Raw genomic sequence first — 144,179 nt, forward strand, 5'->3', positions numbered from 1 at the left:
TCCAACAGCGCAACACTCCCTCAGTAATGATCCTCTAACAGTGCAGCACTCCCTCAGTATTGACCCTTTGACAGTGTGGCACTACCTCTGTACTGACCCTCCAACAACGCGGTGCTCCCTCAGCACTGACCCTCTGACATTTCAATGTGCAATTTGGATTGTCATGCCTAAGCCTGTTTTTTACCAACACCTTGGCTCCTTCCCTATTTGGTATCAGTAACCTGGGTTGATATCAAAGAGAAGGACTGGTGACAGTGAGTCTCCCCGAGCCATTCCAGATGGACTTAACCATGATGGCATCCTAAGAGTCAGCATCATTCATGATTCCTCAGATACTAAAAAAGTGCGTGTCCCACTGCAGCAAGAACTGGACATAAACAAGGAACTGCAGAAATTGCTGGAAAATCTCAGCAGTTCTGACAGCATTTCAGTGAGAAAACAGAGTGAATGTTTTGGCTTCAGTGACCCTTCCTCAGAAGCTGGGCAAAGATCAGGCTGAGACTGACAAGTGAAGGTAACATTCTTGCCACACAAATGCCAGACACTGACCATCTCCAATCATTTTAGTTTAGATTTAGATTTAGATTTTATTTTCATGTGTACATAAGTACAGAAATACAGGAGTACAGTGAAAAGTGCACAATGTCACCACACACTGCACCATCTCAGGTACAAAGGTATCTAGGTACAAAAAGTAGTAAAAGAAACCAAGTTAAAAAGTTAAGGATTACCTTCGTAGAACAAGTGGAAAAATAAATAAGGTAATAGTTAATAATAAAGTCTTTTTTAATTTAAACTAGAAATATAAAGCAATAAAGTTAAAAGTTCAACAGTCTTTGATGAGTCCTCTAGTACTTATTCCAGTACCTGCCATCGCTACTGCTGCTACTGAAGCTGCCACCTCCGATCTCCTCCTGCTGCTTCCGGAACATTCCCTGGGACCCGATTGCCAGGTACGTGCTGCACCCTGCTGTCACCACCCGCCCCCTCACTTGCCGGGCCTGGAGATCACCGGGGGGGTCCCTGAAGGACTCCCACGCCGTGCTGAGAGACAATCTAACCACTGCTAACCACTGGCGTTCAGTGGTATTAACATCACTGAATCCCCTACTGTCAGCATCCGCGGGGTTACAGTTGATCAGAAACTCAACTGGACTTGCCATGTAAACACAGTGGCTTCAAGAGCAGGTCAGAGGCTAGGAATACTGCAGTAGGTAGCTCACCTCCTAACTCCCCAAAGCCTGTCCACCATCTACAAGGCAGAAGTCAGGAACGTGATGGAATACTCCCCACTTGTCTGGATGAGAGCAGTTACTACAACTACTATGACAAAGCAATCTACTTCATTGGTACCTCATTTACCACCTTCAACATCCACTCCCTCCACCAGTGACACTCAGTGTGTACTATCTACAAGATGCACTGCAGAAATTCACCAAGGATCCTTATCCAGCACCTTCCAAACCCATGGCATCAGACACTGGAGGGATTGAGGATTGAAGGGATGGATGGAGAGAGGGGTAGAGGATTGAAGTCCAATGAACAATAGCAGGGCAGCCTTGGTACAAATCCTGCACCAATTAATTGCTTGGATCAAGTCCACCTCTTCCTGCAGTCGGGTTTATGCTGATGATCAATAAAGGAAGCGACAAGGAACCTGATCTGATGTGGTGAGTTTACTCAGTTTGATGGAGCTCGGTATCCAGGTTAATGATTGACTCTTTTCAATGTGATTGGGATATTAACCTTAACTCAGAGATTAGCTGCCAGGTCACTTTAGTTAATGAGTCCCTTTACACTACACAGCAAATACCACATACCATATATCACGAAGAGACTTAGTGCAGAGTGAACCATTTTAAGGATTCCTGCCCACCCCCAACTCAAAGAAAATGCAAAATTCTCCATTCCTCACATTCCCTCCTGTTTTCTCTTGCTTTGCTTATGGGACGTGGGCATTGCTGTCTGGACCATTCCTAGTTGCCCTTGAGAAGGTGGGGGTGAGCTGCTTTCTTGAACCACTGCAGTTTGTGTGCTGTAGGTTGAACCACAATGCCTGTAGGGAGGGAATTCCAGGATTTTTACCCAGTGACACTGAAGGAGCAGTGATATATTTCCAAGTCAGGATGGGGAGAGGCTTGGAGGGCAACTTGTAGGGGGTGGTGTTTCCATGCATCTGCTGCTCTTGTCCTTTGAGACGGAAGTGATCATGGGTTTTGAAGGTGCTGTCTGAGGATCTTTGGTGAATTTCTGCAGTGCATCTTGTAGATGGTACACACTGCTGCTACTCAGTGTTGGTTATGGAGGGAGTGGATGTTTGTGGATGTGGTGCTAATCAAGTGGGCTACTTTGTCCTGGGTGGTGTTGAGTTTCTTGAGTGCTGTTAGAGCAGCCCCCATCCAGGTAAGTAGGGTGTATTCTGCTGTTGACTTAAAGAGAAGCCAAGACATTTTTGACAGGAGTGGGAACCAACCCCACATCTCAGAGCTCAGTACCTTATTCCAGTACCTCAACTGTGTGACAGGTTTAGTTCATATGTTACCATCAGAATCTTTTGCTAGCTCTGAGATTACACAAACAGTATAATTATCAGAAAGGAGTATTGTCTAATTGAGTTAATCAGTGTAATCTTCTTCATTCATGTCCCCTGAGAGCCTTTTCTGCAGATTGACTGAACACGCACTGAAACAGAGTGTGGGTCAGCCACTGGATCCTAACGGGTTCAATGAACTTAACTGGGTCCAAACCAAATGAGCATTTATCGAGTGAGTGTCCATCGAGTGAGTTTATTTTGTGTGAGTTCAATGAAGTGAGTGTATCTGAGATAGGATTGGTATGCATTTGGAAACGCAAGGACTGATTAGGGATAGTCAGCATGGCTTTGTGCATGATAAATCATGTCTCACTAACTTGATTGAGTTTTTTTTCAGGATGTGACTAGGAAGCTAGATGAGGGCAGAGCGATATGCATTGTGTCTATGGACTTTAGCAAGGCCTTCAACAAGGTTCCATGTGGTAGACTGGTTAGTAAGGTTCGATCACATGGGATCCCCAGGGAGAGCTTGCCAAATTGATACAAAATTAATTCCAGCAAAATGTCAGTGGAGTAGGACGCCTCAGCCAGAACTCCTGTGCTCTGCCTGTTCTTTTTCATTTTTTCTTCCCCTCTCCTTCCTTCCCTCAGCCTCCAACTCCCAGCCTTTGAAGTGGGGTCAGTAATCAGTGGCCCAGAGCAGGGACACCAGTGACCAGAGCAGAACATAGTGGTAGTGGCCCAATGCAGAGCTTGGAAACAGCCAGCAGCCAAACCACATGAAGGCCGGTCTGCATGGGTCTGCTGTGGAGAGCCCTTTGGGAGAGACTGTGATGTTAGCCTTTTCAACTTTACTTCTTGTCTTCCTGACCTATGGTTATACTGTGTATCGCTGGAATGTAATTCTCTTTTTCTTCATATTCTGTATCTATGGATTGTGCCGACATACTCTGTACCTCAGTTGGCACTGTAAGTGGTAACTTATACACTGCTCATGGTACCCATTTGAGTACATGTGACAATAAAGCCAATTCAATTCAAATTAGCTTGAAGGTGGGAGACAGAGGGTGGTGATAGTGTTTTTCAGACTGAACACCTGTGACCAGGGGTGTGCCACAGGGATCGGGCCGGGATCCACTGTTGTTTGTCTTTTATATACACAATCTGGATGAGAATATCAGAGGCCTGGTTAGTAATTTTGTGGATGACACCAAAATTGATGGTATAGTGGACTGTGAAGAATGTTAACTAAGAGTATAATGAGATCTTGATCAGCTGAGGAAAGGAAGATGGAGTTTAGTTTAGATAAATGTGAAGTGTTACATTTTGGTAAGACAAACCAGGACAGGACTTACACAATTAGTGGTGGATCGCTGAGGAGTGTTGTCATAAAAGAGATCTTGGGGTGCAAGTGCTTAGTTCCTTGAAAGTGCTGTTGCAGATAGATAGGGTCGTGAAGAAGACATTTGGCACATTTGCCTTCATTGATCAGTGCATTGAGTATAGGAGTTAAGGTTATACAGGATGTTGGTGATACCTCTTCAGGAGTACCATGTGGAGATCTGGTCGCCCTGCTGCCGGAAAGGTATTATTAAATTGGAAAGGGAGCAGAAAAGAATGACAAGAATGTTACTGGGACTGGAAGTTTTGAGTTATAAGGAGTGGCTGGATAGGCCGGAACTTTTTTCCCTGGAGCATAGAAGGTTTTATATAGTTTTATAAAATCACGAGGGAGGTAGATAATATGAGTAACAAAGGTCCTTTCCATAGTTTGGGGAGTTCAAAACTAGAGGGCATAGGTTTCAGGTGAGCGGGGAAAGATTTAAAAGGGACTTAAGTGGCAACTTTTTCACACAGAGGGTGGTGCATATATGGAATGAGCTGCCAGAGGAAGTGGTAGAAGCTGGTACAATTATAACATTCAAAAGATATTTGGACAGGTACAATGGATAGGAAAGGTTTAGAGGGATTTGGACCAAACAGAGGCAAATGGGACTAGTTTAGTTTGAGAAACTTGGTCAACATGGACAAGTTGGACTGAAGGGTCTGTTTCTGTGGTAAAAACAATGACTGCAGATGCTGGAAACCAGATTCTGGATTAGTGGTGCTGGAAGAGCACAGCAGTTCAGGCAGCATCTAAGGAGCTTCGAAATCGACGTTTCGGGCAAAAGCCCTTCATTAGGAATAAAGGCAGTGAGCCTGAAGCATGGAGTGCGTGGAGGTGAAGATAGTGTATATGGAGTCCTAGTGTATGTGGAGCTAGTGAATAAATTGTCCAAATGTCTAAAATTATGTGATCAGGCATTGGAAGGGTTTACAGGGATATAGGCAAAATGCTGGCAAATAGGACTAGATGAATTTAGGATATCTGATGGGCATGGATGGGTTGGACCAAAGGGTCAGTTTCCATGTGTATCTCTTTATGGCTCTACAGCATAATATCACAAAGTCTTCCCTGGACTGAATGACATCTGATCATTTCCTGACATTACTTAAAGGATAATTCAGAGCTGTATCTGGCACTTCGTTCCTGACTTGGGGATTGTAACATCAGAAACAGAGCAGGTCCATTGATAAGGGAACTGTTGGAGTATCAGTGGGAGATGGGACTTTGCTCCTGACTCACTGAGCTCTGCTCGGCCCGCGTTCGGTCTAATCACATGAGTTTCTCAGGGAGCCTCTACTTTGAGCTGTAAACCTGAGACTGGTTGAGGATCACTGGCCTATCAGCAGGTTAATTATTGTCTTCCTTATCACCCACAGGGATCTCATTAACATTCCAATCATGGCTATCTCACTGGGCTGGGACACAGCTCCTCTCATTTGGGTGACAATCCTGCCATTTGCCAGGTTCTGTGTCCCACTCGCTGTGAGTTTCCATTGCCATTCATTGCCGGCTTCCTGCTGCACTCTCCACTGACCATGGTAAGGATCGTCAATCTTATGTACAGCTCAGAGACAGGGAGATGTTACTGAGAGAGTGAGAGAAAGAATAGATAGGGAGATGTTATTGAGAGAGAGAGAGAGAGAGAGAGAATAGACAGGGAGATGTTACTGAGAGGGAGAGAGACAATAGACAGGGAGATGTTACAGAGAGAGAGAGAGAGAATAGACAGGGAGATGTGACAGAGAGAGAGAGAGAGAGAATAGACAGGGAGTTGTTACAGAGAGAGAGAGAATAGACAGGGGGATATTACAGAGAGAGAATAGACAGGGAGATGTTACAGAGAGAAAGAGAGAATATACAGGAGGATGTTACAGAAAGAGAGAGAATAGACAAGGAGATGTTACAGAGAGAGAGAGAATTGACGGGGGATGTTACAGAGAGAGAGAGAATAGACGGGGGATGTTACAGAGAGAGAGAATAGGCAGGGAGATGTTACAGAGAGAGAGAGAGAGAGAGAGAGAATACACAGGAGGATGTTACAGAGAGAGAGAGAGAATAGACAGGGAGATGTTACAGAGAGAGAGAGAACAGACAGGGGGATGTTAAAGAGAGAGAGAATAGACAGGGAGATGTTACAGAGAGAGAGAGAGAGAGAGAATAGACAGGGAGTTTGTGGATGGGAACGACAAGCAGTGCAATCTAATTCAGGAATGGTCACTCAACCGGAAACGTTAACTCTGATTTCTCTCCCCAGCTGCTGCTGAGCTTTTCCAGCAATTTCTGTTTTTGTTACTGATTTCCAGCATCCGCAATTCTTTCGGTTTTTATTAGGGAGTTGGATCATTTCAGAGTTCATTCTGTGGAGAAGTTATGATAGTTCCCTTTTAGAAGGTGTTGGGTGTGTTTAATTGAGGCGTAAATCTGAAAAGTTGAAAAAGGGGCTGGAGGAGGTGATTCCAGTTGTCAGTGGGAATACGGTTGTCTCCAGTTCCACCCCAGCTTCGACTCCATCTCTATTACCCCTTCATTCTCTCAATGGTCACCGTGGGGATCCTACTGACTATGGGAGGTTCACTGGGACACAGAATTCCAAAGATTCCTGAGAGAGAAGATTTTCTCCTCACCTCTGTCCTAAACAACCAGCCTCATATCCTGGTCCCGAGCCTATTTTGGACCCTCCTGTCGAGCCCTTGAAGAATTTTATACATTTCAAGGCCATCACCTTTCGTTGTTCTAAACTCCAACGAATACCAGTGTATTCTTTTCCACTCAGTCCGTGCTCACTGCAACACAAGGGCAAACCATTTGAAGTTCCTCCTTGTCAGAAAGAAAACGATGTTTTGAAAGAAAGCAGCTTGCCCTGCGTCCCCGTACTGATCCCTGGGAGAGATCTCTTGTCAGATTTCACTCAGTCTCTTGCTGACAGTAACAGCATCAGCGTTGCTGAGCTAATTGACAAACCTTGAAACATTCTCAAATGCCCTGAAGGTCCACTGTTGCCTGTCCAGTGTGACTCACTGAATTAGTTCTATTCAAGGCTGATTGTGTAAACCTCAGGTTTCAATGACCTAGGATCAGACTGAAAAATGCCCCTTTCTCACAGTCTGTTCGGCTCCGGAGCACCACAAACCCTTCTGCAGGACTGTTTGAAACAATTAGTTTGAAAGTAGAGATAGGAATGGATGAATCACTCTCTCAGTCATTTAGTCCAGACTATGATTGCGATATTATATCAGATCAATTTATCACTCATTGCTTGTGGTTTTAACAGTGATCAAATGATTAGAAAGAATGAATTTATAATCATTGAGAGAATGACACCCTCTATCACAGGTTACATTGAAATATATTCACTTCGTGTCTTAAGTCTCCAATTTGTACAGAGGACGGCAGCATCACTATAATGGCTCAATAGTTTGTTTTGCTATATCTGTCCTGGAGGGCTTAAAGGGGACAATACAGAGGCATTTTACCCTGTATCTAACCCCATGCTGTCCCTGTCCTGGGAGGACTTAATGGAGACAGTGTAGAGGAAGCTTTACTCTGTATCTAATCCTATTCTGTCCCTATTCTGGGTGTGTCTGTGAATTTTTCCCAAAGGTTAAAATCCTTCATGTTGTGAAGGACAATATTAAAAATTAACCTCCTAATCTCCTGTTTGAAAGATTCTACTGTCCTTCACATTATGTGCACAGTGTGGGTTTGAATGTTTAAACTGAACTCAGTTACTTCATGAAATGAAGTTGCTTCCTCTCACATGTGTAGCAGCCTCTGGGTGCTGTCTTCCTTTATCAATCTGGACAAAGAAATCTGAAGTTGCCACAGTAAAATGAGCAGCTCTCTCAGTGGAAACCCTCCATTGTTTAATTACTCATCCCAAGCTTCATTTATTCCCACAGTCTGATTTATAGAGTAAGTTACCTGCTTCTGGTCTGCTTCTTCCTCCCACCGAGACTGTGAATTCTTTCGATCACAGCCACCTAACCTTCAGACTGATTCCTACAGAGGGCTGACTGTCTGAGGAACCGATGTGCTTCCTGGTTTTGCTCTGTGCTTAATTATGAAGAAGATTTCTGGCCCTCAGAATCCGTGGTTCAGTTTTTAACCAGGCCTGGTGTTTTCCAGAAGGTAGCTGTGGCTAAGTGAGCAAAATTCAAAAACAGATTTAAGTCCCACCCTGAGCCAAACAATGACATTTTTTTCAGAAAATGTGCTTTATTCATAAAATTTGTGGAAAGAAGAGTTACAAAATATTTTCAATTTGAATATTGCTGGATTTGTAAGAAAACTCAACCTGTCCCCATGCAGTATATTCCATTCAATGCAACTTTAATATTTACAAAATTCATTCCTTATCAAGTAAACAGTCAGAGGGTAAAATTTTTCAAGTTGGAACTTGCAGAAAGTGCAGTAAGTGTCTTTTCTTCGTGTGAGGTGCCTCAGTACATTTGGAGTAGTCTTGATCACAATGTCCCTTCTTTAAAAAGTACACAGCCCAAGGGTTCTGCAGTTCCTAGCCCCTCACTGTGCCCCTTAATGATAGCACTTAACCACACTGCCTACCTCCATTGCAGCTGCTCCCAGGTTGAGGATGCCCCTGGGTTCTTGACATGGAGGGTGTGCCAGTCTGCAACACTGAAGCAGGGAGGACTGAAAGAGCAGCTAAGTTTAGGTAGACCAAAAAGGGTCTATCCTACCCCCAGAGTACACAGTCCCACACATTGAGATGCTCAGGATAAATCTGAACAGAAACCACATCAAAGCTCTCCAGCCCTTCCTTACAAAGGCACATCTCACTGCAGCTGACCAGTCTCCCACACAATACTGAGGGGTCACTGCACTGCTAGAGCTGATTATCTTTTGTAGAAGATCCCCCTTTACATGTAAAGATCTGACAGCAATCTTTTAAAAAGCATATTCCACATTAAAAAGCATCAAGAGCATATGCTTGATTGAAGCATATAAGATCCTGAGTGGACTTGATTGGGTGGATGTGCAAAGGATGTTCCTCTTGTGGGAAAATCTAGAATGCGGGGTCAGGGTTCGATTTGACTAATTATTGTCACATGTATGTAAGTACAGTGAAAAGATGTTTTGTCTGCAGTACAAGCAGACCATACAAAGATCATAGGGTGATAGAACAGAGCGAGGAATTCAATGTTACGGATGCAGAGAAGGTGCAAAAAAAGGTACAAGATCAACATTAGGTTTGAAATTTGACGTTGATTCAGCAGTCTAATACCAGTGGGGAAGAAGCTGTTCTTGAATCTGTTGGTACGTGTGTTTAAGCTTTTGTGTCTTCTGCATGATGGTAGAGATTATAACTGCGGTGGGAGGGGTCTTTGATGTTGACTGCCTTCCCGAGGCAGCGAGGAGTATAGATAGTGGCAATGGATGAAAAGTTGGTTTCTATAATCACCTGGGCTGTATTCACAACACTCTATTTTCTTACAGTCCTGGGCCGAGAAGTTCCCTTACCAAGACATGATGCATCCAAAAGGAAACCAAAACAACTGTGGATGCTGTAAATCAGAAACAATCCCAGAGGTTGCCAGGAAAGCTCAGCAGTTCGGGCAGCATCTGTGAATAGAAATCAAGGTTAACGTTTTGAGTCTGGTGACCTTTCAGAATGCTGAGCAAGGGTCACCGGCCCTGAAATGTTACCCTTGAGTTCTCTTCACAGATGCTGCCAGACCTGCTGAGCCTTTCCAGCAACTTCTACAATTGTTTCTGATGCATCCAGAGATACTGATACATCATAGAAAGCATTCTATGTTGGGTGAAAGTCTAAAGTTGTTTAAAAATCATGGCACCCATTTAATATAGGTCTCTAACTCTCACCTCCAACTGCAACCCCCCCCCCCCCCACCAATCCCCACCTTCCCAGTTCTCTAACTCTCCCTCTGTTTCTCATTCATTCAGATTCAAGGGACTGTGGGATATCAGTTCCAAAACTGGGCCAACACCTACAGCTGCAGGCCAGAGTTCTACTTTGAACCAGCCTCCGTGGAGGAAGTCCGACAGGTGAGGAACAGAATCCACTCACTCATTCAGCCCCCACTCCAGCCCATCGCCTGCTGACCTCCAGATACATCATGATGGGCCAGGGAGTTCTTTAACCTGCAGTCAGACCAAAAGCCAACCCACATTCTGCAAGGCTGCAGAACTGTCACTATTAGCTCATGGATACACAACTAAGAACAGTGAGTCATTAGAGATAGGGTTCCGAGTTTATTTAACACCTGTCACGTTCTCAGAATGTTTTAAAGTACTTCACAATCCAGGAGAACAGAAGATACTGAGTACAGTATACACACTGAGGAAATGAGAGGTGCAGGATTTTCACACTGGAACATGGCAAGATGAAGGAGATATGCACGGGAGAACAGAGATATAAAGGATATCTTGGAAAATTAGGGTTATGATTCCAGCTGAAGTTACTGTTGGACAAGTCAGACCTAAAATTAAATCTAGATTAATAGATTTTTTAAATAACTTAGCATTGTGATCTTTTGTTAAAACATGAACTAAGACTAGTTTTGGTTTTAAAAATAAAACAGGGTTTGTTAACAAAAAGAACAAAAATAAAATAAACCAAATGAAGCTATCTAAAAAAAGAATTGGAACTTGCAAAACATACAACAAAACCAAATCTTATCTATTTCCAAATTCATCACATTCTCATTAATCAAAATCCAGAGGAATTTTCACTGTTGAATCTATGGGTTTAATTTCACTGCTGCTCAGTTCCTGTCATGAACTGTAATTCTTTTTTTTACCTTGAATCATCACAGAACCAACTGCTTAGACATCCTTAGTTTATTTAGTAATTTGCAGATGACTACCCAACCAATCCTGGATTGAAAGATACACAAACTACACACTTTCACTGAGGTAACTTAGTCCCTTAACTGCTTTGAATAATCTCCTTTTTCTCAGAGATTATATTTGTGACTGACTCCAGTCATATTGTCTTCAAATTGTTCAAAAAGCTTTCAAATCTCTGAGTTTTTTGAAAAGCAATCTTTGAAGATTCTAAAACCAAAAGCAAGATAGTGTCTTTCAATGTTTTCTTTCTCCTGTTATAAACTTCCATGACATAACCAAACTTCCATGAACACCCCAGAGTTGCATATTGGTTTCAAACCTAAGTTCCAGAAAAATTAACCTTTTCACAAAAATAGATCAACACCCATATGCCACTAGTTTAAAATCCAAATGCTAAAAAATGGCAGTAAGTTTCTCAAATTGGCTGAAAGCAGATACTCTCAGATTTGTTATTAAGTGTTCCTCATTCTGTAGGTTCTAGAGCTTGCCAAACAGCGCAACAAGCGAGTGAAGATCGTGGGCTGTGGACATTCACCCTCTGACATTGCGTGCACTGATGATTACCTCATCAGGCTCAACAAGCTTAACCGGCTTCTCCAGGTAACATTCACGCTACATGTTTGAAACAAAATCCATTGCTTTCCCCAGCTGGTTTGCCCTGGGTTACCCCAGGAGAGTTTCTCCCAGTGTCCATTCACGTTAGAGAGCTCTGATGAATTCAATGTGATTGAGGAGGAACTCTGTGCTGGGAACTAACTCACGCCTCAATGTTACACAGTCCAAACATGGAACCTCACCGTGCCAGCTAAAAGCATCAAACACGACCACTATTGCCCATTTGACACTTGGAGATTAGACCACTGCTCTATCCTTCCACTGAGGAAACAGGCACTGGAGAAGGTGAAATTAGATTCAGTACAATAGATACAGACAACAAAAATGAGTAGTTACAATGGAAGTAGATTAAAAAGCTACAAGATGTGTTAGAGATCTTTAGGGTTATGGAAGAGTTCAATTAGATAGACATGGAGAAGAGGTTACCACTTTATTTTACTTGCTATTCCTTGGGATGTGGGAATCACTGGCAAGACCAGGATTTACTGTCCATCCATAATTGCCCCTGCACTGAGTGAATTTCTTGGTCATGGAAAGGGCAGTGAAGAGTCAATCTTTCCAGCCCTTGCAGAATAAGTATCTTTTAATCTTTACCTTAAAAAGATTCAAGGACCCCTGTTTACAAACAAAGTTCCAAAGTCGCATGACCATCCGAGAGAAGAAATTTCACCCCCTCTTTGTTTTAAATATTTTAAAACAGTGACCTCTGGTTCTAGAATGTTCTTTCTATATTCTTCTTCCACAGGTGGATACAAAGAAAAAGCAGGTGACGGTCGAGGCAGGGATGGTGTTGGCTGATTTGAATGAAGAATTAGCCAAGCTGGGATTGGCTCTGTCCAAGTGAGTGACTGAACTGGGGAGTTGTTTCCCACACAGAAGATCGCCCTGCCACTAAACCCCCCCCAACCCCCGCCATCTCACAGCTGTACCTGCCGTCTCTGACTGGGAGGAGATTATAGCAGAGAGACTAAGAGCTTTGTGAAGGTAGAATTTAACTTGGGCATTTACTCTGGATCAGGTGAAAGGGAGGACTGCAGATTCTGGATAAAGAATCAAGATCAGAGTGGTGTTTGAAAAGCACAGCAGGTCAGGCAGCATCAGAGGGGCAAAAGAATCAACGTTTCGGGCAGAAGCCCTTCATCTGGAATCACACCAGTCCCCAGCCTTAGAAAGGCCAGACACTGCCAGCCAAGATGCCTGAATCCTGTCCTTGGAATTCATGTCTGAACAATGAGGAAAGATCGGATAAGCTGGGGCTGGGTTCCTTGGAGCAGCAAAGCTTGTGAGGGTAACTGTTAGTGGTTTGTAAGATTGAGAGACATGGAGAAGGTGGATAGAAGGCACTTTTTTTTTAACCAATAGTGGTGTCAGTAACCAGGGGGTAGAGATTGTAAGTTAGAGGCAGAAGGCTAAGATAAGAATGGAGTAGAAATGTTTTCACCCAGATTGTGGTGGGAACTCATTATCTGAAAGAAAAGGTTGAGTTAGAAACTCTTGCAATAGTTTAGCAGTATTTAGATATTCACTTGTCTCCAAGGCTATCGGACAGAGAGCTGGAAAATGGGATTTGTGTAGACACAATAGGCCAAATGGCTTCCTTCTGCATTTTTTAAAATTTCAAAATATAAGTTAATCAAAGATATCTTTGTGCATATATAGACATAGTCACAAATGCAGTTTAGTTCTGTTCAGTAGCTTATCAGGGAAACCAACATTGGAGTTTGACAGTATGCCAGAAACCAAAGGCATCTCTAACTTGAATCAGACCATATTTTACATGCATTTGAGACACTGGGAAGGTGAACAGCCCCTCCATGTACTTTCAGCAGAAAGATCTCAGACAGTAGTCTTTCCCCACTGCCTCCCTCAGCACGTAATCCTGGACCGTGGGATGTGCCAGTCAGCAAATTCTGTAAAAATCGATAAATCAATACATCAATTCAAGCCTTTTAGTTCCAAGTCTCACTCAGTTCTGCAGCCTTCCCAAGGTCGACGTTTCCTTCCTGAGTGATGGTGCCCGGAGTTCCCCTGGCTGGGTGAGTGGAGAGAGATTTAGCCAGAAATTTGTTGAATGTCAAAATTTCATCCGTCCATTCCAGCTCCCTTCACATAAAGGCCAACATCCCAGCAATGTGTTTGCTAACCTCTTTTTCACACCTTCTAGTATGTAATAAGTTTGGGTGACGCGGTGGGCTCAGTGGTTAGCGCTGCTATCTCTCACCTCAGGAACCTGGGTTCAATTCCATTTTCAGGCAACTGTGCAAACTCTACACACACATTCTCCCTGGGTCGGCGTGGATTTCCTCCGGGTGCTCTGGCTTCCTTCCACACTCCAAAAACATGCAGATTAGGTGGATTGGCCATGCTAAATTGCCTTGTAGTGTCCAGCGATGTGCAGGCTAGGTAGATTAGCCATGGGAAATACTGGGTTGCAGGTGTGAGGTGGGTCTGGGTGGGATGCTCTTCAGAGGGTTGGTGTAGACCTGATGGGCTAAACTGCCTGCTCCCACACTGTAAGGGTCCTATAACTTGTGTACACTTTGAGCTTGCTGCTACCCCACAGCTTGTGGTCAGCAAGGACTGCAATTTGGTTCTCACTCAGATCCAAAGCAGAGGATCATGCACCTTATGCATTGTAGTCAAGTTGCTGAAGTCTGGCACGACTCTGTCTCAATTTTTGTCCTCAATCTCTGATCTGCAATTACTAATTTTTATAAATATTTTATCTCAGTTATGCCTTCATCAAAGTCATTGCTAACTCCAGTGAGAGTTGCTTGTCCATTTGCAAGGTGTAAGTTTAATAACTGGATCTGAGAGAGTGTCAAACTTGGACTCACATTTCTAACTATCAGAATGAATCATTCACATGGGGTATGGGGGGGAGGGGTAGGTGGGAGTGAACGTTTAGACCCCCATTCCAGAGGTGAGAGGTCTGTGTGCAAACAACTGTGTCATCTAGCTTCAACGTTACACATTACCCTGATTAGTAACATATAAAATACTTGTAGAACTGTTATACTGAGATCTTGCTGACTGACTGATTGACTGACTACAACAGGAATGTATGGTTCAGTGAATTTGAGCAATGTGTGTTGTGCACTGATCTGAATGATTAAAACCCAGTTTAACATGCTTCAATGACAGCCCCGGTGAAATATTGCAAATTAATTACCACAGCCAGCAACAAAATGCTTCCATCAGCAGTAAACAATGTATCACAGCAGCAAATAATGGTTAATATTTTATCCTCAGCTTGCTGCATGAGCTGAACAACATCATGAGTTATTTAACAACAAACTTTGGCAAATTTCCTTTTGGCAAAACAAATCGCCTTACAACCGAGTGCTGCTTTTCTCAGGAGTTTGTGAAGAGGGTGGGAGTCTGTGATTTACTCTGAGGTTATGTTGGTAATATTTCAGTGGACTCCCTGACTATACATGCTGTGCTTTGTTGGGAGATTTGTGATTGCTGATAGTACACTGGGACTGTACTATCCCCCATATTCTGTCAAAGCCTGGTGTTAACAGCCAGGGATTGTATCTGATTGGTAGGTCTTTTTGATTATGTGAAGAAAGGGCAATAAGGCAGGGTCCTCCTGCAAAATCAGTTTAAACCAAGTGTATTGCACTCTGTGCTACCTGCACTCCCAACACCAATAGACAATCTGGCACTGGGTGTCCTTAACAGGAGCCTGAGAGTTCAGACAGCATTCCCCACCTTAACATGCAGGAATCTTGGATCAACATTCAATACTGGGGGCAACTGCCAACCAACCTGACTACCCGTCCTCATCACTTGCCCAAAGTCTCTGTGCCAAGCCAATCAATCCCACTGCCCATTGCCACTAGTCTCCTCCTTCCACCCTCACCACTTGAGCCTATCAGATGCCACCTCTGGTCTGTGTGCCTAACACCTACCCCTTCCCCAAGGAAGGGGTAAACCAGGTTAATAGACCCTGCCCCAGCAGGGTGGGAGCAGGAAGCACACCATGAGTTTGGGTCCAATCACTCACTCCCTCTCCTGGGCACTGGGGCATCACAACAAAAAAATCCAGATGCCAACCTTCCAAGAGAGTCAAAGGTTATTCCACCGGGGAGATGTGTGATCAATAGCTGGGTGATGGATGTGTAGGTGGAGTGCAGGGTTGGGGGGAAGTGGGGTCACTTTCATTTCAATCTCTTGTCCCTCAGAGTGAGGGACAAGAGGCACAAAGTCATGTGACATCTCCAGAAATCTATCCAATTAGATTTGACCACAGGCTGGGAGACCGAGATGGCTGAGTGAGGGTGAAAAAGGTTTTAAAGCTTCCATCCCCATGAGGATTTTATGTGTGACAGTTTCATTGCTGTCAGAGAAATCTCGCAGTTTGAACTCTCTCCCCGCCGAAGGTGAGACTCGCGGCCACCCCCACCCCACCCAGATGACAGGGTCAAACAGACGCTGACAGCATTGTTTCCCATAATGAACAGAATCAGCCCTGAGCCTCAATGGGAGGGAGGTGTGCTCTCCTTCCTGGTTACAGAGTGAGGGATTCATGGAACACAGATGGTCACTGTCTAAGGGTACAGGGTGTGCCATTTGGACTGAGATGAGGAGAAATGGCTTCACTCAGAGAGGGGGCAGCCTGTGGAACTCTCCACTGCAGGAAAATGATTGAGGCTGAAACACTGAGAGTTTTCAGGAAGGAGTCAGTTAGTGTCTCTGGGACTGAAGGGATCAGAAAGTGTAGGGAGAAAGCAGGAACAAGGTCTGAGTTGGATGATCAGCCATGATCATATCGAATGGTATAGCAGACACAAAGGGCTGAACGGCCTCCTGCTGCTATTTCCTGCAATAGCTGGGCCTGAGAGTAAGCTGAGAGAGGTCAGTCAGGTTCTCGCTTGATGACAGTGTCCAAATGCGCACACATGACTTTATTCTGTAATGCCTCCCACAGTAGAACAGCCAAATGCATTTATCCTGACTAAAGATATTGCAGTAAGATACTGAGCAGAACCCCTGCCTTTACCTTGTGGAATAATTTCTGGAGGGTGAGAGCAGGAGAACAGGACGTGTGAGAGATGAAGAAGGAAGTAAGGGATGTCAGTGTCTGATAGCAAAGGTGCAAGAGTCTCAATGATAGCTTGCTCAGTTAGCTCACTAACTGCAGTGCCTGTGCTCAATCCATTTAAATGCCCAGCTAATAAAACAACACAAAGGGCTTCAACATCATCTGATCCGAGAAGTAATAGGTTTCGATTGCTGCGTACTAATAGATTCAGAATAATCTCTGGGCCCTGATTAATCTTGGTAACTGCATGATACATCATGTTTCCAGATAAATGCTGAGAGGATTACACCAACAGTAACTCAGCAGATTGAGCAGCAGTGGGGTTGGAGGGAGGTGGCTGGGAGTGGGATTGCGCTGAGTGTCTGAGACACGTTTGTATGATTTGACAATGCGTTGCTTAATGCTGCTTCATTCTGCGTAAAGAAACAATATGTGATCCCCTGGATGATCTGACTTTTCACTAGACTTAGGAGCTGTTTAAAAATTCCACATTCTAGACATCCTGACCTCATCCTGGGGCTTCTCATTTTCTGCAGTGCGTCTTCAAGACACAGATGTGTTCTTGTCAGACATCCTCACCTAGAACCCCCGACCTGACTGTGTCCATTGCGGAGATCGGCAGAGGCCTATTCCCTTGTAATCATGCTGTGTCAGGCCAGGCTTTTAAGGAGTTAAGGATCGTGGAACCTCAGAAATGTCATTTACTTTAGTCTGCATGAGGCAATCTTTTGTAGGATATTTTCAAGAGGTCCTTCTCATGACCCCAAATCCCCATACCAGGTTGTGCCCTTCACCCACCCTCATGCCCCTACATTTTCATGTTTGCTTATATTCTTTCCATGCCCATTTGTCTGTTATATACTGTATCACACAATCAACATCATACTCTTAAAAACATATGCAAATAAAAACTGAATGAACAGTTATTCATTTTTTTAAAATTCTTTTTACAGCAGCCTAATAAAAGTAGCAATCATTCCAGATGCCTACAACTATCAATAGCTGAAATTGCAAGCACCTGAAACATCTAAATAAATTGTACAAATGAACATTGTGAAACTGGTAGCAGACAGTTCAAGCTGTCAATCCAGCAAGGGTCAGGTGTTTCAACACAGTAATGGACCCCTGAGCTCTCAACAATGACACATTCTAGTTTTATTAAAATGGGCTTTTAAACAGACCATTGCCATATTGTCGGAAAGTTTTCCCAGGTTAGTCAGCCTGATTGCTGAAGTGAACTTGCCCAGCCCCCACCCCCGCCAGGGTTTCCTACAGCTCCTCCCAAGGTGGCCAGGCCGAGCCAGGTATCTTCCTGTTTCCTTGAGAATGAAAACACTGGCTCGTGTGCATTGTACTCTTCCATAGAATATGAGCATCTCTCAAGGCCAGCATTTTCTTTTTGCTTATTCCTAAAGAACATCAACGAATCCACTGAACCTTTACAACAACTGATGATGAATTTCATGAATTATATTGAGCTGATGCGGTTGGATTTGAACCCATTAAGCTGAGTCTTTGGAATACAAGTCCACTAGCATTACTATGACACCCCTGTCTCTCCTAGTGGGGCAGTTGGTGTGTACGGTGAGTGTCTGAGAATGTACTTCTTAAACAGAAGAGACTTAATCAAAGTTTACAAACTATTGAGAAGCTTGGGTGGGGTGGATTGGGGAGACCTGTGTACAGGCCAGTTAGTAGGGGTACAGGTGATTGGTGGAGGGGTTAAAGGGGACATGAGGAAAACTCTTTCTCACTCACTGGGCAGTGGGTACCTAGAATTCATTGTCCAGTTTTGGATGTCCAAGTGGAAATCCTCCTTTTGTCTGAAAGGAGATTAGATCTGTACCAGAAATGGTATAACCTGCAAAGGTACAGAGCAGATACTAGAAAGTGAAATTGAAATGTACAGGACGACTGGAGTCGGTTTCCACCATTTCAGTTACCTGTGGTTTACTGCGGCCCAAACATATTACATAGAACGTTCCAGAACCAGGGACTGGGGCTGCTGGGGAGGTAAATTTTCCATTCTGATGAATGGGTTCGCTACTATCTGAGGTTTCAGGCTTCCGTGGTAGTTCTGGGAATGTATCCCCCCGCGGGTATGAGGGGATTACGGTATTGTTCATTTATTCAGCTGGCCAGACATGATGGGCTGAATGGGCTCTTTCTCTACTATAATGTTTCTATAGCTTTATGGGAAGTGTGAACGTAAGTGCATTTGTGTGAGTTTGAGTGAATGTATGTGTGTGTGATTGCATGTGAGTGAGTGTACACGTAAGCATGTGTGTAGTGTGTGCACGCACATGCCTCCAGCACTGTAAACTGACCCAGACAAACTGCTCAAGAGAAGATAGAATAAGACCATTAACCCACTGAAGCTGCTCAGTCTGATCATTGCTGAAGTGATCCTCAACTCTATTGACCTATCTTTGTGGGAATCGCTGAATATTTTTACCTAATAAATAAATCCATTGCTCTCAGTCTGGAAATCTCCAGAATCTATAATGTCTTTGTAAGAGAGTTCTCGGTTTTCATTTCCTGCTGTGTGATGAAGTGTTTCCTAATTTTCAATCCTGGACTGACTCTGATTGCAAGATGGATCCCCCCTTGTTCTTGATTTTTCCCAGCAGAGGAAACAATTGTAACATTTTAAATAAAAGTACATTACTGCGGATGCTGAAATTTAAAAACAGAAATTGCTGGAGAAATTCAGCAGGTCTGACGGCATCAGTGGAAAGAGAGAAAGAGAAACAGTTAACCTTTAGAGCTTCAAAGAAGAATTATATCATATTCGAAACGTTAACTGTGTTTCTGTCACGGCAGACACTGCCGGAGTTGCTGAGTATCTGCAGCACTTCCTGATTTTATTTTCGTATGTTAATCCTCTTTGAATCCTTCCTAACCCTCGGCCTATTGCAAGATCAAAGCAACACAAGGCTCGGCTCTGACCTGCTGTGACCTCTAGCTATAATTAGATCTAATGTTATCTAATCAGATTGTGGTCACACTAATGATGTGTCTTGATCTTACAGTATTGGTGCTGTGTCTGATGTAACTGTTGGTGGCGTGATTGGAACTGGCACCCACAATACTGGCATTCAGCATGGCATTCTGGCTACACAGGTACCAGCTTCTTTCAAACAATCAGATTGCTTTTTAACACGAAGTTTGTTGTTAAATTGTAACAATCAGACCAGGGTGTGCCTCATGTGACTGTCAGTTCAGACAGAAAGCAATTTACTCTCGGCTCTGTCTGCTTTAGAATTGACTCAAATAAATTTAGAAAAACCCACAAACAGTAAGTCTGTGTGGAGAGAAACAGTTAATCTTTCAGTTCAAAGAGCTTTCATCAGGACCAGTTTGTGGAACTGGTTCCATACAGTATTGATTCATTCAATGTAATTCAGATTGCCTCCAGCAAATTACACTTTGGGATGCAGCCTGGTGTAATTGAAGACTCAGCATGTGGTGAGGGTAGTTTTTCTCATTCATTCAGGGATGTGAGTGTCACCAACTGGGTCAGCATTTATTGCCCATCCTGAAATGCTAACAGCGAGCCGCATTGCTGTGGGTGTGAAGTCACCTGTAGGCCAGACAAGGTAAAATGGTAGATTTCCTTCTCTAAAGGGGATTAGTCAATTCAATTGGATTTTACAACAATAGACAATGGGTACTTCCTCGTCACTAGACTATTTTTAATATATTTTATTGAAATTGAATATAAATTTCACCAAATGCCATGGTGGGATTCAAACCCACCTTCCCAGAACATTAGCCTGGCATTCTACATTACTGATCCAGTTACAATATCCGAACACAACCACCTCCCTTAATTTGGGAGAAACATGATTCCAGATACTCTCAATGACTGGGAATTTCCTCACCTCATTGACGTACCTTTTCTTTATTTGTTCAAGGGATATGGGCATCTCTGGGTAAGGTCAGCCATTATTGCCCATCCCTAATTGCCCTTAAGATTGTGTTGGGCAGAGTTCTTGATATCTGAACAAGCAGACTGACCTTTTCAGAGGGCAGTTAAGAGTTAAATACATTGATGTGGGTCTGGACTCACATCTAGACTAGGCCAGGTAAGTACAGATTTCCTTTCCTGAAGGCCTCAGTGATCCAGAGAGCTGCTTTTAATTTGACAATGCAGTATTTACATGCTCAAATTACTAAGATGAGTATTTTTATAAACAAATTCACAGATATATTGAATGAACTGAATCTCCACGGCTGATGTAGTAGGATTTGAACTGCTGTCTCCAGATTTTAGTCCAGTAAGACAACCATGATGCAATGCTCAAGATCAATCACTATGATTGGGTAATAACTCTGGATTAATTGCATCATGTGTTCAACAGAATAGTTCATGGTGAATTTGAAAGGAGTTGACTTTCTACCACTGAGCAACTCTGACACAGTAATTCTGATTCAAGAGCAAATGCTCGTTGATGCAGAGATCCTCTTGGTGCTCCTGTCCTTGAACACCAGGATGTGAGCAATGCTTAGCTTCATAACACAAGTCCCATTTGTTCAGATATTTTCACCTCAATCTTTAAACTCTTCCAATTTTTGTATCAATTGTGACACCTTCACAACTTTGTAACCAACAGCTAAAGAGCTTGCTAACTTAGCTCTGCTTCTTTCAGGTCGTGGCAATAACGTTGTTGACAGCAGCAGGGGATACGCTCGAATGTTCTGACACCGTAAACCATGAGATATTCCAGGCAGTCCGTCTGCATCTTGGTGCCCTGGGAGTGGTGTTAAATGTTACCATCCAGTGTGTGCCAGCCTTTAAAATTCATCTCCAACAATTCCCAAAAACCCTCACAGAGGTACATTAGTTTTCAGTATCATTGGGAGGGAGTTGTGAGTGTGTGTAGGTGATTAGGCTTGTGTTGTTTGGTAATATTAATGTCAAACTCCCAACATTGGACCTCACAAAGTCATGGAACTGCTGCAGCATGGAAGTGAGCATTCGGTCTGTTGTGTCTGCACTGGATTTCCAAATGATTAATTCCTGTTGTGTATTTTGCTGCCTTCTCTTGGGTAACCCTGCTCATTGTTCTTTTTCAAATAACCTAAAATTCCCTTTATAATGCCTCAATTGAACCTGCCTCAGGCACTGCATTCCAGATGGAACCACTTGCTGCTTGATAATCATTTGCCACATCTCACTTTTTTGCTTCTTTTACTAATTCTTTTAAATCTATGCCCAATATCCTGAATCCTTTCACAAGTGGGAACTTTTATCCTTTACTCATGGGATGTGGATATCACTAGCTGGGCTGACATTTGTTCGTTGGATGCTGCCTGAACTGCTGTGCTCTTCCAGCACCACTAATCCAGTATTTGTTGCTTGTCCCTACTTTTCCTTGAGAAGATGGCGGTGAGCTGCTTTCTTGAACCGCTGCAGTCTATTTTCTGCCTACTTACTTGGTTCTGGCCACTCGTGATTTGGAATATCTCTATCAGATCTCCTCTCAACTTTCACTTCTAAACAAAATAGTCCAACCCCATCAATCTTTCCTCAGAACTGTCATTCCTCATTCATGAAAACATAAAGACATGGATGTACCTTTAAGAGAGTGAAGGACTTGGCAAGTGCACTGAGTGCTGGAGAATTTACAAAGTAACATCTTGATTAAGAACAAACAGCATTTGCCGAGTTGCTATGCATAAAAACACAAAAACTAATTCAGCCAATCAGTTTAAGTTATACCCCGTAAAATATCAAACTCCAATCAAATTTGAATTGAGTATATTAACAATCTTAAAAGCCAATGACACAATCTGATGCTTTGGGGGGTATAAGATTGGGGAAAGTTGAACAGTTGGGAGGAGAACTGCCAAGACCAGCATGCAAACAAATTGCTTGAAAAAATAGCTCTCTTAAAAAGTACCTTTTCGATCAGTAACCTGTGACCCAGCAATTCCTAAGAAAAAGAAAATAAGACACAGGAAGATCCGAATAGAAGAAGGCAAGTTGCCTGGTTTTGAGATAAGAAGGGTGGTTTTGGAAATCTTGTTTGGGAGTTTTATCAGACTAGTATTATAGAAGGGAAGGTAATAGGTTAGAGTAAGGAATGGTAAGTAGTTGTAACAGAATAATTAACTCACACTTTAAGAAATAAAATTGTTAGTTTTTTCTTTAAATAGTTCTTGGCCACTTGAAGTCTTACAGGTTACTGCATGGGATAAATCTTTCCGTGTTGCTGGTTTTAAATTAAGCAGGAGGGTTTACCCCATGTCATAACAGTTTGAGGGCTCTCTGTAAAAAAATTATAACTCTTTATAACATAACATTCTCAAACATGTCCCCAATGCTTTTCCATCTTTCTGAAAGTGGGCCACCCAGAACCACACACAGTGCTTCAGTGTCTTATACAAGCTCTCATACTCAAAGCCCTTATTAAAATAATGAGAATATTCTGTTTTATTAACTGCTCTCTCCTCCTGCCTGTCACCTTTCATGGCTTATGCACATATACCCCCGGATCTCTCTGCTCCTCCACCCTCTGTTCTGTCTGTGTTCTTCCCACCAAATGTACCACCTCACATTTCTTCACATTGAACTTTGCCTGCCACCTATCCCCAATTCACTAATTTGTCAATGTCCTTTTCAGGTTCTAAACTGTCCTCCTCACAATTTAAAAAACTTCCAGATTTCATATTATCTGTAAGATATGAAACAGTTCCCTGAGAAACAAGGCCCAGATTCTTAATATGTATCCAAAAGCATAAGGGTCCCATTACTCCACCACAAACCATCCTCCTGTTTTGAAAAAGCATTCCATTAACCATTACTCCCTGTTTCTAATCACTCAGCCAATTCTGTGCCAATGTTACCACTGTCCCTTTCATTCCATGAGTTCTAACTTTGCTCACAAGTCTGTTGTGTTGATGTCGAGGTGCAGGTGTTGGACTGGATTGGACAAGGTCAGAAGTCACACAACACCAGGTTATAATCTAATAGGTTAATTTGAAATCAAAAGTCCAAAACTTAGGGACATACTCATAGAGATGTACAGCATGGAAACAGACCCTTCAGGACAACCCATCCATGCCGACCAGATATTCCAACCCAATCTAGTCCCACCTGCCAGCACCCAGCCCATATCCCTCCAATCCCTTCCTATTTATATACCCATCCAAATGCCTTTAAATGTCGCAATTGTACCAGCCTCCACCACTTCCTCTGGCAACTCATTCCATACACGCACCACCCTCTGAGTGAAAAAGTTGCCTCTTAGGTCTCTTTTATATGTTTCCCCACTCACCCTAAACCTGTGCCCTCTAGTTCTGGACTCCTACCGCCACCCATCCACACACCCGCTCCCACCCACACCCCCCCCCCCCCCCCTGCAAAAAAGGACTTTGCCTATTTATCCTATCCATGCCCCTCATAATTTTGTGAACCTCTATAAGGTCACCCCTCAGCTGCCGACACTCCATGGAAAACAGCCCTAGCCTATTCAACCTCTTCCCTATAGCTCAAATCCTCCAACCTTGGCAACATCCTTGTAAATCTTTTCTGAACCCTTTCAAGTTTCACAACTTCTTTCCAATAGGAAGGAGACCAGAATTGCACGCAATATTCCAAAAGTGGCCTAACCAATATCCTGTACAGCCACAACATGACCTCCCAACTCCTGTACTCAATACTCTGACCAATAAAGGAAAGCATACCAAATGCCATCTTTGCTATCCTATCTACCTGCGACTCCACTTTCAAGAAGTTGTGAACCTGCACTCCAAGGTCTCTTTGTTCAGCAACACTCCCTAGGACCTTACCATTAAGTGTATAAGTCCTGCTAAGATTTACTTTCCTAAAATGCAGCACCTCACGTCTATCTAGATTAAACTCCATCTGCCACTTCTCAAGATCCCATCTGATCAAGATCCCATTGTAATCTGAGGTAACCTTCTTTGCTGTCCACTATACCTCCAATTTTGGTGTCAACAGCAAACTTACTAACTATACCTCTTAAGCTCACATCCAAATAATTTATATAAATGATGAAAAGTAGTGGACCCAGCACCGGTCCTTGTGGCACTCCACTGGTCACAGGCCTCCAGTCTGAAAAACAACCCTCCACCACCATCCTTTGTCTTCTACCTTTGAGCCAGTTTTGTATGCAAATGATGAGTTCTCCCTGTATTCCATGAGATCTATTCTTGCTCACCAGTCTCCCATGGGGAACCTTGTAGAACGCCTTACTGAAGTCCATATAAATCACATCTACCACTCTACCTTCATCCATCCTCTTTGTTACATCTTCAAAAAACTCAATCATGTTTGTGAGACCTGATTTCCCATGCACAAAGCCATGTTGACTATCCCTAATCAGTTCTTGCCTTTCCAAATAAGTGTACATCCGGTCCTTCAGGATTCCTTCCAACAACTTGCCCACCACCAACGTCAGGCTCACTGGCCTATAGTTCCCTGCCTTGTCCTTACTACCCTTCTTAAACAGTGGCACCACATTAGCCAACCTCCAGTCTTCCGGCACCTCACCTGTGACTATCGATGATCCAATTATCTCAGTAAGAGGCCCAGCAATCACTTCTCTAGCTTCCCACAGAGTTCTCGGGTACACCTGATCAGGTCCTGGGGATTTATCCACTTTTAACCATTTCAAGACATCCAGCACTTCCTCTTCTGTAAACTGGACATTTTGCAACATGTCACCATCTATTTCCTGATATTCTATATCTTCTATGTCCTTTTCCATAGTAAATACTGATGCAAAATACTTTTTAGTATCTGCCCCATTTCCTGCGGCTCCAGACAAAGGCCGCCTTGCTGATCTTTGAAGGGGATTAGTGGTGCTGGAAGAGCACAGCAGTTCAGGCAGCATCCAACGAGCAGCAAAATCGACGTTTCGGGCAAAAGCCCATTCCTGATGAAGGGCTTTTGCCCGAAATGTTGATTTCACTGCTCGTTGGATGCTGCCTGAACTGCTGTGCTCTTCCAGCACCACTAATCCAGTATTTGGTTTCCAGCATCTGCAGTCATTGTTTTTACCTCGTTGATCTTTGAAGGGCCCTATGCTCTCCCTAGTTACCCTTTTGTCCTTAATGTATTCGTAAGAACCCTTTGGACCCTCCTTAATTCTATTTGCCAAAGCTATCTCATATCCCCTTTTTGCCCTTCTAATTTATCTCTTTAGTATACTCCTACTGTCTTTATTCTCTTCTAAGGATTCATTCAATCTAACCTGTCTATACCTGACATATGCTCCCTTCTTTTTCTTAACCAAACCTTCAATTTCTTTAGTCATCCAGCATTCCCTACACCTACCAGCCTTCCCTTTCACCCTGACAGGGATATATTCTTTCTCTGGACTCTTGTTATCTCATTTCTGAGGGCTTCCCATTTTCCAGCCGTCCCTTTACTTGCAAACATCTACCCCCAATCAGCTTTTGAAAGTTCTTGCCTAACACCATCAAAATTAGCCTTCCTCCAATTCAGAACTTCAACTTTTAGATCTGGTCTATCTTTTTTCATCATTCTTTTATAACCAATCAAATTATGGTCGCTGGCCCCAAAGTGCTCCCCCACTGACACCTCAGTCACCTGCCTTGCCTTATTTCTCAAGAGTAGATCAAGTTTTGCACCTTCTCTAGTAGGTACACCCACACACTGAATCAGAAAATTTTCTTATACACACTTAACAAATTCCTCTCCATCTAAACCCTGAACACTATAGCAGTCCCAGTCTGTGTTTGGAAAGTTAAAATCTCCTGTCATAACCACCCTATTATTCTTACAGATAACTGAGATCTCCTTACAAATTTGTTTCTCAATTTCCCTCTGACTATTGGGGGTCTAAAATACAATCCCAATACAGTGATCATCCCTTTCTTAGTTCTCAGTTCCATCCAAATAACTTCCCTGGATGTATTTCTGGGAATATCCTCCCTCAGCACAGCTGTAATGCTATCCCTTATCGAAAATGCCACTCCCCCTCCTCTCTTGCCTCCCTTCTATCCTTCCTGTATCCAGCATTTGTATCCTGGAACATTAGGCTGCCAGTCCTGTCCATCCCTGAGCCATGTTTCTGTAATTGCTATGCTATCCCAGTCCCATGTTCCTAACCATGCCCTGGGTTCATCTGCCTTCCCTGTTAGGTCTCTTGTATTGAAATAAATGCAGTTTAATTTATCAGTCCTACCTTCTTCTCTGCTTTGTCCCTGCCTGCCCTGATTGTTTGACTTGCCTTTGCTCTCAAGTGTACCAATTTCAGATTGAAATCTTTCCTCACTATTTCCCTGGATCCCACCCCAACCACCTTACACATTTAAATCCTCCCAAGCAGCTCGATCAAATCTCCCTGCCAGTATATTAGTCCCCTTCCAAATGAGGTGCGATCCATCCTTCTTGTATAGGTAATTTCTACCCCAAAACAGCTTCCAATGATCCAAAAATGTGAATCCTTCTCCCATACACCAGCTCCTCAACCATGCATTCGTCTGCTCTATCCTCCTATTCCTGCCCTCACTAGCTCATAGCACCGGGGGTAATCCAGATATTACTACCCTCGAGGACCTCCTTTTTAAATTCCTGCCTAACTCTCTGTAATCTCCCTTCAGAATCTCAACCTTTTCCCTTCCTTTGTCATTGGTTCCAATGTGGACAATGACCTCCTGCTGGTCCGTCTCCCCCTTGAGAACATTCTGTACCCTCTCTGAGACATCCTTGATTCTGGCACCAGGGAAGCAACACACCATTCTGATTTTTAGCTGCTGGCCACAGAAACATCTGTCTTTACCTTGGGCTAGAGAGTCCCCTAATACATTCAATCGCTTGGAACCCCAACATACCTCTCATTACACTCGAGCCAGTCTCAATAGCAGAAGCTTGGCTGTTTGTGCAACATACCCCTGAGTGTCCATCACCCCCTACATTTTCCAAAACAGCATACTTGTTTGAAACTTGGACTATGATCTGGCATTGTGTGACTTCTGACCAAGTCTGTTGTATGACACTATATCATATGCTTTCTGGAAGTTAATGTTTACCACATCAACAGAGTTGTACTGACCAATCCTCTTGGTTATCTCATCAAAAAATTCCAGTAATTTCGACAAACATGACTTTTCTTCCTTAAGAAATCCCTGTTGGGTCTCCTTAATTAATTCACATTTACCTAGGTGACTATTAATTTTGTCCTGAACTATTATTTCGAGAGTTTTCTCCACTTAAACTGACTAGCCTATAGTTGCTGGCTTGTCATTACTCCTCTCTTGAATGAGGGTGTGATGTTTACAATTCTCCAGTTCTCTGACAACACTCATGAAGCTAAGGAAGACGGAAGGTTATTGCGAGTGTCTCTGTGATTTCTACTCAGTCAATATCTTTTGACACATCCCATCTGGTCCCAGTGCCTTATCAGCTTTCAGGACAGCCTATCTGATACCTCCTTCTGATTAAGTTTAACCCCTTCGGTGACTGAGTTTTCTTCTCATCACCATGGCCCAGGTAACATCATAAGAATGGACAGATGCAAGATTATGTCCTTCAGGTAAGGATGGCAGTTTCTTTCCCTGGTCTGGACTATATGTGACTCCAGACCCACAGCAATGTGGTTGACTCTTAACTGCCTGTAAGGTTGAGTAAAATAGGAGTTGATGGGAAGGGTGAGGGCAGGAACAAATTAAAAATACTATACATGAATGCACGAAGCATTAGAAATAAGATGGATGAGCTTGAGGCTCTTTTGGAAATTGGCAGATACGATATTGTGGGGATAACTGAGACGTGGCTTCAAGTGGACAGGGCCTGGGAAATGAATATTCAAGGCTACACGTACTATCGTAAGGACAGACAGACGGGCAGAGAGGGTGGGGTGGCCATGTTGGGAAGGGATGATATTCAGTCCCTTGCGCGGGGGGACCTAGAATCAGGGGATATAGAGTCAGTATGGATAGAGCTGAGAAATTCTAAGGGTAAAAAGACTCTTTTGAGAGTTATCTACAGGCCCCCAAACAGTAGTCTGGATGTCGCATGTAAGTTGACTCAGGAGCTGAAATTGGCCTGTCGCAAAGATGTTACTGCAGTTGTTATGGGGGATTTCAACATGCAGGTAGACTGGGAGAATCAGGATGGTATTGGACCTCAAGAAAGAGACTTTGTGGAGTGTGTCCGAGATGGATTCTTAGAACAGCTGGTGCTGGACCCTACCAGGGAGAAGGCAATTTTGGATCTTGTGTGGTGAAACGAACCAGAATTGATCAGGGACCTCAAAGTGAAGGAGCCATTGGGAAGCAGTGACCAGAATACAATAAGCTTCAATCTGCAATTTGAGAGGGAGAGGGTACAATCGGAAGTGACAATATTTGATTAGATTAGATTACTTACAGTGTGGAAACAGGCCCTTCGGCCCAACAAGTCCACACCGACCCGCCGAAGCGTAACCCACCCAGTCCCGTACATTTATCCCTTTACCTAACACTACGGGCAATTTAGCATCGCCAATTCACCTGACGTGCACATCTTTGGACTGTGGGAGGAAACCGGAGCACCCGGAGGAAACCCACGCAGACACGGGGAGAATGTGCAAACTCCACACAGTCAGTCACCTGAGTCGGGAATTGAACCCGGGTTTCTGGCGCTGTGAGGCAGCAGTGCTAACCACTGCTGAGGGAACTATGGAGCTATGAGGGAGGAGCTGGCCAAAGTTCAATGGTGCAATACCTTAGCAGGGATGACAGTGGAGGAACAATGGCAGATCTTTCTGGGTATAATGCCGAAGTTGCAGGATCAGTTCATTCCAAAAAGGAAGAAAGATCCCAGGAGGAGGCATGGGTGGCTGTGGCTGATGAGGGAAGTTAAGAAACATATAAAGTTAAAAGAGAAAAAGTATAACATAGCAAAGATAAGTGGGAAAATGGAGGACTGGGAAGCTTTTAAAGAACAACAGAGGATTACCAAGAAGGAAATACGCAGAGAAAAAATGAGGTATGAAGGTAAACTGGCCAAAAATATAAAGGAGGATAGTAAAAGCTTTTTTAGTTATGTGAAAGGCAAAAAAAATGGTTAAGACTAAAATTGGGCCCTTGAAGACAGAAACAGGGGAATATACTATGAGGAACAAAGAAATGGCAGAAGAATTGAATTGGTACTTCAGATCTGTGTTCACTGGGGAATACACAAGCAATCTCCCTGAGGTAACAGTGGCTGAAGGACCAGAACTTAATGGAATTTATATTTGTCAGGAATTGGTGTTGGAGAGACTGTTAGGTCAGAAGGTTGATAAGTCCCCAGGGCCTGATGGTCTACATCCCAGGGTAAAGAAGGAGGTGGCTTGAGAAATCGTGGATGCATTGGTGATTATTTTCCAGAGTTCGGTACATTCGGGATCAGTTCCTGCGGATTGGAGGGTGGCTAACATTGTGCCACTTTTTAAGAAAGGTGGGAGAAAGAAAGCAGGAAATTATAGACCAGTTAGTCTGACCTCAGTGGTGGGAAAGATGCTGGAGTCTGTTACAAAGGATGAAATTACGACACATCTGGATAGTAGTAACAGGATAGGTCAGAGTCAGCATGGATTTATGAAGGGGAAATCATGCTTGACTAACCTTCAGGAATTTTTTGAGGATGTAACTCTGAAAATGGATGAGGGAGATCCAGTAGATGTAGTGTACCTGGACTTTCAGAAAGCTTTTGATAAAGTCCCACATAGGAGGTTAGTGAGCAAAATTAGGGTGCATGGTATTGGGGGCAAAGTACTAACTTGGATTGAAAGTTGGTTGGCTGACAGGAAACAAAGAGTAGTGATAAACAGCTCCATTTTGGAATACCAGTGGGGTACCTCAGGGATTAGTGCTGGGACCGCAGCTTTTTACAACATATGTTAATGATAGAGAAGATGGTATTAGTAATAACATTAGCAAATTTGCTGATGATACTAAGTTGGGTGGCAGAGTGAAATGTGATGAGGATGTTAGGAGATTACAGGGTGACCTGGACAGGTTAGGTGAGTGGTCAGATGCATGGCAGATGCAGTTTAATGTGGATAAATGTATGGTTATCCACTTTGGTGGCAAGAACAGGAAGGCAGGTTACTACCTAAATGGAATCAATTTAGGTAAAGGGGCAGTACAAAGAGATCTGGGTGTTCTTGTACACCAGTCAATGAAGGTAAGCATGCAGGTACAGCAGGTAGTGAGGAAGGCTAATAGCATGCTGGCATTCATAACAAGAGAGATTGAGTATAGAAGCAAAGAGGTTCTTCTGCAGCTGCACAGGGCCCTGGTGTGACCACACCTGGAGTACTGTGTGCAGTTCTGGTCTCCAAATTTGAGGAAATATATTCTGGCTATTGAGGGAGTGTAGCGTAGGTTCACGAGGTCAATTCCTGGAATGGCGGGACTACCTTACGCTGAAAGACTGGAGCGACTGGGCTTGTATACCCTTGAGTTTAAAAGACTGATTGAGACATATAAGATTATTAAAGGATTGGACACTCTGGAGGCAGGAAACATGTTTCCGCTGATGGGTGAGTGCCGAACCAGAGGACACAGCTTAAAAATACAGGGTAGACCATTTAGGACAGAGATGAGGAGAAACTTCTTCACCCAGAGAGTGGTGGCTGTGTGGAATGCCCTGCCCCAGAGGGCAGTGGAGGCCCAGTCTCTGGATTCATTTCAGAAACAGTTGGATAGAGCTCTCAACAATAGTGGAATCAAGGGTTATGGATATAAGGCAGGGACAGGATACTGATTAAGGATGATCAGCCATGATCATATTGAATGGTGGTGCAGGCTCGAAGGGCAGAATGGCCTACTCCTGCACCTATTGTCTATTGGCTCTTGTAACTAGGGATAGGCCTGGTCAGCAACACCCTCATTCCATGAATGAATAAAGGAAAAAAAGATGTAATATCTCAATTGTGCCCTCTGCCTCCATATGTTAATCTCATTTTTAGTCCTTAATCAGCCCCACTCACCTTACAATGCCCTTTTACTTATTGCCTACAGACGGCTTTGGAATTTCTTTTCATATGAGCTGCCAGTCTTTTTCCAACCTCTCTCTGCTTCTCTTATTTGCTCACTCATCACTTCTCTGCACTGTTTTAGATTCAGCTTGGTTCTTAATTATATTCTACACCATGACATTGTGAAACACTTTTTCTTCTTTATCACATCTGCTTCTTTTCTCATCCGGGGAGTTAGCATCGTAGAGTCATAGAGAGGTACAGCATGGAAACAGACTCTTCTGTCCAACCCATCCATGCCGACCAGATATCCCAACCCAATCTAGTCCGACCTGCCAGTACCCGGCCCATATCCCTCCAAACCCTTCCTATTCATATACCCATCCAAATGCCTCTTAAATGTTGCAATTGTACCAGCCTCCACCACATCCTCTGGCAGCTCATTCCACACACATACCACCTTCTGCATGAAAAATTTGCCTCTTAGGTCTCTTATATATCTTTCCCCTCTCACCCTAAACCTATGCCCTCTAGTTCTGGACTCCCTGACTCCAGGGAAAAGATTTTGTCTATTAATCCTATCCATGCCCCTCATAATTTTGTAAATTTCTATAAGGTCACCTCTCAGCCTCCAACGCTCCAGGGAAAACAGCCCCAGCCTGTTCAGCCTCTCCCTGTAGCTCAGATCCTCCAAACCCTGGCAACATCCTTCAAAATCTTTTCTGAACCCTTGCAAGTTTCACGACTTCTTTCCAATAGGAAGGAGACCAGTATTGCACGCAATATTCCAACAGTGGCCTAACCATGTTGCAACATGGCCTCCCAACTCCTGTACTCAATACTCTGACCAATAAAGGAAAGCATACCAAACCCCTTCTTCACTATCCTATCTAACTGCGACTCCACTTTCAAGGAATTATGAACCTGCACTCCAAGGTCTCTTTGTTCAGCAACACTCCCTAGGACCTTACCATTAAGTGGATAGGTCCTGCTTAGATTTGCTTTCCCATAATGCAGCACCTCGCATTTATCTGAATTAAACTCCATCTGCCACTTCTCAGTCCATTGGCCCATCTGGCCCAGATCCTGTTGTAATCTGAGGTAACCCTCTTCACTGTCCACTACACCTCCAATTTTGGTGTCATCTGCAAACTTACTAACTGTACCTCTTATGCTCGCATCCGAATCATTTACGTAAATGTCAAAAAGTAGAGGACCCAGCACTGATCCTTGTGGCACTCCACTGGTCACAGGCCTCCAGTCTGAAAAACAATCCTTCACCACCTCTCTCTGTCTTCTACCTTTGAGCCAGTTCTGTATCCAAATGGCTAGTTCTCGCTGTATTCCGTGAGATCGAACCTTGCGAATCAGTCTCCCATGGGAAACCTTGTTGAACGCCTTACTGAAGTCCACATATAGATCACATCTATTGCTCTGCCCTCATCAATCTTCTTTGTTACTTCTTCAAAAAACTCAATCAAGTTTGTGAAACATGATCTCCCACACACAAAGCCATGTTGACTATCCCGAATCAGTCCTTGTCTTTCCAAATACATAGGAGAAAGTGAGGACTGCAGATGCTGGAGATCAGAGCTGAAAATGTGTTGCTGGAAAAGCGCAGGTCAGGCAGCATCCAAGGAACAGGAGAATCGACATTTCGGGCATGAGCCCTTCTTCAGGAATGAGGAGAGTGTGTCCAGCAGGCTAAGATAAAAGGTAGGGAGGAGGGACTTGGGGGAGGGGCGTTGGAAATGCAATAGGTGGAAAGAGGTCAAGGTGAGGGTGAGAGGACGGAGTGGGGGTGGGGGCGGAGAGGTCAGGAAGAAGATTGCAGGTTAGGAAGGTGGTGCTGAGTTCGAGGGTTGGGACTGAGACAAGGTGGGGGGAGGGGAAATGAGGAAACTGGAAAAATCTGAGTTCATCGCTTGTGGTTGGAGGGTTCCTAGGCAGAAGATGAGGTGCTCTTCCTCCAGCCGTTGTGTTGCTATGGTCTGGCGATGAAGGAGTCCAAGGACCTGCATGTCCTTGGTGCAGTGGGAGGGGGAGTTGAAGTGTTGAGCCACGGGGTGGTTGGGTTGGTTGGTCCGGGTGTCCCAGAGGTGTTCTCTGAAATGTTCCGCAAGTAGGCGGCCTGTCTCCCCAATATAGAGGAGGCCACATCTTGTGCAGCGGATGCAGTAAATGATGTGTGTGAAGGTGCAGGTGAATTTGTGGCGGATATGGAAGGATCCCTTGGGGCCTTGGAGGGAAGTGAGGGAGGGAGATGTGGGCGCAAGTTTTGCATTTATTGCGGTTGCAGGGGAAGGTGCCGGAGTGGAGGTTGGGTTGGTGAGGGGTGTGGACCTGACGAGGGAGTCACGGAGGGAGTGGTCTTTTCGGAATGCTGATAGGGGAGGGGAGGGAAATATATCCCTGGTGGTGGGGTCCGTTTGGAGGTGGCGGAAATGACTGATGATACGATGTATATGGAGGTTGGTGGTGGGGTGGTAGGTGAGGACCAGTGGGGTTCTGTCCTGGTGGCAATTGGAGGGGCGGGGCTCAAGGGCGGAGGAGCGGGAAGTGGGAAGTCGAGGAGATGCGGTGGAGAGCATCGTCGATCACGTCTGAGGGGAAATTACGGTCTTTGAAGAAGGAGGCCATCTGGGTGGTACAGTATTGGAACTGGTCCTCCTGGGAGCAGATGCAGCGGAGACGAAGGAATTGGGAATATGGGATGGCATTTTTACAGGGGGCAGGGAGGGAGGAGGTGTAGTCTAGGTCGCTGTGGGAGTCGGTCGGTTTATAGTAAATGTCCATGTTAATTCGGTTGCCCGAGATAGAAATGGAGAGGCCACGGAAGAGGAGGGATGTGTCTGAGACAGTCCAGGTAAATTTGAGGTCGGGGTGGAAGGTGTTGGTAAAGTGGATGGACTGTTCAACCTCCTCGTGGGAGCACGAGGCAGTGCCGATACAGTCATTGATGTAGCGAAGGAAAAGGTGGGGGGTGGTGCCAGTGTAGCTGCGGAAGATGGACTGTTCCACATATCCGATGAAGAGACAGGCATAGCTGGGGCCCATGTGGGTGCCCATGGCTAATCCTTTGGTTTGGAGGAAGTGGGAGGATTGGAAAGAGAAGTTGTGCAGAGTGACGACCAGTTCAGTCAGTCGAAGGAGGGTGTCAGTGGAAGGGTACTGGTTGGTACGGCGGGATCCTGTCCCTCAGGATTCCCTCCAACAACGTGCCCACCATCGAGGTCAGGCTCACCGGTCTATAGTTCCCTGGCTTGTTTTTACCGCCCTTCTTAAACAGTGGCACCACGTTTGCCAACCTCCAGTCTTCCAGCACCTCACCTGTGACTATCGATGATACAAATATCTCAGCAAGAGGCTCAGCAATCACTTCCCTGGCTTCCCACAGAGTTCTCGGGTACACCTGATCAGGTCCTGGGGATTTATCCACCTTTAACCGTGTCAAAACTTCCAGCACTTCCTCCTCTGTAATCTGGAATTTTTTGATGTACTTTCCCTTTTCAAGGAAATCTACATTGACTGTGTTCACCAACAGTCTTTTTCTGCCCTTCCCAGTCCACTCCAGTCAATTCAGCCCTCATTCCGTGGTAATTACTCTTATTTAAGTTTAACAGTTGTTTCCAACTCATGTTTCTCACTCACAAACTGAAGAGTCAATAAAAGCACAAATGGACTGACATTAAAAGGCAAGGACATGGTATAAGATACAGCTATGTACTGAGTTATTGAGGAGAGACTTGAGAAGGTGAATGTGTTCTTGCGGAAAAGACAATCAAAGAGGAAACAAGAGGTGACCTTCATTGACAGTAGATGTTAGAAGTGTCACTCTTTGAGATTCCCACAGTGCAAGATGAACAGGGCTTTATATCACACATCTCCATAACAACCCATGCAGTGTTTGCCTTGGGCAGTTTTCAATTTCTGTTTTACAGATGGTAGAACCTCACTACTTATTAAGAGTATTTTGAATAATGAATGATTTTTAAAATCTGCCCAGTTCTGAGCAGATTTCTATTGGGCTGGAAGGAACTAAAATCTGGCTTTCAGTTTTGTGAAATGACAAGGCCATTAGCGTCCTGACCTGAAAACAGGAAGGTGATAAAATATTCCTCCCTCCCTCCCATTCATTCCCTCACTCCCTCTTCATTCTACTGAACCCAGAAACAATTTGACTCTCAGACCAGTGATGATGAAATCAATCCAAACTTCAGATTTACTTTCATTACAAATGATTGTTGATCTGCATCACCAAACCTCCATGTTTGATACTCTCTGTAACCTGTGGATCCTGCTGTGTCCTCCTCCTTGATCTCCTATGCTGTGGATCCTATTGATAGCAAAGTTTTCTTTTTTAAAAAAGAAATTACTCCTCAAATCAGTAGAAGTAATCATCGCAAAATGATTCACGTGTTCCAACTTCTCAAATCTATCCACGTCTCCTCAACCCTGGGAACACTGTCATGAATCTTTTCTGCACTCTCTCTAATGGCTTTGCATCCTTCCTAGAGTGTGACACCCAGGATTGGATGCAAAACTGCTCAGGCCCAAGCAGTGTTTCACATCCATGTTTAACCTTGTTTCTGAATAAAAACCAATAAAATCAGAAACAAAAACACCTAGAGCTCAGCAGATCTGGCAGCATCCTTGGAGAGAAATCAGTTATCTTTTCAGGTCAGGTTCTGAGGAAGGGTCATTCGACTGAAATGTTAACTCTGATTATGTTAATCTGATTATGTTAACTCTGATTTCTCTCCACAGATGCTCCCAGACCTGCTGAGCTTTTCAGGCAATTGCTGTTTCTGAACTCTAATTCTTGTTTAATCCTTTAGTCTTACTGCACCTGAGTATTGCTGAAAAAGATATATTTCACTGAAGGTTTTCATCTTGCTTTCTTCAGGATAATTACTCCACTTGCCAACCAATCCTGTCATACAATATCAATTAGTTTTATTGTTCTTGCAAACTGTCCTGATGTGTGCAAGATGAAAATCCTCAGTAACAGGGCATTTTTTCAGCAATTTCCAGTATTTTCTGTTCTAACATTGCCAGTCAAGTTAAACAAACTTGAAAGGAGTGCTGAAAAAGCAAATGAAATGCCCTTGATGTGCTGAGCCCATCTCCCACAGACTCAGAGTGATAGAGCTACCCACGTCATCATTTTACATTAACCTCCTTTTGCCAAGTGGGACAATGCCAAGTGTAGCAGTGAGAAGGACTCATAATTAGTGCAGGAATTTGTCTGAATGATGAATGATGTTAAATGAGCTGTCTGCTGCCTCATTGTCACTGATTAATGGGATGGTCTAATTACCTGGGTCGTTTCAGGAAGTTTCCTGGGAGAACTGAGCATGTCCCTCTCTCCAAACAGCACACAGCTGCAGCTGACACTCCTTCCTGTACCCCAGCGATCGAACCAAGATAATAGCCCCAGTTCCAAAGGCAATCCCATACCTGCCCAGGTCTTACCTCGGTTGTACTGCTTGGATTATCTCCTCCACCCCCACCCCCACCCCCAGACTCTTTTTTTTGGTAGGAGAGGGTTGCTGCCTAATGAGATTGGACTGGGGTCTCAGCCAAGCTCATCCTGAGAAGTGACATTAACTTTTTTGCATCTTCGGTCAGTGTTTTTCAGAAAGGGGATAACTACTTTCAATCAATCGATTGATCAATGACTGATACCCTCATCAATCATCGATTACATCGAATCATTAAGGGGGAGGCAATAGCCTAGTGGTATTATCACTGGACTGTTAATCCAGAGACCCAGGTTATGTTCTGGGCACCTGGGTTTGAATCCCACCATGGTGGAATGAGAATTCAGTTATAAAAATCTGGAATTAAGACTCCAATAATGACTGTGAATCATTGTCAGAAAAGCCCACCTGGTTCACTCATGTCCTTTAGGGAAGGAAGCTGCCATCCTTATCTGGTCTGGCCTACTTGTAACTCCAGACCCACAGCAATGTGGTTGACTCATTTGTCCCCCTGCATAAATAGGAATGGGCAATAAGTGCTGGCCCACCCAGTGACAACCTGTGAATGAATTTTTTTTTAAAAATCCTTGTCAATCAATCATTGATACCTTCAGTCAATGATAAACCATCTCTCTTACACACTGTGTTCTGAACATGTACGAGAGTTGAAATTAAGACACATGAGTAATTTAATTTTCTCTCTCTCTCCCCCCCCTCTCTCTCTGTCCTTCTCTCCTCTCATCAGTCACTCTGTGACTCCCTGCTCAATTAAGACTCACTGGTGATTTTCTGTATGGTGTCTGTGTTTAATTAACTACATCATTCCTGTGAACAGACGGTGACAGTGTCTGTAATGATACATGTGGGACCTCCATTCCTTCCAACTGAGTTTTATCAGGAGCAAAGGAGTTAAAGTTGCAAGCTGCATTCCTGTCTTTCGAGGAACATCTCCCATGATGAACACAGTGCCTGAGCTCAGTGCTGAGAAACAGAAATAAACATTGTGTCAGTCTCTAACTCACCGCTGCTCAATGATGCTGTATTCTGCTGTTGTCTCCCTATTAGTCATGCTCTGTTAATTTAATTGTCTAAGTGTCTGCACTATTTTTGTGTTTGCCCTGAGGATAGTGACCCATATAAACCTGTTGAAGCTCAGCGTTCCCCGGGCTCAGTTTGAGACGACATTCTGCTGGAACAGCTTTCCATTATTTTCCATCAAATTCCTTCCGCTCTAATTGTCTGTGAGCTTTGTGGAAAATATTAGCGGCCAGCTTCTGCAAACTCTTCTTGACTTCCTAGTTTTTTGTGTTCTGTATCCTGCCTCATAAAGGGTTATTACAGCACACAAAATGGCCACTTGGCCCATCAATTCCATGCAGGCTCTCAGTATAGCGATCTGATTAGTCCCACCCCTGGGCTCTATCTTTATTTCTTTCAAATTTCCATCTGGTTCCTTTATAATTATCCATCATCTTCACTTTCACGGCCCCCAACCCTTTCAGTCAGTTTCAGACGTTAACTGGGTGAAGGAGCGTTTCTTCACATTCGGAGAGCATCTTTTGGCCAATCTGGCTCTCCCTGTTTTGATACCATCATGATTTGGAGATGCTGGTGTTGGATTGGGGTGTACAAAGTTAAAAATCACACAACACCAGGTTATAGTCTGTGTCTGTCTGTTTCTGTGTCTGTCTATAACCCTGGTGTTGTGTGATTTTTAACTTTGGCTTGATACCAGCAGTTAATTGAAACAGCTTTCCCTGGTTGACCTTATCCGAAGCTGTGATAACCTTGCCCACCGTGGTCTAACCTACTCACTATCTCCTTTACTGCAAGAGAACAGTCCAAACTTATCTCCCCTGGCCTTGTCACAAAAACCCTTTGAAATAATATAGAGTCATAGAGCTGTACAGCACAGAGACAGTCCCTTCAGTCCAACTCATCCATGCCAATCAGATATCCTAAATAAATCCAGCGCCATGTGCCAGCATTTGGCCCATATCCCTCTTACACCCCTCCTATTCAAATACCAATCAAGATCCCTTTCAAATGTGTTGTATTCAGACCAGCCTCCACCACTTCCTCTGTCAGCTCATTCCATTCATGCACCACACTCTGTGTGAAAAGGTTCCCCCAGGTCCCTTTTGTGTCTTCCCCCTCACCTTAAACCTATGCCCTCTAATTTTGGTCTCCTCTACGCATAGGAAAAGTCCTTGGCTAATACTGTACACTGAATGTTGCAATTTCTATATGTGCTGTAATATAACCGAGGATTCTGTGTTGTAATTTAATTGTGACCAGTAATATGATTGAGTGTATGCTGTAATAGAGTCATAGTCATAGAGATGTGCAGCATGGAAACAGACCCTTCAGTCCAACCCGTCCATGCGACCAGTATCGGAGAAATTAGCCCAATAAATTAGAGATCACAAAGCACAGCTCGAAGTGAAATTGACAAACAGTCTATTAGTACAGCGATATCGTGGAAGAGGAATTGACTATGCTGAAACAGCACAGAGAGTCTGTCCAGGTAGCTGAGAATTCTATTCCTTGAGCTGAGGAAGAGGCCAGTTTTTATAACAATATTGTACAATAGGGCAAATCAAAAATGGAGAAAATACAATGTGTCTGGAAATGGAGTAATCTACTCGGAAAACAGTTATTGGATGAACGTCCTGATTCTCGATACAATGCAACATGCTGACAGTATCAATGGGTGCGGGGCTCCCATTCCTCTTCACAGGCAGGTGCTAATGTCTCCTCTGAAACAGTAAGGTGCTTCTATTGTCCTGTCCTGGGAGCAATGCTGTTGGTGGTGCCTCACTGTCTGACCTGTTCTTTGTGTGGGTTTGGTATTGCTGGGTTATGAGACTGCCCTCAGAGCTTCGGGAGAGCTGTGTTGATCTGACATTGTTAGTGGGTGCCGGGAAGTGCATTCCCTTGTCTGCGAGTGCTGTCTGATTTCACTTGTCAGCCTGCTTGGTCCCTGCTGAGGCATTCTGGGTGTTTTTGATATAGTTTGGCCAAGTTTGCTTTTCTCTGTTCTGTGTGGGCCTACTATGGGTTGGCAGGGTGGCAGATCTTTTCCCACAGTCAGATTTCCCAACCCAGTCAACTCCCACCTGCCAGCACCCGGCCCATATCCCTCCAAACCCTTCCTATTCATATACCCATCCAGATGCCTCTTAAATGTTGCAATCGTAGTAGCCTCCTCCATTTCTTCTGGCAGCTAATTCCATACACATACCACACCCTGCGTGAAAAAGTTGCCCCTCAGGTCTCTTTTATATTTTTCCCCTCTCACCCTAACCCTATGCCCTCTAGTTCTGGACACCCCATGTCAGGGAAGATACTTTGTCTATTTATCCTATTCATGCCCCTCATGATTTTATAAACTTCTATAAGGTCACCCCTCAGCCTCCAACATTCCAGGGAAAACAGACCCAGCCTATTCAACCTCTCCCTTTAGCTCAAATCCTCCAACCCTGGCAACATCCTTGTAAATCTTTTCTGAACCCTTTCAAGTTTCACAACATCTTTCCGATAGGAAGGAGACAGAAATTGCACGCAATATTTCTAAAACTGGCCTAATCAATGTCCTGTACAGTCACAACATGACCTCCCAAGTCCTGTCCTCAATACTCTGACCAATAATTCAATGTTTGTGAGAAGATTTGTAGCTTGGGTGCTCGTTGTTGTGGTTCTGTTCGCCGAGCTGAGAATTTGTGTTGCAGACGTTTCGTCCCTCGTCTAGGTAACATCCTCAGTGCTTGGGAGCCTCCTGTGAAGCGCTTCTGTGATGTTTCCTCCGGCATTTATAGTGATTTGTATCTGCCTCTTCCGGTTGTCAGTTCCAGCTGTCTGCTGCAGTGGTCGGTATATTGGGTCCAGGTCGATGTGCTTATTGATTGAACCTATGGATGAATGCCATGCCTCTAGGAATTCCCTGAACAGCCAGGGAATATAACTGAGCACAGAGTGCTGTATTTTAATTGTGTGCTGTAACATAATGAAGCACCGAGTGAAGTAACATAACTGAATTTCTGCTCCTTTCTCCTGCAGGTTCTGAACGATCTCGACACTCACCTGAAGCAGTCGGAGTATTTCCGTCTGTTTTGGTTCCCTCACACTGATAAGGTCACAGTTAGCTATGCAGACCCTACAGACAAGGTGAAGTCATGGCTTATTCATATTTACTTAGAATAGAGGCAGAGGGAATACAAAGTGAGGAGTTTGAGCCGTGCAAATCCACCAGTGCTCCTACTTTAGAGTCAGCAACACTCCTGGCCATCTCCCTACACTGAAGACTAGGCTATATATGGAGAGACACTTGGGTGATATCTGGTCAAGCCAAATAGTCTCATGTGCTCATGTCGGCTGTGTGGAAGAAACAGAGAGGGTACATCTGTTTCAGGAACCTAGGTAAAAACAATGACTGCAGATGCTGGAAACCAGATTCTGGATTAGTGGTGCTGGAAGAGCACAGCAGTTCAGGCAGCATCCAAGGAGCTTCGAAATTGACATTTTGGGCAAAAGCCCTTCATCAGGAATAAAGGCAGAGAGCCTGAAGCATGGAGAGATAAGCTAGAGAAGGGTGGGGTTGGGGAGAAAGTAGCACAGAGTACAATAGTTGAGTGGGGGAAGGGATGAAGGTGATAGGTCGGGGGCGGGGGACGGTGGAGTGGATGGATGGAAAAGAAGATAGGCAGGTAGGACAAGTCATGGGGACAGTGCTGAGCTGGAAGTTTGGAACTAGGGTGAGGTGGGGGGAGGGGAAATGAGGAAACTGTTGAAGTCCACATTGACGCCCTGGGGTTGAAGTGTTCCGAGGCGGAAGTTGAGGCGTTCTTCCTCCAGGCGCCTGGTGGTGAGGGAGAGGCGGTGAAGGAGGCCCAGGACCTCCATGTCCTCGGCAGAGTGGGAGGGGGAGTTGAAATGTTGGGCCACAGGGCGGTGCAGGTGTCCCGGAGATGTTCCCTAAAGCGCTCTGCTAGGAGGCGCCCAGTCTCCCCAATGTAGAGGAGACCACATTGGGAGCAACGGATACAACAAATTATATTAGTGGATGTGCAAGTAAAACTTTGATGGATGTGGAAGGCTCCTTTAGGGCCTTGGATAGAGGTGAGGGAGGAGGTGTGGGCGCAGGTTTTAGAGTTCCTGCGGTGGCAGGGGAAAGTGCCAGAATGGGAGGGTGGGTCGTAGGGGGGCATGGACCTGACCAGGTAGTCACGGAGGGAACGGTCTTTGCGGAAGGCGGAAAGGGTTGGGGAGGGAAATATATCCCTGGTAGTGGGGTCTGTTTGGAGGTGGCAGAAATGTCAGCGGATGATTTGGTTTATGCGAAGGTTGGTAGGGTAGACGGTGAGCACCAGGGGCGTTCTGTCCTTGTTACGGTTGGAGGGGTGAGGTCTGAGGGCGGAGGTGCGGGATGTGGACGAGATGCGTTGGAGGGCATCTTTAACCACGTGGGAAGGGGAATTGCGGTCTCCAAAGAAGGAGGCCATCTGGTGTGTTCTATGGTGGTACTGGTCCTCCTGGGAGCAGATACGGCGGAGGCGGAGGATTTGGGAATACGGGATGGCATTTTTGCAAGAGGTAGGATGGGAAGAGGTGTAATCCAGGTAGCTGTGGGAGTCGATGGGTTTGTAATAAATGTCAGTATCAAGTCAGTTGTCATTAATGGAGATGGAGAGGTCCAGGAAGGGGAGGGAGGTGTCAGAGATGGTCCAGGTAAATTTTAGGACAGGGTGGAATGTGTTGGTGAAATTGATGAGTTGCTCAACCTCATCGCAGGAGCATGAGGTGGTGCCAATGCAGTCATCAATGTAGTGGAGGAAGAGGTGGGGAGTGGTGCCGGAAGATCGACTGTTCTACATAGCCAACAAACAGACAGGCATAGCTGGGGCCCATACATGTGCCCATGGCTATCCCTTTAGACTGGAGGAAGTGGGAGGATTCAAAGGAGAAATTGTTAAGGGTGAGGACCAGTTCGGCCAAACGAATGAGTGTCAGTGGAAGGGTATTGTTGGGGACATCGGGAGAGGAAAAAAACGGAGGGCTTGGAGACCCTGGTCATGGCGGATGGAGGTGTAGAGGGATTAGATATCCATGGTGAAGATGAGGCGTTGGGGGCCGGGGAAACGGAAGTCTTGGAGGAGGTGGAGGGCGTGGGTGGTGTCTCCAACGTATGTGGGGAGTTCCTGGACTAGGGGGAATAGGACAGTGTTGAGGTAGGTAGAGGTGAGTTCAGTGGGGCAGGAGCATGCTGAGACAATGGGTCGGCCAGGGTGGTCAGGCTTGTGGATCTTGGGAAGGAGGTAGAACCGTGCAGTGCGGGGTTCCCAGACTATGAGGTTGGAAGCTGTGGGTGGAAGATCTTCTGAGGTGATGAGGTTCTGTATGGTCTGGGAGATGATGGTTTGGTGATGGGGGGGTGGGGTCAAGGTCGAGGGCGCGGTAGGAAGAGGTGTCCTCGAGTTGGCGTTTGGCTTCAGCAGTGTAGAGGTCAGTGTGCCAGACTACCACTGCACCCCCTTTATCTGCTAGCTATATGGTGAGGTTGGGATTGGAGCAGAGGGATTGGAGGGCTGCGCGTTGTGAGGGTGAGAGGTTGGAGTGGGGGAGGGGGGTAGACAGGTTGAGGCAGTTAATGTCCCAGCGGCAGTTGGAAATGAAGAGGTCGAGGGCAGGTAATAGGCCAGCACGGGGTGTCCAGGTGGATGCAGTGTGTTGGAGGTGGGCGAAGGGGTCCTCGGAAGGTGGGCGGGAGTCCTGATTGTGAAAGTAAGCTCGGAGGCGGAAGCGACGGAAGAAGTGTTCGACGTCACGGCTTGTATTAAATTCATTGATGCGTGGACGGAGGGGGATGAAGGTGAGTCCTTTGCTGAGGACTGATCGTTTGTCCTCAGTGAGTGGGAGGTCTGGGGGGATGGTGAAAACTCAGCAGGGCTGGGAGCTGGGATCTGGTGTGGGTGTAGAGCTGGGAGTGGGGGCGGAGCCAGTAACTGGCGTGGGTGTGATGGTGGGGGGAATGGGAGTGGAGTCAAGAGCAGGGATGGTGTTCCCCTCAGGGTTCTGTCGGCCGGAAATGGTGACAGTGGGATATGTGGGGGGCGTGTCAGCAGAATGCAGGTGAGTGGCGTTGGTGGGGGCGGAAGTGGTGGCAGACACGGCAGTAGGGGTGGCGGAAGTCACTGAGCGTGTGACATCAGCGATGATGTGAGGGGCGGAAGTGATGTCACATGTGATGCATGAGGAATTGTGAGGAGCGGAAGTGGTTGTGGGAGTGGCCATTATGGGGGCGGAAGTGACGTCATCAATCAGCGTGGGGGTGGCAGCTGCACCAGCCACATGGCTAATGGTGTCCAAGCAGTCCCAGAGGCCGGGGGAATCTTCTGGAATGTTTGAGGAGCGCTGGTTATGGAGGTAGGTAGATAAAGGTTTGTTGTACTTACAGTTTTTGATGTTTGAGATGGAGTTGAAATATTGTTTGTTGAGAGTATGAATTCTCCTGAGGATGTAGTACAGAGTGGGCCCTTTGCAATTCTGAGAGAGTGTGGCCCTCAGCTGAGGCAGGGCTGACTGGAGAGAGGTTAGGTGACGGCGCATTGCTGCAAGCGTGGAGCGGAGGATCTTGAAGGAGAACCGTTGCTGGTGTTTTTGAATCTGTAGTCTGTACAGTTTGTCCTGTTCGGGTCCGAACTCTGCTGGTTTAAAGGTGGTCCAGAGTCGGTGTGGGATGAGTTGGTAATGGAGGCAGGCAGTGAGGAAGCAAATGTGGCTGTGGTAGCGAGTTTGTTTCAGGACATGGTTGAAGAGCTTCAGGGCAGAGGAAATGACCTGGGAGTTGCAGTGTGAGAGGGACTCCCTGAGATTCTTGTAGAGAGAGGAGGAAAACTTCTTCAAGACAGGCATCCTTGCAAAAGGATTCGCAGTAGGGTTAAACCCTCACCTTCCTGGACCTCTCCATCTCCATTAATGTCCCTCCCCACCTGGTCCCTCCCACACCTCCACTCCACCCTCGCCCCAGACCTATCACCTTCATCCCCTCCCCCACTCACCCATTGTACTCTATGCTACTTTCTCCCCAGCCCCACCCTCCTCTAGCTTACCTTTCCATGCTTCAGGCTCACTGCCTTTATTCCTGATGAAGGGCTTTTGCCCGAAACGTCGATTTTACTGCTCCTCGGATGCTGCCTGAACTGCTGTGCTGTTTCAGGAACCTGCCAGCCCAGACAGTATTAGTGGGACCAGGACAGAGTGTGATCCCTCAGCCGATCCTATGTTTGTTGGGATAGGGATTGTGTTTAAATCCCTGTTTTTGAGTAGGTTTGATTGTACTGTTTGCTTTATTCCAGCCAGTTAAAACCACTTCCAGTTGGCTGTGGAACTATGCCATTGGCTATTACCTGCTGGAGTTCCTGTTGTGGATCAGGTCAGTGCCAAACCCTCAATCCCACATCCCAGGTCACTGATCCATCCCACCAAAACTATCACAGTCGTGGCAGCACCTGTAAACTGAAACAAGGAGTTAATCATGCCGATGTAAAACCTATACAGGAGGTGCCTTTGTTAATGAGACTTGATTAATCTGGTCAACACCGTCCATTCCAACCTCCATGAATGTGACTCCATTCAAATCTCTATGGCTTATTTCCTAAACTACACCAAAATCCAGTTCACCTATCAGTGCTGTGCTTTCAGACTCCCAGCCTGGCAATGGCCCAGATTTAAAATCCAAATCCATGTTTTCATCAGATTCCAAGACCACATTGCTCCTTGTCTCTGGAATCCCTGCAGAACTCTCCAATATGTGCATCGCTATTTCTGCTCGTTTGCTAATGGCTCCACCATTAGCCGCTCTGCCACCAATTGCAGAGGCCCCAAGCTCTGCAAATCTCTCACTAAACATCTGCCCCTCACTTTCCTGTTTTAAGATGCTCCTCTTTAGCCAAACATGAGGCTATCTGCCCAAATATCTCATTAAGTAGCTTGGTGTAACATTCACTCTGATTTACATTTGTGAGAAACACTTTAGGGTGGTTTATTGAAAGGCGCTAGATAAATAGAAATTGTTGCAGTGAAACAGCTTGGGATGCTTTATGTTACAAGTTGTATGTAATGTTAAATTATTGTTGATTGGGAACAAAATGAACGTTGGGGCGAAAGGCATGTTTTACAGCTTCCCAAGCTGCTTTCTGCTGAGAGGAGTCCACATACGCTGTAAATAGTTTATGAAGCGACACTGTGCCATCACAGTGAGAATTTCTGAAAAGTCGATATTGGGGTAAGGACATTGATACTGGTACCACACTACTCTTTGCTGGACTGTTATACTGCATTTCCATCAGTAATGTTCCAAACTCCTATGAAATAGCAGCTGCTTTGACAAATCTGGATTGGAGACAGAGTGGACTATCACACCCATCTAATCCAACATCCATACACTCTGTCCCTCTGAAACATTCCCTCCGCACTCTTGTTCTTACAGTAATGCGCAAATATTCCCCAACCTTACACACTCACCCACCCTGACTCTAAGGCTCACTCATGCACACACACAGATGAGCTTCTGACCTCAGTCTGATCTGGAACAAACCCTGGGTCCTTCAGCAACTCTGTATTTTTGTCTGTTTCCTTTAATTTTGAATTTTGTGTCCTCTGTTGATCAGATCAAGCTGAGGGTCATTCTCAACATCTACTTATGCACAAAATCACTGGTCTATCCAGAGAATCGCACCCCTCTCTACTCCAATCCATCCACATTTATTGTATTTTTTTCTTTTTTCTTTTATTTCTCTTTTTTTAAATTTTTTTTTTATTTTTCCTTTCTCTTTTTTTTCTTCTTCTTTTCTCAAAAGGTGCACAAATCTTTATTCAAATTTCTACCACCAGGAAGAAAAGAAACACCCGAGTGGCCAGTGACAAGCAGTGCCCTTCATATCAAAGGGCAATGCTGTGTGATCAGACAGTGAAGGGTGGGGGGGGGCAGGGATTAAATCAAAATAGAGTTGGACGGGCAAATAATGCACTCCACTCCCTGCAGCGCCCACCTCTCCCTGAACAACACCAGAGTGTCGGTGGATACCGTGTGCTCCTTTTCCAGAGACAGCCAGGCATTGTATTTTAGAGGATGTGCGCATCATTGACTAGACCAGCCTTTATTGTCCAATTCAGAGTCAATCACATTGCTGTGAGTCTAGAGTCATGTGTAGACCAGACCTGGATAGGACTGCATTTGCCTTCCCTAAAGGGCATTAGTGAACCAGATGGGATTGTTACAGCAGTGGTTAGCTATGGAATTTAAATCAGATGAGAATTGAAACTATAACCTGATAACATTAGCTTGGGACTCTGGATGATGAGTCCGGTGACATTACCACAATGTCAACTATTCAACTTCCACTCTGACACCTCCCTGTCTCTGTAATGTTCTCCAGCCTCTCCATTCTCAGACAAATCTGCACTCCTTCACTTCTGGCCCCTTGAGTGCAATGATGAGTCAAGAATGCCTCATGGATTATGGATTTGGGCTTGAACGAAGCCAAACTAATTGTCAGTGTCATTCCTGAGTGAACTTCCTAACCGTTAACCCTCTGATATCCTTACAGCACCTTCTTCCCTTGCCTGGTGCCCTGGATTAATCGTTTCTACTTTTGGCTGGTTTACTCAGCAAAGATCGAGCAGGTCAAACGCAGTGACAAGGCTTTCAACTTTGACTGTCTCTTCAAGCAACATGTGTCAGATTGGTCTATCCCCATGTAAGTAGCACCTCCTTACACTCTGTGCTGTCAGGGCTGAGCACTGCCTTCCAACCAGGGCTCAAACCAGTCTTCATTCGAGGGCTGCTTGTTGATTGCTATTTCTTCATCCTCACTGACTCCTTCATCTGGTGAGATGCATTCATGTGGTGACACCACCTTGTGTATTTGCGTTGCTGTGTTATAGGGTATTTGGGCTAACAGGATGTGAACTGACCACTATCTTCAACAATTGTCAACCCAACATTAAACTGAAAACCACTCTAAAGCCGATAACACACACTGCAATTCAAAACAAGGCCAAAGCTAGCAACTGATTTTGTTTTTCAATTACTGACAAATTTGAGGTTCTCCGTAGAGCAGGCCAAAGTGGAGGAGACTGAGCCCTTGCAGGGAGCACACTTAAAAACTATTGAACTTTTACCTTTTTCCACATAAAACTAGCAAGAACTGTAATGTTAACTTTTATCTTGATTTCTTTATTTTTCTAGTCATACTAAGAACAGCAGTAATGCTTTACTTTTAACTTTGCTTCTCTGTGGCTACTTCTCCTACGTTTGGTATCTAAGGTAGGAGAAAGTGCGGACTGCAGATGCTGGAGATCAGAGTCGAGAGTGTGGTGCTGGAAAAGCACAGCAGGTCAGGCAGCACCCAAGGAGCAGGAGTTCAGGCAGCTACCGAGGACTGCTCCTTGGATGCTGCCTGACCCACTGTGCTTTTCCAGCAACACACTCTCGACTTGTTATCTAAGGTACTTTTGCACCGAAGACAGCACTGAGTCACGGCATCATGCACTGTTCATTGTACTCTTGTACTGCTGTACTTGAGTACACATGACAATAAAGCTCAAATCAAATCAAATACTGCTTAAGGAGCATATTAATAGCAAGGAATTAATTAGCTGTATAATCAAGTATTTTGGATCCTGGTTCGTTCAGCATTCCTTGGTTTCAGGCTTTCCATGCTCCTCATTCTTCCCTTCCCCTTTCTGCCCACCCACAACTCAGTCAGTGAACTGGCTGCTTCCTCACCCATCCCTCCTCTTACTCCGACAGACTCATGCCATTATCCTTCCCAGTAGACCCTCTTCCTCCACCCCTGTGCCAACATCAGCCTGCTCCTTCCAGACGCTCTCTCCCCAGCATGTGTCATCTATGCCTTCCAACGTTCCTAGTTATGATGTCTAACCAGGTAATGTGACTTGTATCTAATGGCTGTTCAGACAAGTGCCTCTTCTAGTTAAGACTCACTAGTGGTTGTTCCCTATCATTTCCCAAACAGGCTGTGAGACCCAATCTCAGAAAGGGGGCTGGTGGCAACATCCACCAGGATGGGGACGTCACTGACCAGGCCAGCATTTATTGGCAGTTAGGATCAACTACATTGCTGGGGGTCTGGAGTCATATGGAGGCCAGGCCAGGAAAGGATGGCATTTTCCTTCCCTAAAGGACACTAGTGAACTAGTTGGATTAATATGACAATTGATTCATAGTCAGCATTAGACTCATAATTTCAGATCTGCTACAGTGAGATTCAGACCTACGTCCCCCAAACATTACCTGGGTCTCTGAATTAACAGTCTAGTGTTACCACGAGGCCATCACCTCCAGCTCTACCCACAGATAACTTGTATCTGGCTGCATTTCACACACTCCCTCCTTCCCTCTCAGCCTCTTTTTAAAAAAATCTTCCCTCCCTTTTCGTTCCTTTGCAAGCAAATCTCCTCTCAATCATTCTCTCAGTCTCTTTAATTTCTCAGACTCCCAAGTTCATAGTCTCTGCCTCTGCCAATTGTCCATCTCTTTCTTTCCCACCATTTCGGTCGTATATTTCTCTTTGTGTCTGTCTTGTGCTGCTAATCTGTGAGGCCGATTAAATGCAGCAAAGATACAGATGAATGATAAGCTAATTGGATAGTATAGCAGCCTTGGGGGACTGAATGTCCTCTTCTTGTACTTGTGTGAATTCCAAGGAGGAGTTGGTCACGAATTGCGTTTCTGCATGAATTTTCCCTTCATGCCTGGTTGCTTCAGCTTTGATAACCAATTTATCGAGACTCTACACACACACAGCTGTAGCTGCAATGAAGCGAAATGTGGGGGACTGGCAGAACAGGGTCAGAAAACTTGTTTCATGACTGATTTGACTTTTGTTGCTCTAAACAGCATGCAGATCAGGCCGGCTCTGGAGCAACTGAAGAACTGGTTGGACAGCAATCCAAACGTGCAAGCTCATTTTCCTGTCGAGGTTCGGTTTGCTCGAGCAGATGACATCCTGCTCAGTCCCTGTTACAAGCAAGACAGCTGCTTCATAAACATTATCATGTACAGGTAACAGCGAGTGAAGGCATGGGTAACTGACAGCAGGAAAGCTGCAAGAGGGGCCAAAGAGCACAGTCCTAATCATTTAAAATACCCTAAAATCAGATTATTGCAAATACTGAAATGTAGAGAAAAATACAGAACATACTATAGTTACAGAGCAGATGAGGCAGCATTTGTTGAAATGGGGGGGAAAGACTAATATTTCAGGTTAGAAACATTAATTCTATTCCTCTGCCCCAAAGATTCACTCTCAGCTAGTATTGCTCAGCTTGTTTGTGACTCAGTGTCACCCCCTGGATGTTGACAGTGTAAGTTTTTATCTTAAATTTGTATATGGGAATGTGGGGATCATCGACATTGACAACCCAATCCTGATTATTCAGAGGGCACTGAAGAACCAACCACAAGCTCCACTGTGGACCTCGTGACCAACTAGGTAAGAACAACAGATTTCCCTCCCTAAAGAGCATCAGTGAACCAAATGGGTTTTCACAACAATTGACACTGGTAGATAGCCAACCGTTAAACTAAATCCAGATTTTTGAGTTCTGAAGAAGGGTCACTTAACCGGAAACAACATTAACTCTGATTTCACTCCACAATTGATTCCAGAGCAGCTGAGCTTTTCCAACAATTTATTTCTATTGCAGATTTTTAAATGAAATGTAAACATCCCCCCCCTCACCCATGACAGGATTTGAACCCATGGCCCTTGGAATATTAATACAAGGTTCTGGTTTACTTTGCTACTGTCTCCCCTTGATAGTCTGTTACTGACAGTGGATATTAGAGATTGGCTGACTTTTGCTCGTTACTCCATAATTCAGGGAAGTCTCGGATATTAATAGACCGTTCTAAAAAGGAGAAGGGCGGCACGGTGGCTCAGTGGTTAGCACTGCTGTCTCCTAGTGCCAGGGACCCAGGTTTGATTCCAGCCTCAGGTGACTGTCTGTGTGGAGTTTGCATGTTCTCCCCAAGTCTGCGTGGGTTTCCTCCGGGTGCTCCGGTTTCCTCTCACAGTCCAAAGATGTGCAGGTCAGGTGAATTGGCCATACTAAATTGCCCATAGTATCAGGTGCATTAGTCAGGGGTAAATATAGGGGCGGGGAATGGGTCTGGGTGGGTTACTCTTCAGAGGGTTGGTGTGGACTTGTTCGGCCGAAAGGCCTGTTTCCATACTGTAGGGAATCTTAAAAAAAAACAAGAATGTGTCATGAAAGAGGTACTGATGTTTATTGATGCAGATTGAAGTGTCCGGTGCCTCTTGCCACCCTTGTGCCTTCTGTTATACCCCGCTCCCCTTTATCAGGCTGTGATTAACCAGAACATTTACTCTCAGACCCTATGGGAAGGAGGTGCCCCGGGAGCGGTATTGGGCAATGTACGAGGAGATCATGAAGAGGAATGGTGGAAGACCACACTGGGCGAAGGTGAGGAAGAACAATTGGCCTTTTTAATGGAGACTTGGCTATGGGACCAAGTGCTGACATTAGACTTTCTCTCTCTCTCTCAATCTGTCTTACATTCCCCTCAATAACTGAGCATCATCAGCTTCCTGCGGAAACTTTCACAGTGGCTACTTTGTCAAATCCTGGAAAAATTGTTTACTTTCCAAAATCACTTCACACTTTTCTAAACCTCTGTGGAGTTGCATTACATTTCACTTCACACTCCCTGCCAGGCCGTATTCCTAACTCTTCTCTCTCCCGGAAACAGGCACACAGCTGTCTTCGGCAGGACTTTGAGAGGATGTACCCAGCATTCCACAAGTTCTGTTCAATCCGTGAGGAACTGGATCCTTCCGGGATGTTCCTTAACAATTACTTGGAAAAGACCTTCTTCTAAGAGTGTTGATGCTTCACTCATTTCTCCAACAGTAAATAAAGTTGTTGCTGAACTTGTGCCCTGACTGTCTCTTGCCTCACTGATACGTGCACACACAATATTAGAACCTGTTACAAAGGATCTAAGGGAAGCGATTGAGTGACATTGCCAAATCATTTCCCATTTATCTCTCGCTAAACACACAGCTCTGAGAAACTGGATGACTGCACTGAGTCTAAATATCACCACTCAAAACTATTTTATATAAACTAGCTCAGATTCCCTTTTACACTTAATTCAACAATCTGGTATATATTTTTCAATGAGTCTCCCACTGAATAGCAACAGTTAATTCATCAAACACAGGATATACCTCAGTCACTGGCATAGGCTGGAGCAGTCTCACTGCCTTTCACCCATCGAGTCAGTGCTTGCTGCGTCATAACCTTATTCCCTTCAAATGGGGAGAAAGCAGAGGGTTGTGACAGAGGAAGCTGTTTGAGGAACAGAACAGGTACAAATGAGCTGAACAGCAGCCTCCTGATTTGTGCTAATTTTCCTTCATAATGAAGGCAATGGCCTAGAGGTATCATCGCTAGACAGTTAATCTAGAGACCCAGGTGATGTTCTGGGAACTGGGTTCAAATCCTACTCAGAAGATGAATTAGAATTCAATAAAAATCTGGAATTAAAGAATGTTTGATGACCGTGGGATTTAGGGAAATCAATTTCTGGCCTGTGTGAGACTCCAGATTCTCAGTAACATGGGTGAAGCTTAACAGTTCTCTGGGAAATTAGGGATGGGTAATAATGCTAGCCCAGCCAGTGATTCCCACATTGTATAAATGAACAAAAAGAAAATATTTGAATGGCCCATGATGCTAATGAATCAAGTTAAAGTTGAAATTCCACCAATTCTTTCTTATGTTAAGTGGAATCTCTTGTATGGTGTTTCAGTTATGAAGACTTCAAAAAACCCTACTTTTTCAGGATTTCTTGAAGGTGCTTGAATACTCATTGGGATTTTTAGACAATAGACAATAAGTGCAGGAGTCGGCCAATCTGCCCTTCGAGCCTGCACCACCATTCAATATGATCATGGCTGATCATCCTTAATCAGTATCCTGTTCCTGCCTTATCTCCATAACCCTTGATTCCACAATCCTTGAGAGTTCTATCCAACTCTTTCTTAAATGAATCCAGAGACTGGGCCTCCACTGCCATCTGGGGCAGAGCATTCCACACAGCCACCACTCTCTGGGTGAAGAAGTTTCTCCTCATCTCTGTCCTAAATGGTCTACCCCGTATTTTTAAGCTGTGTCCTCTGGGTCGGCACTCACCCATCAGCGCAAACATGTTTCCTGCCTCCAGAGTGTCCAATCCTTTAATAATCTTATATGGCTCAATCAGATCCCCTCTCAGTCTTCTAAACTCAAGGGTATACAAGCCCAGTCGCTCCAGTCTTTCAGTGTAAGGTAATCCTGCCATTCCAGTAATTGACCTCGTGAACCTACGCTGCACTCCCTCAATAGCCAGAATGTCTTTCCTCAAATTTGGAGACCAGAACTGCACACAATACTCCAGGTGTAGTCTCACCAGGGCCCTGTGCAGCTGCAGAAGAACCTCTTTGCTTCTATACTCAATCCCTCTTGTTATGAAGGCCAGCATGCTATTAGCCTTCTTCACCACCTGCTGTACCTGCATGCTTACCTTCATTGACTGGTGTCCAAGAACACCCAGATCTCTTTGTATTGCCCCTTTACCTAAATTGATTCCATTTAGGTAGTAATCTGCCTTCCTGTTCTTGCCACCAAAGTGGATAACCATACATTTATCCACATTTTGGACATATTTTAAACTTATCAAAAAAAAACAAAGTTATAAGATATGAAAGGAAACTGTAACTTGCCACTGGCATCACATGATATTTCCTGCAGGAATCCTCATACTTTAAAAATACAGGGTGGGCCGTTGACGACAGAGATGAGGCGAAATGTCTTCACCGAGAGAGTGGGGAGGCTGTGGAATTCTCTGCCATAGAAAGTAGTTGAGGCCAAAACATTGAATGTTTTCAGAATGGAGATAGATAGATAGATATAGTTCTTACAGCGAAAGAGATCAAAGGGTATGGGCAGAAAGCAGGAACAGGGTCTGAGTTGGATGATTAGTCGTGATCACACTGAATGATGCAGCAGGCATTTCCTTCCACCTATACCTGTTTCCTGGACCTCACGTCAGATGTTCCTGGTCACTGCTGACAGGACAGTGAGCTCTAGAGGCCTCCGAGGACTGTTCCTACAGCAGTCAACTCCAGTCCCTGATCGGGTGTGATGTCCCTGAGCCTGCTTCAATGAATAGAAGGTTTCAACATTTGCCAGGAGCTGGAGCTGGAGCAGTTGTGTGGTCAGGTAGATACGAGGTTCCAGAGGCCAAGGCTTTGTTGTGCTGAACAGAGGATCCTGGGGTTCATTGGTTGTCTGTAAATGACCATCAGGTGTCAGTACATTACATAGCAGGTCTATCTCTAGATTCACCCTTCGCTGACAGGGTGTAAGTGCTGGCTCAGGTTTGACTCAAGACTGGCCCTTCACCGACAGACTGTCAGTGCTGGCTCAGATGTGACTCAAGACTGGCCCTTCACCGACAGACTGTCAGTGCTGGATCAGATGTGACTCTAGACTGGGTCTTAGCAGTGAGCATGCCAGGTCTTGTTTTTCTAGTGCACAGTCACAGCCTCAAACAGCTTATAGGGAAGGTTGTTTTTTTTTTAACCATCATGATTACCAGAAGTTTAAATGGGTCAGACACATCTGTACTTTGGCTGCAGGATAAGGCAGAGACCTTTCACTGTGCCTCAATCCCTCACCACTCAAACCCTCCTCACTTAGGTCAGGACAGTGCTAGAAAACACATTTGTTCTTCCAACAGGCAAGAAGCTCAGGTACATCCAAGACAGGACATTTGTCCATAACCAGCAGCCCTTATTTATTTCATTTCTGCATGTGGAAATGTGCGGTGTGTAAACTGCCATTCCTCATGTTGCAACAGAGCAACATTACTTAACTGGCTCTCTTGCATTTTGCAACATTCAAGTTTGAAAAGTCTCTAATTCGTATAGGGACAAGAAGCGGGACATTGCACTGAATTCACTAAACAGGATCACGCTCAGATGGTATCACAAAGCATAGGGTTGGCCTCAAAACACGTACACTATCAACTTCCTGGGGTTGCCCACGTACAGCTCCTGCTGCAATGTTGCATATAAAGGAGCCCAGCATCCTTTCCTGGCTTGGAGTCCAGGCTCACAGCAATGTGCTTGACTCTCAATTGTCCCCTAAAAGGGCAGAGTAAGTCACTCAGCTCAAGGAGGTAAAAACAATGACTGCAGATGCTGGAAATCAGATTCTGGATTAGTGGTGCTGGAAGAGCACATCGGTTCAGGCAGCATCCAAGTAGCTTCGAAATCGACGTTTCGGGCAAAAGCCCTTCATCAGGAAACCTGCTGTGCTCTTCCAGCACCACTAATCCAATGAATACTGGCCTGGCCAACAACACATACATCCTATGAAAGAACGAAAAAAAAAAAATTCCTCAAAAGTGTTCTGGCTTCCTGTCTCCCTGCTCACGATCCATGGCATCAGCAACTGCTTATCAGCACTTGATTGACACATTTATCTCAGGAATATGTGGGAGAAACTAAGCCATGTTTACACAATGTCAGAAATATGGTGGCAGATGTCAACATTAATAACCAGAAACATGTGCTTCCAATTCATACAAATATACAAATCTTTTATTCAAAATAACCAGAACAATCACAGTGAGAGAGTCAGATTGTCACAGTAGCCAGTTTAAAGATAAAAGGTAATAGTCAAGAATGTTCAAGTTCCAAACTCCAGTTTGCCCATGAACACCAATTCTATCAGTGCTGGTTCGTCTGTTGCTATTGCATGGAGTTGCGATTGACAGTGAGAAGCTGGAACTCTATTGTGAAGTGTTCCCTGCTTCGCCTATCCAAATGCAGTCTATCAATTCTCCAACAGAGTCAGAGAGACGCAAACAGACCTCGAGCCCCAGTGAGTGGGGCTCGCTGACTGGGGAACACTGACAGTGAACGCTCAGGTTGTTTGACCACAATGAGCATCAAATGGACCTGAATCACCTGCAGTCAAATCCATGACCCAGAAACAGATGCCCTCATGCCCGGGCTGTAGTCCATGCCCGGGCTGAAGTCCATGCCCTCACAATTGGCCTGTGGTCACTACCCTCTCGATCTGTGCCCTTGAGTCCAGTGTGCAGTCAGTGCCCTCGAAGGCAGCCTGTGGTGAGCTCTCTTGAGTCTGCATTGGTTGCTGCTGGTGTCCCCTGAGCAGGTGCAGTTGTTTCTCAGAATGGTAAAAGTATAATCCTTGGCGATAAGACATCTCCTCCTTATTGATCCACTGCTGCTGCTTAAACTCAGGAAAGAAAAAGGAAATCTCCTTTGCTGCTGATTCTGGGGAGTCTGAAGTTGTAAAAACAAAGAGGTAATGACAATTCACAACAGTCAGCTTTCCAGTGGAGAGACTGAGGGACTACAGAGTGGGTACAATGTTAGAGCAGCTAATTATTCAACATCTGCATATTCACCCAATAGAGGCCATTCAGCCTATCATAGCTGAGCTGTTTCTTTCAAAGTACTATCCAATCAGACCCAAACCTCTGCTAATTTTCTCACATGTACAATTTATTAGAACAGGCTTATTTCACCTGAATAAAGATGACATGGTCAAACGGAGATTGTTCATTTCTGGCTGTTATTAGAGACAATGCCCTGAGCCTTGGTACAGTACCATTAGCCTGAGATGAAGGAATTTGCCCCGTGTCTTCAACAAGTATAGTCCAAATCATTTCATTAAACCAATAGAAACGATGGGGAAAGAGAGTGGATGTGGATCCCCAGGGTTTCTCCCTCACTTTCATATCAGGACGTTATCGGATAAACCCAGGCACAAAGCCAGGGAGGGACTGAATGAAGCAACGATACCTGGTATGGCCAGGTGCCTGCTCCAAATTCTTGGCCAGTACTGTCCCCATTACTGAAACAGTAACGCAGGGACCATGCAAGGGACTGCAACTGGAGATAGGTGACAATACAAGCAGACAATGGGACATCAGACAGCTGAAAACTGCCTCTATTTGTACATTACTCAATCACAGAATGGGTCTCAGCACAGGAGGTGGTCACTCAGCCTGTTGGGTCAGGGCTGGCTCTCTGAGTAAGGAATTCACCCAGTGTCACTCTCCCATTTCTCACACCTCCCCCCCCCCCCCCCCAACCCCCCCCACAGGGGGGTCAGAGTCACCCAGTGTCTCTCCCATTTCTCACCCACCCCTACCCCCAAAGGCCGTCAGTGTCACCCAGTGTCTCTCCCATTTCTCATACGCTCCCCCACCCCACAGGGGGGGGGTCAGTGTCACCCAGCGTGTCTCCCATTTCTCACACCTTCCCCCCCCCCACCCCCATGGGGGTGTCAGTGTCACCCAGTGTCTCTCCCAGTTTCACACTCCCCACTCCCACAAGCCATCAGTGTCACCCAATGTCTTTCCCATTTCTCACCCCCCACCCCCACCCCACAGTATCTCCAGGTTGCCACACGCCTGCTAACTTGAAAATCTACCTCCAATCAGCTTCCTAGGGAACTTTCCCCAGCTCGGTTTAGACACAAAACATCTGGCTTGTACAAGTACCATCTCCACTAAAGCTGATACCTATATCCCAAGAATATAAAACTCTTCCCCCTTCTGCACCATATTTCTGGTCACAATTTTGTGTCTCTTTTCTGTTTATGTGTCGAAATAATACAGGAAGCAATCCAGAGATTATTACTTTTCAGATTACTCATAAACTTCCTGTCTAGCTCTCTAAGCTCTGACTGCAGAGTCATGTGCCTTTGCTGCCCTCCACTGGTGCCAATGTGGTACCACTGACAGATACTTTTGAGTCTCTTGCGATCACCCACTGTCATATTCACTCTGCACACTGTTAAGCCTCAGCGACCACATCCAGAACGGTGCTAGCCACTAAGTTCTCACCTTCACAGATATGCCACAGTGTGGTGAGCTGCTCTTAACCTGTGAAACCTGCAGCTCAAGTTGCTGCAACTGACAACATTCTTTAAACACATGACTAGTCACGACACAATGCAGCCTGGGGTTCCTAAATGAAACAAGATGTACACTGTTGGATCATCACATTCCTCTGTCGATTAGATAATAAACTTCACTACTAATAAGCTTCACTGCTAGTAATAGAGGGAGTATACCAAGAGCAAGTTAAAATGAACCAATCCTTTTGCTCGAGACAGTGCCTGTGTCCAGGAATACTTACCTGAGCCATGTGTGGTGTTTCTGGTGTCTGTCAGCCCATAGGTGCCACGGATCGATTCCGGAGCAGAGTAGCGTGCTCGGAACACCTTAGTTGGGCCCATCACATAGCGCCAACGCTGGATGGCATCCTCACGAGCCAGGACGTACGCTCTCATTGGACCACTGTCAAACAGAAGAGAAGTGAAACAGCAAGGTTAGAGGAAGAGCAACTCTGTCATCACATGGGTAAAGGAAACAGCATCAAAAGCACACTCTGCTGTGCCTATAGAACCCACCTTGTCATGAACTCCACCACGCGCTGATAGAAAAATCGACCTGTAACAACACAAATCAGAAAAAAATCTGAAGAAATTTTTAAGATTTGATGAGTATTTTTTTCAAAATTGTGAGGGATCTGAACATGAATAGACAGGCAGAAGCTGTTCCCATTGATGAGAGTCAGTGGACACAGATTTAAGAAGGGCAAAGGATGCAATAGTAACATGAGGAGAGTGGTCATACCATGAGTAGTTAGGGTCTGGTAGCAAATTAACTCAAGGCTTTCATAAAGAATTGGGGAATGAGTTGCAGAGAAAATACATGCAATGGAAGAGGCCTAGCCATGCAGCTGTTAGACAGAGCTAGCACATCCACTACGAGCCAAATGGATTACTACCATTTGTATGTATGATTCTATGACAGCGTTTCCAAACCCACATTGTGTAGTCGAGAACATGAATGGCAGCAGATGCATGGGAATGTCAACAATTCCTGAGGCAATTCGCCAGTAACACCTACATAGCACAAACAAACCAAAAGGGAAGATTTCAATGTACTCATCAACATTTCCAGGAGCAGGGACTCATACCTGAATGCTCTGCATAAAATGCCCGAGATTCTTCCTGGCCCCATTTTAAATACTTGTGCATCAGGATGATAAAGTTGTTGTCCAATATCTTCTGATGGATAGCCTGAAATCAACAACCAGCAAAAAGGACTTAGTACAGTGACGATTCTAACCACTCAGGGTTGCCTTGAGGGAACAGGGTGAAGGTGAGGATCACAGTCCGACAAAGGAGGGAGGGGCTGCTTCACTGCCCTGACTATTCCCCACGGGAGATGCCTCAACAAAAAGCACGAGAACAGGTCAACAACGGGATGTCTGAGGTCGGCTGACCCAGTCCACATCCAGCATTCACATATACACAGCTCACACCAGGCAGCACGCACAAACTAAGCCTGTCCTCCCCAACAGCCTGAGCCACCCATCCTGTACAAGGGCGTAACTAAACCTTGACCATAGAGCATGTTTCTCATCATCCTGCTCATGACTGGTTCCCGTTTTTATGCAACATGACAGACTCCTACAATTATTTGGAGGCAGCCAAAAGCTTCACAGCATGGGAAAAACCTGGTGATGTATATACTTTGTTATTCATACACAGAAGAAAAGCTATACTTGCAAGGTTGAAGATTACTAACTACATTTAAGATACTAAATGGTACTAACAGAGCAGACAGAGAGAAACTGTTTCTTCTGGAATCAAGAAAAAAGAAGCAACACAAGATTTGATGTTATTGCCATGTGTACAGGAGTACAGTGAAAAGGGCATAATATTACCACACAATGCACCATCTAGGTACAAGATCTTATGAACAAGATATAAAGAAAGAACAAAGTTAAAAGTTAAACATTGTAGAAATTATAGCATAGTGTAAAAATATACAAAATAAGGTTACATTACACATTGCAGACCTTCTTAGCTTTAAATGGAAAATAAAGAAATAAAGCTGAAAGTTCAAACATTACAATCTTCCTTAAGAACTTAGCCACAGTGGGACCACTCTTCAAGGAATTACCTCAAGACTGGAAGTCCATGCTGATACACAAATATCAAGAAGTAGAAGCAGAATGTTGTACCCACTGAGCATGTCCCACCATTTGAGAAGACCATGACTGATCTGATTGTGGCATCAACTTCACTTTGCTAGTCTGCCCACTCATAATCCTTAACTCCCATGTCAATCAGAAATCTAACTCACGCAGCCTCCTATATATTCAATTCATCACTTTGCACTGCTATGTAGGGAACAGGATTGATTCCTAAGACTATTGACCCTGCAAGAGAAGAAAATGCTTCCTAAAGTCAACCTGAAAAGGAAGATGCTGTCATTTTAAACTGTGTCCCCACGTTCCATGCTGAACTGAGCAGAAGTCAGCACCAGCCATACCAAATACACCAGAACCACATATGATCACAACTCATTCTTCTGAATTCCAACAGGCTCACTGACAATTCTAGCTCCTTTAGAATAAACCAGAAGCTCTCCAGAATTAACTGAGAAGAGGTATTGCTCATTACACTTTGTTATTCATTCATGTGAAGGGGGGCATCGCTGGCTAGGCCAACTTTTATTGCCCATTCCTAATTGCCCAGAGGGAAGTTAAGAGTTAACCAGATTGCTGTCAGTCTGGAGTCACATGTAGGCCAGACCAGGTAAGGATGGCAGTTTCCTTTCCTCTAGGATGTTAGTGAACCCGGTGGGCTTTTCCAACAATCAACAATGGATTCATGGATATCATTAGAGTCTTATTTCCAGATTTTTGTTAAATTCAGATTCCACCACCTGCCTCAGCAGGATTCGTACCCAGATCCCTAGACCTGGGTCTCTGGATTAACACTGAAGATGTGTTGCTGGAAAAGCGCAGCAGGTCAGGCAGCATCCAAGGAGCAGGAGAATCAACGTTTCGGGCATCAGCCCTTCTTCAGGAATGAGGAAAGTGAGTCCAGCAGGCTAAGGTAAAAGGTAGGGAGGAGGGACTTGGGGGAGGGGCGTTGGAAATGCGATAGGTGGAGGGAGGTCAAGGTGAGGGTGATAGGCCGGAGTGGGGGTGGGGGCAGAGAGGTCAGGAAGAAGATTGCAGGTTAGGAAGGTGGTGCTGAGTTCGAGGGATTTGACTGAGACAAGGTGGGGGGAGGGGAAATGAGGAAACTGGAGAAATCTGAGTTCATCCCTTGTGGTTGGAGGGTTCCCAGGCGGAAGATGAGGCGCTCTTCCTCCAGCTGTTGTGTTGCCATGGTCTGGCGATGGAGTCGTCCAAGGACCTGCATGTCCTTGGTGGAGTGGGAGGGGGAGTTGAAATGTTGAGCCACGGGATCGTTGGGTTGGTTGGTCCGGGTGTCCCAGAGGTGTTCTCTGAAACATTCCGCAAGTAGGCACCCTGTCTCCCCAATATAGAGGAGGCTACATCGGGTGCAGCAGATGCAGTAAATGATGTGTGTGGAGGTGCAGGTGAATTTGTGGCGGATATGGAAGTGTCCCTTGGGGCCTTGGAGGGAAGTGAGGGGGGAGGTGTGGGCGCAAGCTTTGCATTTCTTGCGGTTGCAGGGGAAGGTGCCGGGAGTGGAGGTTGGGTTGGTGGGGGGTGTGGACCTGACGAGGGAGTCACGGAGGGAGTGGTCTTTTCGGAACGCTGAAATATGTCCCTGGTGGTGAAAATGGGTGTTTGTGCCAAATTTCAGATTTACAAGAAGACCTTGTAAATCTGTGAATGCCTTTTGCAGCCTAATTCACCATCTGGATATCAGTCTTAAACCAGTGGGTCCGATTATCCTGCAGAAGATAAGCCCTTTAGTACAGCCATCAGTCAAGTGATGCTTCTCTGACCTTCTTCTAATATCCTTTCTCAAGGCCAAAATTATCAATAATTCACCAAATGTGGTCTTACCCAGTCCTTGTACAGCTGCATTCACAGCCCCCCACATCTTTCCTTTTGCTAGAAACATAACTTGCCTTTCTAATCACTTGCAATAGCAGCATACTTGTATCAGGACACCCAGACACTCTGTACCACTAAGCTTTGCAATCTCTCTCCATATAAATCACGTACTACTTTTCTATTCTCCCCACATCAGATAATTTCATACATTTCCATTTTATATTCCATACCCCAAATTTTAGCCCACACACTTAACCTGTCTCTATATTCTCATGACAACTCACATTCCTACACACCTTTAGCATCATCTGCAAATTTAGAAACCATACATTTGGTCTCTTCATCTAACACAGAGGAATGATTATGCCATTCAGCCCCTCAAGCCTGTTCCGCCATTCAATTAGATCATGGCTGATCTGTGGCCGATCTCCACAACTTGCCTTTGATCTATATCCTTTAATATTTTTGCTTAAATATTTAGTCATTTCAGATTTTAAATTGTAAACTGATCTAGCATCCACTGTCAATTGTGGAAGACAATTCCAAACCACACTTTGGTACCTTTTCCTATGTCATTTCAAAGAGCCAGTAGAGCTTCATCAAAGAGCCTCACCCTGCACTGTCAGTCATTCATTTATAAAACTTCAAGCACAGAACAGTTATTTCAAACTATGACAAAACATTCATCTGCATTAAAACTTCTAATATTGCACATCAGTTCTACAGATTTGCAAAGGATTGTTTCCTTGAATGAGTTTGAACAAGATGCAGCCAGAGTAGATCAACCTTTCAAAGGGTCACCCAATCTAGTTCTATAATCAGGTGCTGCTGCTGAGTTTGGTACCAGTGCATACATCTACCAGCATAACCAGACCTTGCTCTGTGTCCTTTCACCCTAGACTTGCATTGACCTCTCTGATATCCCCCCTCCTGAACATCACATGCAGAATTACAGCCCCCAAAGCAACACAGCTGAAGAGAATTCTTCCTCTGACTTACTTTCATTTGGAGTCACTTCCTGCACTGCCTCAGTCACCTCACTTTGAGTCATTAGAAAGTCTACTTTCCTGAAGCAAGGTACTGATTTGTTGAATGACAGAATCCCAAGAGTCTTTCAACAGATGGACAGCATTCAAAAGAGAGATTCCCATTATACACTGCCCTACTGTTAACTCCGCAATACTAGCCGCCACATCCAGGGCCTTCTCTCTCTTTGCCTTGACATAATGCTGCTTCAGACAGTAGACAATCCCCTGCTCCAAGAGCTGGCTCAGAGAGTGGAGGAATACAAAGTGAATGGTCTTCAGCTCAGTGATGCATGGGTGTCCTAAAGACTTATCCAGGAAGATGACAGTTTGCCAGCCCAGAAGCCTGCCATCCCACTGATGCATCCATTCACAGCAAACTTACTCACCCAGTGTATAACAAGTAGGTGATGGACTCCCCTGAAGCAGTGAGGGTTCTGTTCCTTTCAAATCACAAGCAAGTCATATTTCATCCATATTGCAGTTGGCCATAACCGAAAGTAATTTCCTGACTCTCTTACAGACCAGGGGATCCTCCTATTGTGAGGCTAACATGTCACCCCCAAAGCATGTGTAGAGAACACCAGTCTTTTCACAGTTACAGACATCCTGGGGTCTGGGGTCTTCCAATATTGAAGGTACCCCCCTGCCAGGTAGACCTGGATGTATCTCCTGCTGGAGTTGAATTTGAATTGAATTGAATTTATTATCACATGTACCGAGGCACAGTGAAAAGCTTTGCCTGGCGAGCAATACAGACAGATCATGTAATTAAATAGCATAGATAGTAAATAATAGGTAAACAGCAGCAAAAACAAAAACAAAAACAAAAACACAGGTACAGGCGAATGTTAAGAGTTTGTGAGCTCATTTAGTATTCTAACAACAGTAGGGTAGAAACAGTTGCGAAACCGGCTGGTGCGTGTGTTCAGGCTTCTGTACCTTCTCCCCGATGGTAGAGGTTGTAGAAAAACATTGCCAGGGTGGGATGGATCTTTGAGAATGCTAGCGGCCTTTCCTTGACAGCGGACCTGGTAGATGGATTCCAGAGATGGGAGGCTGGCCTTTGTGATTGTCCGGGCCGAGTTCACCACTCTGTAACTGTTCCCAAATTTGAATGGTACATCCAGACAGAAAGCTCTTGATGGTGCACCTCTAAAGGTTGGCAAGGGTATTCGCCATCATGCCAAATTTCCTCAGCTGCCTGAGGATGAAGAGACATTGTTGGGCCTTTGTAACCAGTGCATCCACATGAACAGTCCAAGAAAGTTTGTTGTGGATGACCACCCCCAGGAGCTTGACACTCTACACTCGTTCCACCCCTGTGCCGTTAATGTGTAGGAGGACATGAGTAACATCCCGCTGAAAGTCAATAATGAGTTCCTTGGTTTTGCTGGCATTGAGCTGGAGTTAAGCGTCTCCTCCTTCGTACGTCAGAATAATGTGTTAGGCTGGGACTTCCATTCCCACAATCAACAAGCCAGCCCCAGAGAAAAACACAGGTGGGCAGACAAAGGAGTGGGCGAAGGTCAGCCTGGGAGAATGAATAACTGCAGATCATTAGTGGCTGACACTGATGTGGTTTCCTTTACATGAGGGAGACAAAACGCAGAGTGGGCAACCACTTTACAGAACACCTATGCTCTAACCGTAAAAATGACCCTGAGCTTCCAGTTGCTTGCCAAATCAAGATACTGTACCACCATTTTCCCTGGCCAACATCTCTGTCTCAGACTTGCTTCAGTGCTCCAACAAAACTCAGTGCAAGCTGGAAGAACAGTATCTCCTTTTCTGTTTGGGGACCCTGCAGCCTTCTGGACTCAATATCAAGTTCACTTAGATTAGGGCCTGAGCACCATCCTGTATCTTTACCCCATCCCCCCTCACCAGGCCTGTTACTACATGGGCTGCTACCATACACTACCCATCGTCAGCCACTAATTGTCCCCATTAGCAGCTACTCATTCTCCAGGCTGACGTTTACCCATTCGTTTGTCTGCCCAACTGTTTTTCTCTCTGTTTCTGGGCTCCATTTCACCGATCATTTACTCTTTCCCCTTCTCCCCACCCTTTCTCTAGCATATACAGAGGAACCTCAATGATCCGAATATTAATTATCCAAAAAATCAGATTACCCGAAGGAGACCTCAGGGTCCCAATGGAAACATTACATCAAAGACATGTTTCCAACAGTGATCGCGTCTTTTGTTTACAGTGAGGGGGTGGGGGACAGTGGTGGATGAGGTTGGGGGGGTGGTGTTGGAGTCGGGGGAGTGGTGTTGGGATCGGGGAGGGCGGTGTTGGGGTTGGTGGCGAGGAGGCGGTGTTGGATGCGTTTGGGGGGCGGGGTTTCACATACTGTGTGCTGCTGCAGTCTCCTGAACAGGGAGCAGATTTTAAAAACTCTGAGCCCCAAAGGAAAGGCATTTAATTGACTAACCGAGTAATCGATTACCCGAACGAAGTAGTACCTACCCATCACGTTTGGATAATCAAGGTTCCCCTATGTACCAATCATTCCCAGCTATGGTCAGTTCTGAAGGAGAGTCACTGAATCTGCAAAGTTAATTCTGCTTTCTCTAATGCTGCCAGACTTGCTGAGGTTTCCCATCAATTTCTTATTTTGTCAGTGACTAATCTCAAATATTTTGTCAAACCTGCTTAGAAGCTCGATCTTGGCTCCCAGACTCAAGGATCGCCTCTTTCCAGACATATTAGCTGCTGCAGGTAATGGTTAGCGTCAGCTACAACCTAACACCACAAGAGGTTTAAAGGATCCGAGTGCCCATGCAATAAATTGATCGTAATGAGATACTTAGATTAGATTACTCACTTAGATTAGATTACTTACAGTGTGGAAACAGGCCCTTCGACCCAACAAGTCCACACCGACCCGCCAAAGTGTAACCCACCCAAACCCATTCTCCTACTTTTACCCCTTCACCTAACACTACAGGCAATTTAGCATGGCCAATTCACCTAACCTGCACATTTTTGGATTGTGGGAGGAAACCAGAGCACCCGGAGGAAACCCACGCAGACACGGGGAGAATGTGCAAACTCCACACAGACAGTCGCCTGAGGCAGGAATTGAACCCGGGTCTCTTGGCATTGCGAGGCAGCAGTGCTAACCACTGAGTTCTGAGGAAGGGTCTCTGAAGCCGAAACATTAATTTTGATTTCTCTTCACAACATCTGCCAGACCTGCTGAGCTTTACCAGCAACTTCTGTCTTTGTGGTTATCTAATCTTTGTTCTGGCATTCAGTGCACTTTTATGAATTGTTGAGAACTGGCAAATTCTGGTCATCAGTAACTTTAAAACAGACTTTAATGCAAATAGCTAAAAGCTACTGCTTTACAGACATTTTAAGTGACTTGCCCATTTGAGCAATGGGAGTTGAATCTTATCAGAATGTCCCAAAGTCATAGCATCAGAGTCATACGCTGAAACAGACCCATCAGTCCAACTTGCCATGCCAACCAGGTTTCCCAAACTAAAAATGTCACATAGGGTGTAATCCTTTCCGACTTCCTTGAACTGAATTATAGGCAAATTCACAGATGGATAACATGATGTTGCAGTCTCTAATGATCATTAAGACTCATGCAGTCACGGATGCCCACAGGATGAGTGTGGTTAACAGAAGTTAGAACATAGAACAATACAGCACAGAACAGGCCCTTCGGCCCACGATGTTGTGCCGAACTTCTAACCTAGATTAAGCACCCATCCATGTACCGATCCAAATGCCGCTTAAAGGTCGCCAATGATTCTGACTCTACCACTCCCACGGGCAGCGCATTCCATGCCCCCACCACTCTCTGGGTAAAGAACCCACCCCTGACATCTCCCCTATACCTTCCACCCTTCACCTTAAATTTATGTCCCCTTGTAACACTCTGTTGTACCCGGGGAAAAAGTTTCTGACTGTCTACTCTATCTATTCTCTGATCATCTTATAAACCTCTATCAAGTCACCCCTCATCCTTCGCCGTTCCAACGAGAAAAGGCCGAGAACTCTCAACCTATCCTCGTACGACCTATTCTCCATTCCAGGCAACATCCTGGTAAATCTTCTCTGCACCCTCTCCAAAGCTTCCACATCTTTCCTAAAGTGAGGCGACCAGAACTGCACACAGTACTCCAACTTTGGCCTAACCAAAGTCCTGTACAGCTGCAACATCACTTCACAACTCTTGAATTCAATCCCTCTGCTAATGAACGATAATACTCCATAGGCCTTCTTACAAACTCTATCCACCTGAGTGGATAGTTCTCCCTACCTGCAGGATTAAGGGGTGAGCTACAGCATCAGGTTTTATCAGAGCCAGTGTGAGCTGGAGTAAAGGCCGAGCGTGTCCAATAGGCGCCTGCATTTTCACAAGTCTGAGAAGGTTGAACATCATCCTGATGAATGAAGATAACATATAAGAAGATAAACACGATTGATAAACTCATGGTGATCCTGGAACAGGAGGAAGCCCTTTCTGCCTGCTCCAGTACACAGTTACACCTTTACATCTTTGTCACACATCCCTGGAGATCCAGACAAAGTGAAATCTGTTGATCTCAGTCCCAGACATTTCCAATGACTCCAAGGTTTTGAAGCTCTTTGGACAGGTGGAGTGTTCCTCTTTATCTGTGTATGTGTTGCGGGGGCGGGGGGATGCAGAAGTGGGTTGTGCGTTTGGATCTGTGGGAGGTGTGTGTATTGGGGGGGGGGAGGTGTGTGTGGAGGGAACAGGCGTGGGGTATGTGTGGGTGAGGGAGGGGTTGTTGTGGCGGGGGGGGGGGGGAGGGGGGGGGGTGGTTGCTGATTCCAGCCGTGATTGGCCCGGCCCAACTGTGAAGGTTCTCTTCGCCTTTGGACTCATCTCAGAGACACCCCCCCCCTCCCCCATCCCCCATCCCCCCTCCCCCCCTCCCCATCCCCCTCCCCCCTCCCCCTCCCCACTCCCCCCTCCCCCTCCCCACTCCCCCCTCCCCATCCCCACTCCCCCCTCCCCATCCCCATCCCCATCCCCAGACACACTCTCCACCCCCCACCTCCTCCCCCCCTCCCCCTCCCCCTCTTCCCCCCCCCCCCCGGCCCAGCAGCCCCTATCTCGGGACAAGTTGGGGTTGATTTGATTTAAATTAAACGGCGCCAGACCCCCCCCCCCCAAAAAAATAATTCGGGGCCTGACAACACCCTCACGGGCGGCTGTGGGGTGGACAGGCCGGAGGGTTGGGGGATCGGGGCCGGGGGAGGGGGGGGGGGGGGTGACGGTGATCCCCGCGGAAACACTCACCCGCTTGCGCTGCCGCCGCCATAGAAACCGCCAACCAGAAACAGTCCGTGCGAAATCAGTTCCCCATAACTTCCGGCTCCGCCCGGACTGCCCCTCCCGGGGGAGAGCGATCCCGCGGATTAGTTCCGGGGCACTTTGGGAGGCTGACAGGTTGGTGGGGACTGACTCTGTCAATGGCAGGGTCACTCTTACACCTTCTCCCTTGAGCTCTGATCACAATCTTCACAAACCCCACCATCTTGGAGTCATGCAGCACCGAAACAGACGCCTAAGTCCAATCAGTCCTATGTTCCCAAATTAAACTCGCCCCTTCTGCCTCCTCCTGGCCCATATCCCTCCAAACTTTTCCTATTCATGTATTTATCCAAATGTCTTTTCAACATTGTAACTGTATCCACATCCACCACTCCTTCTGGAAGTTTATTCCACATGCAAACCACCCACTGTATTTAAATAAAAAAGGTAGTTTTGAAATTCCCCACCATAAGGGGAAAAATAACTCTTGGCTATTCACCTTATCTATGCCCTCATGATTTTATAAACCTCTACAACCTCATCCTCCTATACTCCTGTGAAACAAATCCCAGCCTGTCCAGCCTCTCCTTATAACTCAAACCCTCACATCACTCCTCCCTCTATCACTCCTCCCTCCATCCGCTGATCCAATTTCCTCCCTCTCAGACTATAGCATGAATAGGAGATATACTTAAGAGAGAAATCAGAAGGATGAAAAGGGGACATGAGGTAGCCTGGGCAGATAAGTTGAAGGCATTGAGTGTAAGGATAGACAAGTTATGCTGCAGCTTTATAGAACTTTAGTTGGACCACACTTGGAAAATTGCATTCAGTTATGGTCACCACGCTACCAAGAAGAATGTGGATGCTTTGAAGAGGGTACAGAAAAGGTTTACCAGGATGTTGCCTGGTATGGGGGATTTTAGCTATGGAGAAAGATTGGCTAGACTAGATTTGTTTTCACTGGAACGCTGGAGGTTGAGGGGCATCTTGAAAGAAATTTATAATATTGTGAATGGCATGTATAGAGTGGAAAGTATGAGACTTTGTCCCAGGGTTGAGAGGTCAATCACTGGGGGACACAGGTTCAAGGTGTGAGGGGGGCATTTAAAAGAGACGTATAAGGTAATGTTTTCACATAAAGGGTGTTGAGTTCCTGGAATAAGTTGCCAAACGAGGTGGTGGAAGCGAATACAATAGCAGTATTGAAGAAGCTGGATGAATATGTAAATAGAAAGAGAATAGAGGGATATGGATCCTGTGAGAAAAGGCAGTTTTAGTTTGGAAAGGAAAAATGTGGTGGCACAGGCTTAGAGGGCTGAAGGACCTGTTCCTGTACTGTATTGTTCTTTACTCTTTAGTATTCAAAGAAATTCTATAAATACATTAAGGGCCACAGAGTAATGAGGGAAAGAATATGGCCCCTTAAAGATCAACAAGGTTATCTATATATGGAAGGCAAGAGATAGGTGAGATACTAAACAAGTATTTTCCGTCAGTATTTATTGTGGAGAAAGACATGGAAGCTAGGTGAACTTAGGGAAATAATGATGTCTTGAAAAGAGTCCACATTGTAGAAGGAGGTGCTGGAGGTCTTAAAACACATAAGGTTGATAAAACCTCAGGACCTGATCACATGTATCTCAGGACATTGTGATAGGCTAGGGAAGAAATTGTGGGGCCCATGTAAAGATTTTTATATCATCTACAATAGTTAGTGAGGTGCTTGAAGCCTGGAAGATGGCTAATGTTGCACCTTAAGAAGAGCTGTAAGAACAAGCCGAGGAACTTTAGACCGGTGTGCCTGACATCAGTCATGGCTAAGTTGGTGGAGGGGATTCTGAGAGACAGAATTTACATGCATTTGGAAAAGTAAGGGCTAATTAGGAATAATCAACATGGCCTTGTCCATGGGAATTATGTCTCACAAACTGAGTTTTTGAAGATGTGACCAAAAAGATAGATGAAGGCAGAGCGGTAGATGTTGTCTACATGGACTTTAGCAAAGTCTTTGATAAGGTTCCTCATGTTAGACTGCTTAGTAAGGTTATATCGCATGGGATCCAGGGAGAACTAGCCAATTGCATGTAAATTTGGCTTGATGGTAGGAGACAGAGGATGGTGGTAGGTAGTTGTTGTTCAGACTGGAGGCCTGTGACCAGCAGTGTGATACAAGGATCGCTGCTTGGTATACTGTTATTCATCATTTATATAAATTATTTGGTTAAAAATATAGGAGGCATAGTTAGTAAGTTTGTAGTTGATGCCAGAATTGGTGTAGTAGAAAGTGAAGAATATTATCTAAGAGTACAATTAGCTGATCTAATGGAGTGAGGAATGGCAGATGGAGTTTAGTTTAGATAAATGTGAGGTGTTGGAGTTTGGTAAGACAAACCAGGTCAGGACTTACACAGTTAATGGTAGGGCCCAGGGGAGTGTTGTTGAACAGAGAGACCTAAGAGCGCAAGCACATAATTCCTTGAAAGTGACGTAACAGGTAGACAGGGTGGAAGAAGGCATTTGGCATGCTTGTCTTCATTGGTCAGAACATTGAGTACAGGAGTTAGGATGTCATATTGTGGTTATGCAAGACATTGGTGAGGCCACATTTGGAGTACTGCATACAATTCTGATCACCCTACAATTGGGAGGATATTACTAAACTGGAAAGGTTGCAGAAAGGATTTACAAGGATATTAACTAGACTACAGAATTTGTATTATAAGGAGAGGCTAGATAAGCTGGGAGTTTTTGATTTGATTTATTATTGTCACATCTACTGAGATCCATTTCCCTGGAACATAGGAAGCTGAGGGATAATCTTATAGAGGTTTATAAAATCATGAGGGGCATGGATAAGGTGAATAGCCAAGGTCTTTTCCGCAGGGTAGGGGAGTCCAAAATCAGAGGACATAGTTTTAAGGTGAGAGGGGAAAGATTTAAAAGGGATATGAGGGGCAACATTTTCACACAGAGGCTGGTGGAACGAGCTGCCAGAGGAAGTGGTAGAGGTGAGTACAATTACAACATTTAATAGACATGTAGATGGGCATATGAATAGGAAAAGTTTAGAGCAATATGGGCCAAATGCAGACAAATGGGACTAGTTCAGTTTAGGATTCTTGGTTGGCATGGGCAAGTGTCAAAGGATCTGTTTCCGTGCTGTGTGACTTTATGATTCTATATTCTGGTCACTGCCACCTTCACCTAAATCTCCCTCATCAAGTCTTTCTCATTGCACATCACCAAATCCAGAATTCCCTGTTCCCTAGTGGGCTCAACCATAAGCTGTTCCAAAAACCTATCTTAATCATTCCACAAATTCCTTTTCTTGAGATCTGCTACCAACCTGACTTTCCCAGTCCTCCTGCATATTGAAGTCCCCCATGTTGATTATAATAGTGCCTGTTCTAACTGCCTTTTCTATCTCCTGATTTAATTTCTTTCCCACATCCTGACGACTGCTCAGAGACCAATACACAACTCCCATCAAGGTCTTTTTCTCTTTTGTGATTCCTCAGCTCTACCCATACAGATTCCGTACATTCCAACTCGATATAACTTTGTGCAATTGATTTAATTTCTTACAAAGAGGCTGCCCGCTCTGTCCATCTACCTGCCTTTATAGCCTCTAGGACCCAATATTGAGCTGAAAAATTTCAGAGCTTGATCTCTGTCCTTCATTTTGGTTGCAACTTCTCCAGCCTCTACATGAGTTGTTTTTTTTTTCTTACTGGCTTTGTCTCAGCAAACCCATCTTCTCCCCATCACAGCTAGCATGGCACTTACCTGACATCTCTATGTCTCCTTTATCACCATGACCAGCCCTTGTCTTTTGATCTGGCCTCCTCCAGTATCTGTTCCTCTTGTTCCTCTTCTCCCTCTCTGTCAAAAATATTTAGAAACCACAATTTTCCAACCCCTTCCTGTTCTGAGGAAGAGGCGTATCAGACTCGAGACATTAACTCTATTTCTCTCTCCACAGATGCTGCCAGACCTGCTGAGTTTCTCCAGCATTTTCACTTTCTACTTTAGGTTTCCAGCTTCGGCAGTCTTTTTTATTCTGACCTGCTCTTGTAGCCCCTGTATTGGTATGGCTGGTAACCCCCACGAAGAAAGGGGTTTCAGTGATAGTGATACCATTGATTATCATGGACCATGGTTAGAGACCATTGCCTGGCACTTGAGTGATATTTGTATTTCAAGGTAGATATTTCCTAACCAACCTGATCAGAGATGTTATTACACACCTCTGGGAAAGATAGGATTTCAACTTAGGCCTCCTGATTCAGAGATAGGGATACTACCACTGCTCCACAAGAACCTCTTAGTTTTACAGGGTATAGCTATTGCTTGAAGTGCTCTGGAATGAATGAAAATCAGACAAATACATATTTCTATTAGTTCTCGTGGTCAATAGTAGAGTGAAGAACAACCCACAAATCACTTTTTTATTAATAGTAGGAAATATTGGGGAGACAATTAAATCTCCATGGGAGAGCTCTCCTTGTGCCTAGTTGGAGTGTGGTATTCTCTGCTGCAATCAATTGCTGAAACAAAGTTTCTGACATCGACTAACTAGGAATTAGTTTTTTTTTATTGTTGCAAAAATGAGGGATGTAAAAGGATTTGGAGAGGGAGAGGGCAGGCAGCAAAGGATCTGGAGAAATAACTGGCTCTAATTAATAAACCCATTGGAATCAGGCTCCTCTGCAGCAGTTTAACATTTTAACATTATTCAAAGCATTTTAGTGTGAAATCCTAACCTTGCTGAAGGTGGTCAGAAATCCCTGAAGTAATGTTTTATTTCCAATAAGATAAAATGTTTAAACTAGTGTTTTTCCGTCTCTTCCTATTCACGCTGTGTGTGTCTAACCCCATCACTACCTCCAATATAAAAAAGGGAGGCCTGCAGATGGTGTAAATCAGAAACAAAAACAAAAAAAAAATGCTGGAAATGATCAACAGGTCTGGCAGCATCAGGCAGAAAGAAATCAGAGTTTTGGGTTAAATGACCCTTCCTCAGAACCAGTACATGCTAGTCTCTGTCTCTCTCTCTCTCTTTGTCCCTCTTTCTCTATGTCCCTTTCTCCATCTCTCTCTTTCGGTCTGACAGTCTTCCTCTCTCTCTCTCTCTCTCTCTTTCTGCCAGTCTCTGTCTCTCTCGCTTTCTTCCTCTCTCTCTCCTCTTTTCTGTTCTGTTATTCCCAGCAGTTTATTTGTGGTTGTGTCTCTTCTCCCTCCTCACAGCCCAGTTCCTTTGGGTTGAAGAAACAGACTCTCTGACTCAAATTTTGCAGCAAGAGGCTGGGATCAGGGTACATTCCCTCAAAACACCACCACCACCGGTCAGACAGACAGAGTGACCCACTCAGGACAGAGAGATCCACTCGGAACAGAGAGATCCACTCGGCACCAGGAGAGAATCCACTCGGAACAGAGAGACCCACTCGGGACGAGGGGATGATCCACTCAGGATAGTGAGACCCATTCTGAACAAGAGAACCAACCCGGGACAGAGAGAGATCAACTCAGGAAAAGGAATACACCCGGGACATGGAGAGAATCCACCTGACACAGGGAGAGATCAACCCGGGACAGAGGGATCCACCTGACACAGGGAGAGATCAACCCGGGACAGAGGGATCCACCCGCCACAGTGTGATCAACTCCGGACAGGCACCGGAAAAGCGGGTGAGCGAGCGGCTCCGGGATCCACAGACCCACAGGGAAGGTTCAAGCGCAAGCAGATCACTGATCCCCGAGAGAGACAGCAGATCCCATGGGGTGTGATAGGAGCATTGCGACCACCACGGCCAGAGGCTGGGACTTAGCCTCTAGGGAGGGGCAGGAGGTGGGGGGGCATCACACTGAGTGTCAGATACCCCGGGGTGGGGGGGGGGGGGTCATCACACCGAGTGTCAGATACCCCGGGGTGGGGGGGGGGGTCATCACACTGAGTGTCAGATACCCTGGGGTGGGGGGGGGGGGTCATCACACTGAGTGTCAGATACCCCGGGGTGGGGGGGGGGGGTCATCACACTGAGTGTCAGATACCCCGGGGTGGGGGGGGGGGGGGGTCATCACACTGAGTATCAGATACCCTGGGGTGGGGGGGGGGCATCACACTGAGTGTCAGATACCCTGGGGTGGAGGGGGGCATCACACTGAGTGTCAGATCCTTGGGGGGGGGGGGGCATCACACTGAGTGTCAGATACCCTGGGGGGAGCATTACACCGAGTGTCAGATGCCCGGCGGGGCGGGGCATCACACTGAGTATCAGATACATCGGGGGGGGGGCATCGCACTGAGTATCAGATACATCGGGGAGGGGAGGGGGTGGGGGGGCATCGCACTGAGGGTCAGGTACTCCAGGGGGATTCACACTGAGTGTCAGATGTCCCGGGGAAGGCATTACACTGGATGTCACATACCCTGGGGAGGGGGCGCGGCAACACATTGATGAGAATTTTCTTTTAACTCAAAGGGGTGGTGGGAGCCTAGGGGTGACTGATTCAAAAACTCTTGTAACATTGAAGCAGTTTTGAGATAGTCACTTGCATTGCCGTAGCCTCCATGGATATGGGCCAAAAGCTGGAAAATGGGATTTGTGCAGTCCAATCTTTGTTGACTTGTGTTGTAAATGTCTGTGACTTACATTGGTTCTTCAATATGAAACAGGAGGCCACTCAGCCCCTCGACCCTAGTGCATCATTCAATACAATCACATTTTTTATTTTTGTTCCATCTTCTTACACTGTCCCAAATTCCTTAATTCATGAAATACCTAAAAACCCATTGACCTCTGTCTTGAACATACTAAATGACAGAGCAGGCGCAGCTCTCTGGGTCTGAGGATTCCAATGGTTCCGAGCAATTTAAGTGAAGAAAATCCTCAGGGGCTGACCCTTTACCTACCATGAGATGATGACCACCCTCAGTTCTGTACTCCCCACCCAGGGAAACACATTCCCACCTCTATCCTGTCAGGTTATGGACAGGTTAAGCAAGTGGATAAAAACTTGGCAGATTGATTATAATGTGGGAAATAATGTGGGGGTGGCACGGTTGCTCAGTGGCTAGCACTGTTGCCTCACAGTGCTAAGGACCCGGGTTCAATTCCAGCCTTGTCAGACTGTCTGCGTGGAGATCCAAAGTTGTGCAGTTTAGATGAATTGGCCATGTTCGAGTGCCCATCATGTTCAGGGGATGAGTAGATTAGGTGCATTTGTCAGCAAAGGAGGAGAGGGGAATGGTTCTGGGTGAGTTACTCTTTGGAGGGTGAGTGTGGACTTGTTGGGCCAAATGGCCTGTTTCCACACTGTAGGGATTCTATGATTTTCTATGAAAATGTGAGGTTGTGTACTTTGGCAGGAGGAATGGAGTTGATTAGATTAGATTACTTACAGTGTGGAAACAGGCCCTTCAGCCCAACAAGTCCACACCGACCTGCCGAAGCGCACCCACCCATACCCCTTCCCCTACATCTAACATTACGGGCAATTTAACGTGGCCAATTCACCTAACCTGCACATTTTTTCCGGACTGTGGGAGGAAACCGGAGCACCCGGAGGAAACCCACGCAGACACGGGGAGAACGTGCAAACTCCACACAGTTAGTCGCCTGAGGCGGGAATTGAACCCGGGTCTCTGGCGCTGTGAGGCAGCAGTGCTAACCACTGTGCCACCGTGCCGCCCATATTGCTGGATGTTATTTAAATGGAGAAAAGCTGCAGATAGCAACAACAAGGAAGGGTTCAGGGTCCTCGTGCATGAATCTTGAAAAGCTAGCATCCAAGTTCAGCAGGTAATAGGAAGGCAAGTAGAATGTTGGCCTTTATTTCAAAGGGGATAGGGTGTGAAAAGAGAGAGTTTTTACTAAAACTGTACAAGTCACTAGTCAGACCACAGCTGGAATACTGGGAACAATTTTGAGCCCCTTATCTAAAGAAAGATATACTGCCATTGGAGGTAGTTCAGAGAAGATTCACTAGACTGATACATAACGTGTGTTATGAGGAGAGGTTATGTCAATTTGGACCTGTATTCATTGGCATGTAGAAGAATGAGAGCTGTCCTTATTGAAACATAACAAGATTCTTAAGGGACTTGACAGAGTAGACGTGGAGAGGTTGTTTCCCCTTGTGGGGAAATAAGCTTAAACTAAGGGGTCACACATTTAAGACAGAGATAAGGAGGAATTTCTTGACTCAGAGGGTGGTGAATCTGTGGGATCCTTTACCACAGAGACCTGTCAAGACTGGGTCATTAAGCACATGAGGTAGACTTGAGATAGATTTTTATGGAAGAGGCAAGGAAGTGAAGTTGAATGTTATCGGATCTTCCATGATCTTGTTGAATGGTGGAAGACTTGAGGGGATCAGCAGCCTATTCTGCTCCAATGTTTCATTGTTATTGACTCTTTACTGATGGGAAAACAATCCTTCCAAATCACCCTGTCTTTGTCCCAATAATCCTACACATCTCAGGTCCCCGCTCAACCTTTACTGCTCTAAGGAAAACAACTCCAGCCCAGACAGCATCCTGGTGAATCTCCTCGGCACCCTCTCTAGTCTAATCATATCTTTACAATGTGGTGACTCGATCTGTACACAGTACTCCAGTTGTTGCCCAACCTTCATTTTATATAGTTCCAGCATAACCTCTCCGTTCTTGTATCCTGTCCCCCAGTTAATGAAGGCAAGTTTCCCATGTGCCTTTTTGAACATCAATGTGATATTTATTGTTTCTGCCATTGCTTTCTGTTTTGGATGGTTTGGTGCTTGCATCTTGTCTGATCTTAACAGTGAATGCATTTATCATTTGAACCATTTCCTCTCAGAGTTGAGCATTATTTAAAACTTCCTGCCACCGTGAATGGGTTTGGGAAGGTCAGTGTTAATTGTGATTTGGACTCTGGAGAGACAGTGACATTTTTAGATATGAAAGTATTAATGTTCACTTGCAACAAACAAGCAACAGTCTCTTTCCTGTCTAACAAAGCATCTTTCATTCAGATGCTTGCAAGAGATGAAAAGCAGTCTGGTACATAAAGACTGCTTTATGTGGTGACTGAGTCAGAAGCCAAGAAGAATCTTTGTGACAACAGATTTCATGGTACAACACTTAAAGTTCCAGTGATGTGTCACGCAGAGTGCATTTAGACAGAGTTAGTGATGAGGATTACTGGCACACATTTGCGTTCACCACTTCACCTAAGTATTGGCTCCTTTTGGAAAATCCCTTCCGTGTATCAGATGTTGTCTGTGGACATTACTGCTGGCTCAGACTCAGATGCTGGAGTTTCAAACACCGTTCCAGGAATCTAATTCAGATTGAGACCCACTGTCTGTAACTGAGAGAGGGAGTGCTTTGTCGAACGTGCACATTCAGGTGAGATGTTAAACTGAGGGCAGTCTGCCTCCACAGCGATACTTTTATTCATGTTTCCAGAGAGTGATGCATCAGATTGAATCTTTCAGGATAAATTGGCTGGGCTTCTTTCTAATCTCCTGGATTGGGCTATTTACAGCTACCTATAATCAAATCCAGCCAGGAATTGACTGACTGTCATTGTCTTTAAGATTCTGTTTACAGAGGTTACCATGGTGATTCTTCCTTCAACCATCTAGAACCTGGATGTATAGATTGCCTTAGTAACCTGTCTCTTCTGGACATCGACTGTGAAGACTTACTGAGCACTTTCAGCACAGGGTCAGGTTATATTTCTTCCACAAAAATAATCCTTATTAAATGTCCTGTTATAAATGTCTTTTCCTTAATGTGATGGACACTCACTCTGGCCCTCTCAGCAACCAGGGCAGTGAATTCACGAAGATGTGTAAAAATACTTATTAGGGTATTTCAACTACCCCAACATTATTTGGGACAGGCAAAAGTGAGGACTGCAGATGGTGGAAACCAGAGTCTAGATTAGAGTGGTGCTGGAAACGCACAGCAGGTCAGGCAGCATCCAAAGAGCAAGAGAATCGATGCTTCGGGCAAAAGCCCTTCATCAGGAATGGAGGCAGGGAGCCTCCAGGGTGGAGAGATAAATGGGAGGGAGGGGGGGATGGGGCTGGGGAGAAGGTAGCAAAGAGTACAATAGGTGAATGGGGTTGGGATGAAGATGATAGGTCAGAGTGGAGGGTGGAGCAGAAAGGTGGGATGGAGATTGGCAGGTAGGACAGATCATGAGGACGGTGCTGAGCTGGAAGTTAGGAACTGGGGTAAGGTAGGGGGAGGAGAAATGAGGAAACTGGTGAAGTCTACATTGATGCCTTGGGGTTGAAGTGTTTTGAGGCAAAAGATGAGGCGTTCTTCCTCCAGGCGTCGGGTGGTGAGGGAGAGGCGGTGAAGGAGGACCAGGACCTGCATGTTCAGTAGAATGGGAGGGGGAGTTGAAATGTTGGGCCACGGGGCGGTGGGGTTGGTTGGTGTGGTGTCCCGGAGATGTTCCCTAAAGCGCTCTGCAAGGAGGCGCCCAGTCTCCCCAATGTAGAGTAGACCGCATCGGGAACAACGGATACAATAAATGATATTGTTGGATGTGCAATTATTTGGGATAGTCATAGTATAAAGGGGTTAAAGGAGGCAAATTTCCTGAAATACATTGAGGAGAACTTTTAATATCAATGTGTAGAAGTCAGAAGTCACATGGCACCAGGTTATAGTCCAATAGATTTATTTGAAATCACAAGCTTCAGAGTATGAAAAGTCCAATAGGGGAAGGTGCAAGGCAGGACTTAATTTTGGGGAATGAAGCCAGGCAAGATGTTTGAGATTACAGTGAGGAGCATTGGAGGAATAGCAACCGCAACACCATATGTTTTCAGTATGTTATGGAAAAAGATAAAGATGGTCTGTGAGAAAGGGTTTTGGATTAGATTTTATTAAAATATGGCAGTATTTGGCAAAAGTAGACTGGGCACCGCTACTTGAGGGTAAATCTACAGCAGAACAGTGGGAGGCAGTCAGAAAGATACTGAGGAGAATACATGCCCAACATGTTCCCTTTAGAGTGAAGTGTAAGAACAAGCCCAGAGAACCCGGATGTGTAGGAATATTCAGGACTGGATAAAAAGGAAAAGAGAGACAGGTACAGGGGGAACAAAACAACAGAGGCCCAAGAATATAGGAAGTGCAGGGGGGTTGGGAGAGCTCAGTGGAGCAATTAGGAGAGTAAAAAGGAGTGAGGAAATGCTGGAAGGTAAGATGAGGGAGAATCCAAATTAATCTGCATAGGGGAAGAGAATAACCAGGGAAAGAGTAGGATCCATTAGGGATCAAGGGAACAATCTGTTTGCGATGTTGAAGAACATTGGTAGAGTGTTAAGTGAGCATTTCATGCCTCTCTTTACCCAGGAGAGGATGGATGCAAGTACAACATTTGAGAAGATGGACTGTCAGGATTTTGAGCAGATTAATACAGAAGTGTGGAGGTATTGGATGCTTTGGCAGATTGAAAAGTGGACAAAATCCCCTGATTCAGATGAATTGTATCCCAGGCTGCTGCAGGAGACGAGGCAGGAAATTACAAGGGCTTTGATCCTTTTTTCTAAAGACTCTCCCTGGCCACAGGGGAGGTTCTGGAGAACTAGAGGACAGCTAATGCGATTCCACTTTACAAGAAGGGTAGTAAAGTTGACCAGGGAACTATACACCAGTGAGTCCCACATCAGTGGTAGGGAATCTGTTGGAGAAAATAGTGAAGGAGAAAGTTAATCCCCATTTAGAGAGGTAAGGTTTTCAGGGATAGTCAGGCTTTCTTTGTCTAAGGGAGGTCATGCCGAACAAATCTGGAATTTTTCCAGTAGGTAACCATGTATGTGAATGAGGGAAGGGCAGTTGATGTAGTTTATTAGGATTTCAGCAATGCCTTTGACAAGGTTACACATGGGAGATTGATAAAGAAGGTAAAAGATAACTTGGCAACTTGGATCTAAAATCAGCTTAAAGACAGGTGACAGAGGGTAGTTGTAGAAGGCCATTTGTGTGACTGGAGCACAGTGTGCAGTGGTGTACCACAGGGATCAGCGTGAGGTCCTTATTGTCTGTGATATTCATCAATGACGGAGATGAGAGTGTACAGGGAGGATATTAAGTTAGTTTGCAGCTAACACAAAGATTGGCCGGGTGGTTGACAGTGAGGAGGAAAGTGTTCGGTTACAGGAGGATATAAGTGGATTGGTCAGACAGATCAATGGCAGATGGAATTTCACCCTGATAAATGTGAGGGGATGCACTTTGGATGAAAGAACAAGACAAGAGGAGTATGTAATGAATGGCAGGACACAATGAAGTTCAGAGGGATCATGGGGAGATTATTCACAGATCCCTGAAGGGGGCAGAACAGGGTAAAAGGGTCATTACAAAGGCAGACAGGATACATTCCTTTATCAGTCGAGGCATAGACTGTCAGAGCAGGGAGGTGATGTTGCAGTTGCACAAGACTTTGATCAGGCCACAGCTGGAGGACTGTGCGCAGTTCTGCTCCCCACACTATAGGAATGATGGGGGGGTGGGGGGGGGGGGGGAGGGGGGAGGAGAGATTCACTAGGAAGGTGCCTGGGATGGAACATTTCATCGATGAAGCGAAGCTGGGTAAACTCAGGTTGTTTTCTTTGGAGTAGTGAAGGTTGAAGGGGGGCCTGACTGAGGTGTATAAGGTTATGAGGGGCATGGACAGGTGGAGAGAAAGCAGCTGTTCCCCTTAGTTGAAGGGTGAATAGCAAAGGGGCATAATGTTAACTTTAAAGGCAGGAGGTTTAGAGGGAATGTGAGGAAACATTTTCACCCAGACGGTGCCTTGGAAGGAAGTTGAAAAATACTTTAAAAAGTACTTGGGTGAGTTCTTGAAATGTCGTAATATTCAAAGCTATGGGTCTAGTGCAAGGAAAGTGGGGCTAATGTAGGTTGATGTGTATTTTTGGTGATACAGACTGTCGAGATTGTAACAAGGTCAGCTAGGTGACCTCACAGAATATGAGTTCCCTGATTGTTAACCTGGTCCAGTCAGGGAGTCCTGACACAGGAGTGTCAGAGGTTCTGTTCACACTGTGAGCTGGCTCTGAGGAAGCCAGACCAGTGTCAAGTGCTAAACACCTGTAAATAAAAGGCAACTTGCTGATAGGATACTGGCCTGACTGGAGTTAATTCACAGACGTGATGGGTTCTGTACTCTATGATTCTAGGATTCACCCAAAGCAATTTATTTTTGTCCAGTCCATCCCACTGCTTTGTTATGATAAACAAGGCACCCTAAAGGCTCCTTAATTCCTGCAAAGCCAGCCCCAACATTTCAAATCTTTCTCTCATTTAGCTGGTTCCTCACATTAAGCATCATCCTATTGACTCTATGCAGCTGCGTGTCTAAAGCTTAGATTTCCTTTCTTTAGCATGAAACCCAGTGCATTGAGACATTACTGAAGTGTAACTTCCCCATCGATGGATCCTCAGAATTGATTGAGTTTAAAATGTAAATCTCACACTGCATTAATTTGCACATTCTCAGATTCCACCACAATGAATCCAGTTTATCTGGGGCAGTGGTAATGATTTTGTGAAAGCCATGAGACAGAGTTGGACATAGCTGAAAGGTTCAACCCCCCCCCCCCCCCCCCCCCCCCCCCCCTAAATCTCAACACTAATCCTACATCAGGAGTCCAGATTGAACATTCTCGTTGGGTCAGGCAGTTAACTCTTGATGTTATTTCGGAGAACACATGAGAACATCGGACATAGGAGTTGCAGGAGGTCAGACAGCTCCTTGACTCTGCTGCAGCATCATTCAAATGATCCTGGCTGGTCTTCAAGGTCTACTCCACTGCCATGTCCCCACATCCCCTGAGTCTCTTAATGTTCATAGATCTTACCTATCTCTGCCTTCAATATCCTCAACATCTCAGCATTCACAGCTCCCTAGGGCAGGGAAATCCAGATTCACAACTGTCTGAGTGAAGACATTTCTCTTCCTCTAAGGTTGGAGAGTGGCGATGGCTTGTGCCCAGGACTGTGCCAATGCTACCAGCTCCTGAAAGGTAGACCAGCAGCTGAGGGTTTCCCTAGCTCTGAGTGACACTTATTCATTTCCAAGATCAAGTGCTCATTCTGTGACAAACTACTTACATCAATTTCCTACCTCCTTACATCTACCTCTACTTCCTTCTGATCTCTTTCTACTGTCTCCACCTGCTTTGTATTTAATATCCTATCTTCTTCCCCTGACTAATGTCCTCTTGCTGCTGCCATCTTGTATTTCCACCTCCTTCTCTAACATTCTGCCTTCTCCCCTATCTCAGAGACCAAATCCTGCTGCTGCAGCCCTGTCCAATTCCCTCAGCTATGGATCTGAAATGAATCTGTGCTTCATCCAAACTGTTCATTTCCTCTGTTTCCGCAGGTTAACCTTGAACACAATGGAGGATTGTGAGGTGTATGAAAGGGACTGTAAAGAAGCCGTCTCCCCATCTTTTCTCAGAGGGATCTCTTCCATCCTGACCCTCCTTGAACTTGCAGTCAGTGCGGGAACAGGGGATCTCAGCGAGGCCAGCAGCAAACAATTCAAGATTGAGATTGAATCTGCACTACGAGAGATCCTGTCAGCGGAGGAGGCTGCGAGTAGGATTGTTGATGACGTCGACGCAAGTTGTGAGAAGCTGATGGTTCAGCACGGCAAATTGAGCAAGGAGCAGAAGGAACTGCAGAAATGCCTCAAGTGCACGCAGGATCAGTTGGTGGAAGTAGAGGACCAGAGGAAACGGACTGAGGGGCAGCTCCAGGCAGCTGCTGTGTCTCTGAAGCAAATGGAACAGACCCTGAGGGGAGCCAGAGCCAAAAAGGGAGAAAAACAAACGGGGAGAGACATAGGAATTGGCCTGAGTTTTGTTATCCCCTGCATCGGTAAGATGTTTATAAAGAGAATTAAATATTATTTTTACAACGATTCAACATAACACATATAACATAGAGTCGTAGAGATGTACAGCATGGAAGCAGACCCTTCAGACCCTTTACTCAGAGAGCCGTGAGTTCATGGAATGCCCTGCCAGTAGCAGTGGTGGACTCTCCCTCTTTATGGGCATTTAAACGGGCATTGGATAGGCATATGGAGGATAGTGGGCTAGTGTAGGTTAGGTGGGCTTGGATCGGCGCAACATCGAGGGCCAAAGGGCCTGTACTGCGCTGTATTTTTCTATGTTCTATGTTCTATGTAACCCGTCCATGCTGACCAGATATCCCAACCAAATCTAGTCCCACCTGCCAGCACCCGGCCCATATCCCTCCAAACCCTTCCTATTCATATACCCATCCAAGTGCCTCTTAAATGTTGCAATTGTACCAGCCTCCACCAGTTCCTCTGACAGCTCATTCCATACATGTACCACTCTCTGCGTGAAAAAGTTGCCCCTTAGGTCTCTTTCATATCTTTCCCCTCTCACCCTAAACCTATGCCCTCTAGTTCTGGATTCCCCGACCCCAGGGAAAAGACTTTGCCTATTTATCCTATCTATGCCCCTCATATTTTTGTAAACCTCTATAAGGTCCCCAGCCCCAGCCTGTTCAGCCTTTCCCTGTAGCTCAGATCCTCCAACCCTGGCAACATCCTTGTAAATCTTTTCTGAACCCTTTCAAGTTTCACATCTTTCCGCCACCCAGTTCCTGATCGCTCCTTGGACAATGAAATCCCTTGAGATGTCAGACCTTAATTATTCCAACAGATTCCTCACCACCTTTCACCTTCAATTCTCGAGGGGTTTGAACTCGTATAGAATTCTGCTGCTGTTATCCTAATGCAAACCAAACTCCTCTGATAATTCATCCCCTTACTCACTGGACTACATTAGCTCCCAGTGAAACAACACCTCAATTGTAAAATTCTCAGTCTTCCATTTAAACCCCTCTCTGGGCTCACACCTTTTATTTCCTGTAACATTGCCCAGTCCCATGACCCTCCATGATCTCTCCATCTGTCAAAGTCGAGCCTCGTGCATTCCCCACTTCAGTCACTCCATCACTCCTGACCATACCTTCAGCTGTCTGGGCCCCTTGCTTTGAAATTTCCAGAAGACCATATGCTGTGTGAGGAGTAGGCCATTCATCCCATCAAGTCTACATCACCATTCAATGAGATTATGTCTGCTCTGATAATCCTCAACTCCATTTTTCTGCCTTTTCCCCTTAAACCTCAACACCCTTACTGATTACATATCTTATACTTAGCAACCCAACCTCATTAACCCTCTCTGGTGAAGAGTTCTACACATTCAGTACTCTCTGCCTTAAAGGTGCAACCCCTTATTCTGAGGTGATGCCCTCTGATCCTAGACTCTCCCACAAGAAGAACCAAACTTTCCACATCTATCCTGTCAAGCCCCCTCTTGGAATCTTGCATGTTTCAATAAGATTGTCTCTCATTGTTCTAAACTTCAGTGAGTGCAGACACAATCTACTCAACCTCTCCTCATTAGAGAGCCCCTCCACACCGGTATCAACCTGGTGAACCTTCTCTGGACTGTCTCCAATGCCAATATTCTTTCCTTGGATAAGTGGGTCAAAACTGCCCACAATATTCAAGGTGTGGTCAAGTTAGTGCCTTGTATATATTTAGCAAGACCTCCCTATTTTTAAAGGCAGAAGTAGGTACTGCAGATGCTGGAGATTAGAGTCAAGATTAGAGTGGTGCTGGAAAAGCACAGCAGGTCAGGCAGCATCCGAGGAGCAGGAAAATCGATGTTTTGGGCAAAAGACCATTCCTAGTGAAGGACTTTTGCCCGAAACGTCAATTTTCCTGCTCCTCAGATGCTGCCTTGACCTGCTGTGCTTTTCCAGCACCACTCTAATCTTGACTCTAATCTCCAGCATCTGCAGTACCTACTTCTGCCTTTAAAAATAGGGAGGTCTTGCTAAATATAGACAAGGCACTAACTTTTCCAGCACCATTCTAATCTTGACTCCCTATTTTTATATTCCATTCTGTTTGAAATACAGGCCAACTCTTTATTTGAGATTAGATTAGATTCCCTACAGTATGGAAACTTGCTCTTCGGCCCAACAAGTCCACACCGACCTTCCGAAGAGTAACCCACCCAGACCCGTTTCCCTCTGACTAATGCACCTAAAACTACGGGCAATTTAGCATGGCCAGTTCACCTGATCTGCACATCTTTGGACTGTGGGAGGAAACAGGAGCACCTGGAGGAAACCCACACAGACACGGGGAGAATGTGCAAACTCCACACAGACAATCGCCTGAGGCTGGAATCGAACCTGGAATCCTGGTGCTGTGAGGCAGCAGTGCTAACCACTGAGCCACTGTGCCATCCCTATTACCCACAGACCTTGGATGCCAGATTTTTGTGATTGAGGCATGAGGTCCCTCAAATCCCTCTGCTCTGAAACTTTCTGTAGTCTTTCTCCATTTAAGTAATATTCTGCTTCTCTATTCGTCCTGCCAAAGTGCATTGACTCACATTTTCCCATGTTATATTCGATCTTCCAAGTCCTTACCATTTAACCTCAATATCCCTCTGCAGATGCAATGTGTCACCCTCACCAGCATTTCCTCGAGTCTTTCTTATCGCTGTGTAGGTCTCTCTGAGGTCTGAGTGTCACAGTGACCTCTGGAACTGCCAGTCAATCTCACAGTCGGTCTCTTGATGCTGTGAGTGGGTTATCAGAGCTTCAAGGGGATGTTAGTCTTTGCTGTCCCACCTATTTTTGTGTCATTTACAAACTTGGCTGCAGTATGTTCACTTTCCTCATCCAAATCATTCATTTGTATTGTAAGTAATTGTGGCCCAGCACTGATCCCAGTGGAACTCCACTAGTTACAAGTTGTTGTCCTGAAAATATCTTTTTTATCCTATCTCTTTGTCTTCTATTCATTAGCCAATCTTTTATCCAATATATTATCCCCAATACCATGGCATTTATCTTATCATGTAGCTTAATGTGTGGCAACTTGACAACTTATGTTTGGAAATCCAAAGATAATACACCTACTGGTTCACCTTTATCTATACAGTTTGCTACTTTCTCAAAATCCTCCATAAACCTCTCTGCCTCACTATCTCTCACCAGATTGAAGATACTCCTTAAAACCTATAACTAAAAACAGAGCGGAGAGTAACAGGGGACTTTAACTTCCCCAATATTGACTGGGAATACTACAATTCAAGTAGCTTAGATGGGACAGTTCTTGTTCAATGTGTGCAGGGTGGTTTTCTGACACAGTATGTAGACAGGCCAACAAGGGGCGATGCCATATTGGATTTGGTACTGGGGAATAAACCCGATGGGGTGACTGATTTGGAGGTAGGTGAGCACTTTGGCGATAGTGACTATAATTTGGTAATGTTTACAATAGAGCTGAAAATGTGTTGCTGGAAAAGCGCAGCAGATCAGGCAGCATCCAAGGAGCAGGAGAATCGACGTTTCGGGCATGAGCCCTTCTTCAGGAATGAGGAAAGTGTGTACAGCAGGCTAAGATAAAAGGTAGGGAGGAGGGACTTGGGGGAGGGACGTTGGGAATGCGATAGGTGGAAGGAGGTCAAGGTGAGGGTGATAGGCCGGAGTGGGGGTGGGGGCGGAGAGGTCAGGAAGAAGATTGCAGGTTAGGAAGGTGGTGCTGAGTTCGAGGGATTTGACTGAGACAAGGTGGGGGGAGGGGAAACGAGGAAACTGGAGAAATCTGAGTTCATCCCTTGTGGTTGGAGTGTTCCTAGGCGGAAGATGAGGTGCTCTCCCTCCAGCCATCGTGTTGCATGGATGGCTGGAGGAAGAACACCTCATCTTCCGCCTAGGAACCCTCCAACCACAAGGGATGAACTCAGATTTCTCCAGTTTCCTCGTTTCCCCTCCCCCCACCTTGTCTCAGTCCCAACCCTCGAACTCAGTACCACCTTCCTAACCTGCAATCTTCTTCCTGACCTCTCCGCCCCCACCCCCACTCCGGCCTATCACCCTCACCTTAACCTCCTTCCACCTATCGCATTCCCAACGCCCCTCCCCCAAGTCCCTCCTCCCTACCTTTTATCTTAGCCTGCTTGGCACACTTTCCTCATTGAGGTAAAAACAATGGCTTGCAGATGCTGGAAACCAGATTCTGGATTAGTGGTGCTGGAAGAGCACATCAGTTCAGGCAGCATTCAAGGAGCTTAGAAATCGTTGTTTCGGGCAAAAGCCTTTCATCACTTTCCTCATTCCTGAAGAAGGGCTCATGCCCGAAACGTCAATTCTCCTTCTCCGTGGATGCTGCCTGACCTGCTGCGCTATTCCAGCAACACATTTTAGGCTCTGATCTCCAGCATCTGCAGTCCTCACTTTCTCCTAATGTTTACAATAGCAGTGGGCAAGGCTAGGTATATACTGTGGGGAAAGAGGTATAACTGGGGGAAAGGCGATTATGATGTGATTAGGCAAGATTTAGGATGCATAGGATGGGGAAGGAAACTGCAGGGGACACACTTGAAATGTGAAGCTTATTCAAGGTCCAGCTACAGCGGGTCCTTGATAAGTATATACCTATCAGGCAGGGAGGTGGTTGTCGAGAGAGGGAGGCATGTTTTACTAAAGAAATTGAAGCTCTTGTCAAGAGGAAGAAGAAGGCTTACATTAGGATGAGATGTGAAGGCTCAGTTAGGGGGCTTGAGCGTAAGCCAGAAAAGATCTAAAGAGAGGGCTAAGAAGAGCCCGGAGGGGGCATGAGAAGTTGTTGGCAGTTAGAATCAAGGAATCCCTAAGGCCTTCTATAGGTATATCAGGAATAAAAGAATGACTAGAGCAAGATTAAGGACAATCAAAGATAGTAGTGGAAAGTTGTGTGAAGAATCTAAGGACATAGGGGAATCGCTTATCAGTATTCACATTGAAAAAAGGCAATGTTAGTGAGAGTATGGAGATACAGGCTACATGATTAGATGGGTTTGTGGTTGACAAAGAGGAAGTTTTAGCAATTTTAGAAGATCTGAAAATAGGTAAGACCCCTGGGCCAGATGGGATTTATCCTCAGATTCTGTGGGAAGCCAGGGAGGAGATAACTGAGCCTTTGGCTTTGATCTTTATGTCATCATTGTCGACAGGAGTAATGTCAGAAGACTGGAGGATAGTAAATGTTGTTCCCTTGTTTAGGAAGGGGAATCAGGACAGTGCTGGTAATTATAGGCCAGTGAGCTTTACTTCGGTTGTGGGTAAGGTGTCGGAAAAGGTTATAAGAGATAGGATTTATTATCATCTGGAAAGAAATAATTTGATTAGAGATAGTCAACACTGTTTTTTGAAGGGTAGGTCATGCCTCACTAACCTTATTGAGTTCTTTGAGAAGGTGACAAAACAGATGGCTGAAGGTAAAGCGATTGATGTGGTCTATATGTACTTCAGTAAGGCGTTTGATAAGGTTCCACACGGTAGGCTAGTGCACAAAATATGGAGGTTCAGGATTGTAGGTGATTTAGCGGTTTGGATCAGAAATTGGCTAGCTGAACGAAGATAGAGAGTGGTGGTTAATGGGAAATGTTTATCCTGGAGCTCAGTTACCAGTGGTGAGCTGCAAGGATCTGCTTTGGGGCCACTGCTGTTAGTCATTTTTATAAATGATCTGGATGTAAGCGTAGAAGGATAGGTTAGTAAATTTACGGATGACACTAAGGTAGGCAAAGTTGTGGATAGTGCCGAAGGATGGTGTGGGTTACAGAGGGACATAGATAAGATGCAGAGCTGGGCTGAGAAGTGGCAAATGGAGTTTAATGCAGAAAGGTGTGAGGTAGTTCACTTTGGAAGAAGTAATAGGAATGCAGAGTACTAGGCTAATGGTAAAATTTTTGGCAGTGTTGATGAACAGAGAGATCACAGTGTCCAGGTACATAAATTCCTGAAAGTTGCCACCCAGGTTGATAGGGTTGTTAATAAGGCATATGGTGTGTTGGTGTTTAGTGGTAGGGGAATTGAGTTTCAGAGCCACAAGGTCATGTTTCAGCTGTATAAGACACTAGTAAGGCCACACCTGGAGTATTACATACAGTTCTGGTCATCCCACTATAGGAAGGATGTGGAAGCTTTGGAAAGGGTTCACAGGAAATTTACGAGGATGTTGCCTGGTATGGAGGGAAGGACTTACAAGGAAAGGCTGAGGGAACTAAGGTTGTTTTCGTTGGAGACAAGAAAGTTGAGAGGTGACTTAATCGAGATGTATAAGATAATCAGAGGGTTAGATAGTGTGGACAGTGAGAGTCTTTTTCCTTAGTTGGTGAAGGCTAACATAAGGGAATATAGCTTTAAATTGAGGATGATAGATTTAGGACAGACTCAGAGAGTAGTGGGCGTGTGGAATGGCCTGCCAGCAACAGTAGTAGACTTGCTGATGTTAAGGGCATTTAAATGGGCATTGGATATACAAATGGATACTAATGGAACAGTGTAGGTTAGATGGGCATCAGATTAATTTCACAGGTTGGCACAATATCGAGGGCCAAAGGGCCTGAACTGTGCTGTAACATTCTATGTTCGATGTAAAAGGTGCTCAGAATCCCAGTAGGTTTGGCAGTATCTATGTTGAGAGAAAAAGACTTATCATGTTGAGCTGATTGATGCTTCTGAAAATGACAGAACCTTTGATCGTATTCCTCCTAATGTTATTTGGTGTCAGGGGTTTCCTGTGAAGCTCTCTCAAATATTTTACAATGTAAAGGGATATACTGTACATAGAGGAAGCCCTGTGGCTCTTGTTCACAAACTGGTCAGGGTGATCTTCCTGGTGTACTGACTAACATTTAGTCTACAATTGACATCTCAAAAATAGATGTTTTTGGTCATTACCACATGCAATCTCACAATCCATATGGGTTTGAAACACAGGGAAAAGATTACAAACCAGGACAAGATTCTTAAATTTCATGTTGTGTGAGTTTCTTGTGGAATTGTGGAATGATAGGCTTTTGGTGAGACTGATCACCAATGAACAGCTTTGGGGGAATTTCTGAGTTTGGAATGTGTGATACCTCAGAATGTAATACTAGTTTTGAGTAGAAATTTGTTGATTGATTCTCACTGGGGTTAGAAGATGCTGGTTGTGATCAGTAAGAGGAACAGTATTGGGCATTTTACAACAGAGGATTGTCTGTCACTTTAGCCTGAGAGCTGTTTTCGGTTTTCCCTCCAGGGATCCCCATGGCTGTTGCCTTTGAGAAGGAGCGACTGTACAGGAAGTCTGAAGTGGACATAGCTGTGGAGGATCTCTCCCAGGTGAAAGCGAGCGTCATAAAGGATGAGGAGGAATTGGAGAAACTCACCCGTCAGTTCCCTGAGCTGGAGAAGAAAAGGGATGAGACAGCAGAGAGTCTGAGTGTGGTGAGGGCAGAGTTACTGAAGTTCAAAAGATCCCGGGCTGCATTGGCCAATGTACAGTGTAAACTCAGGAACTGTTACCAACACCTCTCAGCTCTACACGGGCGAGTGAGTGCGTTGAAAGCTCAGGCACAGCACATGTACAGCATGGCTCCCCTGATCCCATTTGTAAGGGAAACCTGTGCACAAGCTCAGCTAGAAGGTCCAGGCACTGAGCTCGTGCTGACTGGCTCACAGATCCACAAGGTCATCGAGAGTGTAAGAGTCATGCTGCCCAAACTGAAGGAGCCTAACCTTTCAGACATTGCCAGTTATATGTAACCTTCTTTCAAAATGTTTCTTAATCAGAATGAAAAGACATGTGATTATGGAGTAATAACCAGGTAGATCAGCTGCAAATGAGCATAGGAACTGAAGTAGGTCATTGAGTCGCAGAGTACAGCAGGCCATGATGCTTATGCTGACACTTCCAATTGACTGTCCTTCTCACCTTGCTGTTTCTCTCTTTATTTTAAATAAATGTATATAAAACCCATTTCATTGGTTGACCTATACCTTAATTTCCATCGAGCCACCTCCACTCTGGATTGTTTGAGACAACTCATCCCACCAGCCCCCCCAAAAAACACACTGTCTCTCTCTCTCTCTCTCACACACTCACACATACACACACACACACACACACACACACACACATTCGACTCTCTCTCACACACACAGTTCTCTCACACACACATTCTCTCACACACAATCCCGCTCTCTCACACACATGCTCACTCTCTCACACACTTGTCCTTAAACACACACCCTCTCACATGCACACTTACACACATACTCTGTCTCTCTCAGACACACACACACAGAGCCGATTTGCAATGGAGAGCAGATTTCTAGTGCTGTATGATGTGGGAATATTTCTGGCTTTTTTTGTTAAAACCATGTTGAATGTGTGTCTGGGGGGGAGTGAGGGAGGAGGGTGTTGGAGATTTGGGATCTCATGAACCAACCTGTTCAAGTCACTGGTTACAGTGATGGATGGATCTGCGATTTGAGGGGCCGGGGATGGGGTGGGGGTGGGGGGGGGGGTGGAATCAGGAGGAAGGGGTGAGATGGACAATCTGCAGCAGGTTTTGGTGAGGATGTGGTGATGTTAAAAGATTGGTCAGGAACACCTCCCAGCTCCACCTTCAGTGAGGTACATTTTTTAAAGTTTGCCTTCAAAGGGACAGGAGGCAAGTGGTCAATAACTGCCCTTCAAGGGCTCTTTTCCCACTTCTCCTCACAACTGCCAGGACTGGCTTCCTCAGGACATCCCAGTCTGACAACGAAGCACTAGACTGGCCACCTCACCCATGCAAAGATCCTGAGGACTGTTCCAGATCTCAGGAATCTCTGTGTTTGTCCAGACAGGCATGATAGAGAGATTGTGTTCAGCACATGTTTCTTCTTCATCATATTGCAGCACTGAAACAGAGATATATAGAAACATATACGCAGGGAATCATAGACACATAGATAGATAGAAGCATACATGTATAGATACATGGATACATAGATACATGGATAAATAGATACATAGAAACATTGAATCATAAACATTGATACATAGAAATATATACAGAGAGAAACTTAGCATCATGGAAAATAAATAACTGGAAACATTGAAACGTAGAAGATAGGGGCAGGAGTAGGCCACTCGACCCCCTCGGGCCTACTCCACCATTCAGTATGATCATGGCTGATCATCAAGATCAATACCCTAAATTGCCATCCTCTCCCCTCCCATCTCTTGACCCCTTTAGCCACAAGAACTATATCTACCTCCTTCTTGAAAACACATATTGTTTTGGCCTCAACCACTTTCTGTGGCAATATATTCCACTGGCTCACCAGGTGAAGACATTTCTCCTCATTTCAGTCTTAAAAGGGTTTCCCCTAAACCTTTAAACTATGACTCCCAGTTCTGTAGTCCCCCACCATCCTTCCTGCATCTAACCCGATTAATCCTGTTTGCATCTTCCAGGTTTCTGTGAGATCCCCGCGTACTCCTAAACTCCAGTATATCCAATCCTGATTGACTCAATCTCTCCTCATACATCAGCCCTGCCATTCCATGAATCAGTCTGGTAAACCTTTGCTGCACTCCCTCTGTAGCAAGCAAATCCTTCCTCTGGTAAGGAGACCAAAATTGCTCAAAACGTTCCAGATGTGGTCTCACCACCACCCTGTGTAATTGCAGAAAGACATTGCTGCTCTTGCACTTGAATCCTCTCACTATCAAGGCCAAAATACAGTTTGCCTTCTTCACTGCCTGCTGCCCCTACATGCTTACTGTCAGCAAGTGGTGCATGAGGACACCCAGGTCTCAATGAACATTCCCCTCTCTCAATTTATTGCCACTAAAACAATAATCTTCCTTCCAATCTTTGCTACCAAAGTGGATAACTTCACATTTTTCCACAACTTGCTACAAACAAAGAGACCTTCGGATACAGGTGCATAATCCCTTGAAAGTTGACTCATAGGTAGTCAGGATAGTGAGGAAGGCACTTGGTATGCTTTCCTTTATTGGTCAGTGCATTGAGTACAGGAGTTGGGAGGTCATGTTGCAGCTGTACAGGACATTGATTAGGGCACTTTTGAAATACTGTGTACAATTCTAGTCTCCTTGCTATTAGAAAGATGTTGTTAACCTTGAAAGGGTCAGAAAAGATTTACAAAGCTATTACCAGGGTTGGAGCTACAGAAAGAGGTTGAATAGACTGGGACTTTCTTCCCTGGAGCATGACCTAATAGATGTTTATAAAATCATAAAGAGCTTAGATAGGGTGAATAGCCAATGTCTTTACCCCAGTGTGAGTGAGACCAAAACCAGAGGGCAATGGTTTAAGGTGAGGGAGGGGAAAGATTTAAAAGGGACCTAAGGGGCAATGTTTTCATACAGAGGATGGTGTGTGTATGGAATGAGCTGCCAAAGATGGAGGCTGGTACAATTACAGCATTTAAAAGGCTTTTGGATGAGTATATGAATAGGAAAGTTTTAGAAGGATATCGGCCAAATGCTGTCAAATAGGATGAGATTGGAAGACTTTGATTCTACTGTCTGTTTCTGTGCTGTATAACAAATAACTCTATATACTATGCATTTACCCACTCACTCAGCCCTTTCAAATCACACTGCAATATCTTTACACAGCTCACCCTCCCACCCAGCTTTGTGTCATTTTGAGATATTACATTTAGTTTCCTTCATCTAAATCATTAACATGACTAGCTGGGTCCCAGGACTGATCCCCTCTCGTCATTGCCTGCCATGCTCTTTTCCACTTGGGAAACATGTCCAGTTCTAGGCCTATTCCCTTTGTGTTGTGTGAAGTGTTGGACAGGATATGAAAAAGATTCATGGGAATGCCTCCAAGGTTGAGGAACCTCAGTGACATGGATAACTTGGAAACTGTTTCCCATCTAGTAGAGAAAGTGCAAGGACTTTTGAACGAAGTCTTCAAAATCATGAGGGGTCTGGGCTGAGTAGATCAGGAGAACCTGTTCCAACTGAAGGAAGGATAAAGAATGAGACAGATATAGATTTGTGGTGCTTTGCAACAGCAAAATGAGGAGAAACGTTCCCACAGAGAGTGGTTTGGGGTGTGGGTGAGTGTGTGAGAGTGAGTAACTGAGTGAGTGTGTGGGTGTGTGTGAGTGAATATGTGTGGTGTGCACATGTACGTGAGTGTGTGTGTGTGTGTGTGTGTGTAGGAGTGTGTTGTCAGAACAAGTATCTGTCAACAAGAATGTGTGTGAGTGAGAGAGATAGAGTGTGAGACTGTATGAATGTGTATAAGAGAGAGTGTGTGTGAGAGAGAGGGTGTCTGAGTGTCTGTGAGAGAAAAAGAATATGTGTGCATGAAAATGAGAGATAGAATGTGAGTCTGTGTATGTGAGAAAGTGTGTTTGTGAGTGTGTGAGACAGAGAGAGATTGTGAGTGTGTATGAGAGAGAGGTGTGTAAGTGTGCGTGTATGAGTGTGCATGTCTGAGAGACAGTGTGTGTGTTTGTGTGTGACTGTGTGTGTGTGCATCTTTGTGTGTGTGTGCTTGTGTGTGAGAGACAGAGTGTGAGACCATGGTATGAGTATGTGTATAGGGGGATGGGGGGGGGGGGGGGGGGGGGGCGCAATGTGAGGGTACAATTTGAATCGAAGCGTTCCCGAGAGAACGGAATTATTACCTGAAGCAGGAAGAAGGTGCAGTGTTGTGGGGAGAAGGAGAGGGAGTGGCCTGGGGTGGATTGCTCATTCAGAGGGCTGGGGCACAGATAATGGCCCGAATGGCCTCTTTCTGAGCTGTCACAATTGTGTGATTCGGAATGTTCTCTGTAAAACTCGCCTCTGTGACACTGAATGAAGATCAGTCCTGGGAAACTCCTACATTCAACCTCAGCAAATTCCAGTGCCGTTGGCTTGCTAAACACACACTGAGGATCTTTCTTCCTCTTCAACCACTGTTGCCCTCAGTGTTGGCTGAGCTGTTTGTTGGTATTCACTGACAGACAGCAACACTCTCATTTCTCTGCCACGTTGCCAGGCAGCAGTACAATTGGAGTCACCGAGTTAGCACAGATTTCCGTTGTGACTGGTCTGAGCCAGTGGATCTGTACAGTACAGAGTGAGTGAGGAACAAAGGCAGCTCAAGTAATTGCAAAGTTCCTACTTCTGAAGGTGCCATGGGAACACAACCAAGAGAGTTCACTCAAAACGCTGCTGCTGTTTTCAGAGGGGGTTCGTGGAGGGGTGCTTATCTGGGTGAAGTGTCAGGAAGGGAAGGGGATATATGGGTGCGGGTTTCAAGGAGGGACGGGGTATCTGGGTGAAGGTGTCAGGGAGGGCGGGGTTAACTGGGTGAGGGTGTTGGGGGGGTATCTGGGTGAAGGTGTCACAGAGGGAGGAGGTATCTGGGTGAAGTATCAGGGAGGGAAGGGGATATGTGGGTGAGGGTGTCAGGGAGGGAAGGGGATATGTAGGTGCAAGTTTCAGGGAGGGAGGGGGTATCTGGGTGAGGTGTCAGGGAGAGAAGAGGTATCTGGGTAAAGGTGTCACAAAGGGAGGAGGTATCTGGGTGAAGTATCAGGGAGGGAAGGGGATATGTGGATGCAGGTTTCAGGGATGGAGGAGGTATCTGGGTGAAGTATCAGGGAGGGAAGGGGATAACTGGGTGAGGCAGTCAGGGAGGGAGGGGGTTTCTGGGTGAGGGAGTCAGGGAGCGAAGGGTGTTACTGGGTGAGGTAACAGTGGAGGGGTAACTAGATGAGGGTGTCAAGGAGGGAGGGGGGAATCTGCGGGAGGTGTCAGGGTTGGAGGGAGATAGAGTCATAGAAATATACAGCATGGAAACAGACTCTTCGGTCGAACCTGTCCATGCCGACCAGATATCCCAACCCAATCTAGTCCCACCTGCCAGCACCCGGCCCATATCCCTCCAAACCCTTCCTATTCATATACCCATCCAAATGCCTCTTAAATGTTGCAATTGTACCAGCCCCCACCACATCCTCGGGCAGCTCATTCCATACACGTACCACCCTCTGCGTGAAAAAGTTGCCCCTTTGGTCTCTTTCATATCTTTCCCCTCTCACCATAAAGCTATGCCCTCTAGTTCTGGATTTCCCGACCCCAGGGAAAAGACTTTGTCTATTTATCCTATCTATGCCCCTCATAATTTTGTAAACCTCTATAAGGTCACCCCTCAGCCTCCGACGCTCCAGGGAAAACAGCCCCAGCCTGTTCAGCCTCTCCCTGCAGCTCAGATCCTCCAACCTTGGCAACATCCTTGTAAATCTTTTCTGAACCCTTTCAAGTTTCACAACATCTTTCCGATAGTAAGGACACCAGAATTGCACACAATATTCCAAACATGGCTAAACCAATGTCCTGTATAGCCGCAACATGACCTCCCAACTCCTGTACTCAATACTCTGATCAATAAAGGAAAGCATACCAAATGCCTTCTTCGCTATTCTATCTACCTGCAACTCCACTTTCAAGGAGCTATGAACCTGCACTCCAAGGTCTCTTTGTTCAGCAACACTCCCTAGGACCTTACCATTAAGTGTATAAGTCCTGCTAAGATTTGCTTTCCCAAAATGCAGCACCTCACATTTATCTGAATTAAACTCCATCTGCCACTTCTCAGCCCATTGGCCCATCTGGTCCAAATCCTGTTGTAATCTGAGGTAACCTTCTTTGCTGTCCACTACACCTCCAATTTTGGTGTCATCTGCAAACTTACTAACTGTACCTCTTATGCTCACATCCAAATCATTTATGTAAATGACAAAAGGTAGAGGGCCCTGCACCGATCCTTGTGGCACTCCACTGGTCACAGGCCTCCAGTCTGAAAAACAACCCTCCACCACCACCCTCTGTCTTCTACCTTCGAGGCAGTTCTGTATCCAAATGGCTAGTTCTCCCTGTATTCCATGAGATCTATCCTTGCTAAGCAGTCTCCCATGGGGAACCTTGTCGAACACCTTACTGAAGACCATATAGATCACATCTACTGCTCTGCCCTCATCAATGTTCTTTGTTACTTCTTCAAAAAACTCAATCAAGTTTGTGAGACATGATTTCCTTCGCACAAAGCCATGTTGACTATCCCGAATCAGTCCTTGCCTTTCCAAATACATGTACATCCTGTCCCTCAGGATTCCCTCCAACAACTTGCCCACCACCAAGGTCAGGCTCACCAGTCTATAGTTCCCTGGCTTGTCCTTACCACCCTTCTTAAACAGTGGCACCACGTTTACCAACCTCCAGTCTTCCGGCACCTCACCTGTGACTATCGATGATACAAATATCTCAGCAAGAGGCCCAGCAATCACTCCTCTAACTTCCCACAGAGTTCTCGGGTACACCTGATCAGGTCCTGGGGATTTATCCACTTTTAACCATTTCAAGACATCCAGCACTTCGTCGTCTGTAATCTGGACATTTTGCAAGATGTCACCATCAATTTCCCTACAGTCTATATCTTCCAGATCCTTTTCCACAGTAAATACTGCTGCAAAATATTCATTTAGTATCTCCCCCATTTTCTGTGGCTCCACACAAAGGATGCTTTGCTGATCTTTGAGGGCCCCTATTCTCTCCCTAGTTACCCTTTTGTCCTTAATATATTTGTAAAAACCCTTTGAATTCTCCTTAATTCTATTTGCCAAAGCTATCTCATGTCCCCGTTTTGCCCTCCTGATTTCCTACTTAAGTATACATGTCTGGGGAAGATAGTCTGGAGGTGAGATGATAGGTGGATTGTGTCTCAAATGGGTAATTATAATTTTTCATCCATTGTAAAATGAAATAATCTCCCGGGTGGTAAATGTGGAATCGTGGCTCCCTGAAGTTCCATGATTGTCTTTGTTGATGGATCACAGACTGAAACACAGACCGGCTGATGGAACATCTCAGAGACTACCCAATGGGCTTTTCTACAAATGTGAGCATTCGCAGCTTCTAAGACAACAGCAACCTGGAAGCAAATACCAGGGAAGTCAAGCAATAAGTGACTCTGTTTTGTAGAACACTGATCTGCCAAAGGTAGTATCATAGCCACCATGTTTTGGATATGATAAGACGGGCTGTGAGACACCATCTTACAGAACTTTCTGGAATGCTCCTGGGAGTCCATCTGCAGAGAAAGAGAGAGAGAGAGTTCTCAGAAGCTTACAGAAATCAACCCCACTTCTGCCAGAACAGTCAAGGCAATCTTCAAGTGCTGTAATCACAAGAACAAGGGAGCTCTTTAAGTCTCTTTCTCTCTCTCTCTCTCTCTCTCTCTCTGTGTCTCTCTGTCTCTCTCTCTCAAAGCCCACTTCACTGAGACCTCCTGTACCAACAACCTGCTGCTTATTCAACATCAGAAGCCACCAAAGGAGCTGATTTCTGAGTTCAGGATTTCAATGCCTTGACTTTGAGAATAGAATCTGCATGCAAGGAATAAGTTGCAAGGGTAACACATTGGCCCTACTTTCATCATCTTTATTTTCAGTCTGTACATATAAAATATTTGTATCAATGTTTTGCTGTTAACAGCATCACACTTGGTAAATTTTTGATACTTTCAATAAACTAACCATTTGAACAAAAGCAATGTCACTTGTTAGTTTGAAAATTAAGCAATTCAAAGCTAAAAGGGAGTTAAATGAATGAGTCACATTCATGCACCCTCCAAGGACAGATGAGTAGGGGGTATGATGACTGGTAAGGTGGGGAGGTGATGGCCGATTGGTATTATCACTAGACATTAATCTAGAGACCCAGATAACATTCTGTGGACCCCAATTCAAAACCTGCCGTCCTCACCTGGTCTGGCCTATATGTGACTCCAGACCCATGGCAATGTGATTGACTCTCAATTGTCCTCTGAAATGGCCTAGCAAGTCACTCAATTGTACCAATTACTAAACAGTCACAAAGAAATGAAACCAGAGGAGTCACCTGGCACTGACCTAGGCACCAGAAGAGACAATGGCAGAAACTGCCCTGTCAACACTGCAAAGTCCTCTTACTAACACCTGGGGCTAATGCCAACACTGGGAGAGCTGTCTCACAGACAAGCCAAGCTCACAGAATCATACCTTCGAGATAATGTCCCAGACCCCACCATCACCATCCCTAGATATGTTCTGTCCCACTGGCGGGAGAGACCCAGCAGAGGGGGCAGCACAGTGAGATACACTCAGGAGGCATTTGCTCTGGGAGTCCTCAACTCCAGACCTCATGAAGTCTCGTGACTTCAGGTTAGACATGATCAAGGAAACCTCCTGCTGATTACCACGTACATCCCCCTTTGGCTGACAAATCGGTACCCCTCCATGTTGATCAACACTTAGAGGAAGCACTGAGGATGGCAAAGGCAGAAAATGTACTCTGGGTGGGGGATTTCAATGTCCACCATCAAGTGTGGCTCAGCAGCAGCTGAGTGACCTCATTCTTCCCAATCTGTCAGCTGCAAATACATCTGGCCATGGCAGTATGGGTAAGAGTGACCACTGCACAGTTCTTGTGGAGACAATGTCCCAACTTCACTTTGAGAATCCCCTCCATCGTGCTGTGTGGCACTATCCCCGTGCTAAATGGGACAGACTTCAAACAGAACTAGCAGCTCAAGACTGGGCATCCATGAGGTGATGCTGACCATCAATATCAGCAAAATTGTACTCCAGCACAATCTGTAACCTCATGGCCCGACATATCCCCCATTAAACCATTACCATGAAGTAAGGGGATCAACCCTGGTTCAATGGAGAGTGCAGGAGGACATGCCAGGAGCAGCATCAGGTATACCTGAAGGTGAGATGTCAACCTGGTGAAGCCACCAAGCAGGACTACCTGCCTGCCAAATGGCATAAGCAGCAAGTCATAGACAGAGCTAAGCGATCCAACGTATCAGATCTAAACTCTGCAGTCCTCCCACATCCAGGCGTGAATGGTGGTGGATAATTAAACACCTCACTGGAGGAGGAGGCTCCACAAGTATCCCCATCCTCAATGATGGAAGAGCCCAGCACATCAGGGTAAAAGGTAAGACTGAAGCCTTCGCAGCAATCTTCAGCCAGAGGTGCCAAGTGGATGATCCATCTCAGCCTCCTCCAGTGACTCCCTGCATCACAGTTGCCAGTCTTCAGACAATTCGATTCACTCCACGTGATGTCAAGAAATGGTTTGAGACACTGGATACTGCAAAGGCTATGGGCCCTGACAATACTCCAGCAAATGTACTGAAGACATGTGCTCCAGAACTTGCCGCTCCCTTAGCCAAGCTCTTCCAGAACAGGTACAAAACTGCATCTACCCAACAATGTGGAAAATTGTCCAATTATGTCCTGTACCTAAAAAGCAGGACAAATCCAACCCAGCCAACAACTGCCCCATCAGTCTACTCTCTATTATCAGTAAAGTGATGGAAGGTGTCATCAATAGGGCTATCAAGCAGCACCTACTCAGCAATAACCTGCTCAATGACACAGTTTGAGTTCTGCCAGGGTCACTTAGCTCCTGACCCCTTTACAGCCTTGGTTCAAACATGGACAAAAAAGCTGAATTCCAGAGGGGAGGTGAGAGTGACAGCCCTTGACATCAAGGCTGTATTTGACAGAGTATGGCATCAAGGAGCATGAACCAAACTGGAATCAATAGGTATCAGGGGGGCAAACACTCCGCTAGATTGGAGTCATACTTGGCACAAAGGAAGATGGTTGTGGTTGTGGAGGGTCAAGCATCTCAGCTCCAGGACATCTCTGCAGGAGTCCCTCAGGGTAGTGCCCTAGGCTCAATAATCTTCAGCTGCCTCATCAATGATCTTCCCTCGGTCATGAGGTCAGAAGTGGGGATGTTCACTGATGATTGCACAGTGCTCAGCACCACTCGTGATTCCTCAGATACTGAAGCATCCCAGGTTCAAATGCAACAAGATCTGGACAATATCCAGGCACGGGCTGACAAGTGACAAATAACATTCACACCACACAAATGCCAGTGAATGACCATCACCAATAAGAGACAATCTAACCATCCCCGCTTTGATATTCAATGGTGTTACCAAAACTGAACCCCAGCATCAGCATTCTGGGAATTATCATCGACCAGAAACTCAACTGTACTCACCACATATACACAGTGACTACAAGCGCAGGTCAGAGGCTAGGAGTCCTGCAGTGATTAACTGACTCCCTGACTCCCCAAAGCCTATCCACCATCTACAAGGCACAAGTCAGGAGTGTGATGGAATACTCCCTAGTTCCCTGGATGGTGCAACTCCAACAACACTCAAGAAACTTGACACCATCCAGGACAAAGCAGCCCACTTGATTTTGGCATCACATCCACAAGCATCCACTCCCTCCACCAGCGATGCTCAGTAACAGCAGTGTGTACTATCTACACTGCAGAAATTCACCAAAGATCCTCAGACAGCACCTTCAAAACCCATGACCACTTCCATCTGGAAGGACAAGGGCAGCAGATACCTGGGAACACCACCCCCTGCAAATTCCCCTCCGAGCCCCTCACCATCCTGACTTGGAAATATATCACTGTTCCTTCACTGTTGCCGGGTCAAAATCCCGGAGTCAACCCATAGCAAGTGGGTTCAAGAAGGATGTTCACTACCACTTTCTCAAGGGGCAACTAGGGAAGGGCAATAAATGCTGGACCCAGCCAGAGATACCCACATCCCACAAAAGGAAAAGAAAGGCCTTGGTGGCAGGTGGGTGGGGGAGGGTGATGTTTGGGCGGGGGAGGGTGGCAGGTGGGCAGGGAGGGTGATGTTTGGGCGGGGAGGGTGGCAGGTGGGCGGGGAGGGTGATGTTTGGGCTGGGGAAGGCTGTCAGGTGGGCGGGGAGGGTGATGTTTGGGTGGGGGAGGGTGGCAGGTGGGCAGGGAGGGTGATATGTGAGTGGGGGAGGGTGGCAGTGGGCAGGAGAGGGTGGCAGATGGGTGGGGAGGGTGGCAGTGGGTGGGGGAGGGTGGCAGTGGGTGGGGGGAGAGTGGCAGATGGGCAGGGGAGGGTGATGTGTGGGCAGGGGAGGGTGGCAGGTGGGCAAGGGGAGGGTGATGTGTGGGCGGGGGAGGGTAGCAGGTGGTCTGGGGGCGGGTGGCAGGTGGGCGGGGAGGGTGATGTGTGGGCGGGGGAGGGTAGCAGGTGGTCTGGGGGCGGGTGGCAGGTGGGCGGGGAGGGTGATGTGTGGGCGGGGAAGGGTGGCAGGTGGGTAGGGGGAGGATGATGTGTGGGTGGGGGAGGGTGGCAGGTGGGCAGGGGGAGGGTGGCAGGTGGGCGGGGAGGGTGATGTGTGGGTGGGGGAGGGTGGCAGATGGGCGGGGGAGGGTGGCAGATGGGTAGGGGTGGGTGGCAGGTGGGCAGGAGAGGGTGTTGTGTGGGCAGGGGAGGGGGCAGATGGGTAGGGGAGGGTGGCAGGTGGGCGGGAGAGGGTGGCAGTGGGCAGGGCAGGATGATGTGTGGGCAGGGGAGGGTGGCAGACGGGCAGGGGGAGGGTGGCAGTGGGTGGGGGAGGGTGGCAGGTAGGCAGGGGAGGGTGATGTGTGAGCAGGGGAGGGTGGCAGATGGGCGGGGGAGGGTGGCAGATGGATAGGGGTGGGTGGCAGGTGGGCAGGAGAGGGTGTTGTGTGGGCAGGGGAGGGGGCAGATGGGTAGGGGAGGGTGGCAGTGGGCAGGGCAGGGTGATGTGTGGGTAGGGGACTGTGGCAGTGGGCAGGGGAATGTGGCAGGTGGGCAGGGGAGGGTGGCAGTGGGCAGGGTGATAGGGTGGTAGGTGGGCAGGTCGGTCAAATATGAAGTGGAGAAGGAGGACTTTGGGAGGGGTAACAGGCGAATGGAGTCGGGTGGATTTAGGTGGTTGAGATTTAAGAGAGGAGTGCAGTTAGTTTGTGAGGGTGGGGGGTGGGGGGGGTGGGCAAAATTGGGCAGGTGTAGGCAGGGTGAGGAATTCTAGTTATTGTGCAATCAGGAGGTTACCAAGCCATCGAGGGGTCCGTGACAGTGATTGTGGACTTCAACTGTGTTCTTATCCAGGAGTTATACCAAGTTTTCTTCTGTTGGATGTTTACTGGACAACTATCCAGGCAAGTAATTCCACACTGTCTGTAGTCCCCAGCTCTAACTGTCAGTCATTGACTTGTTCTGAGAGCTCTCTGGAGCAGTAGAACTGCCCATTGCCAGCTGAAACCAGCTGCACCCCCAGAGTCTTTGTATTGGAATCTCTGACGGGTTCCCATGGCACATTCAGCCTCTGCTTACACAGACCAGAGCGTCTCAGCAGTAAAACCCCATCTGTCTGCTTTTGTGGTTCACAATTTCACACTGAATACAGGGTTCCAGACAATAGAGGGAAGCAGAGACCAGGTGAACGTGACAGTCAAAGTGGCCATAAGGGTTGATTTAATGAAATACTGCAGGTTACTGACAATGTCACTGCTGTTGATGAAACATGTAAGACTGAAGCTGGTAACAGCCTTCAGGATGTGGGCCTCACACTGTGACCAGAACCATGCCCCAAATTGATCACAACCACAGTCTCACAGAGAGAGCAGCTTATTGAATCCTCAGTTGCCGAGGCTCCTCTGAATATTGTTAAAACTTAAAACAACACATAGGTTTGCTCAACATCTGCCATGGGGAAGATGTGAGAAGCCATTATTAAAAATGTGATGGTCACGCACAGAAAAATTCAAAGCGATCAGGCAGAGTCAAGGTTCCGTAGAAGGGAGATCATGTTTAACCCAACATAAAAATCCGAAGAACTGCAGATGCTGGAAATCAGAAACAAAAACAAAACTTGCTGGAGAAACTCAGCAGGTCTGGCAACAGCTCTGGGGAAGAGAGAGGCAGAGTAAACATGTCAGACCCAGTGACCCTCGTTCAGAACTGTTTAACCCATCCATTGGCGTTTAGTGAAAGTAACATGTTCTGTGGATGAAGGGGAAGGTAAAGTGAGTGGAGAGTATTTACATTTCCAGAATGTACTTAATAATATGCCACATCAAAGGTAATTGTGGAAGATATTGGATTATGTTATAGAGTGTAACACATGGATAGATTAAGGCAGGGAGGTGATTTGACTAATGGGCTTGGTTTTGGAAGTGCCAGAGAGGGCAAAAGAGAGAGGATGGGAAATGGTGAAAAGGATGTGAGGGAAGACAGGAGTGTTGATAGTGAACAAAGAAATGATTGTCTTCCAATGGGCAAGAAAGAGAGAAGCAGGGTTAATAATAGAGAAAAGTTTTCTTTCTGGTCAGCAGCCTCCCACTTGTCCACATTAAACATCACCTGCCAATTTGAAAATTTCTTAACCCTTCATTGCAATTTACTGTCCAACCTATTTCAGTGCCATCTATAAATTTGGGTCTCAGTCCCAACTCTCGAACTCAGCACCACCTTCCTAACCTGCAATCTTCTTCCTGACCTCTCCACCCCCACCCCCACTCCGGCCTATCACCCTCACCTTGACCTTCCTCCACCTATCGCATATCCAACGCCCCTCCCCCAAGTCCCTCCTCTCTACCTTTTATCTTAGCCTGCTGGGCACACTTTCCTCATTCCTGAAGAAGGGCTCATGCCCGAAACGTCGATTCTCCTGCTCCTTGGATGCTGCCTGACCTGCTGCACTTTTCCAGCAACACATTTTCAGCTCTGATCTCCAGCATCTGCAGTCCTCACTTTCTCCGAGAAACTTAACATCCCTGGTTATACAGGGTGGGCAAAAGCTGAGGAGGTGTAGTGGGCTCGGTCAAATAGAGTATCATGACCCTTGAGTGAGATACAGCTTCTGAATTAGAATCTACATGGTAGGAGGTGAGAAACAGGAAAGGAGCAGTGACCTTGTTAAGTCTTTATTATAGAGTTCCAAATAATGGGGAGGAAGTAGAAAGCATTGGTTGGCAGATCATGGAAACCCGCAGGACAGGTAGGATTGTGATAGCTGGTGATGTCAATTACCCTCAGACAGACTGGGGGAAAGGGTAGAGTGTGGGGGTACAAAATGGGGAGAAATCTCTGCAATTGTGCAGGAGAACATTCCGGTCCTACCAGGGAGGGTTCTGAGCTGGGTCTGGTCTGAGGAAATGAGGCAGGCCGAGTGGAGGACGTCTGAGGGGGGGGGGGGGGGGGAGGAAGCATTTGGGAAATAGCAGTCGTGATATAAGAAGGTTCAATATCAAGTTGGAAAAGGATAAAAATCAGTCAAAGATTAAGATGCCAAACTGGGAAAGGGCAGATTTCAAGGGGTCTGAAAATGGAACTGGAGCATGTTGGTTGGAAACACGTTTTGGTGGATAAAATAATGGATGAAAAATCGAATATCAAAAGGGTTGCAAGCCAGGTACATACCCATGAGAAATGAATGTGGGGAATCCAAAGGTAATGACTAAGGATATTGATGGGAAAATAAGGAAGAAAAGGTGGACAAAATGGGATAATATTAGTGACAGAAATCAAGAAGAGTGTCTCAAATGCAGACAAGAGGTTGCAGCTGGAATAAGGAATGCTAAGAGAAAGCGTGAGGAAAGGAGAGCAGGCTGTGCTCAAACAGATAGTTAAATGTCCTTCAAGATTTGTGAAGGACTGAGTGGGACCGACAAGGAACAATGAGGGTAAGCTGCCCACTGAAGCAAAGGATTGGACAGAGGCACTTAATGAATAAAAAATTCGAAAGAACTGTGGTTGCTGGTAATCAAAAACAAAAATAAATTGCTGGAAAAGCTCAGCAGGTCTGACAGCCTCTGTGGAGAGAAATCAGAGTTAATGTTTCAGAACCAGTAACCCCTTTAGCAGCCACCCAGGCTGACCGTTATCCACTCCTTTGTCCAACTGTCCTTCTCTGCCTTTGGGCTCTATCTCCACCTATCATTTACTCCTCACCCCCTCCCCTTACTCTAGCTTCTGAATAGAAACCATCTTTTCCCAAGCTACCATCAGTTCTGAGGAAGGGTCACTGGACCTGAAACGTTATCTCCGACTTCTGTCCACACATGCTGCCAGACCTGCTGAGCTTTTCCAGTAATTTTCACTCAGGTTCTAAATGAATATTTTGCTCCTGTCTTTACCAAATTAGAAACTGTTGATAATGGCCCAGTTAAAAATGTGGGTGTTGAGCAACTGAGCAGTATTGTGATAGATAAAGAAGAGGTGATAGCACTCCAGGTACAGAAGTTGGTGGAACGGGCTCAGATGGGACACATCCTAGATTGCGGAGATAGGCAAGGAGTAAACTGCAGAGGTATTGATGGAAATTTTCCATGCCTCCTTGAACACAGGCTTAGTCCCAGAGGACTGGAAGATTGCAAATGTGACACTGTTGTTTAGAAAGCAAAAGTTAATCCAGGAAACTACTGACCTGTCAGCTTGACATCAATAGCAGGAAAACTGATGGCGGTTGTAATATACACTTAGAGAAAAATATGTTAATACTGGACAGTCAACATGGATTTGTCAAGGGCAGGTCATGTCTGACAGATTTCATTGCGTTCTTTGATGGGGTGATACAGTGGACAAGGGTACTGTTATCAATGTTGCATATTTGAATTTTCAGAAAGCTTTTGATACGATGCTATATGGCAGGTTGTTTAGCAGATTAGACATGTTTGGAATTGATGGGTCCTTGGCAGCATGGAATAGAAGTTGGCTAAAAGGTAGGAAACAGAGGGTCAATATTGATGTGCATTTTTCACATTGGAGACAAGTTTGTTGAGAACAAAGCCTCACAATTTGCAGCTGATCCTAAGCGAAGGAGGAGAGTGAATTGTGAGGATGTTGCCAAGTGACTTCACAGAGATATTGACAATTTGGCCCAATGGGTGGGCACCTGGCAGATCAACTTCAATGCAGAGAAATGGATGGGAATGCATTTTGGCTGGAGAGACAATTCAGGCACAATGGAGGGGGGGGGGGGGGGGGGGGGGGTGGGGGGAGTGGCGCGGTACAGGAGCAGATTCATGTGCATGATTCTCTGAAGATGACAAGGCAAGTTGAAACAATTGTTAAGAAGGTTTGTAGGATCCTTGGGTTTATAATTAGAGGCAAAGATTATAAAAGCAAGCAAGTAATGCTACACCTCTCCAAATCATTGGTCACACCTTGTGTAAGGAAGGCTGTCAAAGCCCTTGAGAGAGTTCAAAAGAGATTTACTACAATGATACCTGGAATGAGGGATTTTAGATACAATGAAAGATTAGAGCAATTAAGCTTCTCCTCCTTGAAACAGAGAAAATTAAGAGGTGATCTGTCAGTGTTTCAGCTTGTCCCTATGGGCTTCCACTGACCTCACTCTCAAACCCTCCCAATGCTTCTCATCCTCTGCATTAGCAAGAGGGAGCCTGGCTGGATTCTGACTGTATAAGACCTCTTTCACAGGATGTGGGCATCTCCTACTGAACCAGGATTTATTTCTGTGAGAAACGAAGCTCACGCACTTCAATAATTTCAGTCCGAGACAAGATCTGAATCAGTATTGTCATTTATTTCGCTCTTGCAAGAGGGTGTGATGTCTACTGTGTACAAAGGCAGTCACACAAACACACACACAGACTGAATTCAACTAGTACACAATATTTATGTAATTTGTTTCTCTTCTCTCCTCCCATTGCTCCTCCCCTGTTTACATCTCCCATTTCTCTAAGACCGGCCCCCATTACTCCTGTTTATCTCTTGCCTTATCCGGCCTTGTCTGTGACAAAATGCTTATTTCTGGCCTCACAAGGCCGTTTGACCTCATCCTGCTGGGGTCCATTGTTAGGTATATCCTCCTTCACTACCATCTGTTTCCCTCACTTGTTATGATCTTATGACCTCATGCCTTCTTGATTGTGGTTTGTTCTTGTTTTTGCAGAAGCGGGATATAGATCCTTATAATTACTGTTTGTACAGGTATATCTAGCTTAACCCCCTCCCCACCTTATCTATTTATCTGTAACATCTACCATTGTTTGCAGGCACATTTCATTCTTGTATGCACATTTTAGCTAATGCAAAAACAATTATGTATTTCCTTCACATAGTTTTCATTCTTGTTGACTCAGCTCTTGGCTGAAACAATTACACACTGGTGTGAGTTCATTTACCTTGCATAAGTAATTATGATTGCAGAAGTAACACTGCTTTACCTATATCCCACATTTCCCCTCCCTACTGGCCCCTTAAACCCAGGGAGTCAATGACGAAAGCTTTGCCAATCCACTGAGTACAATGATTAAACACACAGCTGTGATTCACGATAAACAATAGATATTTATTCTGTTAAAGTGTAATATTCTCTCGATTACAATCAGCCATTGCTGCTGGTTTCTTGTTTGGGAGGTCCAGGGTGAGACTACCTGAATCTCTCTGACTGGTCACACCATGTTCTGGAATGTTCTCGAATTTCCTTCGTTTCTACGCCTCCTCACTCAGCTGGTGAATAGGCAGTGTGAGCTACAAACAACAGAACTGATGGTTACCCTGAGCAACACGCAAACTACAGCAGTACATTGACTTGGGACGTTAGCTGTTTCCTAACTCGATTACACTCTCTATCTCCCTCATTCCTATTTGCTCACTCACACCATCTTTCTCCAGTGTCTCTTACAATTGCTCCCAATTACTATCCACCTATCTATTTATCTGTTGTCAGTTCGTTGGTCTATCCATCTGTTTATCTATCTTTCCATCCATCTACCTGTCTGATTTCCTATCTGTGTATTAATCTATCTGTCCGTCTGTCTGTCCATCCCATCCTTCTTACTTTCTTTTCATTATTTTAAGTAAGGTAGACCGCAGTAAGTCTGGTAGTGTCTGTGGTGAGAGAAATAGAGTTAACATTTTTGGTCAAAGACTTTTCATCAGAATACTGTACAGTCTCTCTCTCTCTCTCATACTAACTCTTTGTCTCGCTTGCTAGCATTCTCACAATTCTCTTTTTCTCAGGGGCTGTCCATGTTTCTTTCTCTCTGCCCTTTGTAGTTCCAGCATTTCTTCCCAAGCTGTCCCCCACTCAGCACCAGGATCTCCACCATCGATGGTGGAAGGAGAAAGATCCATGCCCCCATCCAGTACGCCATTGAAGCTCATGCTGTTAGTGCCAATCTGATCCATAGAGCCAGCCATCCAACCAACTGGGCAAGCCCTGTCCCTCCCAGGTTGCTGTGGCACTGTTACAGGGTGTTGTAGCCTGAGCAGTGGGAGAGGGCCCAGCAAATGGCTGAGCAGGAATCTCTCCTGCTCTCAGCTCCTGCCCTTGGAGTGTGTCAGAAGGGTTTACAAGCTGCTCCTCAGCCTGTTTGACCACACTATGACACATCTTCTTTCATCAGCAAACCTGGAATGGGACTTGAACTTGTAGCTTCCAGTTCAGAGGCAGGGACACTACCCACTGTATAACAACTTCGAGGATTTGTAACACCTCAATAACATTGACTACCAAGACTAATGCATGTGTATGTGTGTGTATGTCTGAGTGTGGAAGGTTGTGTGCAAATGTGTGTGTGTGAGAAAGAGAGACTGTGAGAGTGCATGTGTTGCTTGTGTGCGTGTGTAAGAGATTCTATGTGCAAGTGTGTGTGAGAGTGAGCCTGTAAAAGAGTGTGCGTGAGAGTATGTATGAGTGTATGTGTGAGAAAGTGAGTGAGTGAGAATGTCAGTGACTGTGTGAGATTGTGTGGGTGTGTAAGTAAGAGTCAGTGTGAGTGTATGAGAGTGAGTGTGCATCAGCGTGTGTGAGCGTGCGCGTGTGTCTGTCTGTATGTGAGAAAGAGTGTGTGTGTGTGTGGGATGAGCTGACACAGTTGACTGTACCTTTCCTGTCCTTCTTTATCTGCCTGATGAAGGTCTTTGCTTTGATCACCGCTGCCACGACCAGGACGGCAGTGGAAACAATGGCACCGGCTGCGTACCAGTGTGACCGGATCTCTTTATACCGGGACGCTGGAAAAGAAACAAGATTCCAGAAAAGAGATTCCGCCCACGAAGAAAATTCACTCACCCTAAGAGACCAAGAGCAGACTCGTCGAAGGAATAGATAGATTCCTGGGGATATTCAGTATCCGGGATAGGCCTGGGACACACACACACACAGTGAGGAGTCCAGGCTCACACTGAGACTCCAAGCTGGGTAACACCGTCAGTCCCAGACTGGCCTCACACCAGGGGTCTCCTTGGGCACCTTTAGGCGTGGCGAGAGTTGATTTTGGAAAGGTTAGGGCCTGTTGAGGCCACATACAGGAAGCAATTGTAAATGGCCTAGTGAAAACTATTCTGCACTGAGCAGTTACTAGGCTCCAGTTAGAACTCAAGAACACACAAAGTCATTGCTGTCTGCAACCAAACAGAGAGATTTGATTCTGTATCTACACATTCAACACACACTCAAACCAGTCTGAGCAAGCTCACAGACCTGGTTAAAGATTGACCACAGGAGATTTACATGACTCACCTCTTAAAGGGATTCTGTCCCAACTTTAACATGCACCAACTATAATACATGCCAAATTTAACACGCACCAACGAGAACACATGCCAAATTTAACATGCACCAACTATAACATGCACCAACTATAACACGTACCAACTATAACATGTACCATCTATAACATGCACCAACTATAACACGTACCAACTATAACATGCACCAAATATAACACGCACCAACTATAACACGCACCAACTATAACACGTACCAACTATAACACGCACCAACTATAACACGTACCAATTATATCACATCCCACCTATAACACGCACCAACTATAACACGCACCAACTATAACACGTACCAACTATAACACGCACCAACTATAACATGCACCAATGATACCATTGACCAACTATAACACATACCAACTATAACACGTACCAACTATAACACGCACCAACTATAACACGTACCAACTATAACACGCGTCAACTATAACACGTACCAACTATAACACATACCAACTATAACATGCACCAACTATAACACGTACCAACTATAACACGTACCAACTATAACACGTACCAACTATAACATGCACCAATGATACCATTGACCAACTATAACACGTACCAACTATAACATGCACCAACGATAACACGCACCAACTATAACACGTATCAACTATAACACGTACCAACTATAACACGCACCAACTATAACACGTACCAACTATAACACGTACCAACTATAACACGTACCAACTATAACATGCACCAATGATACCATTGACCAACTATAACACGTACCAACTATAACATGCACCAACTATAACACGTACCAACTATAACACGTACCAACTATAACACGTACCAACTATAACATGCACCAATGATACCATTGACCAACTATAACACGTACCAACTATAACATGCACCAACGATAACACGCACCAACTATAACACGTATCAACTATAACACGTACCAACTATAACACGCACCAACTATAACACGTACCAACTATAACACGTACCAACTATAACACGCACCAACTATAACACGCACCAACTATAACACGTAACAACTATAACACGCACTAACTATAACACGTACCAGCTATAACACGCACCAACTATAACACGCACCAACTATAACACGTACCAACAATAACACGCACCAACTATAACACGCTCCAACTATAACACGTACCAACTATAACACGCACCAACTATAACACGCACTAACTATAACACGCACTAACTATAACACGTACCAGCTATAACACGCACCAACTATAACACGTACCAACTATAACACGCACCAACTATAACACGTACCATCTATAACATGCACCAACGATAACACGCACCAACTATAACACGTATCAACTATAACACGTACCAACTATAACACGCACTAACTATAACACGTACCAGCTATAACACGCACCAACTATAACACGTAACAACTATACCACGCACCAACTATAACACGCACCAACTATAACACGTACCAACTATAACACGCACCAACTATAACACGCACTAACTATAACACGTACCAGCTATAACACGCACCAACTATAACACGTACCAGCTATAATATGCACCAACTATAACAAGCACCAACTATCACACGTAGCAACTATAAACACGCACCAACTATAACACGCACCAACTATAACACGCTCCAAGTATAACACGTACCAACTATAACATGCACCAACTATAACACGTACCAACTATAACACGCACCAACTATAACATGCACCAATGATACCATTCACCAACTATAACACGTACCAACTATAACACGTACCAACTATAACACGTACCAACTATAACACATACCAACTATAACACGCGTCAACTATAACACGTACCAACTATAACACGTACCAACTATAACACATACCAACTATAACACGCACCAACTATAACATGCACCAATGATACCATTCACCAACTATAACACGTACCAACTATAACACGTACCAACTATAACACATACCAACTATAACACGCGTCAACTATAACACGTACCAACTATAACACGTACCAACTATAACACATACCAACTATAACACGCGTCAACTATAACACGTACCAACTATAACACGTACCAACTATAACATGCACCAATGATAACACGCACCAACTATAACACACAGTGAAAGCCTGTGGGTGTACTCACTCAGGACAGTGAAACGGTGAAACAATCCTTGTTCCAACACTGGGTTCCAGATGGTGCAGGTGTAGTTCCCACTCAGCCCAGCCTTCAGTTTGAGTGAGCTCTTCACAGACACACTCCCATCAGTGCTGTTGGTCAGCTCAGTGAGCAGGAACCGTGTCATGGTGTCACCCAGGTCATTGTGCCAGCTGACCTCCGGAGTGGGGTACCAGCCTGAGGACTGGCAGGTCAGCACCGAGCGCCCACCTCCTGTTACCCGCGATTGGATGTATGGACCATAACCTATAGCTGACGGGAGAGAAACACAGGATATCTTTAGAGACACCGCTTTGAGGCTGCCCTTTGCTGAAATGGGACAGGGTCACATCCTGGAGAATAGGACAGCAACCTCCCACCCAAACACCCTGGGCACTACACCTGCTCTCCTGACACTGGGCTGCAGCCCCACACAGATGGTCAACCTTTTAGGAGAGAAGATGGCCTCAAGATATTATCGCTGGACTGTGAATCCAAAGACCCAAGTAACGTTCCAGGGATCCAAGTTCAAATCCCACCACAGCAGATGGTAGAATTTGAATTAAGTACAAATCTGGAATGAAGAGTCTAATGATGACCATGAACCCATTGTTGAAAAAGACTCATCTGGTTCACTAATGCCATTTGGAGAAGGAAACTGCCATCCTTACCTGGTCTGGCCTATACATGACTCCAGCCCCACAGCAACGTGGATGACGCTTAGCTGTCCTCTGGGATGGACAACAAATGCTGGCTTCATCTGTAACACCCTCATCCAATTAATAAATAAACACACCTTGGGGTGGGTTTAATTCTGGTCCTTTCTTGTCTCCCAGTCATCAGCACGTTCCTTCCTTTGCCCCCACCCCGATCCTCCTCCCTTTTCTCTCTACCCAGGATGCACTGCAAAGTGCCAATTCCTCATTCCAATTGGGTCTCAATGGCCTTAGAGTCAAGATCAAGGTCAACTACAATTGTGTAGAAGCTCAAGTCAGTTTTAATAATACAAGAGTATCATGTTGATTGTTGAGGGGAGGGGGAATGGAATATGTTAAGGGGTTTTAACAGCAGATTGCTGGGACCATGTCTGCAGGGTCCTAAATTGCACAAGACACAGCTCACAGGAAGGTCACGAGAGTGCTTCCTGGGACAGCAGAGGTTATGTTGTAAAAAATGGTGGACCTGTATCCAGTGGAGTGGTGAAGAATGAGAGGTGGCCTTATTGAAACATGTAAGTTCCTGAAGGGATTGGAGAAGGTGCATACTGAGTAAATGTTTTCCCAGTGTGGGTGAGTCAAGACCTAGGGACGTCGTTTGGAAAGAAAGGGTCTTGCCGCCTAAATAACAGAGAGATGGTGTGTGAGGGAGATGGGGCGTGGACCTCCATCTTGGATATCTTCCTCCCAATGCCTTCAACTTTTCCATTCAAAGGTGTATTCAGCAGCCACTATAAAGGTGGGAATGGCCAAGGGAAGGCAGCATTATTGGCCGTCCTGTCTTACCAATGAGATGTTAAATCCAAGTCAACACCCTGCAACCCTCCCCTCCACCAAGGGGCTGTTAAGATACATTTGAAGATGTGATTGGGGGCTGTTACATTGCCGACACACTTCAGACTGGTTTCACTTGGGCACATCCAGAGGGGGAGGTGAAGGTTTCTACAGTAATGCAGTTCCTGTTGTGTTGTACGGTACTCACCAGGCAGTGTATAAGTGGAAGAGATGCCCTGGTGCAGTAGTGGGTTCCAGATGGTGCAGGTGGAACTGCCTTTGGAGCCACTGGGGAAGGTCATGGCACTACGTACCCAGACTGTGCCATCTCTGCTGTCTGTCTCATGGGTCTGGGAAGATTTGGTGATGTTCCGCCACGCGGGGTTTTGCCAGGTCACATTCGGTACAGGATACCAGCCTGTGGACTCGCAAACCAACACTGAGTCGTTCTTCTTTGTGACAAATGAGTAAAATCTGGGAGAATGGCCAATGGCTCCAGGAGGTAGAAAAGTAAATTCATTCTGTTAACAATCAATCCTTCAAGATTAAACAAAGAAACAGTGTCTGAACTATTAAAAATATACTGTGTCTATTTCTTTTCACTAAGACTAAACTAGGATAATTCATTTTACAAAGGGAGAATCAATCATTGCTCCTTAAACTCTCAGGACAAGGACAGCATGGGGTTAGATACAGAGGAAAGCTCCCTCTACTGTCCCCATCAAACACTCCAGGACAAGGACAGCATGGGGTTAGATACAAAGTAAAGCTCCCTCTACTGTCCCCATCAAACACTCCAGGACAAGGACAGCATGAGGTTAGATATAGAGTAAAGCCCCCTCTACACTGTCCCCATCAAACACTCCAGGATAGGGATAACACGGGGTTAGATACAGAGGAAAGCTCCCTCTACTGTCCCCATCAAACACTTCAGGATAGGGATAACACGGGGTTAGATACAGAGTAAAGCTACGTCTACACTGTCCGCTCATCAAACTCTCCAAGGCAGGGCTTGGATGGAGAGGAACGTGTTAAGTGTGCACAACAACATTTTCTGATTCAGTATGTGGATGTACCTACTGGAGAAAGTGCAAAACTTGACCTACGCTTGGGAAATAAGGCAGGGGCAGGTGACTGAGGTGTCTGTGGGGAATCATTATAGGGCTTGTGACCAGAATTCTATTAGTCTGAAAATAGTGATGACAAAGGATAGACAGGATCTAAAAGTTAAAGTTCTAAATTAGAGGAAGGCCAACTTTGATGGTATTAGGCAAGAAATTTCAAAAGTCGATCGTGGGTGAACGTTCCCAGGTAAAGAGATGGCTGAAAAATGGGAAGCCTTCAAAAATGAGATTACAAGAGTCCAGAGACTGTATGTTCCTGTTAGGATGAAAGGCAAGGCTAGTAGGTGTAGGGAATGCTGGATGACTAGAGAAACTGAGGGTTTGGTCAAGAAAAAGAAGGAAACATATGCCAGGTGGCAGAGATCGAGTGCATCCTCAGAAGTGTATAAAGGCAGTAGAGGTATACTTAAGAGGGAAATCAGGAGAGCAAAAAAGGAGACATGAGGTAGCTTTGGCAAATAGAATTAAGGAGAATCCAAAAGGATTCTCTAAATACATTAAAGACAAAAGAGTAACTCTGGAGAGAATAGGGCCCCTTAAAGAGCAACAAGGCAGTCTATGTGTGGAACCGAAGGAATTGGAGGAGATATTAAGTGAGTACTTTGCATCAATATTTACCGTGGTGAAGGATATGGAAGATAGAGAACGTGGGGAAATAAATAGCATATTTGAGTAAAGCCCATATTACCAACGAGGAGATGCTGGAAGTCTTAAAACGCATAAAGGTGAATAAATCCTCGGAACCTGATCAGGTATACCCTAGAACTCTGTGGGAAGTTAGGAAAGTGATTGTTCAGCCCCTTGCTGAGATATTTGGATCATCAATAGCTACACATGAGGTGTTGGAAGACTGGAGGTTGGCTAACATGGTGCCAACTGTTTAAGAAAGGTGGTAAGGAAAAGGTGGGAACTATAGACTGGTGAGCCTGACATCGGTGATGGACAAGTTGTTGGAAGGAATCCTGAGGGACAGGATGTACATGTATTTGGATAGGCAAGGACTGATTAGGGATAGTCAACATGGCTTTGTGCGTGGGAAATCATGTCTCACAAACTTGATTGAGTTTTTTGAAGCAGTATTGAAGAGGATTGAAGAGGGCAGAGCGATGGATGTGATCTGTATGGACTTCAGTAAGACGTTTAATAAGGTTCCTCATGTCAGACTGGTTAGCAAGTCCACATGGAATACAGGGAGAACTAGCCATTTGGATAAAGAACTGGCTTGAGGCTAGAAGACAAGATGGTAGTGGAGGCTTGTTTTCAGACTGGGGCTGAATAGGATGGGGCTGTTTTCACTGGAGCATCGGAGGCTGAGGGCTGACCTTATAGACGTTTATAAAATCATGAGGGGCATGGGTAGGGTAAATAGACAAGGTCTTTGCCCCAGGGTTGGGGAGTTCAAAACAGGCATATGAATAGAAAGAGTTGAGAGGGATATGGGCCAAATGCTGACAAATGGGACTAGATTTACATAGATTGGAGACAGTAAGGACTGTAGATGCTGGAAGCAGAGTCCATAAATGTGAAGCTGGAAAAGCTCAGCAGGTCAGACAGCATCTGAGGAGCAGGAAGGTCAATATTTTGGGCCAAAACCCTTCATCAAGTTTTATATAGGATATCTGGTCAGCATGGATGAGTTGGACTGAAGGGTCTATTTCCATGCTGTATATCTCTATGGCTCTATGACAGGGACAGCACGGAGTTTGATACAGAGTAAAGCTCCTTCTACACTATCCCCATCAAACACTCCCAGGGCAGGGAAAGTGTGGGGTTAGATACAGAGTAAAGGTCCTTCTACACTGTCCCCAACAAACACTGTCATTATTCTGACCATGAATGAATAATATGAGTAAAAATTTAACAATCTGGCCCTAGGATTCTCTGTCAATGATCTGTTAATCTGCATTGTTCCCAGTCACATCAATGAGATTGAAATGATATTCTGGACATTGCCATTCTGGCGGTCTGTGGGACTGGGTTTTAATTAAAGGCCTTGCTCTTACCTCCCACCTGGATAGTGATATCCTTGTGACCAGCTCCTGAGGTAGCATTGACATTGAGTCGGTATGTCCCTGTATCAGATAGACGCACATTATCTAACCTCAGGGAGACATTGCCTTCTGCAATCTCTTTCTCAAACATCTGCGCTCGGTTTCGATAGTCTGGATCCAGTTGGTCAAAGAGAGTCTTGTTGATCTGGTAACGTTGAACCAATCTGCCAGCTCCCAGTTTCTCCCATTGGACGGTGATGAGTTGGGGCTCGTTTTGTGAGTAAAAGTAACAGGGAATGATAAGATCATCGCCAGCCTGGAGTATAAATCTGTCACTGTCACATCCGACAAGGAACAATCCTGGAACTGCAAACAGGCCTAACTGTCAGATCAGGAGACAGGAGAGAGTGAACAGGCAAACAGCAGCTACACGATGTCCTGACTGGGAGAGCAGCAACATTCAACAATACATACAAGCTAGGCCAAAGCCTAATATAACACTGACCTCACACTGTTCCTGTCAAATACCGGCCCCAGTCCGTCTCTAACACAGCCCCCACTCGTTCCTGTCAAATGCAGACCCCACTTTCTCTCTCTCTAACATGGACCCCACACACACACTCTCTCTCTATCTCTCTGACACAGTCCCCACCCTCTCTGTCTGACACAGGTGCTACCCTCTCTCTACTAACAGAGACTGGCTGTCTCTCCCATTCACTCTCCATCCTCTCTCTCTCTCTAAAACAGTCCCCTTTCTCTCTAACACAGTCCCATCTCTCTCTCTTTAATGTGACTCTATTCTCTCTTTAACATGGTTCCCTCTCTCTAAAATCAGCTGTAAACTGAATGAATGACAGAGCAGTCTTGATGGACCTCTCCTGCAGCTATTCCTTCCTGTCTCACGGTCCTGCAATGGTGGTCCTTACCACCACGGCCAGTGTTCCTGAGCAAAGTGCCCATTCAGGTGGACTGTTCCAATGACCAGGAAGACCCTCCCACACACCCTTCCAGCTCCCCAGCATCACGCCCTCGTGTGGTCATTTATCAGCCTCAGCTGACCCACGCAGAGGACTGACCTCGAAAAATCCCAGCCACATGCACAGTCACACACACACAAACACACATGCACACCCACACACTCTGGCACACCTTTACACACTGTGGCATAATCACAATATCACACACCCCCACTCCACACCCCCACAATGTCACACCCTTACACACTGTCAAACACTGACAGTCACACCCACACACTATCACACAGTCACACCCTTACAATCATGTACACACTTGCTCACATCTACAGGTGTGCATGTGTTTCTCACAGACATGGTGACACATAAAGAGTGACCCAACCTCACACAGTGACACAAACCCTCACACAAACACACGTACAGTGGCACACATGTTAACACAAACCCTAACATACACACAGTGATACACCCACACACAGACAGTGACACACCTGCATACACATGCATACTAACACACAGTGACACAGACTCTCACACACACAAACACACAGTGACAGAAACCCTCATACACACATATAGAGTGACACACATGGTAACACAGACCCTCATACACAGTGACACAGACACTCTCACACACAGCGACAAACCCTCACACACACACTGTGACTCACACAGTGACACAAACTCTCATACAGTTGCACACCCACACACATGGTGATGCACCCTCACACACACCCTCACACTGACATTTTCTCACCAGTATTCGACCCAACAGTATGATGTGACAGGGTGATCAGACTGATAAATAGGAAGATGAGATAATTCATTTCCCTGTCCAGGTGGTGCCAGGAGCGTGCTGCATCGGAAACACGTCAGTTTGTGTAAACCTGAGCAGCCTGTGGAAAGCACATGAACCCAATGTGGGACTGTTACTTGGAAATCCATGTTAGCATCCAAGGGGATTGTGTGTTTACACAGTGTAAGCACTGGCTGCACCAGCATAATAATGTGCTGATGTCATGGGGCAATTGTTTATACTGTGTGATGTCAGAAAATATGGCTCAATACAACTGGCATCCTCAGTGCAGCAGAGTGGGCACAGGGGTGGGGGAATACAAGGTGGGCACAGTATGTACAGAAGAAGAAGCAGAGTGTGCCTGACCAGTCAAAATCCCATTGTCACAACATCCAAGCTGCCAATTGCTGGAATATATAATACTAGCTAAACAGAGTCTGACTCATACCCAACCATCTTCAGCTGCTTCATCAATGACCTTCCCTCCATCGTAAGGTCAGAAGAGGGGATTCTTTAGGGATTTTTAAAAACATCATTCACAAGATGTTGGCATCGCTGGCCAGGCCAGCATTTATGCCCATCCTTAATTGTTAACAGTCAACCACATTGCTATGGGTCTGGAGTCACATATAGGCCGAACCAGGTAAGGGTGGCATTTTACCGTCTTTAAAAATGGGCATGAGTGAACCAGATGGGTTTTTCCCCAACAATTAGCAACAGTCTTATGGCCCATCAAGTTCACACTAACCTTCTGAATATGATCCCAACATTTCCCATAGTTAACCAATCTAACTTAGACATCCCTAGACACTATGGGCAAATTAGCATGGCCAGTCCACATAACCTAGACATCTTTGGACTGTGGGAGGAAACCAGAGCACCCAGAGGAAACCCACGCAGACACTGGGACAATATGTAAACTCCACCCAGACAGTTGCCTGAGGGTGGAAATGAATCCATGTCCCTGGTGGCGTGAGGCAGCAGTGCTAACCACTGAGCCACCATCCTGTCCATATTCCTCAGAGCTGGACTGGGTTGAAGTCTACAATTGCTTAGAAGAAAACTCCAAAAGCAGAGGGCTGTGGGGCATCAGAGAGGAAAAGGCTGACAATGTAAGCTGAAGGAACCCATGCCCTGAATAATAGTGAGCTGAGTTAGTAGCTTTTTTTAAACATTGTGGGGAAAAATGTTAATCTGAGAAAAATAGCAACAGATGAGGAACAGAAATTTCCAAAAAGGGAACAGATCACAGCTGTGCCAATTGAACAAAGACCTCTAGGATGAAGATAGGGGTCATCCTTCCCTGGGGTTTGAGTGTCTGCAACGCTATTGCTCAGGTAGAAGTATTGGATCTTCCTTCCTTGCAACCAGATTGTTCCATTCGTTCTCATTCAGCATAAGATTATTCCTGGTATTCTTTTTTGTAAGAGGCTTTTGTGCACTTGTGTTAAATGTACACTAGCAGCCTCTTGTGAATAGGTTGCGAATGACCTCTACAGTAAAGGAGAAAGGAAACTTATGGTCTATCAAGGTGGTTTCACTGTGGGATCTTACATACCCAGTATTCCAATCAGCTGTGATCAGAAGGTGTATAATGGAGGTCAGTGCAGGAAGCAACCCTCTACCCACCTGAGGCCATAATAAGACTAATCAGACCGAACCTCTCTCACCCATCTTCATCCGCCCACAGGCCAGAACCGGGGTCACTAAGGATATAGGTTGGGCCATTTAGGGCTGAGGTTAGGAGAAATGGCTTTATCCAGAGAGTGGTGAAAGGAATTCACTACCACAAAAAGCCGTTGAGGGCAAAACATTGAATGTTTTCAAGGAGTTATATATTGTTCTTAGCGTTAATGGTATCAAAAGGTATGAGGGAGAAAGTGGGAACAGGAAACTGAGTTGGATGATCCGTGGTGATCATATTGAATGATGTAGCAGGTTTGGAGGGCTGAATGGCTTACTCCTGTTCCTAGTTTCTATGTTCCTTTGGGCAATTTACTCGGAAAACCATCTCCAGTAATTTCATCCCACTGGAGAGCCATTAGTTGTAGGTCAATAAGTTTCTCTTTCACTCTGACTCATTTACAGAGTGATCCGGTAAAGGTGATTGAAGAGAACAGAAAGCAGCTGTTGGTTGGTTGTGTTTGAACTTTAATATTGGTTCAACCTTACACCACATTACCACATTACACTCTTAACAAAAGAAGCAGGAGGGTTATTGCAAAAGCTGGAAAAGCAGGAGCTCTGGTACAACTTGACATTGTGCACGAGGATGTGAATATATATGGGTCTGTATGGAGGATTATAGAGACTGACCATGCAGCAGTAAACCAGGCAGTCCATCAAATACATGTATTCTGCATGGACAGACTGTGAGGAAACTAGTGCTCATGTCTTTTATGCATAAAACATATCTTAATAATTGATACCAGAAAAGGATGCACCGTTGAAGAATATAAAAGCCATTAAAATATTTCCTGCTAAATTAACTATCCACAGTAGCTTCCCCTCTGTTTGAATTCCACAGATACTGGGGTGGAGTTTGTGAACCTCAAGCTGTATTGGCTTTCTATTTTAAATGGACCACAGCCATTTAAAGTACAGTCAATTCTGATACAATGTGGTAGTTCTATTCATATGATCCTGTTATAAGAAAATTGTATAATAGCAGCACCATTTAAACTAATGGGGCCAGAATTGCATTATAACCACTACACGCTTTAAAAGTTTGCACTTTAGAAACAGTGATCCCAATTCATCAATCATGTTAGAGCGAATCCATGTTAGTGAAACATACATTATAGCACAACAACCTGTAGTTAGCACATCGATACAGAATTAATACATCAGTCTGTAATATCAAGACATCAATGACAGTACATGACAGAGGCTAAGATCAAGGAATAACAAAGACCCGGAACAGTGAGTACCAATTTAACCCAATGATTCGTTTCATGTTCACTCATGAGACATGGGTGTCACTAGCTGGATCCAGCATTTATTACCTGTCCCTAGCTGCCACTTGAGAAGATGGTGGTGAAATGCTGCAGTCCAGCCACTATAGGTAGACCCCCAATGTCATTAGGGAGGGAATTGCAAGATTTTGACCCAGCGAAAGAGAAAGAAGGGTGATATATTTCCAATTAACGACGGTGAGTGGGTTGGAGGGGAACTTGCAGGGGGGTGGTGTTCCTATGTATCTGCTGCCCTTAACCTTCTAGATGGAAGTGATTGTGTGTTTGGAAGGTGCTGTCTAAAAGATCAAGACAAATTTCTTTGGTGTATCTTGTAGATAGTACACACTCCTGCTACTGACCCAATTGATGGAGGGGAGATGTTTGTGGATTTGGTGCCAATCAAGTGGCTGCTTTGTCCTGGATGGTGTCAAGTTTCTTCAGTGTTGTTGGAGCTGCCCCATCCAGGGCAAGCGACTTCGGGGAGTCAGGACGGGAGTTACTTGCCACAGTATTCCCAGTCTCTGACCTGCTCTTGGAGCCACTGTGTTTATTTGACAAAACAGTTCCATTTCTGGTCAATGCTAACCTGCAAGACATTGATAGTGGGCGATTCAGTAATGATAATGTCATTGAATGTCAAGAGATGCTGGTTAGATTGTTTCATTGCTTGGCTTGTGTGAAGCAAATGTCACCTGCCATCTGGTGCCATAACCAAAATATCGATAACATTAAACAAGTCTTCAGTACTACAGATGAAATGTTGTCAGGGTCCATAATCTTTGCAGTATTCTGTATCTCCATTTCTGAGGAGAAAGCACTTGGGATGGTGAGGAGCAGGGACTGAGCACGAAGATTAGCTGCGATATATTTGCAACAAGCTGTAGTCTCGTGTATTCCTGTTTTCCCTCATCAGGTGCTGATGATTTAAGTAAGGTCATAGGCATTCTTTAGGACTGTTTTTGCAGCGTTCACCATGTCTTCCAGTGCCGGAGTCAGGACAGTGTAGGTTACATAAGCAGATGAGGTTACCCCAAAGATTGCGCCAAAGACTGGGACAAAGTCCAGGACTGGTTCGGCTGCCGTTAGAAGCAACATGGTGGCATTCCACATGAGCAACATCTGCACCAGGTTTGGATTAATCTCTTCAAAAATCCATGTGTCATTGGTGTTAGCTCGCAGCTCACTCACAGATTTTCCCAACGGCTTAGCCAGCTTTTCAATCGCGGAGGTATTCAGACCCAGAACGTTATGCATGAACAGCAGTGCTGAGGTAATCAGGGCTAGGTCACAGGCTAGGGATAGCCCTGGAATTGGAATGGCACCACAGCCTGCAGAGGCTGCAGCAACCCCATGGATGAATATCTTCAGGCCTTCTTGTTTCTTTTTGATAACATCTATGGATCTGTTTGGTAGAGAGAACGAAAACACATTCTTCTTTGTTTCTGGTAGGATAGCATCCACTGCACTGCACAATTCAGGGAATTCATACTTATCCAGATCTTCACGTGATATGAGAAAGACGCATTCGTCTTTCATACCCATTTGGGCCAATGAGCTGGAACAATAATCCCTGATTTTCTGAAATACTTGCTCTTCACGGGTTTCTTTCTCTCAGACCAGAGAGACTGGCCGATCTTCGAGCACACAAAGAAGAGCAGTTTACCTGCCTCCTTCATCGCTTTGACCAGGATTTCATCTCCTTCTCTGAAGCAGTGATCACTAACAAGCAAACCAAAGTCAAAATCTGAAAACCTGATATCTTTGAGGAACTTGTTAACTTTAACCGACTCCAGGGGTGTCCCAGTATATCACATTGGGTACAGTGGGATGTGTGTAGCATTTGCTCTCCATTGTGCTTTCTACAATATCAATGGGAGCTGCATATTCATCATTGTTATCCACGCCTCTCAGTGCATTGACTAAAGTGGATTTCCCTACACCCGATGCACCCATCACTGCAAATTAATCTTCACATTTTTAAATGTGTTGGATATTTTCTCTATCTCTGATTGAAGACCCAACAATCCACCATGATGATATATGTTTATCAGATGTTTATCATCTGTTGAATTATACCATGCAAAGGATCCAATATCAGCCATCGATACCTGAAAGTAAAAGCAATGTTGTGTCCACATTATAAATTATTGATACCATCTAATACTGAGAAGAAAAGCAGGTCATTTAGCCCATCAGATATCTGTCATTTTACAGCATCGACTAAAGGATAGAGAAGCTGCTAAAAATAAAACAAAATGTTTGATAATGAAGTCTAAGACAAGTCTAAGGTGGGTCAAAAGCATTGGGTTCAGTTGGACTTGTGACCATGCTGCTCCTTTAACAAGCTTATTTATGGTGTCCTTGGCTTTTTTTTTCAGGAGGTCATAAAAGAAACAGATGCAGGGATTGGATGGGTTTTCGGGCCAGTTCGATGACAGCTAACAGATACTTTTGCCCCTCAGGCAAAAGACTTTCATGTTAAAAAAAACACTTGTACAATGAAAGGGGAATCTGGATTAGTGGTGCTGGAAGAGCACAGCAGTTCAGGCAAAGGGGAGTGGCCAGTTCTCCCAGCTCTGCTTCACACTAGTTTGGTTTGGTTTTAGCAGAGTAGAGTTGAAAAAAGCTGCTGGACCCCAAAGAAGTTGGCCCATTCTGACCCTCTCTCTCTGACTTCTCTCCTGTAAAGACCCTGTGTTTGATTTTACCTTTTGAGCCAAGAGGTGTTTATGGGGATTCTTGCAAGTATTGGAAACAGCATCATTAAGTTGGGATAATCTGTTTGGTTTTCAGATAGATTAAGTTATTCCATATTCTGTTCACTTTTGTTTGTGTTTCATTCAGTAATCTTGTAACTAAATTCTGTTTTGTTTAAAATTATGTGGTTTGACCAACTGCAACCCTCCTGGAATATCCGCATTACACCTGATTAAAACAATGATCAAAGTTAGGGTCTGGGCTGCTTACTTGAAATGTTCTGAGGGGGTATCACCTGGTCCATGACAGACTGCACACAATTACTCAAATAAATCCGGACCAGAACTAGCTATGGGAACTGTACTGTCTGTTTGGAATCATTATGATTGAGCTGTAAAATGATAGACATTTAATGGGCTGAAAGGCCTTCATTGGACTGCATCATTTTATTTCATGTACCATTTACCAGTGCAGTGGAAGGGATGACCCAGTGTGCCCCTGAACAAGCAGCTCATTCCAAGTTTCAATCCCACCCTCCTCCCCAACAATCTCATTGCCTCCTTCTCCCACATTCAGATCCCTGAAGTCAATTTTACCTTGTTGCTCCACTGTCTCTGCTCTGCTTCTAAATCCTGGAAAAAGGTGCTAGAACAATTCAGAAAAATCTTGTTTAAGAGCTCTCTTCCACAAATGCACCATGACACTTTCCTACCAGGGTCAATGCTCCTGAATGCATCTTTAATCTTTCTTTCAAGACATTTCTACTCCACAGCAAAGGCTAAGCTCAATCCACTGGAGTTTCTCTGAAGTCCTTTTGAAAAGATTGATGTTACCTCAGCCAAGTTCCTAAACTTCAGACTCTAATCTCAATCCTAACAACTTCCAAAATCCAGGAAGCACAAAACCAGTTCTGCTGAAGATCTATTCAAGTGTTTTGCTTGCAGTCTCCCTGAATCTGATCTTTTTTCCACCTTTAACTTAGCTAATCTTTTAATTTATTTATTTATAACAATTTCTCTGCCCTCAATAGAAACTCAAACTCCCACAGCTGGAAGCTTCTGTCAAAGTGGAGAAATGACCTGTGCTCCTATCTCTTGGTGATGATAAAGTGACAACTGCGGGGAAGGAGGAGAAAGTGTAGGAAGGCTGTGTCATAGCAGATTCAATCATGAAGGGAACAGACAGGTGTTTCTGCAAGATTCCACAGGGATCTGCGCTGGGACTGCAACTGTTTATATTGTACATCAATGACTGGGAGGAATGAAGTGAATGGACTGCAGCCAAATTTGGCAACAAAACAACTGGAAAGGCAGGTTGTGGGAGGGATACACACCTTTTACAGAGAGATATTGATACATAATATAAGTGGACAAAACGTTGGCAAACAGTATAATGTAGGAAAAAATAAAGTTGTTCTGCAGAGTGAGCAGGAAATTGTTCAACTTTGGACACCTCCAGGCCAGAACCAGGAAGAGCCGAGCCTCTGTCATTGAGCTGCAGTACACTAACACTGCCCACGTGTGAGCAAACTCCAAGGCCAGCCTACAAACCATTGTCAACACATTCACCAACAACTGGGAGAGAATGGGCCTCACATTACACATCCAAAAAACAAAGGTTCCCTATCAGCCCCCTCCACGCTGAATAACATGGATCTTTTCCCAAACAGTGGGTGGTCCATTTGTTTCCCAAATCCTTCAGTTCCCTGATCCATTCCTCAGCTTCCTTCATATTTTCACAGGGCACACGGAGTGACTGGTCCACATGGTAACACATGGCAAGAGCTCACAATGACTTCCAACGTTCAGCTTCTGGTTTTACCAGAGAGGGAGAGAGAAACCTTCTTGTCTGAGGGCTCCCCACAGAAACATTCACCCCAGCCTCCCAACTCATCAACTACCCAGGAAGGAAGCACAGAGTTGGCATTAGCTAGATGACCTCTGGCATCCAAAATTGGTCATGGCTGGACAAACTAATCAGTGGCTTGTTGCTGGTCAGATCTCACATTATACATCTGGAGCTCTAACATCTAACACACTCTTCTAGCATTGCTGTCAAAGAAACACTGGAGACACAGCTTGTAATGAGTTTCACTAAGCAACTTTCTCAAGGGATAGCAACACCTTCCTCGGTCCTTAACTGGACAACAATCCTTGTTCCAATTCAACTCATAATCAATACTAAACTAAAATAAGATGTTGTGATCTTTACAGAACAGAAGGTTGAAACGACCCAGAGTTCAGTTTGCAGGAGAATTAATTCAATCTGAGCAGGCCAACAAAGTAATTCAGCTCATTTCAAGGCATCAGTCAACCAGCAGATGTTGATTCCAGTCTGTGGAGATTCCAGGTCAGGAGAGCTTTAATCGAAAACTACAAGTTGTTAGAGGTGGAAATGTTTACACCAACAGATTAATAAATGATTTATTTTCCTGATCTTGGGAAAGAAGTGCAGAAATATGTCCACTCGAGGAGAAAGAAACTGGAAAGAGTCAGTTGAGCAGATATGGTGTGCTGAGATAGGAATGTGTCTCTGTGTCTCAGGAACAGATAGTGTTAGGGTACAGGATGAAAATCCATTTGGATGTTTGCTTTAAGATCTTTTGGACTGATTCCTCCCTCCTTCTATGTGGCTTTATTTTTCTTACATTTCTTCTTGTGTGTGAAATATTTGTGTTCTGTTGTTAACCTCATCTGAATATATTGCAACGACTAAGCATCACAGTAATTAACTGCAAAAACATTCCAGCCAGTTTTCATTTGGAGATCTGACTTGTTTAGTATTGGTATCAGCCAGGACCAAAACTATGGGAAGACCATTGGGTGTACCACCCTGGAGTGGGAGGGAAACTCCTGCAATGCTGGTATAAATCAAGTCTTGTAGCAGTCACTGGTAAAACGACACTTATCCACTCCCCACCACCCACCAACCAGTGGTCGGTGGTCCATGTGACACCTAGTTACAAAGAAGATAGAAGATATTAATAAATGAATGGACCAAAATTTGGCAGCTGAAGTTTAACGTGGATAAAGGTGAGGTTGTCTAATTTGTTTGGCAGAATGGAAAAGCAACTTATTTTCAAAATGGAGAGAGATATCAGAGTGCTTCAGTGCAGAGAGGTCTCAGTGTCCTTTTGTATGAATGACAGAAAAGTGGTGTGCAGGAAACAGCAGGTAATTGGAAAGGCAAATGAAATGTTGGCATTTATTGCTCAAGGAAAAGAGTAGGGAAGTATTGCTGCAACTGTACAAAGCATTAGAGAGACAGCACCTGGAGTACTGCATGTAATCTTTGGTCCCCTTCTTTGTGGAGGGATGTAGTTTTACAGGAGGAAGTTCAGAGGATATTCACTGAGTTGATTCCAGGGGTTTGCCTTCTGATGGCAGTTTAGGGCTACACTGTTCAGAGTTAAGAATGCTGAGCAGAGATCTAATTGATGGATATAAGATGCTAAAGGAGATTGAGATAGAAGATACCTACAGGATGTATCTTCATGATTTAAAACAGATGAGAAGAAATTACTTTTCGCAAAGGGTCATGAATCTGTGGAATTTGCTGCTGTACAGATGGATGCTGGCACAGTTTAAATAGGAAAGACAGATCTTGAATGAGTAGTGGGTCAAAGGGTTATGGATTGCAGGTAGGAAAGTGGAGTTGAGGCTACAATGAGGTCAGCTGTGCTCATACCATTTGGCAGAGCAAGCTTGAGCCTACTCTGGTTCCTCATTCTTATACCCTTTTACAAAAAGCTGCAGGAAGTTGTGGCAGAGAGGGATTTATCCTTATGCATGAATTATAAAAAGCTGCCATAGAAGTTAAGTGGGTAATAGAGAGGGCAAATAGACTGTTTCAAAAGGAATGGAGTGTTAACATAGAGAGATGCTGCTAAAATAATGCAAAGCATGTATCAGATCACATCTGAAATACTGTGAACAGGTCCCCTTATTGTAGGGAAGATATATTGGCATAGGAGGCAGTGTAGAGAAGATTTTTCTAAATTGATCTCTGAAATGGAGGGCCTGTTTTATGAGGAAGGGTTGAGTATGTCAGGTCCATACTCAATGGAGTTTAGAAAATTGCAGGGTGACCTTATTGAAACATAAAAGATTCTCTGGAGATTTGATAGGGTTGGTGTGTTCTTTTCCCCCCTGTGAGAGAGTTCAGGACTCAGAATTAGAAGTTGCCTGTTTTAGACAGAAATGGAGAGGAATATTTTTGTGTTTCTTGAGGGTAGTGTACTTGGGGGAATTCTGTACCACAGAGAAATATTGAGGCTGAGTCATTAAATACATTGAAGGCTGAGATAGACATTTTTAATCAGTAAGGGATTATTAAAACTGGGAGGTACGCATTTCTCTGTGTCTGTTCTGGGATTTCTCAGACTTCCCATTCTTCTCCCTGTCACTCTCTATCTTCTTGCTAACATCTCTTTTTCTGTGTATTTTCTTCTGTCATTCCTGCCTGTCTCTGTTTCATTCTCTCTGCTTTTATCTATCTCCGTGTCTTATTTCTCTCTGGTCTTCCTGAGAAAGTTCAAAGGAGACATGAGGGACAAATGTTTATTTACAGAGACAGGTAGGAGTCTGGAATGCACAGTCAGGGCTGGTGGTGGAGGCGAAAACACTAGGGGCAATTCAGGGGCTGTTAGACAAGCACATGAATATGTAAGGAATGGAGGGATATGGACCAAGACCAGGCAGAAGGGATTAGTTTAGTTTGGCATCATGTTCGGAACAACTTTGTGGACTGTAGAGCCAGTTCCTGTGCTGTACTGTTCTATGTTCTAGAGAACCCCAGCTCATTGAACATAGCACCAGCTGAACCTCAGGACCTTCAGAATCACTTTGGCACAATTCCTCAAGCATTGACCTGAACACGAAGAGGGAAAGGGTGTCCCTGAGGTTAGTTATAGATCCTTTAGCTGCTGTAAATGGGCCTCACATCATAAACGTACCTCCCTAGACCCGATATTCTTTCAGAAAGTCTCAATGTAACAAGATTGAGGATTGAATGTGGAGACTGAAAGTTTTGGCTGAGAATGAAACAATACAGACAATCATTCCCCGAACAAGTTACCTCCCGACATACGCCCCCCACCCCCTGGTCCTGGTACTTACCTTCAGGGAAACCAGAATTGGATCAGGAGAGACCAGTGAACTCAAGCTGTCCCAAACTCTGTTGACAGAATATCTCTGAAGATTTAAAGGTGCATAAGAGGTACAGTTAGTAAGTTTGCAGATGACACCAAAATTGGAGATGTAGTGGACAGTGAAGAGGGTTACCTCAGATTACAACAGGATCTGGACCAGATGGGCCAATGGTCTGAGGAGTGGAAGATGGAGTTTAATTCAGATAAATGTGAGGTGCTGCAGTTTGGGAAAGCAAATCATAGCAGGACTTATACACTTAATGGTAAGGTCCTAGGGAGTGTTGCTGAACAAAGAGACCTTGGAGTGCAGGTTCGTAGCTCCTTGAAAGTAGAGTCACAGGTAGATAGGATAGTGAAGAAGGCGTTTGGTATGCTTTCCTTTATTGGTCAGAGTATTGAGTACAGGAGTTGGGAGATCATATTGCTTCTGTACATAATGTTGGTTAGGCCACTGTTGGAATATTGCATGCAATTCTGGTCTCCTTCCCATCGGAAAGATGTTGTGAAACTTGAAAGGGTTCAGAAAAGATTTACATGGATGTTGCCAGAGTGGAGGGTTTGAGCTACAGGGAGAGGCTGAACAGGCTGGGGCTGTTTTCCCTGGAGCGTCAGAAGCTGAGGGGTGACCGCATAGGGATTTATAAAATCATGAGGGGCATGGATAGGGTAAATAGACAAAGTCTTTTCCCTGGGGTTGGGGAGTTCGGAACTAGAGGACATAGGTTTAAGGTAAGAGGAGAAAGATATAAAAGAGACCTAAGGGGCAGCTTTTTCACACAGAGGGTGGTACATGTATGGAACAAGCTGCCAGAAGAAGTGATGGAAGCTGGTACAATTGCAACATTTAAGAGGCATTTGGATGGGTATATGAATAGGAAGGGTTTGGAGGGATATGGACTGGGTGCTGGCAGGTGGGACTAGATTGGGTTGGGATATCTGGTCAGCATGGACGAGTTGGACAGAAGGGTCTGTTTCCATGCTGTACATCTCTATGACTCTATGCCTCTAAAGACATGCACAGAAGGACAGAGCAAAAGACTGATTTGGGACAGAGATAGGAAGGACATGAGAAAACAGACAGAAATAAATAGATACAGAGAGAGTGAAGCAGAGACAGGAAGTTTCTGCAGGAAAGGCAGAGGAGAAAAGACAGACAAAAAGAAACATTAGTGAGAAGATAGAGCGAAAGAGCAAGTGAGAGAGAGAAGAATGGGAATTTGGAGAAATTTTGAAACAGACACTGAGATGATTCATATCTGATGATTCTGTTCTTCAATTTGATGACGTGTAATTTGACTCTCTCACTGCAGAGACTTTGCACTCTGTGGACTGAGGGACCGACTCAGTTATAAGTTTAGATTTAGATTTAGATTTCATGGTCACCTGAACTCAAGTACAGACATACAAGAGTACAGTGAAACGTGTATAATGCAACCACACATGGCATCATCTTTGGTACAAAGGTATCTCAGTACAGAGTAGTAAAAGAGAGAAAAAAACATTAAAAGGTTAAACTTCAGAGAATAAGTAGAAAAATAAAGAAATAAGACCATTGTCAACATTAAAGTTTTTATTATTATAAATATCTCCTGTTTAATTTGCTTTGCAGAAGACCTCAGCTGCCTGTTCTCAACGCTTGCTGCAGTTGCCAGGCCCCCCCCCCCCCCGCCCCCCCCACCACTCACCCTTACCACGTTGGACCACAATGCTCTCATTGATGCCCCTAATGCCACTAAAGCCTTCAATCTTCTGCTTTCTCTGGAACTTACCTGGGCAGGCCTCACTCGCAGCCTCCAATCTCACTGCCCCACTCTCACTGCCAGCTGCCAAAACACCACATCAGAGGAAAAGCTTTTTTAGGTATGTCCAAGGCAAAAAAATGGTTAGGACAAAAATTGGGCCCTTGAAGACAGAAGCAGGGGAATATATTACTGGGAACGAAGAAATGGCAGAGGAATTAAATGGGTACTTCAGATCTGTGTTCACTGGGGAAGACACAAGCAATCTCCCTGAGGTAACAGTGGCTGAAGGACCTGAACTTAAGGGAATTTCTATTTGCCAGGATTTGGTGTTGGAGAGACTGTTAGGTCTGAAGGTTGATAAGTCTCCGGGACCTGATGGCCTGCATCCCAGGGTACTGAAGGAGGTGGCTCGGGAAATCGTGGATGCGCTGGTGATTATTTTCCAGAGTTCAATAGAATCGGGGTTGGTTCCTGAGGATTGGAGGGCGGCTAATGTTGTGCCACTTTTTAAGAAGGGTGGGCGGGAGAAAGCAGGAAATTATAGACCAGTTAGTCTGACCTCAGTGGTGGGAAAGATGCTGGAGTCTATTATAAAGGATGAAATTACGGCACATCTGGATAATAGTAACAGGATAGGACAGAGTCAGCATGGATTTATGAGGGGGAAATCATGCTTGACTAATCTTCTTGAATTTTTTGAGGATGTAACTCGGAAGATGGACGAGGGAGATCCAGTGGATGTAGTGTACCTGGACTTTCAGAAAGCTTTTGATAAAGTCCCACACAAGAGGTTAGTGAGTAAAATTAGGGCGCACGGGATTGGGGGCAAAGTACTAGATTGGATAGAGAATTGGTTGGCTAACAGGAAACAAAGGGTAGTGATTAACGGCTCCATTTCGAAATGGCAGGCAGTGACCAGTGGGGTACCGCAGGGATCCGTGCTGGGACCGCAGCTTTTTACAATATATGTAAATGATATAGACGATGGTATCAGCAATAACATTAGCAAATTTGCTGATGACACAAAGCTAGGTGGTAGGGTGAAATGTGATGAGGATGTTAGGGGATTACAGGGTGACCTGGACAAGTTAGGTGAGTGGGCAGATGCATGGCAGATGCAGTTTAATGTGGATAAATGTCTGGTTATCCACTTTGGTGGCAAGAACAGGAAGGCAGATTACTACCTCAATGGTATCAAATTAGGTAAAGGGGCTGTTCAGAGAGATCTGGGTGTTCTTGTCCACCAGTCAATGAAGGCAAGCATGCAGGTACAGCAGGTCGTGAAGAAGGCTAATAGCATGCTGGCCTTCATAACAAGAGGGATTGAGTATAGAAGCAAAGAGGTGCTTCTGCAGCTGTACAGGGCCCTGGTGAGACCACACCTGGAGTACTGTGTACAGTTCTGGTCTCCAAATTTGAGGAAAGACATTCTGGCTATTGAGGGAGTGCAGCGTAGGTTCACGAGGTCAATTCCTGGAATGGCAGGATTGCCTTACACGGAAAGACTGAAGCGACTGGGCTTGTATACCCTTGAGTTTAGAAGACTGAGAGGGGATCTGATTGAAACGTATAGGCTTATGAAAGGACTGGACACTCTGGCAGGAGGGAACATATTTCCGTTGATGGGGGAGTGCCGAACCAGAGGACACAACTTAAAAATACGGGGTAGACCATTTAGGACAGAGATGAGGAGAAACTACTTCACACAGAGAGTGGTGGCTGTGTGGAATGCTCTGCCCCAGAGGGCAGTGGAGGCCCAGTCTCTGGATTCTTTTAAGAAAGAATTGGATAGAGCTCTTAAAGATAGTGGAGTCAAGGGGTATGGAGATAAGGCTGGAACAGGATACTAATTAGGAATGATCAGCCATGATCATATTGAATGGCGGTGCAGGCTCGAAGGGCAGAATGGCCTACTCCTGCATCTATTGTCTATTGTCTATTGTCTATTGAAAGGAAAGAAACACAAAGCGAGAAAATCAAAGGAAAAGAATGGAAAGGACTGAGTGGACAAACTCTGGCTGAATTGTCCTCCTGCACTGCCAACATTGAGACATTGACACAAACACCCTTCAATGTACAACGTCAAGAAATCTGATTAAATATTAAAGCTGAAAATCAGCTTTTGTTAAAAAAAAATCCAAATGTTACTGGAATTCAGACTTTTCATTTTGGAAGAAGCGTCACTGGCCCCAAATGTTAACTCAGTCTCTCTCTCCACAGATACTGTCAGAACAATTGAGTTTCTCTTCAGCGAACTCCTCAGTGTGGATCACAACACAGCATGGATCTTCTGTTTCTCAGTCTGGAGCTGCCCAGGGTTATTTAGCTGCTGCTCCTGGTCCACATGATGATGGGGACGAGCTTGGATGACCAGCAGAGACCAGGGCCAGTGACAGTCACCAGGCCCTCGATGGTAGCAGAGAGTAAGCAGAACAGACACCTCCCCTCAGGCACTGACGCATACAAAGACTATCGGGGAGGGATATCCACCAGACAATGACCTGATATCACTCTCCAGGCTCACCAAGTTCAACTTATTCAGTGCAACAGGAAAAACTCCGAGAGTAAGGCTGGGAGCCTCAGAGGTGGAGAGATAAATGGGAGGGGGGTGGGGATGGGGAGAAGGTATCTGAGAGTGCAATAGGTAGATGGAGGTGGGGGTAAAGGTGATAGGTCAGAGGGGAGGGTGGAGTGGATAGGTGGGAAGGAAGATGGACAGGTTGGACAGGTCATGAGGATGGTGCTGAGCTGGAAGGTTGGAACTGGGACAAGGTGGGGGGATGGGAAATGAGGAAACTGTTGAAGTCCGCATTGATGCCCTGGGGTTGAAGTGTTCCGACGCGGAATGAAGGCAGGGAGCCTCCAAGGTGGAGAGATAAACGGTGAGAAAATTTGTAAAGCCAAAGTACAAAGGGATCTGGGAGTGCTAGTCGAGGATTCTCTCAAGGTCAACATGCAGGTTGAGTCTGTGATTAAGAAAGCGAATGCAATGTTGTCACTTATCTCAAGAGGGTTGGAATATAAAAACACCATTGTGCTACTGAGACTTTATAAAGCTCTGGTTAGGCCCCATTTGGAGTACTGTGTCCAGTTTTGGTCCCCACACCTCAGGAAGGACATACTGGCACTGGAACGTGTCCAGCGGAGATTCACACGGATGATCCCTGGAATTGTAGGTCTAACATATGAGGAACGGCTGAGGATCCTGGGATTGCATTCATTGGAGTTTAGAAGATTAAGGGGAGACTTAATAGAGACGTACCAGATAATACATGGCTTGGAAAGGGTGGATGCTAGGAAATTGTTTCCATTAGGTGAGGAGACTAGGACCCGTGGAGACTGTTGAAGTCCACATTGATGCCCTGGGGTTGAAGTGTTCTGAGGCGGAAGATGAGGCGTTCTTCCTCCAGGCGTCTGGTGGTGAGGGAGCGGCGGTGAAGGAGGCCCAGGACCTCCATGTCCTCGGCAGAGTGGGAGGGGGAGTTGAAATGTTGGGCCACGGGGCGGTGTGGTTGATTGGTGCGGGTGTCCTGGAGATGTTCCCTAAAGCACTCTGCGAGAAGGCCCAACATTTCAACTCCAGTATCTGCAGTCCTCATTTTGCTGACACTGATTAACTGAACCTTGTAGAAACATTAACTCTTTGTGTTCAGGCTTGAATGCACATTTTCTTGCTGGTGATTGAATGTGTGTGTTTCGATCCCTGGAGTTCCAGATCCTGGGGTGCTTTGAAATAAATTGGAATTTGGGACTCTATGATGAATTCTTTTTAAGGAATCATCTGTGGTTATGAAATGCAAATTCTGTAAAAGTTTCATTGGGTGAGGAATTAACCCACCCGTCCTCACACACCATGACTGCCCTGCTGTCAATTTCCAAGGAGTCACAATTTGTGCTGTCATGAAGACCAGTCTTATTAGATTCAAATTAGTTTACTGTGGAGGAGAACAGCATTACAATCTTTCAAAAAGCTTGTCTTTTCCTTAGATTTTGCACCATTTGACACCAGCAAAAACCTGCCCTCAACTCCCCCATGTAATTTCATGCAACCACCAAAGACCAGATTCACCCCTTTCACCCCAGGTGTTGGACTCGTCAAAGAATTGACTAAAGGAGCTAAAAGGCAGTCGCACTGTAACCAAATTAGATCAAACTGTACACTGCTTCCCTGTCAAAGTTTAATTTTTTAAAAAACTACAATAAAATTCAGCGATATGGTTTAGTGCAGTGAAATTAACGTTTCAGTACTGTGGACCTAGGTGCAAAATGATCTGTATGAGGATTAAAAAAAACAGGTGTCTGCTTATTTCTGAAAAAGACCTAAACCTACCATTAAGGACATGGCCTCAGATTTTTATAGTTGGTCATTAAGTGGAGGAATTACAGTGAACTTTCTATAGTTCAATTAAAAATTGTAAAACTGAGGGTATAAGATGAATATAAATCTTCCAAACCAGCAAAATTGTTTTCAGAAAATAATACTGGCATAAGTAAATTTTGTTTCAGACTCGACATAATTTTAAGACTGCTGTGCTCTTCTAGCGCCACTAATCCAGAATCTGGTTTCCAGCATCTTCAGTCATTGCTTTTACCTCATTGATTTTAACCCTACTGCGAATCCTCTTGCAAGGATGCCTGCCTTGAAGATGTTTTCCTCCTCTCTCTACAAGAATCTCAGGGAGTCCCTCTCCCACTGCAACTCCCAAGTCATTTCCTATGCTACTTTCTCCCCACCCCCACCCTCCTCCAGCTTATCACTCCACGCTTCAGGCTCTCTGCCTTTATTCCTGATGATGGGCTTTTGCCCAAAACGTCGATTTCGCTGCTCCTTGGATGCTGCCTGACCTGCTATGCTCTTCCAGCACCACTAATCCAGAATAATTTTAAGACTGCTGCATCTCATTTGAGTCCAAGTGCCAATTGTAGCTTTATTCTGTATTCATTTCCCTTCCTCACCAAGAATTGAAGGGTCAGTTCAACAGTATTTTGTAAAAATTATGTAACAAAAGTTAAAATACTGTTGTTAATATCCGTGTCATTATTAGTCATTATTTGTGCATAGGGAGCAGTTGTGACAAGATTTTTATTATTGTGGCTGCAGTTACTTCACAGCCTGTAACATTCTCCATGAGCAATGACAGACCAGAACTGATTAAAGAACCAAATTTGTGATTAAATTGAGCGGCAAAGAGCAGGTAATTATACTGGATTTCAGAGTTGAAAACTGCACATTTTATTACAAAATTGGATTTTGACTAAATCAATTTTCAGTTATATTGAAGACTCTTATCAAAACTCCTACTCAATAAGAAGAAAACTTGTAACTTAATAAGCTGGATGGAATATGCACGTAATAGAACAATCCTGGAACAATATAACACTAAGCAGATTTGAATCATTTTGCGACTTTGAAATCTGTTTATTCTTATTACTTCACAGTGCAATGTTGAGTCAATTATTCAGTTTCCAGCTCTCGTTAAATATGCCAATCTTACTCAGTATTTTAAAACCAGTTGTATTAGTCCTGACTGCACAATCAGAATGAATTGGCAAGATTGATTGACCTTTACACATTGTCAGTCAGTCATCTGTGTCATTGGATCATGGTTAAATTGAAGCATGGCTGATTAATATTCACCTCGACCATCCCTTAAAACAAACTGAGCTTTGTGCATGTGATTGGCAACAGAAGTTAAGGCAATATGAGTGAATGTGTAGGTAGCACAGCAAGTGAGGAACCATTAAGGGTAAATGGGACTTTCTGTGTTCCTCATGCAAAGCACAGGCACCGAAACAACAGGTTGAGTAACGTTCTGTGCTGTGGCCATTTTAGTTTTACTTGATAAGCGTGCCTAAGAGTAGGACAAGGAGCAGGAAAATCAATCTTTCTGGCAAAAGCCCTTCATTAGGACTGTTCAGCCCTGATGAAGGGCTTTTGCCTGAAACGTCAATTTCCCTGCTCCTCGGATGCTGCCTGACCTGCTGTGCTTTTCCAGCACCACTCTAATCTCGACTCTGATTTCCAGCATCTGCAGTCCTCACTTTTACCAAAGAGTAGGACAAATCTAACTGTTGGGATTCTGTTGTCGAAGACGACTGGGAGAGCTTTTGATGTGATGGAAATGCAATCAGTGTTTGGGATTGTGTTTTGCATCACTTGTCATTTTTCCTCAAACTTGGAAAAAGGTTTGATGTATCACAACTTCATTGCTCAGGACAGTTTTTTAAAAGATTTATAAGGCACTTAATTAACATATCTTGAAGCCATAGAGATAAATATTGCATAGTATGGAGGCATTGCTTCTCGTAGACATTCAAATTGAATATATTACTGACATGAAAAAGAAGGGAATTTAGGTATCAGATGTTGCTAAGGAAAAGTCACTCTTGGGAAATTGCACCATTGGACATGAACAATCAGGTCAGCAGTCAAAATAGCAGATGCTGTGGGTACCTTTAAAATTTTAGGACAGAACATCAGTTAATTGACTTACTTTAGATTTTAGAAAATTTATTATGAACATTCTAGATATGTGTCTGATGACTGTAAATTTTGACTTAAACACTTTACTATACTTTTTTAAATGACATTTTAGTCCTGATTTAGTACCCTCGGTGTAGCTCAGAAAACTAGGGACCTGGGAAGTGGCCTCTTGTGAACAGGTGCTAAACCTAATTATGAAAAAAATGAGCAATTGTGTTAAATATTAATTAAAGAATGGAAGGTCAGTGTCGCTATTCAGTGGAAAGATATCTTGTTAGTCATGTAGAGGAATAATGCATGTGATAGATAGATATACATGTGTACAATCTATTGTACTCCCAACAACTGGGAGATGCTAAAACTGAGTGTGAATGGATGGGTGGGACAGTGCTGTAAATATAATCCAAGTTCATGTCTGGCATACTGACACTATTTGAGGAAGAGGATGACACTGAAAGGGATGGGGAATGGGGATTTTACTCCAGGACACCCATGGAGCCCCGAACATCTCCTGATAGTCCCCAGCACACCCCTGATTCCAAACCTTCTTCTTACTCTGACGATCAAGGGTCCACCATCAGCAACTGGCTTCATGGCCGACATTGGGAAGATGAGCGGGCAGAGCCATCCTAAACTATGGGCCGTCCCGGGACACGGAGTAACATTAATGAACCAACCCCCTGACCACAAGGAGAAACTGGCCCAATTTGCACAATGTGTCTGAAGAGCAGTACAGAGGTATAAGGCCATTCCTCAGGACTTGTTTGCTCTTCGCTGTAAGATCCTGTCCCTGAAACAGTTACCAAGTAGAAAGGGGAGAACCACTTAATCCAGTCATTAGAACGAGCCTTACAACAGCCTGTAAATATTAGTGATGTTCTGCAATGCAATCCCAAACCTTGGGAGTCATGAAGGGATTGCTGGGAGCAGTTTGTTGCCTGTTACAGAACACTTGCAGGTGATCAAATCTTGAATCAAGAAGCTGACTCACCTTTATTTAATGCTATGGTGTCACCAACGTGGTCCGGACAAACAATATGAACGAGCCCAGGGATTTCAGTCACACGTGAGGTGAGTGCTGGCCTTCTACTGGGATGGTCACGATGAGACCAAACCACAATCAAAGTTACAGGTAAACACCGAATATTGCCAGCGACCCCATGTGCCAGCCCTGATGAGGTTGACTGGGACCAAGATATCCACTGGGGGCAGAACCTACCCCCGATGCCCGTCCAGTGATCACTGCTGAGCAGCCTCTTCCCCAGGGAACCCTGGAATAGGAGACAGGCAGACCCCAGTACTACACCATTGGTACTGGGAACGGCATAGCGAAATACCGGGGACTAATGGCAGGCCCTTGCTTTAACTGTGGACATTTGCCACTGGAGAGGGAACTGTCCTTCCTAACCTTGGAACTAACATGAGGATCGACATGTGTGCATCCTCGTTAAAGCAAAATCTGCAAATATATACACTGACTGTGCTTTTGATGTGGTCCACGATAAGAGATGTGTGAGAACATACAGGATTTAACTTCCACAGGACAACCTATAGTAATGCTGCTTTGTCAAACCAGTCTGGCAGTTAGCAAATGTTCGACTCACACTGGTGCGACGGATACACTCTCCAAAGGATATGAGCAAGTAGACGCTGCTGCCAAGCAGGCAGCCTTACACCCCAAACTTCTGGTCCCATTGGGTTCCCAGCAAAACCTGGTGAGAGACGCTATTAGGATGGGTACGCCAGACCTGGGAAAGATACAGAAATTGCATGGGGGAGCCCCTGGAGAAGAGCACAAACTATGGATTCAAATGGGGTGTTCCCTCTGTATTCAAACCAAGCTATGGTAACCTATGCAGGACAGGTTTGTGTTCCTTCATTGCTCCTGTCTGTTTTAGCTTCTGATGTGCATAATTGTACACACTTGGGCAAGGGGGGTGCTCAACCCACTCCCTTACCTGGTGGGCCCTTTTACTTGTCTACAACTTGATTTTGTAGAGCTACCTCAAGTACATTGTTACAAAATTGTCTGATAATAGTAGATCTAATTAATATATGGATTGAAACCATCCCAACCACTGGCAATGCTGCTACAACTGTGGTCAATAATGTGGAAATATCAACATGGGCTAACCAGACCTCTACAATGTTTACATTCACAGGCCTGCATTTGAGACTGGAGCAAGTTGGACCCGAGGGGAAAGGCCCATTCCTTATACTCCTGATGACCCGAGCAGATGGCTCAGCAGACACCAGCTCGCCAGGCAACCATGGAAGAGGCCAACTAGCTGTCCCTATGCTCCCCTTTGCTCTGGCAAGATTACCCAGCCATTACTGGAGCACAGAGGATGGACTGAGGGACCTTGCATTCGAGAATTGCATGTCAGAACATTTCTATATATGACTTATCTGAGATTTGATCAGATTCCCTACAGTGTGGAAACAGGACCTTCAGCCCAACCAGTCCACACCCACCCTCTGAAGAGTAACCCACCCAGACCCATTTTCCTCTGACTAATGTACCTAACACTCTGGACAATTTAGCATGGCCAATCCACCTAACCTGCACATCTTTGGAGTGTGAGAGGAAACCGGAGCAAACCCACGCAGACACGAGGAGAATGTGCAAACTCCACGCAAACAATCGTTTGAGGCTGGGACCCTGGCGCTGTGAGACATTATGCCGTGTCTATGCTCATTGTCTTTATTGCAATCCTTGCCCCTATCATGTTCCTCATTATGCTGGTTACACAATACTGTCTGCGCTTATGTCCAATGCTGCTACCCCCTGCCCCATGGACCCCCAACTTGCCAAGATTCACTGTGCTGATGACTTTGCCCACAGTGCAGAGCATCTGGACTCAGACCACATGGACTCCAACCAATCTGAGTCTGAGAGTTACCTGAATAATACTGAGCCTCCCCCACCAGGTAAACCCCCAGCTCTGCAGCTCCTGACCTGTCACTTGCTAAAAAAAAAGGGGTAATTGTGGGAGAAGGGAAAATCACTTTGCCAACAAACCACTTGTTTTAGACACGATGTTTGTCTTTAACCAAAGAGGGCCTACCCATAATGCCACTGCTACCTCAACTTGGCCACACTCAGGAACAGACAGTAAAAGAGCCCTTACTGACTGAAGGAACATGTTATCTAGGTCAGTGTTTCTCAACCTTTCCGTGTTCAACGCCCCCTTCTTATCCTTGAAATCATGCAACGCCCCAAAATCACCAAAGTCTGTTTTTACACATATACCTGCAATTCACTGCAGTGCTGAAAACAGAAAATATTTGTGAAATATGTTTTATATACAACAAAAAATAAATGTTATAATTTATTACTGTTCTTACAGTCCACCTACTTTTGGCTTAATGTATAAAATTTAGTCTGTGATAGCAAAATAGTCAATGCAATCCTTGTGGTTTATCTTGTCTTGCATATACACCTGGATCAATTTTTGTCAAAAGCAATCTCAGGTCACCACGCTGAACAACATCCATGCAATTGCAGGTCTTATCTTGTATTCTGGCACTGAATCCTTTCTCAACCAAATAAGAGGCAGGAAATGGTAGTGCAAACCACTTTGCCTCTTCGCTTAATAGCGGGAAACGACATTGGGTGGCATCCTGAATCCAAAAAAGGGGCTCACCATTTGCGAAAACCGAATTTTCACTGCAGTGTCATTTTGGAGCTCTCTCAGTTCTTCCCGAAGGCAAATGACCATATCTTCTGCGTATGAGATAAAGGGGTCAGTCAACCATATAGGGATCTCCATCTTGATAAGATCAGCAAATCGTATTTTCATATCATCCTGCAGTGCACGAACATGAGCTGAGTAGGTAAGTGATTGATCATTGGTAACATCCTCCGCGATACTGTTTAAACTCGGGAACTGGTAAAACTCACGACGACTGATATTCCGATGAAAGAGATCAAGTTTCACAATAAAAGATGTAACAGCACTCCTTGCTTTTATGAAACTCACATTATCTCCTTGTATCTGCATGATCAGCGAATTGCACTTATCGAATATATCCGCGAGATATGCACAGTTGTGTTTTACGTTTCGGCTTTCATACAAAGGTTTTCATTATTTCTGTGTCGGAATTCGCTGATAGAATCAAACAGTTCATGGAAACAATTGAGGCATTTTCCTTTCGAGAGCCATCTCACTTCTGTGTGTAGCAGCAATTGCAGAAATTCATCTTCATTTTCTTTACAGAGTTGGCGGAGAAGTCGTTCATTCACAGCGTGTCTCTTTATATAATTTACCGCATCTGTCACCACTTGTAGAGAATAGTTGAGGGCTTCACTAAGTTTCTTTGCAGACATGCTGCCGATGGATAATGCAGTGTACTGTGAAAACATGTGGCACTTCTCTCTTTAATAATGTGACAAATCCCCGATGTTGGCCAGTCATAGCACGCGCGCCATCCGTAGCACAAGCAACAATGGTTTTGAGGGGAACAGACTTTTTATCAAAATAATCCTTGGCGCTGTCGAAGATAGTCTTACCCTTTGGTATCTGTCGGTAGATCCAGAGCAAAAAGTAGTCCTTCTCGTATTTCATTTTTGTCGATGAAATGCACGTACCCCAAAAGTAAAGCTTGATTTCTGCATATCGTACTTTCATCAATTTGGACACCGATTTCTTTCAATATCAAAAAGGAACATAATTTATCCTCAACATTTGAGGCCATTTCATTGATGCATCTTCTCACCGAATCGTTGCTAAGAGGAACACGCTTGATAGTCATTGATGGTTCCTGATGTAGCACGTTTGATAATACTTCGGCAATAGCTGGAAGCACCAACGATTCACCCACGGAATGAGGTTTACCACATTCTGCAATTTGCTTCGCTATGTTGTATGATGCCACAAGGCCATCCACATTTGTGGCTCCCATCTTTGAAAAAGCAGTGGAAATCGTTGGTCACTGATTGAATTTATTCTTAATGTTTGAAATATGCCAAACCTTTGTCCTTATTGTCACTGTGTTTCTTTTCCAAATGTTTAATAAGATGGGAAGGCTTCATGGCCTCATTGGAAAAACTTTGTTCACAGAGCAAGCACAGTGGTAACTGCTTATTAGATGGCGATTGAATAAAGCCATATCACAAATAGTCCATGCTATACTGCCTGCACTTTTTCTTACTCGATGAGGCCATTTTTACACTGTCGCTCAAATACCCTGATAGAATCATGGCTTTTACCTTATCACGATAATTTTAAGTCGCTCAGACAAGTGGCAAAATTTGATTGGCTAATTAGCTGTAACGTGCATTCATTCTGCCACCTGGTAGAACAGTGGAAAAGCTGCGTTTCATCTTTCTAGAAGCGACACGGGTTCGGTGATATTGATCTTGGCAGTAGAGTCAGTGCCAACTGCGAACGAGTTCAAATGGTTTGCCATTCACAGAGAAGACTATCAATAATAGCGCAGCAACCAATCAGAGCGCACACCTCCATGGGTGCAGGGAAAATAACAGACTCATGTTATGCGACTATCCATCTGCACACAGCAATGTCCTTCAAGGACATGGCAGTCTTCCAAATGATTGGTAAGCTCTCTACAAAGTTGTTCAGTGCCCCCTTGCCGCCCCCTTTGACTTCAACGCCCACCGAAGGAAGGCAAACGCCCCTCAGGGGGCGCTTCCCGCCCCTGTTGAGAAACACTGATCTAGATGACCTGCTAATGTGACTCACTGCCTCACAATGGCACCGCAGGTCCTGAAGCCCTGGGGCACTCCATAGAAACTCAGTCACCACAATGCCGACGCAGACTAAATGGCACCATGTTTTGGAGGTGCCTGTGTTGCTCTGGGATGTACAAAGTTAAAAATAAACACCAGGTTATAGTCCAACAGGTTTATTTGGAAACACTAGCTTTTGGGGCGCTGCTCTTTCGTCAGGTGGTTGTGGAGTATAAGATCATAAGACGCAGAATTTATAGCAGTGTGATGTAACTGAAGTGACATGTTGAAAAAGACCTGGATTGTTTGTTAAGTGTCTCATCTTTTAGAATTACCATGATGATTTCAGTTCTTTCATATATAAAACCCAGAACTTTTTTTTAAAGTAACACTCTCAAGAGAACTTTAACAATAGGTGCCATGTCAGCTCAGATAATGCAT

The 144,179-nt window shown here is 45.1% G+C and overlaps 4 protein-coding genes and 1 pseudogene across 4 annotated transcripts; 2 read left to right on the top strand and 3 right to left on the bottom strand.

Moving 5' to 3' along the window:
* Window positions 1-900: 900 nt before the first annotated feature.
* Window positions 901-51,824, top strand: LOC140482699 (L-gulonolactone oxidase-like). Its single transcript, XM_072580230.1, has 13 exons — window positions 901-953; window positions 5,297-5,458; window positions 9,843-9,944; window positions 11,223-11,348; window positions 12,109-12,203; window positions 19,446-19,536; window positions 21,066-21,251; window positions 40,901-41,008; window positions 45,196-45,272; window positions 47,449-47,598; window positions 49,764-49,928; window positions 51,262-51,352; window positions 51,639-51,824. Exons 2-13 carry the CDS (start codon window positions 5,456-5,458, stop codon window positions 51,765-51,767), a joined length of 1,323 nt encoding a protein of 440 aa, XP_072436331.1. The 5' UTR covers window positions 901-953; window positions 5,297-5,455; the 3' UTR covers window positions 51,768-51,824.
* Window positions 51,825-55,511: 3,687 nt separating this feature from the next.
* LOC140482701 (nucleoside diphosphate kinase 6-like) lies at window positions 55,512-68,217 on the bottom strand. Its single transcript, XM_072580231.1, has 6 exons — window positions 68,134-68,217; window positions 67,126-67,249; window positions 58,963-59,065; window positions 58,391-58,430; window positions 58,117-58,277; window positions 55,512-56,250 (listed from the first exon to the last, which is right to left on the bottom strand). The coding sequence occupies exons 2-6, from the start codon at window positions 67,246-67,248 to the stop codon at window positions 55,988-55,990; spliced, it is 690 nt and encodes a 229-aa protein (XP_072436332.1). The 5' UTR covers window position 67,249; window positions 68,134-68,217; the 3' UTR covers window positions 55,512-55,987.
* A 9,119-nt stretch (window positions 68,218-77,336) lies between these two features.
* Window positions 77,337-91,537, top strand: LOC140482564 (uncharacterized). The gene is made up of 3 exons (XM_072580093.1): window positions 77,337-77,542; window positions 82,551-83,050; window positions 90,306-91,537. The coding sequence occupies exons 2-3, from the start codon at window positions 82,567-82,569 to the stop codon at window positions 90,809-90,811; spliced, it is 990 nt and encodes a 329-aa protein (XP_072436194.1). The 5' UTR covers window positions 77,337-77,542; window positions 82,551-82,566; the 3' UTR covers window positions 90,812-91,537.
* A 16,842-nt stretch (window positions 91,538-108,379) lies between these two features.
* Window positions 108,380-114,570, bottom strand: LOC140482566 (CD276 antigen homolog). The gene is made up of 4 exons (XM_072580094.1): window positions 114,341-114,570; window positions 112,631-112,915; window positions 109,822-109,950; window positions 108,380-108,462 (listed from the first exon to the last, which is right to left on the bottom strand). Exons 1-4 carry the CDS (start codon window positions 114,432-114,434, stop codon window positions 108,434-108,436), a joined length of 537 nt encoding a protein of 178 aa, XP_072436195.1. The 5' UTR covers window positions 114,435-114,570; the 3' UTR covers window positions 108,380-108,433.
* Window positions 114,571-142,555: 27,985 nt separating this feature from the next.
* LOC140482643 (zinc finger BED domain-containing protein 5-like) lies at window positions 142,556-143,213 on the bottom strand (annotated as a pseudogene).
* Window positions 143,214-144,179: the final 966 nt, after the last annotated feature.

The sequence above is a fragment of the Chiloscyllium punctatum genome, chromosome 11 (assembly GCF_047496795.1).
Source record: "Chiloscyllium punctatum isolate Juve2018m chromosome 11, sChiPun1.3, whole genome shotgun sequence".
In the NCBI taxonomy this organism is placed as follows: Eukaryota; Metazoa; Chordata; class Chondrichthyes; order Orectolobiformes; family Hemiscylliidae; genus Chiloscyllium; species Chiloscyllium punctatum.

What these genes read in the sequence shown, in the direction of transcription:
- LOC140482699 (XM_072580230.1), top strand. An exon ending in TCCCAAAAACCCTCACAGAG is followed by an intron (nt 21,252 to 40,900) that starts GTACATTAGTTT and finishes TTTCTCCTGCAG; the next exon opens with GTTCTGAACGATCTCGACAC. An exon ending in ATGCAGACCCTACAGACAAG is followed by an intron (nt 41,009 to 45,195) that starts GTGAAGTCATGG and finishes GCTTTATTCCAG; the next exon opens with CCAGTTAAAACCACTTCCAG.
- LOC140482701 (XM_072580231.1), bottom strand. Translation starts at nt 67,248, where the DNA reads ATGATGTTCAACCTTCTCAGACTTGTGAAAATGCAGGCGCCTATTGGA. An exon ending in CTCACCCCTTAATCCTGCAG is followed by an intron (nt 59,066 to 67,125) that starts GTAGGGAGAACT and finishes TGTTGATTTCAG; the next exon opens with GCTATCCATCAGAAGATATT. An exon ending in ATTTTATGCAGAGCATTCAG is followed by an intron (nt 58,431 to 58,962) that starts GTATGAGTCCCT and finishes GTGTTGTTACAG; the next exon opens with GTCGATTTTTCTATCAGCGC.
- LOC140482564 (XM_072580093.1), top strand. Translation starts at nt 82,567, where the DNA reads ATGGAGGATTGTGAGGTGTATGAAAGGGACTGTAAAGAAGCCGTCTCC. An exon ending in TTTTGTTATCCCCTGCATCG is followed by an intron (nt 83,051 to 90,305) that starts GTAAGATGTTTA and finishes TTTTCCCTCCAG; the next exon opens with GGATCCCCATGGCTGTTGCC.
- LOC140482566 (XM_072580094.1), bottom strand. Translation starts at nt 114,434, where the DNA reads ATGACCTTCCCCAGTGGCTCCAAAGGCAGTTCCACCTGCACCATCTGG. An exon ending in TTCCACTTATACACTGCCTG is followed by an intron (nt 112,916 to 114,340) that starts GTGAGTACCGTA and finishes CTCTCCCGTCAG; the next exon opens with CTATAGGTTATGGTCCATAC. An exon ending in TCACCGTTTCACTGTCCTGA is followed by an intron (nt 109,951 to 112,630) that starts GTGAGTACACCC and finishes TTTCTTTTCCAG; the next exon opens with CGTCCCGGTATAAAGAGATC.